Source organism: Medicago truncatula, chromosome 3, assembly GCF_003473485.1.
Source record: "Medicago truncatula cultivar Jemalong A17 chromosome 3, MtrunA17r5.0-ANR, whole genome shotgun sequence".
NCBI lineage: Eukaryota > Viridiplantae > Streptophyta > Magnoliopsida > Fabales > Fabaceae > Medicago > Medicago truncatula.
This window is the reverse complement of record NC_053044.1, coordinates 929,642-1,073,820: the sequence shown is the minus strand read 5'-3', so window position 1 is coordinate 1,073,820 and position 144,179 is coordinate 929,642. Positions and strand designations below refer to the sequence as shown.

The 144,179-nt window shown below is 32.4% G+C and overlaps 16 protein-coding genes and 1 long non-coding RNA gene across 18 annotated transcripts; 3 read left to right on the top strand and 14 right to left on the bottom strand.

The window, feature by feature from the left end:
* Positions 1–877: 877 nt before the first annotated feature.
* On the bottom strand, positions 878–2,047 carry LOC11408490 (F-box/kelch-repeat protein At3g23880). The gene has a single exon (XM_003598066.1). It carries the CDS (start codon positions 2,045–2,047, stop codon positions 878–880), a length of 1,170 nt encoding a protein of 389 aa, XP_003598114.1.
* Positions 2,048–9,380: 7,333 nt separating this feature from the next.
* On the bottom strand, positions 9,381–10,598 carry LOC11406951 (F-box/kelch-repeat protein At3g23880). Its single transcript, XM_003598065.1, has one exon. The coding sequence runs from the start codon at positions 10,596–10,598 to the stop codon at positions 9,381–9,383; it is 1,218 nt and encodes a 405-aa protein (XP_003598113.1).
* A 5,305-nt stretch (positions 10,599–15,903) lies between these two features.
* Positions 15,904–20,008, bottom strand: LOC11414155 (F-box/kelch-repeat protein At3g23880; the record flags this gene model as incomplete). The annotated part of the gene is made up of 2 exons (XM_003598064.3): positions 15,904–16,534; positions 19,479–20,008. Coding segments are annotated over 2 exons (1,161 nt in total), but the record flags the coding sequence as incomplete, so codon positions are not given.
* Positions 20,009–25,768: 5,760 nt separating this feature from the next.
* LOC11418374 (F-box/kelch-repeat protein At3g23880) lies at positions 25,769–26,986 on the bottom strand. Its single transcript, XM_003598061.1, has one exon. The coding sequence runs from the start codon at positions 26,984–26,986 to the stop codon at positions 25,769–25,771; it is 1,218 nt and encodes a 405-aa protein (XP_003598109.1).
* A 6,957-nt stretch (positions 26,987–33,943) lies between these two features.
* Positions 33,944–35,095, bottom strand: LOC11416279 (F-box/kelch-repeat protein At3g23880). Its single transcript, XM_024780208.1, has one exon. The coding sequence runs from the start codon at positions 35,093–35,095 to the stop codon at positions 33,944–33,946; it is 1,152 nt and encodes a 383-aa protein (XP_024635976.1).
* Positions 35,096–47,940: 12,845 nt separating this feature from the next.
* Positions 47,941–50,428, top strand: LOC11422367 (cytochrome P450 85A). Its single transcript, XM_024777756.2, has 8 exons — positions 47,941–48,249; positions 48,495–48,647; positions 48,977–49,222; positions 49,503–49,589; positions 49,671–49,749; positions 49,836–49,942; positions 50,046–50,170; positions 50,341–50,428. The coding sequence occupies exons 1-8, from the start codon at positions 47,980–47,982 to the stop codon at positions 50,426–50,428; spliced, it is 1,155 nt and encodes a 384-aa protein (XP_024633524.1). The 5' UTR covers positions 47,941–47,979.
* A 4,238-nt stretch (positions 50,429–54,666) lies between these two features.
* Positions 54,667–55,876, bottom strand: LOC11409099 (F-box/kelch-repeat protein At3g23880). The gene is made up of 2 exons (XM_024780206.1): positions 55,691–55,876; positions 54,667–55,350 (listed from the first exon to the last, which is right to left on the bottom strand). Exons 1-2 carry the CDS (start codon positions 55,874–55,876, stop codon positions 54,667–54,669), a joined length of 870 nt encoding a protein of 289 aa, XP_024635974.1.
* A 4,168-nt stretch (positions 55,877–60,044) lies between these two features.
* On the bottom strand, positions 60,045–62,281 carry LOC112420490 (uncharacterized). The gene is made up of 5 exons (XM_024780203.1): positions 62,095–62,281; positions 61,657–61,983; positions 61,321–61,554; positions 60,468–60,660; positions 60,045–60,114 (listed from the first exon to the last, which is right to left on the bottom strand). The coding sequence occupies exons 1-5, from the start codon at positions 62,279–62,281 to the stop codon at positions 60,045–60,047; spliced, it is 1,011 nt and encodes a 336-aa protein (XP_024635971.1).
* Positions 62,282–66,949: 4,668 nt separating this feature from the next.
* LOC11409098 (F-box/kelch-repeat protein At3g23880) lies at positions 66,950–68,188 on the bottom strand. Its single transcript, XM_039832480.1, has one exon. It carries the CDS (start codon positions 68,186–68,188, stop codon positions 66,950–66,952), a length of 1,239 nt encoding a protein of 412 aa, XP_039688414.1.
* A 2,544-nt stretch (positions 68,189–70,732) lies between these two features.
* LOC120579366 (uncharacterized) lies at positions 70,733–74,061 on the top strand. Its single transcript, XR_005645166.1, has 7 exons — positions 70,733–71,180; positions 72,367–72,633; positions 72,718–72,814; positions 72,892–73,032; positions 73,138–73,222; positions 73,317–73,447; positions 73,640–74,061. It is a non-coding gene; the product is annotated as an uncharacterized lncRNA (long non-coding RNA).
* Positions 74,062–75,098: 1,037 nt separating this feature from the next.
* Positions 75,099–80,034, bottom strand: LOC11405379 (probable prefoldin subunit 2). 2 transcript variants are annotated; one of them, XM_039832301.1, is made up of 3 exons: positions 79,789–80,034; positions 77,417–77,468; positions 75,099–75,888 (listed from the first exon to the last, which is right to left on the bottom strand). In XM_039832301.1, the coding sequence occupies exon 3, from the start codon at positions 75,882–75,884 to the stop codon at positions 75,441–75,443; it is 444 nt and encodes a 147-aa protein (XP_039688235.1). In that variant the 5' UTR covers positions 75,885–75,888; positions 77,417–77,468; positions 79,789–80,034; the 3' UTR covers positions 75,099–75,440. The 2 variants fall into 2 exon arrangements, with proteins under 2 accessions (XP_039688235.1, XP_003598099.1); XM_003598051.4 differs by lacking the exon at positions 77,417–77,468 and having other exon boundaries at positions 79,789–80,022.
* A 973-nt stretch (positions 80,035–81,007) lies between these two features.
* On the bottom strand, positions 81,008–87,552 carry LOC11408489 (phospholipid-transporting ATPase 1). The gene is made up of 7 exons (XM_003598049.4): positions 85,498–87,552; positions 84,754–85,060; positions 83,857–84,523; positions 83,639–83,762; positions 83,289–83,508; positions 82,365–82,823; positions 81,008–81,496 (listed from the first exon to the last, which is right to left on the bottom strand). The coding sequence occupies exons 1-7, from the start codon at positions 87,137–87,139 to the stop codon at positions 81,274–81,276; spliced, it is 3,642 nt and encodes a 1,213-aa protein (XP_003598097.1). The 5' UTR covers positions 87,140–87,552; the 3' UTR covers positions 81,008–81,273.
* A 10,201-nt stretch (positions 87,553–97,753) lies between these two features.
* Positions 97,754–104,136, bottom strand: LOC112420488 (uncharacterized). Its single transcript, XM_024780200.1, has 12 exons — positions 104,073–104,136; positions 103,778–103,981; positions 103,531–103,623; positions 103,325–103,411; positions 103,135–103,224; positions 102,875–103,012; positions 102,627–102,755; positions 102,486–102,533; positions 101,923–102,361; positions 100,855–101,780; positions 99,537–100,670; positions 97,754–99,405 (listed from the first exon to the last, which is right to left on the bottom strand). The coding sequence occupies exons 1-12, from the start codon at positions 104,134–104,136 to the stop codon at positions 97,754–97,756; spliced, it is 5,004 nt and encodes a 1,667-aa protein (XP_024635968.1).
* A 7,046-nt stretch (positions 104,137–111,182) lies between these two features.
* On the top strand, positions 111,183–114,443 carry LOC120579763 (putative disease resistance RPP13-like protein 1). Its single transcript, XM_039832478.1, has 4 exons — positions 111,183–111,489; positions 111,533–112,832; positions 113,024–113,559; positions 114,103–114,443. The coding sequence occupies exons 1-4, from the start codon at positions 111,183–111,185 to the stop codon at positions 114,441–114,443; spliced, it is 2,484 nt and encodes an 827-aa protein (XP_039688412.1).
* A 737-nt stretch (positions 114,444–115,180) lies between these two features.
* Positions 115,181–122,362, bottom strand: LOC25488489 (uncharacterized). Its single transcript, XM_013603347.3, has 4 exons — positions 122,211–122,362; positions 118,712–120,300; positions 118,217–118,365; positions 115,181–115,814 (listed from the first exon to the last, which is right to left on the bottom strand). The coding sequence occupies exons 2-4, from the start codon at positions 119,903–119,905 to the stop codon at positions 115,565–115,567; spliced, it is 1,593 nt and encodes a 530-aa protein (XP_013458801.1). The 5' UTR covers positions 119,906–120,300; positions 122,211–122,362; the 3' UTR covers positions 115,181–115,564.
* A 902-nt stretch (positions 122,363–123,264) lies between these two features.
* Positions 123,265–125,168, bottom strand: LOC25488488 (putative F-box protein PP2-B12). The gene is made up of 3 exons (XM_024777833.2): positions 124,852–125,168; positions 124,519–124,667; positions 123,265–124,164 (listed from the first exon to the last, which is right to left on the bottom strand). The coding sequence occupies exons 1-3, from the start codon at positions 125,158–125,160 to the stop codon at positions 123,666–123,668; spliced, it is 957 nt and encodes a 318-aa protein (XP_024633601.2). The 5' UTR covers positions 125,161–125,168; the 3' UTR covers positions 123,265–123,665.
* An 8,248-nt stretch (positions 125,169–133,416) lies between these two features.
* Positions 133,417–135,514, bottom strand: LOC25488487 (aspartic proteinase Asp1). Its single transcript, XM_013603345.3, has 8 exons — positions 135,293–135,514; positions 135,079–135,199; positions 134,774–134,991; positions 134,441–134,677; positions 134,197–134,350; positions 133,925–134,113; positions 133,758–133,830; positions 133,417–133,674 (listed from the first exon to the last, which is right to left on the bottom strand). The coding sequence occupies exons 1-8, from the start codon at positions 135,460–135,462 to the stop codon at positions 133,577–133,579; spliced, it is 1,260 nt and encodes a 419-aa protein (XP_013458799.1). The 5' UTR covers positions 135,463–135,514; the 3' UTR covers positions 133,417–133,576.
* Between the last annotated feature and the right edge of the window lie 8,665 nt (positions 135,515–144,179).

Here is a 144,179-nt window from a genome sequence, read left to right as displayed (position 1 = left end):
CTTGCCTATATGGATTTTAGCTTCAACTATAAAGCTGAATAGCACAACTATTTGTAATTTCTAACCTATTTGGAGTTTCTTTACGACTTCTCTTGATGATCTTGATAGGACCCAACTTTCTTGATACTGACCAGCATGTATTAAGGATAATCTTTAATAACAACAAAAATTCTATTTACTACGGGAAATATCTTAAATACATAGGTCAATCAATATTTAACAATGACATGAAAATCTTGCAACCAACATAAAACTAATTAAATAGATGAACTACTTGAAATTTCCTAACTATTTGGAGTTTCTATACTACAAAAGTTCTATTTACTATAGGAAATATCTTAAATACATAGGTCAATCAATATTTAACAAGGATAGAAGCCAATATAACACTCCAACATTTGAAATCTTTCCAACACACCATGTTAAGGTTCTCAGCAAGGATAGAAATATTTATCAAGAAAATGTTTCAAAACTTTACCATGAACAAAAAACTTACCTGGCTTACAAGAAGTTTGAGTGATTCTTGTAGCTCAAAGCAGACATTTCAACAAACATATTAACGACTTGACATAACATATATGTCCTATTGCCTTAGAAAATCTAACTTCGAACAATCTAAGGAAATGCATAATTCTGATTCTTAACTAAATACAATGAACTTCATGATGAGAGAACAAAAATATATTAACAAAGAAATAAATGAAACTTACTGCAATTTCTTACGCTGCAAATTCAAATGACCATTGGATATCAATGATTCATGAAGTAATCAATAATCAGAACAAGTTCAAAATAAATATCATAAACGTAAATTAACATATAGGTTCCAGTTAGATTTCATGCTCAAGGGACATAGCACCTCATCTACAAACTAGCATTAAGGACAAGGCGATATTAAACTCTCAACGCACACTTCTGGGGTGTTTTCAAAGTCAATACTCTTTGAAGTACCGTCCCTACAATTATTAAAAATATAGTCGCCTGCCCAATCTTCTGTAGGCTTGAGGAGCACTTGTTCATCCTTAAAAACATATATTGCCTTCATAAAGGCCGGCCTGTACAAAATAGTGAACAATTTAGTCCATGACTCGTTATTTCCATATTCCTTCATTACCCAAACATCATCACCACAAAACACGGTCAAGCAATCCCTAAAAACACTCAAGTGCAAAGAACATCCATCTACCTTACCATCATTGGGCAAAAAAACCTTTTGGTAAGAATCTTTCCTCATATCTAGAGAAAGAATAAAACATTGACTTTTCTCAGTATCTTTAGAAACCAGCCAATTAATCGTGCCGCTCACACATTGGCCAGATTTCTGAATAGGGACAACAGCAAAAGGGAACATTGGAATTCTTTTCCATGAATTGGCACCCAAAGTATGAACCTTCACTTCATCTTTCTTAACAAAATTACCACTGATACATTCACATGCACGTAAAACAGACACAACCTTGTAATTATCGTTAACAACATCATATCCGAAGCCATACATCATAATTCCCCTTAGAGGTAGTCGGTCTCTTGAATTTTTATCAGGGGGCAATTCCTTTAATTTTCTAATGGAAGGGTTCCACAGTCGAAACTGAATCAAAGCTGATCCTACATAATATACAGCAAGACATAGGATGCCATTGCATGAGCCAACTAAGGAAACATTGCAAAGAGAATGCTTGAGTTGTCCGATGTCGGTGGTGGTGACGTTGGTAAAGAGGGAATCCAGTGGGTAAGACTTGAGGACGTATTTGAAAGAGTAGCTTACACAGTGAAGGGTGTGTGTGGTTGAAAGACTAAGGTGCTTCTTATGAAATTTGGTATTGGAGATTAGAAAATTCCATGACTTGCAAGCGCATCGAAGTTGAAGGAGGAGCTTCACTGGTAACCTAGCTAGGATTTCTTCAATTAGTTCAAAAGGAAGAGTGGGCAGCGGCAGCGCCGGAAGTGACGGTGATGTTAGGGTTCCGGTTAATTGTCGCCTCTTCGCGAAGATTTGAGAATAAATAGTGTTGTTTTGCTTGTAGCCACCCTCGCTATCCAGAGCCATTGGACTTTTGTAACCAGCGCAGACAATGATTTATGAGAAAGTAGCAAAAGAGGGGAATTATATGTGTATATGTAATGTAACCTAAAGAGCGTGGTTGTTTCTTAATTTTTGTACACATCATCAAAAAAGTATATCTTTCGTGTCTTTTGCTCCAACTTTCCCCTAACTTCTCTCTCTTAAAAAAGGGAACTTCTACGATACACTCACAAAATGAGGTGTATCGGTACTCCTGCTTCCTAATTTTATAAATGAACGATCATTTTTTATGGTAAATAGATATTTGTCAATATTTATATTTTATAGAACAACATTTCATAAGAAAAAACATCATTTAATTGTTTATAGAATCATAGTAACTTTTTTTACATATTATCGTAAAAAATAATGAATGTTCTTAATTATGAGTGATAAAAATTTAAAAAAATAAAAAATTATTTCGTTGACACTTTTGATGAATAAGATTTAGTTATTATAATTATAAATGATAAAAAAATAATATTTTTCTTCAAAAAACAACTCATTTAACTATGAATTTAAAAAGTGAGTGTACCGGTACACTCAAATATAGTGGGTGTACCATAGAATTTGCCCTTAAAAAATAAATTAAAACAAACTCATCCGATAAAATGCACCAAGTAACTTAATCTTTTTTTAAAGAACAAATAAACTTAATCATAACACCAATCAAAATAAATTTTTCTATAATTCAATTCAACTTCTAAATATTCAAAGAGTTAAAAGCAATTTACAATCTATCATCTTTCTCTAATTATAAATTTTAATAAATATATTTTACTTATCAATAAAATAACAAAATACGGTTGAGATATCTATGATTGATACTAACAAAACACTGAAAAAATATTTTCACTAAGAAAATAAAAAAGAAAAACATTCAATTATATCTGATTGATAATCACATAATAACATAACTTCAAGAAAGTTACAAAATATTTATTACAAGGTATATAAATACTTTTTAAAAAATTACACACTTTCAAGATTGTTTTTTTCTAAAAATAATTTCCCTTTGTTTTTTCTTTATCTTTTTTTAGTCAAAAGAAAAAGTATATTAAATAAAAAATAGATAAAGAGACTGGTGGCATTAGACCTGACTCGGGTACAGCTCAAAACGGGGATACAACATAATAAATCAGACCAAGTAGATCGACCCTGTTCTATTCATTTTTTTTTACCAATCACAGACGCAACCTAGCAAACCTATATACGGGTGCGAAACCGAGTTAAAAAAAATGAAAAGCGAACATCTGCAAAGAACAGATAATGGGTTGACTGTTAATTATCAAAATCCATGTGTGAATAGCTCCCTAAACAAATCAACAAGCATAAAAGCTCTTTCGTGCTTGAAGAACTAGAGTGTAGGCAAAGAGGCCGCAAATCTCAACATATTTGAAAACAACATAGAATCAAAGAAGTCAAGCCACCATGCCATATTATAAAATAATATTTTTTATTGTTGTAGATTATTAAGTATTATATCTTTTAAAAATATGACTATAAAAAAACACCGAAAAAACGGTAAATGAGTCACTAAATAAAAAATAAAAAATAAGTTTCCTCTAAAAAAGAAAAAAAATATGTGACATCCCGCATGTGTAATTTCTGAATTAAAAAAAATAAAAAATGTTACATAGAATTTTGTTGAATTAAATTACGAGATACTTCTGTATAAACGACACAAATCAAAATTTGATTTATTCTCATTAAATATAATTAGTTAGGAGATAATACAAACATCATTAGTTATTAAAATAATTATTTGTTCTTATTAAACGCAAATCAGAAAAAATAAAGGGAGGAAGGGAACACAACTTTAATAACTAGTAGTATACAATTCTCTCAAAAAAAAAATTAAAAAAAATTAGTAGTATACAATTATACATAGATACATGTAGATGAAACATAACAGCTGAACAAAGTAAAGACAAATTAACATATTAACTCCTATTGGGAGCAAATGAAATGACGAAATTAAGAACTTTCATTTCAATATCATCATGTTCAACTTAGTAATCTCAAAAGAACTATTATCCAGATTTACGTTTTTTTTTGGTGTTATAAAGTAACAAAGCAAAAGGCAACATAAAAAACTAAACACTAAATAGCTAGTTCGTCTCTTAGAAGGACCATCTGAAGGACAATCCCGCGGTGAAATGAATAATCGGAATGGACATCCTTCTTAGCCATAAAGTCGACACATATATTTTGCTCCCATGGAATTTGAACTAAATTGATAGTCCCATAGTGCAAGGCATCTGAGGTTTATACTAATAGAAGTATACACATGCAAACTTACATTTATCATATTGAGAATAAGGTATACCGCTTCCAAGCAATCACACTCTCGCAGATGAAGTTTGTATAGCCGAGATCATAACAAGTTGCAATTCGAAATTGAATAGCATGAAGTTCCGTCGAGAGTGCTTCACCAACATAATTACAGGTTTAAAAGTAGATTCTACAGGTTCAAAATGGCACTTCCTTCGTCTCAATGTAAGTGTATCATTTGCAATATTTCTTTGTACAATACTAATGAAACATTGAATATTTTTTCCACTAATATACTTTTATTTATTGTATCTCAAGCAACCTAACTACTCCACTAACTGCAATTAATAATGATATATTAGTAAATAAAACTCTTTTTTCTTAAGTAGATAGACGATATGCCAACCACCATTGGAAACTAGTGCTATAGAGAGACACCAAGTAAATGAAACATAACAACTGAATTAACATTAGCTCCTATATCCGATGAAATAAAAAAAACTCGTCTGATCAGTATTATCCTTATTTTGGAGCATGGGTGCACTATCAGACTACATCATAATTACATGTGTATAATTATGAAGAATATTCTCCATACTTATGAACTTGCTTCGGGGCAGGCCATTAGTCTTCCAAAGTTCGAGGTTTTCTTCAGTAGTGTTGTTCCGTTGCCTTTGAAGGAAACTATTACCAATATATTAGGTGTCAGAGCGGTGATGGGCACATGCAAATATCTTGGCCTTCCGTCTATGGTGGGCAGAAGTAAAGAGGAGAATTTTGGTTTTATCAAGGACCGTATTTGGCACAAAATTAACAGTTGGAGTAGTATGTGGGAGTAGTATGTGCTTGTCCAAAGCTGGTCGAGAGGTAATGATCAAATCGGTACTACAATCAATCTCATCTTATATTATGAGCATTTTTTTACTTCCAAATAAGCTTGTTGATGCAATAGAAAAATTGGTTAATGCTTTCTGGTGGGGCCATGACGGTAATATGCGTCGTGGATTACATTGGATGTCCTGGGAAAGATTGTCTGTTCATAAATTTTTTGGAGGCATGGGCTTTAAGGATTTGACCTCTTTTAATGTGGCTATGTTAGGAAAACAGGGATAGAAGTTCCAAACTGATTATAGAAGCCTTGTTTGTCGATTATTTAAGGCTAGATACTTTCCTAATTCTGATTTTATTGGGTCCAAAATTGGGCATAACCCAAGCTATGTTTGGCGAAGCATTTATAAATGCAACATTGATGCATCCTTTTCTACTTCTCTTAACAAGGTTGGTTTGGGCATGCGTCTTAGGGATGATGATGGTGCTTTTGTACTTGCAAGAACAAAATAGTTTGCCCCTATTTGTGATATAGATGTGGGGGAAGCTGTGGGACTACACACGGCTTTGGATTGGCTCTCTAATCAACAATTTGATAATGTAGATTTTGTTCTTGATTGAAAAAAGGTTGTTAATTGTGTCAATTCTAGTCTAGCGGATAGTAGCGAGTTTGGATGTATTATTACTGCTTGTAAACATATGCTAGTTGATAGATTTCAGAACTCTCATGTTGAGTTCAACCGGAGGCAAGCAAATAGGGTAGCTCACGAGTTAGCTCAGACAGCCCTATCTAATCCTAGCCCCCATGTGATTGATGATGTACCTACATGTATTTGGCATATTTTATCTAATGAAATGCAATAATTTTCTTCCCTAAAAAAATGTGTATAATTAGATTCTTTAAGATGCAAGAAATAGTGGATAATTTAGTCTAACACTCTTCCCCAAATCAAGAGGAAGAATAAAACATTTCCTTTTATTAATATCTTTAGATGCTAACCCATTAATATATTGATTTGTTTCCCAAAATTTTCTGTTATGAACACATCTCTCTCAATTTAAGTCACGAGAAATCCATTCATTCATTCCCCATTAGATTACACAATTTGAGCCGTGATCGACTAGCTAGTTGCACTTTTAAAGTATGGAAATAGCACTAATTTATTTAAGTCAAATGCATCTAAAGGTCTTTTAAGTTTTTCATTTTTCCCAAAGTCGTCCTTTAAGTTTCAAAAGTCCCATACAAGTCATTTTAGTTTTTGAATCGTTTCAAACAAGTCCTATTGTAGATAGCATAGTTGGTAATTGCTTCCTTGAACTCATCTTTGGTACCAAATCTGTCTCATAACACCCACTTAAAATTAGTCATCTTTTTAGGCATGACAAATGGTGGATAATGCTCTTTGTTGCTATCATCTAAATCATCACCATCATCCTCTAAAAGGATTTGTTTGAAACGATTCAAAAACTAAAAGGACTTGTTTGGGACTTTTGAAACTTAAAGGACGACTTTGGGAAAAACGAAAAACTTAAAGGACCTTTAGATGCATTTGACCTTTATTTAATTATTTAACAGGTTTGAGAAAGATAGTTGTTAGCACTAATATTTATCCAACATCATTTAGAAAAGTAGGATTATAGCTTCAGTTTTCCCAAAACTAAACAGTCCTTATACTCAACAAAAACACATTATCATGCCATCACCTTTGTCGAGAGAGTTTCTAACAAAACATACAGATCACATCTCTAACTAAGACAAAACATTTGAGTTAAGCAGTGGACCACATATGGTTACACTTATCACAGATTGTAGTAAAAAAAAAAAAAAAAATGCATCGCTGCTAAACTTCACCACTAATTCGAATTTTGGTGCTTTCTTTCATTTTTAAAACAACTTGATACTTTACTTGATCTTACATCTAAGAATCCTTACCCTTAAAAAATACATTCGCCTCAAGGGAGGGTGAAAATGAACTTCCACCCTTTCATTACTCATATTTAGTCTCAAACTCATCAACTTCCGTAAGAAAATTGTCTATTGTTTATAGATCCAACAATTGCATTTTAAACATACACAAATTACCATCAAGGATGGACCCTTTGAAAGGAAAATGTATCATCAACCAATACAAAGAACAAATAAAGGAAGGAAGGGAGCACAACTTTAAAAGCTATAGTAGTATACAATTGTACATAGCCAGGTGAAATCAAGAACTTTCATCTCAATAGCATCATGAATCATGATCAACTTAGTAATACTACTTTCAAAAGAACTATTATCATTATTTTAGAGTATATATGGACAAGAACATCATAATTACAGGTATCAAAGCTGATTCTAAAAAATTTAAAATGGTATTTTCTCCGTCTCATTATAAATGTCTCATTTGTAATAGTTCTTTGTATCAATTTAATTGTCACTTTTAGAATACAAATAATACATTTTATCATTAAAATCAACACAACTTTGTTTAGAATCACGCACAACTCAAATGATATAACATGGACACGTGGAATTACTGAACAACAGAATTTAGATATAATGAAACCGTTGTGTACCAAAACATAGTTTCTGTTTATCTAATATTGCAGTATTTCCATCTGTATTAGTATAAAAATTCAAAAAAGCAAGTTTGCAATATCCAAAAACATGTTGACTGTTGAGTATAAGTGTATAAAGACAAGAAGGAAAGTTAGAAGAGTGATTTTCTTTTCCTAAATTGATAACATTTGTTTAAGATCACAAAAAAGCAAGTGTGCAATATAGCTTTTTTTAGTTTTTATTCTAAAACAAATTATATTTAGCTTATGACAAAATCACAAACAATCTGACCCATAAAGAGGTTACAGAAGGGAATAGTAGCTGGTAGCTACTAGCTGCTATGCTCGATATTGCAGCCGCTGCAGGAAATAATTTAGGAGCATTCAAGAGCTACTTTGCTATCTTGAATGTAAGCAGCTTTACCTTGAATTAGCAAGAGACTGCAACTGCAACTTTTCACAATGAATCTTTCAACAAAAAAATATATTGATTCTTCTAATAGTATTTCTTTTCTTCTTTCAAAATCCTATTAAGGGAAGTTCCAAAAAAAATTATTTAACTTGGATTTTTCACTCTTAATGGATGCTCTGGTAGTGGCAGATGAAATGATAGAACTTCAAATATATGCTAACAGAAACAAGCCAGTTCGGGTTTCTGGTGGTACTTTTGTCATCGCACAAATTTGAAATATCATCACAGCATAAGAAAGTAAAGTTATTGGACAAGGGAAACCTTATTTAAAGTGGTGACAGTTTAGGATTAACTTCATGGATAAGTTATGAAGAACCTGCAGCAGGAAACTTTTTTTTCGAAGAAGATCCCTTGGTATTAGAAAATTAGTGTATCAAGAAAATTTGTTGTAACCTGTGAAATGCCTTCAGCAATATCTTACATGTTCCTTTTCTGACTTCATCACTATATACTTATATACTTGGTTCATGACACTTAAAGTTTCTTACCTATTTGGTGAATTGCTAATTATAATTACAGTACATATATTAAGGATAATCTTCAATAATAAAAACCCTATTTACTGTGAGAAATATTTTAAATACATGGGTCAATCAATATTTAACAATGACAAGGAAATCTTGCAACCAACATTAACACGCCAACATTCAAAACCTTTCGTATCAGCTAGAATATTAAAATTTATGCAGGAAATGTCTCAAAACGAAAACATTCCCAAAGAATGTACCTGTCATCTTACATGAGTAAGTCTTTTGCTCTCCTAACCTTCACAATGAACCACAAGCATGATAACATTTGATTTGTCCACTCCATAATGTAGGGTTAAATATTTTGAAGCAGACATTATAAAATTCTTGCGGCTCGAATTAGACTTTTCAATAAACATATGAATAACTTGACATAATCTAGGTCCTATTTCTGATCTTAGAAAAACACACCTCAAACAATCTAAAGGAATGCATGATTGTGAACTATATAAACTTAAATTCATGTTGAGAGAACAAAAACATCTAACAAATATATAATTGAAAAAAAATGCAGATTTTCAAACTGTATAATCGCATGGCTATCGATTAACAAGGACTCAGGAAATAACCAATAATCCATACAAGTACAAAATAAATATCATATACATAAATTAACATATAGGCTCTAGTTAAATATCATACTCAAGTGACATAGCACCTCATCAACATACTAGCATTAAGAAAAAAGGGATATTAAACTCTCAACGCAGACTTCTGGGTTGGGTTCAAACTCAGCATACTTTGAAGTGTTGTTTCTACAATTGTAAAAAATATACTTCCCTCTACAGCCCCCTATATTCAGCAGCACCTGGTCATCCTCAAAAACATATATTGCCTTCATGCAGGAATAAGGTATTGTATGAGGATCTCGATTGTAAGATATGGTGAATAGTTTAGTCCAAGACTCTTTATTTCCATATTCCTTCATTACCCAAACAACATCACCAGAAAACATGATCAAGCAATCCCTGAGAACACTCAAGTGAAAATTACATGCATCTACCTTACCATAATTGGGCAACGAAACCTCTTGGTAAGACTCGTTCATCAAATCAAGAGAAAGAATAAAATATTTACTTTGCTTAGAATCTTTTGAAGCCAACCAATTAATCGTGCCACTCACACATTTCCCAGATAGCCGCTGAACGGGGAAAACAGAATAAGGGAACACTGAAATGCTTTTCCATGAATTGATACCCAAAGTATAAACCTTAACTTCATCATTTTTAACTAAAATATGACTACTGTAATCAAACACACGTAAAACAGTCACAACCTTGTAATTATCACTAACAGGGTCATATCCGAAGCCATACATCTTGATAATGTATGCAGAAGTTTGTTGGTCTCCAAGAGGAGGTAATTCCTTGAATTTTCTGATGAAAGGGTTCCACAGTCGAAAAGTAACCAAATTGGTATGATAACCTTCTGCTGCAAGACAAAGGATGCCATTGCATGAGCCAATAAAGTAATTAGAACAGCGGTGAAAAGAATACTCAAGTTGTGGGATGGCGGTAGTGGTGGCATTGGTGTAGATGGAGTCTAGTGGGTAAGACTTGAGGATGTCTCCACCGGAAGAGCTTATGCAGTGGAGGACGTGCCTGGTTGACATGCTAAGGTGCTTCTTAGCAAATTTGGGATTAGAGATTAGAGAACTCCAGGACTTGCAGGCGCATCGGAGCTGGAGGAGGAGCTTCACGGGTAGCCTACTTAGGATTTCCTCAATGAGTTCAAAAGGAAGAAATGGCAATGGCAGCGGCAGCGCGTGAAGTGACGGTGATGTTAGGGTTTTGGTTACTCGCTTCTTCTTAGTGGAGATAATTTCCTTTGTAAGTGATGGAAAAGAAGCAAAGTTGTTTCGCTCATTATCCCCGCCTTCGCTACTTAGCACCATTTGACCACTTAACCTAACTAGTACCGACGACGATTAAAAAATGAGAAAGAAGCAAAGTAGGTAACCGACGACGTATTTTAACCTAATTATTAAGAGCGGAGGATATATATATATATAAGTTTTTTTTTTCTTTTTTCAAACAAAAAAAGTTTTTTTTTTTTTTTCCTTTCTCTTTTTTTTCCGGAAGACGGGATTTTTTAGCTAAATCAATTCAAGTCTGACCATGCAAGGAGGATGAATCAACCAGTTAGTGTCTATGATAAGGAATGAGATAACTATTTTGCTTTGATGGTTCTTACTCATCAAGAAAATGGAGGACTGCAATCAGGAAGAACATGAGGCTGTAGCATTTAAGGAGAATCGAGAGCTGACAGGAGCAAAGTGGAATTCGACAGTGCGAGTTTTCTGACAAGAGTTGTGTACTAACAGACGCTTCAGAGCTCAAGTCAGTAGGTGAGAGGTGCAGAATGAATGCATACCTTGATTTTGGGGAAACGATTCTCTTATATAGGAGTTGAGTCGTCATTTAATTTTATCATCATTCACCTTATTAATAACAGATACTCCTTGTCCAAGAAATAGAGATGTAGTAATCAAATGAAATATGTTGAAATTTTGTGGGTTGTAAAACTTTACATACTCCTACAGTGAAGAAAAAATTGGAGCCAAAGAAATGACAAATAAACCAAGAATTTTCACCTGAATATCATCATGATGAGTTAGTAGTCACAAAAGAACAATCCTTCGGGTAATAAATAAAGGTCTGCTACGGCTATTTGAGTCATAAAATGATGGTTTTGTTGACGAAACCACAATGCAACTGCAATTGAGGCTACATCATAACCGACAATTATGCACAAACATAACTCCAAGCAACTGGAACTGAGACTAAATCGCAACCGATAACTACGCACAAACATAATGCATATCAAAATTGCATATCTTAATAATCATTAATAAACAGAGGTTTCATATTCCACATGTCATAACCTCAATGGAAAGAAGTTATAACATAGAAGAAAGAAAATAAAACTAAGCAATCAAAATAAACAGGACATGCATCTTATGTTTCAAGCACCATTCCAACCCATCTTTTCACGTAATATATATTTCAGATAACATGAAATAATTTTACCTCCAAACCAAAAGCCATTCTTCTCGAAAGAAATTTAAAAAACACAACACGTGAATCTTATAAACATCAAGCATTTCGTTTTCAAATTCTTTTACAAACAGACCCAATAATCTGTAGCAAATAGCCACCAAGTGAATCATCTATACCCCAAAACAGTATACATGAAGTTTTTTACCAAGCTCTTGACAGAAAATAGAAGATTGGACAGAAAATAGAAGGTTGGACAGTCTCCGTTATGGTTCTCTCGAGTGTTGTAAACGCTACGCTGCAATGTTATAACACCACTATTTCACAGGACTTTATACTAATTAGTGTATCATAGAGGAGAAACTGTTTGAGCTGGAGACTTCAGAGAAAGTCATACAAGAAGGCACTTGTTTAAGGTTTGTTAGATACACCACTATAATAGAAACATTGTTTCACCATTAGAATATCCCCAAACAACATTGTTTCCTTTCGTCCTCTCATCACTATATAGAAACACAAGGTTGGTTATGAACTACTGCTTAAACTTCACAAAGTTAACAACACTGACTTTTATACTTGACTATTAACACTTGCTTCCTAACTCTCATGTGCAGCAAAGTAACGAATTTTAAATCACGCTTCTCCAATAACTAATATTTTTTCACCTTTATTCAAGAAACTTGACAATCAAACCCAACACATTCCAACCATTTGTTGACAAGTAATTTGTGAGGTTTTCATTCTCATACATTTTATCAAACACAGAGTACAATTTAGATGCAAATTAAAATAATACTATAAAAAAAGAAGAATAAAAACATAATAGTAAAACCATAAAAACACCAACAAGGAAATTAAATCTTAAACCATAAACTGAACGAGTGACCAAAATACAAAGATGTCATGTTGACTTTAGAGTGTGTCGCTTGGAAGCCAATTTTGCAAGTGAGTTTGGAAACAGAGCGGCGAGATTTTGAGGCAGTGGATGATGTCGAGCAATCAAACAAAGGGAAGAGTTAGAGGTTGAGAGACGACCGCCACAATAATCCCAACCGCATTCCTTAAGCATGCCAAAAGTCCTTTGTGTATGTCTTCATTGACATCACTTTTAGCAGCATGATAAAACGATGAAGAGGCCATGAGAAACAACAGATCAAGGACTTGAAATCAACAGGTACCCGCGAAAAGAGCACAACTAAACAGAGAAAAAGAAACACTATACAACACTGACCTTGACAAAGCAAAACCCTCTTACGAGTCTATGTCACGCAAGTGAAAATGTGATGGCCGATGCAAGGATCCGAATAACATCCTAGAGTTTTTATGCGTAATTAGTAGTTTTTTCGTGTAATTGAGATATGAAGGAGTACATTCTAGTTAGCATATTAATAGCTGCATTATAATTAATAGTATACGATAAAAAAGAACAAATAATCTTTTGTACAAGCATCCTTGGATCATGAAGGATTGCTACTATTTTCAATCAACTATATATCATTATGATTTCAAATGAATCTTCCTAATAGGAAATTATGGAACCAGAAGTGATTTTATTATTTATTTTGAAGGATGGCACCAGAAGTGATGTTCAGCCTTGGATTGAAAAATGCTATTAGTTATTAATCAGCACAGCATATAGTTGATGTTTGCTTTAGATGTTGGTGGTAGCATAAATTTCTTCGAACACAAAATTTGTTAGAACTAAATTTGCCAAGACTCAAAATTGAAGTTAAAACTTAAATATGGTTCGTCAGGAACCAAATCAAACCAAAAAAAAAAGGGGATGGTTATAAGTTATAACATCTCTTTCATACACTTATATTAGAGTTGATATTAAAGCTGTTATAGATTATATGGGGGTTTTTGTTTTATCTTTACCACGTTCGCTATTTTGGTCAGTGTCTTAGCATAGCGCTTGTAACCAGCATGCGTAGCTACGTACATTTCACTCTCTTTTAAATCATTAAGTGTTGGTTATGGAAGAGCTATTTGAAAACCATACGAGAAGGAAGGATCAACCAGTTAGTGTCTGTTAAGGAATGAATTAACTATTTTTCCTTGGCGGTGCTTACTCATCCAGATTTTGAGGAAGGCAGTGGTGCGAGTTGTCTGACAAGGGCGGTGTACCTTGATTTTGGGGTTAGAGAATTCTCTTATATAGTTGAGTCGTCGAAGTGATATGGCTAGGCTGGGAAAGGGATGTAGTATACCTTTGTCAAGACATTAATGTTAAAAAATGATATAAAACATACAAAAGCCGAGTATCAGGTCATGGAAGTGTGAATCCATTCATTTAAGATATTAATGTTAATTTCCCTTTGTAAAAGAAATAGGGTTGTAGTAAAAAAATGAATCGTAGAGGAAATAGGGATGTAGTAAACAACTGAAATATTGCTGAAATTTTGTAGGTTGACATCAACAGCAGGACTCTTAAATGGAATATAAATTACACTTCTAAAACCAATTCTTTTTTCTTAGATTAATTTGGGGAATGGGAATGAAGCAATCATAAATCCAACGGTTCTTATATCATATATTTGTAGCAGCAATACTGAAACTTCCTAGAATAATATCTAATTATATATGAAGGGTACAATTACCCCGAAAATAACATATCTGTCAATGGTACAACAAAATAGTGTTGCATACATTTGCAAGTAAACCCCCCTATTAGCTAGCAAGCTCTTGGCAGAAAATAGAAGATTGGACAGTCACTTAACCAATCATCTTGTTTTATTAAATTTAATTTACTCTGGTATGGTTCACTCGAGCATTGTCAACGGTACACTGCAATTATATAACACCGCTATTTGACAGGACTTTATACTAAATAACGTATCAACAAGGAGAAACTATTTGAGCTGGAGGCGTCAGATAAAGTCATACAAGAAGGATGCGTTTAAGGTTTTTCAGATATGCATCCAATGGTTAAAGAAATAGACTAAAGTGCCACTAGCCCACCACGAAAATTTTCTACTTTGTTCTAAAATTGTAATTCCTTGGAAGTGCTTTTGATGGAAGTGGATGAAACTGTTGTAACATTTAAGTTTTTGATTCAGATATTATTTTTATTTTATTGAATTACAGATACCACAAACATTAACAACTTGTTAAGAGGACGGAGGGAACACTCTAACTTCACCAGCAGAAAATTCTTAACTTTGATTTTTCACTTCTAATGGAAGCTCTGGTACTTTGCAGAAAATAGAAATATCGTTTTCTTATTGTAAGTGACAAAAACTAGGACGAGGAAGAGTGAAGATTTTTTTGGCAGAGTTCCTCTAATCCAACAAATATATTTCTTCCAAGCATGAAAATGCATGAAAGTTTAGTATTAACTTCATGAAGAAGTTATGAAGAGAACTTAAAGCAGAGATTTGTAATTTCTAACCTATTTGGAGTTTCTTTACGACTTCTCTTGATGATCTTGATAGGACCCAACTTTCTTGATACTGACCAGCATGTATTAAGGATAATCTTTAATAACAACAAAAGTTCTATTTACTACGGGAAATATCTTAAATACATAGGTCAATCAATATTTAACAATGGCATGGAAATCTTGCAACCAACATAAAACTAATTAAATAGAACAACTACTTGAAATTAACTATTTGGAGTTTCTATACTACAAAAGTTCTATTTACTATAGGAAATATCTTAAATACATAGGTCAATCAATATTTAACAAGGATAGAAGCCAATATAACACTCCAACATTTGAAATCTTTCCAACACACCATGTTAAGGTTCTCAGCAAGGATAGAAATATTTATCAAGAAAATGTTTCAAAACTTTACCATGAACAAAAAACTTACCTGGCTTACAAGAAGTTTGAGTGATTCTTGTAGCTCAAACCAGACATTTCAACAAACATATTAACGACTTGACATAACATATATGTCCTATTTCTTATCTTAGAAAATCTAACTTCGAACAATCTAAGGAAATGCATAATTCTGATTCTTAACTAAATACAATGAACTTCATGATTAGAGAACAAAAATATATTAACAAAGAAATAAATGAAACTTACTGCAATTTCTTACGCTGCAAATTCAAATGACCATTGGATATCAATGATTCATGAAGTAATCAATAATCAGAACAAGTTCAAAATAAATATCATAAACGTAAATTAACATATAGGTTCCAGTTAGATTTCATGCTCAAAGGACATAGCACCTTATCTACAAACTAGCATTAAGAATAAGGCGATATTAAACTCTCAACGCACACTTCTGGGGTGTTTTCAAAGTCAATACTCTTTGAAGTACAGTCCCTACAATTATTAAAAATATAGTCACCTGCCCAATCCTCTGTAGGCTTGAGGAGCACTTGTTCATCCTTAAAAACATATATTGCCTTCATAAAGGCTGGCCTGTCCGAAATAGTGAACAATTTAGTCCAGGACTCGTTATTTCCATATTCCTTCATTACCCAAACATCATCACCACAAAACACGGTCAAGCAATCCCTAAAAACACTCAAGTGCAAAGAACATCCATCTACCTTACCATCATTGGGCAAAAAAACCTTTTGGTAAGAATCTTTCCTCATATCTAGAGAAAGAATAAAACATTGACTTTTCTCAGTATCTTTAGAAACCAGCCAATTAATCGTGCCGCTCACACATTGGCCAGATTTCTGAATAGGGACAACAGCAAAAGGGAACATTGGAATTCTTTTCCATGAATTGGCACCCAAAGTATGAACCTTCACTTCATCTTTCTTAACAAAATTACCACTGATACATTCACATGCACGTAAAACAGACACAACCTTGTAATTATCGTTAACAACATCATATCCGAAGCCATACATCATAATTCCCCTTTGTCATACCCCAAATTTGGACCATTTGAAATCTTTTTTGTCCACATTTTTTAATAGTTCAGATTCTCTTTTATTCGTTTTTTTACCTTTTAAAACTCGTGTTTTTCGTCATTAATCATTTAAAAACTTTCATCTTGCATTTAAGTCCTCGCTTGCATTTTTTTACAACATTTAAAATCACTCCATTTGCATTTTTATAAACGCATTTTATAATCCTTTTAGTCATAACAGACAAGTCATTTTAAAATGGCTAATCGCATTTTAAAAGGCGTTTTTTTTATTAATCTTTTCAATCGAAATTTCGGCAGGGAGGATACTTTGAAGTACCTCATGTCAGATTCCGAAGGGACTTTTTTATTTTCTTTTTAGGCTAGTTTGTTTATTATTATTTATTCTTTTTTATTTTTATTTTTTTTTAGAAAAAACAAAAAGAAGTCACTCACGTGACCTCTTTCTTTCTTTTCTTTTTTTTTTTTTTTTATTTTCTTATTTATTTTATTCATTTTGTTTTTTTATTTATCTATTTATCTTTTTGGTCAAATCTTTTTCTCCAAGTCTCAGGTGCAGGGGCATTTTGGTCTTTTGTTTGTACCAGAGCCAACCCTAATTCGTCACTATTTAAACACTGTCAATCATTGGGAAATGGGTCCGAAAATTACTGTTCACGCGTCAGAGAAAAAATCACTGTTCACAGAAAAATCAGCAACCACACATTTTTTCCAATCAAGTCACAAACACAATTTCCTTCTCTCTCTCCTCTTTACCAGATCAAACACAAAAATCATAAGAACAAAGATGAATATCACCAAGAACTTATGAACATTCATCCTCCAAAACACAACATAATCATCACATAAATCACCAGAAACAAACATAATCAACCCAACTCATCACAAAAGTAACAAATCCGAACCAAAACCGCAAGATCCGAACCAAAACAGCAAGCACGAACCGGAAAAACAAGAAATCCGAAACGGAGCAAAAGGGAGGTACCGGAACCAGACCGGAGCAACGAACCGGAACCGAACCAGCGCCGGAGCTAGATTGAAGGTTCTGAAGTTTTCCGTCGTAACAGTGGTAACACGTTTTTCCTCCTCTCTCCTTCCGATCTGCTTGGTTTGTGTTCGTTTGAAAACGTTTTTGAAAAGTTTTGGTTGATGAAGATTTTTCTAGATCTAGTGTTTATGTGATTTGTTTTCAAAATTTCGAGTCCGGATTTGAATAGAGGAAGAAAAAGGAATTCCAAATATGTAAAAAAAATTTTGAAAAGGGTGAGTTTTGAAACTCCGGCGCGGTGGTGCCACCACCGGCCACCGCGCCGGAAAATTGTTGTCCGCCGGAGAAGAGAGAGGAGGGAGGCGCTGGCTGTTTTTCTAGAGAGAAGGGAGAGTAAAATTTTTTTTTAGAGAGAGGGAGGAAGGAGAAGAATGAGTAAAAAAAACCGGTCCTATGCTTTTATAACATGTGCAGACCGGTCTGGTTCATCTGAACCGGACCGGTCCATTTGATTCCTTCCTCTTTCTTTCTAAACCTTTAGATCTTTTCTCTTTGTTTAATCTAACGGTCATGAATGTGCAATTTATGGTGTTCCTTAGTACACTTTCAGATCTAGACTATTTGATTTTTAATCTAACGGTCAGGGATGATTCTGTTAAATCACACGCATGTCCTTTGCTTGCAGTGTTCCATGTTCTGCTTTGTCCAATTGTTGGATCTTAGATCCTATGGCTATGATGAATCCAGGGGTTTGAACTTGGACCATTGATTTAATCCAATGGTCCAGAATTAATCCTGCTGAGCAATTTGTTTATTATTTTTATTTGTTATTGTTTTTACTTTTTAAATGCTGTTTTTTTATTCTTTTTGACATTTTTATGTTTAGAAAAAAATTCCAAAAAATGTTTTTCTCACTATTTTTAATTTTCTATTATTGTTAAAAATCCATCCTTTTTTTTTTCTTTTAATTTGTTTTTTTTTATTATTTCTTATATGATGATCTTAAATTTTTTTATTATCTTAATTCTTGCTTATTATTTCTTATGTCTCATTCATCATAATATTTCTTGTGATTACTAACTATTTAATTTTTGTTTTGAATTATAGCATGCACATTTAATTATATCATTATTTTATTTTGTCATTGATTTAGTATGTATAAATAGGGAATTGATGTAATTTTATTTCTTGCATTTTATTTTGGCATAAAGGCCTTAGGGTTGTATTTAGGAATTGATGTAATAATGTAGGTAACACAAGCACCAACACATGCACCGACACTACCACATTTTATTTACCGCTTTCCGTTAATTTTTTTTACGACGTTACGTTAGTTTTCACCGTTAGTTTAGAAAAAAATCATTTTTCATAAAAAAATCAAATATGTCAAATTCAAAAATCTCTTTTCTTAGCAACATTTTCTCTTTATTTTCTTAATCAAATTTTAATCAATTTTAATTCAACTTCAATCATTTTCAAAATTTAAAATCAATCAACCTCACTCATTTCTTTTATCTCATGCCTTGAGGCCTCTTCCTCTTCTTAAAACCATTTTCAAAAAGTCTAAAAATCAATCTAACCCACCAAAGAAATTTTTGAGGTGAACTACATTGGTTTTGATCCCTTTTCTTAAAGGGTATGTAGGCATAGGATTTTTATCCTTCCAAATCAAATAAAAATAACCAAAAGCATACTTCTTCTCCCTCCATTCTTTCACTTAGACATTAGGCAATAATTTTTCAAATAAACAAGTAGTTTAGCACAAGATAATCTAGGTAAGCGGTTCCTTCGGAGTACCGAAGTCGTTTAGGGTGTTTAACACCTTCCCTATTCGAAACCAACCCCCGAATCCAAAGTCTCGATAAGGGTTTTTACTCATTTTTTCCCTTCCCACGAATAAAAATTGAGAGTTCAAAGATTGACGATTCAAATCAATTAATGGTTTGATATCCGAAAATCGCGAGCACACCCTTAGAGGTAGTCGGTCTCTTGAATTTTTATCAGGGGGCAATTCCTTTAATTTTCTAATGGAAGGGTTCCACAGTCGAAACTGAATCAAAGCTGATCCTACATAATATACAGCAAGACATAGGATGCCATTGCATGAGCCAACTAAGGAAACATTGCAAAGAGAATGCTTGAGTTGTCCGATGTCGGTGGTGGTGACGTTGGTAAAGAGGGAATCCAGTGGGTAAGACTTGAGGACGTATTTGAAAGAGTAGCTTACACAGTGAAGGGTGTGTGTGGTTGAAAGACTAAGGTGCTTCTTATGAAATTTGGTATTGGAGATTAGAAAATTCCATGACTTGCAAGCGCATCGAAGTTGAAGGAGGAGCTTCACTGGTAACCTAGCTAGGATTTCTTCAATGAGTTCAAAAGGAAGAGTGGGCAGCGGCAGCGCCGGAAGTGACGGTGATGTTAGGGTTCCGGTTAATTGTCGCCTCTTCGCGAAGATTTGAGAATAAATAGTGTTGTTTTACTTGTAGCCACCCTCGCTATCCAGAGCCATTGGACTTTTGTAACCAGCGCAGACAATGATTTATGAGAAAGTAGCAAAAGAGGGGAATTATATGTGTATATGTAATGTAACCTAAAGAGCGTGGTTGTTTCTTAATTTTTGTACACATCATCAAAAAAGTATATCTTTCGTGTCTTTTGCTCCAACTTTCCCCTAACTTCTCTCTCTTAAAAAACAAATTAAAACAAACTCATCAGATAAAATGCACTAAGTAACTTAATCTTTTTTTAAAGAACAAACAAACTTAATCATAACACCAATCAAAATAAATTTTTCTATAATTCAATTCAACTTCTAACTATTCAAAGAGTTAAAAGCAATTTACAATCTATCATCTTTCTCTTATTATAAATTTTAATAAATATATTTTACTTATCAATCTTTATCTTTATACTAACAATTTAGAGTTCTTAGAAATAGCCTATTTCAAATTCCTTTTCTCTAAGAATGTCCACCTCATCAAAAGCCTACTTGGCATATGTTCCCAAAATTTCTCCTAATTTTTAATACAAGCTTAATAATTTTAATTATTATTAAAAACCATTTTTTATTTAACATTAAACTGTACATAAAGTAAATAGTTGGTTACAATCAGATAATGATTAATATAATTACTGTTTTGATTAAAATTTATGTTTTACAATAAAAATTTAAACGTTACAAATCAAATAATTATTAATCTAATTAGTATTCAATTAACATTTATATATAACATTCAAAATTTGGTTGGTTACAAAATTATAATAAATAAACTGAATAAATTATATTTTGAATTTTGGGACGTTACACCAAGGCATTAACCTACTAATTAAAAAATTAATTGTATTAATTAGTTTTTAAGGTTATATAATTAATTTTTATTTGTTACAAAACTATATTACATAATTATTTATAAGATATTATTAAATATTAAATTAAATTTCAAATGTTATGAAGTTAATTTTTTGTACGTTACATGAAATATAATTTAATCGTTTAATGCATGTTTTATAATATTAAAGACGTTGATGATATTAATTTTAAAACAGTCAAATTGATAATTAATTTATATTAACCGTTATGGTACTATTTTTCTATATAAATAGTAGAGATTTTGGGTATGAGTACACAACAATCACAAAATATAGTTATTCGTTTTCTGTTCTTTGGTGCTCTGATATCTATATTCTAAACTATTTCTGTAATTTTTCTATTGCAAAGGAAAATATCTACGAAACACGACTTCATCTCTAATGTTTCACCAAGAAAACAATCGTGAACATTGGTTGTGAGGGTTGTTCATGCTTGGTTTGGTCAAGACTACAAAAATAAAAAACTACCATTTTTCATGGAGTTGGTTCTAATGGATCGAAAGGTACCTTTTTCATATCGTTTTTCTTTTTTGTTTTTTTTAGTATTTTTTTGTTTAAAGTATAGTGTTCTCATCTTTTTTATCTAGGGTGATCGAATTGGTGCGTCTATACGAAGAACATTGATCTACAAGTTCAAGGAGCAACTCCAAGAGGAATGGTGTTCACGATTTCCTCATTTGATGTTGCTAGCAACAGTGGTTCGTATCGACCATCACGTAACGAATACAAACTGAATTTCACAATCAACACAAAAGTCAAACTATCTAAAACTGTTTTGGTCCCAACAAACGTGTATTCGTTTACACCTGCACCTGATGTTTTCAATGAATCTTACGACAACAACTACTTAGTTGGTAAGTGACTATAATTTTCTTCATGTAGATTTTTTTAAATATTATTTTTGCTTACAAAAATAACACAATAATTTATATATTGAATTAATAAAATGTTTTGTTTAATATGATTCAATTGTACGTTATATTCTTTTAATAATAAATAGTAATTTGATCGATATTTTAATATGTTTTATATATGCAGATGTAATTGGAGTCATGATTGGAGTTGGAGTTGGAGTTGAAAGAGAGTACGAAAGAGATGGTGTAAAAACTAAAATGAATGTCATTGAATTGGATTCAAATGGGTAGGTTTGATTTTATTTTTTTTTGTAATTGTAATTTTTCAAGACCTGTATTATAGTATTTTTATTAATATTTGTATAATCTTTGACAATAATAGGTATTATTTTAACTTTTAAATGTACTCTTTTTGGAGAGTATGTTGAAGAGCTGAACTCTTTCCTATCGTCCGGTTAATCTCAAAATGCTGTTGTAGCCATTATGTTGACAAAAGTTAAATTGTTTCAAGGTAATAATTTATGACTAGCAATTGTGATTGTTTGTTTATACGAATATATATACTTGATTCATATAATTTTGAATCTTAATGATAGGAAAACCAGCATTGCAAAATGCATTTTCTTCCACTAGAATCACATTCAATCCTGAAATTGGTGAAACAAAGGAACTAAGGAAAAGGTATATATATTTTTTTTAATATAACATTTTTTTTCTTAAGTTATAATATTATTGATTGATACTTTTTAGGGTTAAATATGTTTTTGTTCCCTATAAATATGTCAACTTTTCGTTTTAGTCCCTCTAAAATTTTCCTTCAACTTTTAGCCCCTATAAAATTTTCAATCTTCACTTTTGGTCCCTCTTTTAAAGTAAATTCATATGTAGAATTCATATTTTTTAATAAAATTTTCCAAAAAAATTCAAAATATTACAAGAATCACTCCAAAAAAAATTTATAATTTTTTAACAAAACATGGATTTAATATGAATATTTATATGTTTTACGGTTAAAAATTCATATTTAATTTTTGTTTTGTTAAAAAATTCTAATTTTTTGTAGGAATTTTTTTTAGAATATTATACATATTTTTGCGCAATTTCATTAAAAAATACAAAAATTAAATTAAAAATAGGGACTAAAAGTAGTGATTGAAAACTTTATAAGAACTAAAAGTTGAAGGAAAATTTTAAAGGGACTAAAACAAAAAGTTAACATATTTATAGGGACCAAAAACATATTTAACCCTACTTTTTATTATAGCTTTCTTAGTGCAAATACAAATTCTCCTGCATCGAGATTGATCCAGTTACCAAATTCATCTCGCATACCTGTAAATGAGGAGTTTCTCTTACTTACCACTAGGACCACTATTGAGGAGTTGAAGAATGTTAATAAGGTTTTTTTTTTTTTTTTATTACAGGTCTATTTTGGTAAAGTTTGTACACCTTTTGGTATAATGTTATTTTGTATGGTGATGCAGGGCACCTCTTTTATTGTCTTGGAAATTTCAATTTCAATTTTCAAATGAACAAATCGTTTTTGTTGCATGTATTGACACTTCAATAAAAAAAAACAGTTTCCATATTTTCAATTTACAATTTAGTCTTAAACTTTACACAAATTCTAAAATAAATACAAAAATTAAGTTTCCCCAAGTGTGAATAATTAGCGATAACCTATTATTTTAAAAATATTGTTTTTCTGTTTTAAACTTATTTTTTGTTCACAAATATAAAATCAAACATGATTTGTTAATGCTTTTTTTATATTCAAAATTTAACATAAAAATTCATTTTTTTTAATGAAATACAAAATATACATATATTTATGAGGTAAATTTTATTAAAAAATGTGCTTATTTTGATAAATTAAAAAAATAATGTCAATGAATATTATTTATGAAACCAATAAAAATAATAGATGTAACTAAAATTTTGAATTTAGGTTTTTTTTTATTTATAGTTGCGATCATAGAGATCATTGTGATTAAGTAAAATATTAATATTTTTATTAAGAGTGAAAAATTAAAACATAGGTAATCATATCCATTTGATATATTGAATGACTGACAAACCAAAGCTAATACAAACTCTTACTAATTAGTTAATTGTTTAGAAATATATTAATTATTTATAGTGTTTTTATCTTTTGGGTTTAATTGTACTTTTGTTGATTATTTTATCACTCTCACAAAAATAGTCATCTATAAAATTTAACTTTTTGATCTCAATAAATGATTATTTATTGTTCAATTTTAAATACGAAGATAAAATACCACATAACGTCAAAATTATGGATGAAAAGAAACAAAAACAATAATATTTAAAAAATCTGTTAAAATTTAAATCATATTAAAAAAAATTAAATAAAATGTATCCCGTGCCAACCCGTGCTTGGCACGGGGTGTTACACTAATAAAATAACAAAATACGGTTGAGATATCTATCATTGATACTAACAAAACACTGAAAAAATATTTTCACTAAGAAAATAAAAAAGAAAAACATTCAATTATATCTGATTGATAATCACATAATAACATAACTTCAAGAAAGTTACAAAATATTTATTACAAGGCATATAAATACTTTTTAAAAAATTACACATTTTCAAGATTGTTTTTTTCTAAAAATAATTTCCCTTTGTTTTTTCTTTATCTTTTTTTAGTCAAAAGAAAAAAGATATTAAATAAAAAATAGATAAAGAAACTGGTGGCATTAGACCTGACTCAGATACAACTCAAAATGGGGATACAACATAATAAATCAGACCAAGTAGATCGACCCTGTTCTATCCTTTTTTTTTTTTTTTACTAATCATAGGTGCAACCTAGCAAACCCGTATTCGGGTGCGAAACTGAGTTAAAAAAAATATGAAAAGCGAACATCTGCAAAGAACAGTTAATGGATTGACTTATCAAAATCCATAATCAACAAGCATAAAAGCTCTTTCGTGGTTGAAGAACTAGAGTGTAAGCAAAGAGGACACCTTAAAACCCGCAGATCTCAACATATTTGAAAACAACAGAGAATCAAAGAAGTCAAGCCACCATGTCATATTATAAAATAATATTTTTTATTTTTGTAGATTATTAAGTATTATATCTTTTAGAAATATGACTATAAAAAACACCGAAAAAATGGTAAAAGAGTCACTAAATAAAAAATAAGTTTCCTCTAAAAAAGAAAAAAATATGTGACATCCCGCATGTGTAATTTCTGAATTAAAAAAAATAAAAAATATCACATAGAAATTTGTTGAATTAAATTACGAGATACTTCTGTATAAACGACACAAATCAAAATTTGATTTATTCTCATTAAATATAATTAGTTAGGAAATAATACAAACATCATTAGTTATTAAAATAAGACCGGTGCTAGTCACACCCCAAAAAAAATAAGTTACATCCAAATTTATTTAAAATTTTACAATAATACTAAAATTGCCATCTTCATGTAAATTTCTAAAAACCCATGTTTTATGATCATTCTGAACCCTTACCCCCTTTCATTCACAAATCACCATAGATGTACAACCAAGATCTGAATCAACATCATATTGATTTGATTTGTCCAATGAACCACAAGCATGATAACATTTGATTTGTCCACTCCATAATGTAGGGTTAAAGATTTTGAAGCAGACATTATAAAATTCTTGCGGCTCGAATTAGACTTTTCAATAAAGATATGAATAACTTGACATAATCTAGGTCCTATTTCTGATCTTAGAAAAACACACCTCAAACAATCTAAAGGAATGCATGATTGTGAACTATATAAACTTAAATTCATGTTGAGAGAACAAAAACATCTAACAAATATATAATTGAAAAAAAATGCAGATTTTCAAACTGTATAATCGCATGGCTATCGATTAACAAGGACTCAGGAAATAACCAATAATCCATACAAGTACAAAATAAATATCATAAACATAAATTAACATATAGGCTCTAGTTAAATATCATACTCAAGTGACATAGCACCTCATCAACATACTAGCATTAAGAAAAAAGGGATATTAAACTCTCAACGCAGACTTCTGGGTTGGGTTCAAACTCAGCATACTTTGAAGTGTTGTTTCTACAATTGTAAAAAATATACTTCCCTCTACAGCCCCCTATATTCAGCAGCACCTGGCCATCCTCAAAAACATATATTGCCTTCATGCAGGAATAAGGTATTGTATGAGGATCTCGATTGTAAGATATGGTGAATAGTTTAGTCCAAGACTCTTTATTTCCATATTCCTTCATTACCCAAACAACATCACCAGAAAACATGATCAAGCAATCCCTGAGAACACTCAAGTGAAAATTACATGCATCTACCTTACCATAATTGGGCAACGAAACCTCTTGGTAAGACTCGTTCATCAAATCAAGAGAAAGAATAAAATATTTACTTTGCTTAGAATCTTTTGAAGCCAGCCAATTAATCGTGCCACTCACACATTTCCCAGATAGCTGCTGAACGGGGAAAACAGAATAAGGGAACACTGAAATGCTTTTCCATGAATTGATACCCAAAGTATAAACCTTAACTTCATCACTTTTAACTAAAATATGACTACTGTAATCAAACACACGTAAAACAGTCACAACCTTGTAATTATCACTAACAGGGTCATATCCGAAGCCATACATCTTGATAATGTATGCAGAAGTTTGTTGGTCTCCAAGAGGAGGTAATTCCTTGAATTTTCTGATGAAAGGGTTCCACAGTCGAAAAGTAACCAAATTGGTATGATAACCTTCTGCTGCAAGACAAAGGATGCCATTGCATGAGCCAATAAAGTAATTAGAACAGCGGTGAACAGAATACTCGAGTTGTGGGATGGCGGTAGTGGTGGCATTGGTGTAGATGGAGTCTAGTGGGTAAGACTTGAGGATGTCTCCACCGGAAGAGCTTATGCAGTGGAGGACGTGCCTGGTTGACATGCTAAGGTGCTTCTTAGCAAATTTGGGATTAGAGATTAGAGAACTCCAGGACTTGCAGGCGCATCGGAGCTGGAGGAGGAGCTTCACGGGTAGCCTACTTAGGATTTCCTCAATGAGTTCAAAAGGAAGAAATGGCAATGGCAGCGGCAGCGCGTGAAGTGACGGTGATGTTAGGGTTTTGGTTACTCGCTTCTTCTTAGTGTAGATAATTTCCTTTGTAAGTGATGGAAAAGAAGCAAAGTTGTTTCGCTCATTATCCCCGCCTTCGCTACTTAGCACCATTTGACCACTGTAACCTAACTAGTACCGACGAAGATTAAAAAATGAGAAAGAAGCAAAGTAGGTACCGACGACGTATTTTAACCTAATTATTAAGAGCGGAGGATATATATAAGTTTTTTTTTTCTTTTTTCAAACAAAAAAAGTTTTTTTTTTCCTTTCTCTTTTTTTTTTTCAGAAGACGGGATCTTTTTAGCTAAATCAATTCAAGTCTGACTAAGGGGGTGTATTGGATCATGATTCTAAGGGATTTTAAAAGACTTTTTTATCATGAAAAAGTCTTGTGGTATTCAATCAAGACTCTTTCCAATTAAAAAAAGTCTTGTGTTATTCAATCAAGATTCTTTATCATTTCAAAAAAGTCTTGTGGTATTCAATCAAGATTCTTAATCACTTAAAAAAAGTCTAGTGGTATTCAAAATCATTCAAATTTCGAAGGATTGTTTAATAAATCAGATTTTGATGGATTTTGTGGGATTTTCTAGTGAAATTTTAGCATGAAAAAGTCTTTCATGAAAACATGAGATTTCTTAGGATTGTTTTTTTCTTTTAAGATTTTACTATCTCTCTCTCCTCCCTTCTCTCTTACTCTCTCTTTTCCTCTCCTCTCTCTTTTCCTCTCCTCTCTCTCTCTCTCTCTCTCTCCTCTCTCTCTCTCTCTCTCTCTCTCTCTCTCTCTCTCTCTCTCTCTCTCGTAAAAAACCTCTCTCTAGCTCTCCAGTAAAAAACCTCTCTCTCTCTCTCTCTCTCTCTCTCTCTCTGATTCCTTCACTCTCTCTCTAGCTCTAGCTCTCCGTAAAAAATAAAATAAAATAAATAAGAGTCTTTATTGAGATTTTGTAGCTCTAGCTCTCCCGTAAAAAAATAAATAAATAAATAAAAGAGTCTTTATTGAGTTTTTATGAAAGAGAGTGTTATGATATTTTTTTCAATTATTTCTTTAAATTCATAAAATCTGTTGAAATATCTTGAAATCCATAAAATCATTTCAAATCCTTTAAAATCTTATGAATTAAATCCATTGAAATCCTTAATAGTCTTTTAAAATCATCAAAGTCATCAAAATCTTGCAAAGTCTTTTAAAATCCTCAAGATTTTTTTAAACAAAAATTGTCCTTTAAAATCCTAATCCAATACACCCCCCTAAATTACATTCTCCTCCTTTTAAAAATGTTTGAATTACACTTCTCTTCCATCTTATGTTAAAATATACATAAAAAAGAATAGTATTGAGTCTAATTTAATATAATAAAAAATTGAATATACATTTTCACAATTTCATTATGTAGTTTTAAACCCTATTATAAAATAAGAAACAACCCAAAATAAAATTAAAATATGTGGATGTAGAATGCTAACTTACACCTTAGTGTCCCACTAGTTTTTATGTGGGAATGTTTTAGCAAAGCTACACCTTATGGTGTATTTAACCACTTTTTAGTTATTCATTTGCTAAAATACTCCTTCTAAAAAAATAAGTGGTTGTATTCTAGCAAATGCCTATAGGATTTGCTAGAACATACCCACTTGTTTTTTTAGAAGGTGTGTTACAGCAACATACACCTTAAGGTGTATTTATTAACTTTTTAGTTATAACTTGTTAAAACACTCCCACATAAAAACTAGTGGCTGTGTTCATATATATATATATATATATATATGGTGTTTGCTATAACACACCCACTAATTTTTATGTGGGAATGTTTTAGCAAAGCTACACCCTTAGAGTGTATTTAACCACTTTTTAGTTATTCATTTGCTAAAATACTCCTTCTAAAAAATAAGTGGGTGTATTCTAGCAAATGCCTATAGGATTTGGTAGAACACACCCAATTGTTTTTTTAGAAGGTGTGTTATAGCAGCATACACCTTAAGGTGTATTTATTAACTTTTTAGTTATAACTTGTTAAAACACTCCCACATAAAAATTAGTGGGTGTGTTCTAGCAAATTCATATATATATATATATATATATATATATATATATATATATATATATATATATATATATATATTCTTAAATATTTGTGTTGCGTTTCAAAACTAGAAAAAAATTTAGGCAAAAGAAAAATGATATTAAATAAAAAGAAAATAGATACAAAAACTAGGAGACATTATACCTAACTCAGGTACTACCTAAACGGGAATACATTGTGAACACTGCGAAGAAAATTAGGGTTTGAAAATGCCGAATAGAACGACCTCCAACACGACATCAAAATCCAAGTGGCAACAACTCCCTAAACAAAACAGCAAGTATAGAAGTTCTTTCGAGCATGGAGTACTAGAGTGTAAGCGAGCATGACACCTTGAAACTTGCAGATCACAATTAATCTTAAACATCAAAGAGTCGGGGAAGTCAGACCACCTAACAGAATAAGTTTCAAACAAACAAGGACTCATATCGATGGATGAGTCCAATGCATTAAAAACCACACACTTTCGGGTTATCAAAACTATACTTTTTTGGGATTTTTTACTCACAAGGAGACCCTTTCGGGTTATTAAGAACGAACCACTACAATGAGGCCACAATCTGAAGCCACCCAATCTCTGATCGAACAAAGCGACATAAAATAGAAAAACAAACCGTGGGAGATCCACAAACATAAAAGCTCACCGACGAGCAACCAACAAAAAATAACAGCTTGCGAGCAACACATAAAGTCACTGTAACATCTCAATTTTTAGGATACTATTATTATTGATTATTGATTATTTATTTGTTTGTTTGATGTTGGGTTAGTTAGTTTTATTAGAGTTAGACTTAGATGAATTAAGGGTATTTTGGTAATTTGAGAGTGAATGATATTTTAGTAATTTTGAAGTAGAGGATAATTTAGTGAGAATTAGTAGTAACTTTGAGGCATTAATAGAATAAAAGTAAATAGTAATAAATGGGTTTAAGTGAAGGAAAATGAGCAGTGTTATTTCACTGAGTATGAATAATGACCAAGTCTAGTAGGAGTTATGTGAATCAAGCCCAATTGATGTGGATATATAAAAGTGATAGTCTTCACAATTTAGAGTTAAGAAATCATTTGGTAAGTTTCGCAGATAGAGGCAAGAGAGGGATAAAGCTAGAGAGAAGAGAAAAGAAGATATAAAGGGAGAAAGAGGAGAAAGCTTGTAGAGGCAAAGAGAAGAGGTAGATTAAAGCTTAGGAAGCTAGCTTATTGGATTAAGAGGTAAGAGGGAAAGTTATTTTCACCATCTAGAACTTATAAACAATTGAGTGGTTATGGAATATGTGTGTTCTTAAGTTATCATGAATTTGTTGTTGAATGAAGTTAATTTTGTGCTCCAAATATGATGGTTATTTTGAATACGGCAAAAGTGGAAAAGCATGTTGCTGCTGCATGAGAATATATGTTTGATTATGTTAAGTTGGATAGTTTTTAGCTTAATTGCATAGAATTCTTGGAGTTGTGGATGAATGATATTAAATCTATGTTCAATCTTCTTGCTATAATATTGGGTATGTGAAAGTGGTGGAAATTATGATGTTGACTATGTCTAAAGCTATGCTTGATTGTTTTAAGTTGTTGTTGTTGTTGAGATTTTGATGAATTAAGTGAAAAACTATGTTAATTGAAGTATAAGCTGTTTTATGTAGTTGTGAAAAGAGTTTAAATGATGTGTTTGAGCCTTGGAAAATGATTTTAAACACTTTGGGTGTATGGAGGATCTAAATAAGCACTTTTTGGTTGATTTTGAAGAGAATTCGAGGCCAAAACACACATTTTCGATTTCTTCGCTGTGCTGGCGCTGCAACAAGAGCACTAGGCGTCCGAGTACAGAGAGCCAACGTTTAGACTTGCACATCCTGGTGATGGGCGCCCAAGACAACATGGGGGTGGGTTTTGCATGTTCCTAGTTGTTCTTTTGATGATGAAATCTTGTTGTTTTGATTAATAAATGATAGGTAACCAAAGCTTGCTTAGGAATGAATTAGTTATGTTAATTTTGAGACGAAATGGAATGGAACTTAAAACATGATAATGGTTCAGAATGAATTAGAGTTTTCCCAAATGAAATTATGTTGTTATGCTTAAACTATGATGATAGACATGTCACAAAGGACAAGTGAGAAAAGTGATTTCTGATTCCTAAAGTGAGACCATTTGTTTAAGGTTACAAAAAGAAATTATGTAAAATATGTGTTAAATATAGCTTACGTGAAAATAACTAAAACAAACTCCTTTGATGTTTTGCCTTTTTCATACGCAAGCAATCAGACCCTTACTTTGTAACAAAGCATTGAGTAGAGGTGGGTGGTAAATAGGTTACAAAAGACAAAGTGACAACTTATATAATAGTAGCTTCTATCTGCTATGGACAATATTGCATCCTGACATAAATTCATTCAGAATGATTCAAGAGTTACTTTGTTAGGCAGCTAACAGTGTTGGTAACGAGTAAGAACAACCCTTAAAAATACAGCTAGCCATTTCTCTATGACACACTCTACAGCCAGACATTTGATAACCAAGTGAGTATCATATTCAATGATCCAAAATTGGAAAGCAACACTAAGGAAACCAAGTACCAAGTTTGTTGTAAAAAAAATATATAGAATCAAGTACCAAGAGAGAATCATATTCAACGATCCAAAATTGGAAGGCAACCCTTAAAAATACAGCTACACATTCTCATTCTGTTTGTCGGTGTCTTACCATAGCGCTTGTGACCATCGTGCGATTAGTCTCAATAGAACAATCATTAGGGTGTTAAATCAAGGTCTGCTACGGCGATTTAGTCATAACATGACGGTTTTTGTTGTCGAAACCACAATGCAACTGGAATTGAGACTACATGGCAACCGACAACTATGCACAAACAGAACTCGATTCATATATGACAATTAATTCTCTCCATCAATGCCATTAATGTGACTATCAATCCATAGCACCTCATCAGAATAAAATCATAGTATGGAATGATCAATACAAATCATGTTCCACAAAGTAATCAAAACTACATATCTTAATCATCATCAATTAACAGAGGTTTCATATTCTACATGTCGGAACCTCAATGGAAGAAAAAAAAAACTATAACATAGAAGGAAAATAAAACTACGCAATTAAAATAAACATGACATGTATATATCTTATATTTCAAGCATCATTCCAACGCTGCAAAATGCACCATTCCAAACCATACTTTAACTAATATATATTCAAACAACCTGAAATAATTTTACTTCCAAACCAAAAGCCGAAAAATACACATGAAATTTTATACAAGCTCTTGACAGAAATTAGAAGATTGGACGGTCACTTAACCAAGAATTTTGTGAAATTTTATATCACCGCTATTTGGCAGCACTTTATACTAAATAGCGTATCATATAGGAGAAACTGTTTAAGCTAAGGCTTCAGATAAAGTCATACAAGAAGGCATGTGTTAAAGGTTTATAGGACGGAAAGAATACTATCGATTCACCAGTAAAAAATTTATAACTTGGATTTTTCAGTCCTAATGGAATCCCTGGCAGTGACAGAAGATATGCTAACAAAGACAATCCACTTCCAGATTCTGGTGGGGCTTTGCAGAATATAGAAATCTCATGGTTTTGGGCAGCAGTAGAAAATTCTACTGAGATACAAATCTTGAAAGATCAACTTTGCAACATAGGACAATACAGCTATTGGAAAACGGAAACCTTATTGTAAGTGACAAAAACAAAGGACAAGGAAGGGTGAAGATTTTTTGGCGGAGTTTCTCCAATCCCATAAATATATTTCTTCCAAGCATGAGAATGGATGAAAGTTTAGTAGTAACTTAATGCAAGTTATAAAGAGAACCTGAAATAGGGAACTTTTCTTGTGAACAATATCAAAGACAGAATCCATAAATTATACAAAAAAGATCCATTAGGTAGTGGAAAAGTAGTGTGTCAGTAAAATTTGTCGGAACTGGTGAAAATACCCACAGCAGTATCTAACTAGCTGTCAAAATTCACCATGGGAGTATCCCCAAACAACACTGTCCCCTTTCTAGCAAAGTAATGAATTTTGAACCACGCTTCAACATTAAAACATGGCTTGGCTATTTCCAATTTCTTGCCTATATGGATTTTAGCTTCAACTATAAAACTGAATAGCACAAGTACTTGAAATTTCTGACCTATATGGAGTTTCTTTACTACTTCTCTTGATGATCTTGATAGGACTTGACTTTCTTGATACCAACCGACTTGCAAAGGATAATGACAGTACATATATTAAGGACAATCTTTAAAAACAACAAAAGATCTATTTACTTTAGGAAATATCTTAAATACATAGGTCAATCAATATTTAACAATAACATGCATGGAAATCTTGCAACCAATAGTAACACTCCAACATTTGAAACCTTTCCAACATACTGTGTTAAGGTTCAAAATATTTTCTTATCAGCAAGAATAGCAAAATTTATGCAGAAAAAGTTTCAAAACTAACACATCCGTAAAGAACGTACCTGTCTAGCTTACATGAACTTTGAGTTATTCTTTCTCTTTTAACCTTCACAATGAAGCAGAGGCATGATAAAATTTGATTGGTTCACTTCATAATATATTGTTAAAGATTTGAAGCAAACATTGTGAAATTCTTGTAGCTCAAAGCAGACATGACATTTCAACAAACATATTAATGACATGACATAACATAACATCCATGTCCAATTTCAAATATTATAAAATCTAGCATCAAACAATCTAAAGGAACTCGTGATTGTGATCTATATAAAATGAAATTCATGATGAGAGAACAAAAACATCAAACAAAGAAGTATTTAAATATAACTGCAAATTCTCCAGTTGCAGATTCAAACCGCCATTGATTAACAATGATTCATGAAGTAACCAATAATCAGGCAAATACAAAATGAATATCATAGACATAAATTAACATATGGGTTCTAGTTAAATCTCATGCTCAAGTCTCATTGCACCGCATCTACAAGTTAACATTAAAAACAAGGTGATATTAAACTCTCAATGCAGACTTCTGGGGTGTCTACAGACACAAAAAGCCGAGAAGTGTCATTTCTACGGTTGTAAAAAATAAATTTCTGTTGCCCAAAGCTTTGAGACACTTGTCGCACTAGGTAATCCTCAAAAATATATACTGCCTTGAAAACGTCATAAGATGGTCTATAAGGATCTTGCATGTAAGAAATAGTGAACAATTTAGTCCAAGACTCTTTATTTCCGTACTCTTTCATTACCCAAACATCATCACCAGAAAAAATGCACAAGCAATCTCTCAAAACAGTCAAAACCAAGGGATATGCATGTACCTCACCATCATCAGGAAGCAAAACCTCTTGATAAGACCCACTCCCTAAATCAAGAGCAGCAACAAAACATTGACTTCTCGATTGATCTTTAGAAGCCAACCAATTAATGGTGCCACTCACAAATTGTCCCAATTTTTTCAGAGGGAAAACCAAAGGGAAATTCGAAATGTTTTCCCAAGAACTAGTACCCAAAGTATGAACCTTCACTTTATATTTGTCAACAAAATTACTAATATTAGAATCAATTAAACGTAAAAAGACTACAACCTTGTAATTATCACCAACAGGATCATATCCGAAGCCATACATCCTCATAACGTGCTTTTGTTTTTTTGGCTCTTGAAGAAGGGGCAATTCCTTATCTTTTCTAATGGAAGGGTTCCACAATCGAACAATAATGGAGTTTGAATCATCAGCAGCAGCAAGACAGAGGATGCCATCACACGAGCCAAGGAAGTAAGCAGAATGGCTGAAAGGCAAATAGGATTGAGCGATGTTGGTAGCGGTGATGGTGTCTAGTGGGTAAGACTCGATGATGATGTATTTATTAGAGTAGGTGATGCAGTGAACGTTGTGTGTGGTTGACAGGCTAAGGTGCTTTTTTGCGAATTTGGGATCAGAGATTAAAGAATTCCATGACTTGCAAGAGCATCGGAGTTGAAGGAGGAGCTTCACAGGTAGTCTGCTTAAAATTTCCTCAATGAGTTCAAAAGGAAGAGTTGGCAGCGGCAGGGCATAAAGTGACGGTGATGATGTTAGGGTTCCGATAGGAGAATAAACAGCTTTAGTTCTCTCGTCGCCGCCCTTGCAACTGAGCGCCATATGACCGACCTCTGTAACCCTAACAACAAGCAAGCGATTGATGAGAAAGAAGCAAAAGAGGTACTTTGTATTTTAACCTAAAGAGCGTGTGGTTATGAGTCTATCCCCATTAAACCGGATTTAACCGGTAATAGTTAAATATAATTCTTTAAACTATATAATTATATAATATGGTAGATTAACTTGTCAAAAAATAATAATAAATAAATAAAAAAATAACATAATATTCATAATTTTTTAACTAAAAATAAATAAATTTCACTTAAACAATCATATAATCATATAACATCCTTCAAAAATATAATCACATAACAATATATTTAAAGTAGCTTTGTAGTTTAGAAAAACATTGATTAGTTTAAGATGATACTGTTTGACGTAGCCTAGTGCTCATGGCATAAATTTAATAACTTTTTCTAATAAAATAAATAAATAGTTTTTTTTTAATAAATAGATTTAATGAGTAAATTGACAATTATCCCCTGAAATTGTAAGTTTCGTCAATTGCCCCCCTGAAATTTATAAAACTCCAATTACCCCCCTGAAATTTCACAACGTTAATCAATTTATCTCATTCGTCAAATTTTTCTATTAGTGAACATGACGTTTTGCAAATAAGTTTTGCATTTATGTGCAAAATGCCCCCCAAACTTAAAAATTTATATTATTTTTTTCTTAAAGGCAAACAATTAACGATTAAATATTAAAGCTAACCATTAATTTTGAAGTTTGGGAAAACTTCATGCATATATACATCAAAATAAGCTTGTACCTGTTTGCTTTTCCCATAGTTTTTTTTTTAAAAAATAAATAAATGGGGAATGGAAAAATGTGTATTTTTTAAAGTGACACTAATGGTTATTTTTATAACGGTCCTGAGAGAATTCACACTCATCACTTTGAGTTTACTAGGCTTAGGCTTAGCATGAGTAGCGATAAGAAGAAACAAAGTCACAATTAAGGAGTGTGCACCACCTTCACAATACAAGAACAAGATTAGTACATAATTAGATGTGAACTAATTTTCCTGTATAAAATATGACACAAAGCCTTTTTTCATTTTGATACTAAAACAAGCCAATAACCTTGGAGCATAACTCATACTTCATAGTATAATATAAAGGTTTTCCATTTCCCAAATAGTTCACATAGTCTAAGATTTAAGGTCTATGCATTTTCCAGTTTGGGGGGCATTTTGCATATAAGTGCAAAACTTCAAGGGGGTATTTGCAAAACATCATGTTCACTAACAGAAAAATTTGACGGATGGAGTAAATTGATTAACATTATGCAATTTCATGGGGTAATTGAAGTTTTGCTAATTTCAGAGGGGTAATTGACGAAACTTACAATTTCATGGGGGTAATTGCCTATTTACTCTAGATTTAATACGAGTAACTTTTGAAACTGTCCATAGCCTATCGTATTTGTCCATTGGTTTTTTCTCTTTCTCTGGACTCATAACAGTCGTACTAATTAATTACCAAGTTGTCCTCGTGAACTTAACTCAGTTTATTCGGACAATGTATAAAATATGCAAGGTCCAGGGTTCAAACCCCGACCACTACCAAAACAAAAATTAATTACCAAGTCCAACACATACTTGTGTTTTCATTTTCAATCTAATCTTTCAGATTTCCAGATCTGCTTTCAAGAGTGTCTTCTTCTTCCTTCTATTTTGTATGCTTTTAATCTTCCTCTCTTCTGTTTCTTCTATCATAGAAAATACAGATATGAAAGACTCCAAATTTGTGTTGTTTTGGTACAATTCCTTTGAGAGAAACTAATGAAACGGTCCAACCGGCGGAATTCACTAAACCGCCGGTTTTTTCAAAATTTAACCGTTTTTCTTATTTAGTCATTGGTTTTTAGTTGAGTGGTTTTCATAGTCATCCGGACCGAATACTGGTCCGGTTCCCGGTCCAACCAATTGAACTGGCCGGTCTGGTCTAGTTTTTACAACCTTGGTTTCAACAAATTTAAGCAAACAATTGAGTTCAAATAATTTTTTTAAATAAATAATAATAATAATAATAATAATAATTTGTTAATGAACTCCACCAAATAACAAATTATTCAGAACAACCTGAATTTGATTCTATGTGAAATATTTTTCGTAAGACTTTAGTTACCTTTTGATCAAACTCTCAATTATCACGGCCCCTTTCTTTTGTGAACTAGAGGGTTGACACAAAAAATAATTATAGATTTAAATATCCAAACATATTTTATACAAATATATTTAAACAAAAAAATATGATCTATAATTAAATAGATTAAGGACTCAATAGATCAATAATAGTATTTGTTTTGGTTTGGGATTTTGGGATGTGCTTCTCTCAAAGTTTCAGGTATGATTCCTCTCGTACCAATTTCGGTTTGCTAAGTTCAAATGTACGGTGAGATTGGTCCCTTTGAATTAGTCACCATTGTATGACTTTTCTTGGTTATGATTTCATGCTTACCTTATAATAGAATGATAATTGTTTGTCCCCATGTGCTTAACTTATTTGGTAAGGCATAATGCACAATTTGTGCAGGGGCTGGGGTCTGAATCCCGGACACCCCACTTATTCATCTTAAAGGTGAATTTCTCTAGCCACTAGATTACTTGACAAAAAAAAAATAATGATAATTGTTTATTTTAATTCCATTTTAGCTTTTCCAAAAAAAAAAATATTACGCTCCATTTTAATATATAACATGATATTTTAGAAAATGAATTATATATAGTATTATATTTTAATTGCATAAAAAATGACATAAAACAATCTCTCACTAAAAAACTAGGACCGGCTAAGAAACTTAAAAAAAAAAAAAAAAAAAAAAAAAACATGGCGTCTATATATTAGTTTTGTTGAGTTCAAGGTACCGGTGGAACTGCTTCTCTTTGTGGATTTAAATCATAATGATTCTTGCACAGTGGAAAGAAGTGGAAGGGAATTGTGTTTTAATCTATGAAGCTCGGATACGAGATACGATACTGCACCGACACTACTAGAAACATTACCTTTTTTTGGGACAAAATCTTTGAGAAAAGAACAGAATCCCTAGCAAACGGGACGTTTGTGAGGGAATTTCCCAGGGGCGGAAGCACTCGCAAAAGCGTTCGTTGTTAACATTTTGCCAAGGGTTACACCTCTGAAGAAAAAAAAAACGAGGGGCTAAACCCTTGGTATATCGTCTGACATTTTCCTTGACATAATCCCTGGCATATTCCCTCAGTTTCTTCTGCAACTTTGCAAGGAAATCGTATATTATTTTTTTTTTTAAAAAAAGGTTTTATTTTATAAACCGATTTTTTAAAAATTAATAAAATGTTTTTAAAATAATTTTAATTAATAAAATTTATTTAAATTAATAAAAAAATCGTAATTTTTTCAAAATTGTTTTTTAGAATATAATTAATTCTTATAAAATCATTTTAATCAATAAAATTTATTTAAAATAATAATAAAAAATCGTTTTTTTAAATTGTTTTTAATATAATAATTCTTTTAAAATCATTTTAATTTACGCGCAAATATATAATTTTACACGAAAACAACAAATAAAAATTTTACATGCACACATATAATTTTACGCCCAAACAACAAATAACAATTTTACTCGCAAATAAAAATTTTACGCGAAAACAAAAAAGAACGATTTTACACGCATATAACAAGTTTATGCGCAAATATATAATTATTATTTTGAATAAAAGGCCTTATTAGTGTATTGTTTTTTTTTTATAAATTGTTTGAATTTAAAAACATTTTATAATTTATTAAAAAACAGCTTTATTTTTTTTTATAAAAATTAATTTTAACATAGTTTTAATTTAAAATAAAAAATTATTTTTAATACACTATTTTTAAAACTATTTTCCAAATATAAACCTTTTTAGTATATTATTTTTTTTATTAAGTATTTTTATTTAACAAACAGTTTTACTAGTAAAAAAATCAGACTTTTTACTACACAAATTAAAAATAAATCCCAAAATAAAAAAATAAAGTTTTATATAAACTGTTTTAGTAAATAAACAGTGTTCTATAATAATTAAAAAAATGCTATATATTTTTTTAGAATATATATCAATTCTAAATTTAAAAAATGGATTATACAGTTTTTGTCAAGATCTGCAATCTAATGAGGAGGCAGATAGATTAACTATATGTGCAAATACCATAGAAAAATCAAATAAGTTGATAGATAGTAGAAAATAGTAACATATAAATATAATTAGTGGAGAGTTTTTTTACCAAATTAATAAACTTTGATCGAGGTGGAGAATAATGGATTCTATGATAAAAATGAAGAAGATGAAGTGTTGTGTAAATGAAGAAGAGGAAGTGTTGTGCATTCTCCTGAAATCTATGATAAAAATGAAGAAGAGGAGCATTCTCCTGAAATATTACCAAGTGTCGGCAAGTGTTGGTTGTTTACGTGAGAACCAAATATATAAGGGAAATAATGCCAAGGAAAAAACCAGGGGTAGCCCCTTGCTGCCACATCTAATCCTGGGCTATAGATTAGCCTGCCAAACAGTCAAAAAATCAACAAAAAAATAGCCAGAAGTATAGAGATTCTCCAACTTTAGTCTTGTCATCTGAGCAATTGCAGAAGCCAGGGTCAATCCCTCGGTTTTCCCTGTCAAACTGCACCAAATCTCTGCCAAACCACGAGCAATTTGGCGCCTAAAATAAACCGACGGATTTTGTCAATATGCGAGGGGCAAACCCCACTGTTATATGTCAGGGGTTATCCTTGACATTTTCCCTAGCAAATTTTCCCAGTGTTATATGTCAAGATACGATACGGCTGAGTATGTTAATAAAAAAATTATATAATTAAATGTACAATATAATTATAACCATTTAATAAATATGCAAATACACTAACAAACAAAAGAAATTAGTCATAGTCTCGTAGTACATCAACGTAAATATAAATAATATTGACGAATAAGAGAGTGATGATTAATCAATTACATACACAATATATCATAAAAAGAGCACCATCAGTGCTATACTATGTCCAAAAGGAACTATATCCATTCAAAAAAGAAACACTATATCCAAAAAAGAACACATAAGTACTCAAGAGTTAAGTTGTTTTAGTTAACATTAATTGGGAACTATCGGGGCAGATAGCGGTGCAGGATAATTATTGGATACACGTATTGGGAAATATCGGATAATTATTTTTTTTTTTAAATAAAATTTAATCTTTGGATACTCTCCTGATACGTATCGGGAAGTATCAGACAGATATCAGTGCAAAATACACAGGGGATACGATACGTCATCCATTTTGAATTATCGAAACTTCATAGGTTTCAATCCACCTAGATTGATCTATTTATGTTGGCTTAAGACCTTAGAGTCGTATCAATTTCAGCGAACTAGTTTGGATTCTTAAAAAAAAAGGTCGTATCCATCAATACAACTGATACATTTTAAATTCAGTGGTATTATTTTCACATAAAAAATAACAACAGAACTTTGAAAGATAAATGTATTGATGAACAGAGGCAGGAAGGAAACATAAAGAACAAATAGAGGGACATATTTCAGACTATAGTAATCTCAAAAGAACTTTATACAATGGGGCATGGATGCAATATAAAATGGACTCATGGATAAAATGATAGGACATACACGAAATTAGTAAACGACGTAATTTAAATCATGAAACATGTATTTAAAAATGAAGCACCAATCATTTTAATTATATAAAATGCCGTTGTATGGGCGTTTGTTTCAAGGTATAAAAAAATCAAACCCAGGAATGATTTTCCCAGGAACAACATTCCAGGGAATAAATAAATTCTTCGAAAAAGTGTTTGGATAGTGCTTTAAATTCAAAGGAAACTTTTAATGTAAATTCTTAAAAATAAATATTATATTTTATTTACAATATATTCTCGTCAGCACAGATGTTCTAATTCTTAAAATGTTGTGATTAAATTTAATTCATCCGATTATTACAAGCATATATATATATATATATATATATATATAGATGGGATCCGTTGACACCAGGTGTCAACTGACACGGATTTGTTGACACCAAATCTTAGCCATTTAATACATTTAATCCAAGGGTCATAATTATTGTGAAATTAACTCACGTGAACTTTTCTCCATTTGATCCCTCCTAATCTGCACACTCCTCGTTCTCCTTTCCTCTAACCAACAAAGCTTGAATGAACAACAATGAAAGTGTCTATTTCAAAATTATAATTGATCAACAAACTGGATTATTTCATAAATTGATTGTTGTCGGTGATTACATTTTCAATTTTACCTCCCTGTTCAACGGCCGACGGAATGTTCATCGTCTCTTCTCTTCCTCATTTTCTTTATACCAATTTGCATTCTAAACATTAAGGTCAATGGGGAAATTAAAATCAATGGAATAGTGTATGTGGAACGTTTTTGATTAAAACAAATTAAAAGTTATACCCTTTAATTTCTTTGGTCAAATAAAAAACCAAACCTATCGAATCAATTTGGTAAGATCATGAGTGCTCTTTGTTCATGCACAAAACTCAAGCCTATGATATCAATTGTATTACCTATCGTATGCACAAAACTACCGCTCTCTTCTTGCATCCATTTTTACGACGACCAAACAATTTGGAATTTGGATAGATTTGCTTTGATTGTTGGTCATTAACTTCTCTGTGTTGAAGCTGACGGAGAAGAAGAATGGGCGTGGATCAGGCAAGTTAATGGAAAGTAATGATCATGTGAGATTTCAATTAAATAAATACGAGCCTTTTGATTAAATGAAATGTACGGTTGAGATTTGGTGTCAACGAATTCGTTGACACCTGGTGTCAACGGATATATATATATATATATATATAAGCAATGATATTTGAACAACCATTTAGTACAGCCTATTTGACAACCTTCATTTTCTCTCTTTTCATTGGTCAAAAATAATGGGGAGAGAAAAAGGAAGAGAGAGTAAAAATATGATATAAGTATGAGAAAGAAAGTTGTTTAAAAGTTGTAACAAAGTGGTTGTACAAAAATAAAAATACTATATAAAAATCTTGCTTTTTATTATTTTCTTTGTGAAGATATAGGTGGCCACAAAAAAAAGCACGATATCTAATAATTAAGAAAGAATGGAACGGTTAATATAGTAGTGGGATAGCACACAACCGTCGGGAATACAAGTTTCCAATGCTTATTAGAGGGGAATAGGATGTCAGGCTCCATGGGTAAAAAAACTTTCCTGGTAACAAGTTTTTCCTGGGAACAATTTAGTATTCCCTTGTAACAAACAAAGGAATTATTTATTCCAATTCCGGCCTTTGATTCCCAGGAATATGTTTAGTATCCATCAAACAAACGTGTGTACAAATTCAAAAAAGTTATATGTTGTCGATAGCGGAAGGTCAAAGATCCGCCATATTTACCCGTTATTGCGGCCTATGGCACCGCCACCATGGTGGGTATTCCTTCACAAATTTTCTATGGTGGTTGTTCAAAAATTCACCACACCATGACCACCATTTAACAATACGGAAAAAGTTGAAGAAATGAGAAGTGGATACAAGAATGGAGATGAGAGATGTTCATATGAAATAAGTTTTTAAATAGGCTAACAGATCGAATCGGGCTTTCAGAAGATCGGACTCAGGCCTAAAAAGTAAGCCTATGACGACCACATGTCAGGCTTAGACCTTAAAATTTTCGAGAGGTCAGACTTGAACCTTACAAAGCCTAATTCGATCTAGCCTATTCCCACCCTAAAGGCCACGTACACATTAAACACATCCAATATTGTAAACTGACTAGTGTAAGCATTTCTGAAATTCTAGCACACTAGTTTTAAGATATTCTATGTGATGTTCCAACACCAGAACCAAAGAAAACAAATGTTGTGTTTAATGTTCCAAAATTATACTATCAAACATAAAATATGCAAGAAAGTAAATGACAAAAAGAAGAAGAAAAAAAAGGAACAGAGAGTTTTGTTGACCTAGTTCAGAGACAAACACACCTATTTTGGGGGCTACCAAGCAAGGAAGGAAATCCACTAGTGTAGTCCTTATACTAAAGTTTTCAGTAAACCACGTTTACAACTTAAGACATAGAACCTACCTGTCTAGACTTCAACCTAGAACTCCTAGATCTAAGATCTCATCTCACGATCCTACAATCAATCACAACCCCTTTGATTATCAGATTCAAACACAAAATGGTGAAGTTGTCTTCAAACACAAATTACAACCTTGTTTCAAAGCTTTGGTGTAGGACACGAGTTACAACTCAATAAACAGTCCTTAACATGTATCAAGGTGATACAAGAAAGGCTCACAAATAACAAACAGTCCTAGACTTGCATCAAAAACGATAGAAGAGAAGAACACGACTTAAAACCCTAAAAAACTATTCTTTTAGAATGACGGCTTGGATACCAAATTAGGTCTTGAAGTCTTCCTTATATCCTGAAGCAATATGGGCTCATGAACCTTGTTGGGCTTCATAACAAAGTAGATCGTTCAACTGATGTACATAACAAGAATCAGTAACAAATAAGGAAAGTCCTAATATGTACGAAAATCTTTAGGAACTTCCAAACAAATCTAAATATTACCTAAAATATTGTTACTCCTTTGGGAATAAAACCACAACTGATTCTGAATAGATATGCGCGTTGCTTGGTCAGCAAGATTTGAGACGTGTTCCTTAATAAGATAAAGCGCGCATACAATCAGGCATAAAACAAGGCACACTGAACCGTGCCGAGATGTTGGAACATCATATCCAACATCTTACAGAAATACCTAAAATATGTTGGAACATAGTATCCAACATCACAATCATAGATATTTGTTTTAGCAATAATGTAGCCAATACAAATACCCAATAATTTCCAAAATCACATGGAGATGCCATTTAAGTATTTAATTCATATTTAGATGATTCAGAAGCATTTTAAGAAGGAACCACAAAAGCTTGATTAAGATCAATGTCCAAAGGCTCGGGCAATGGATCCTTAGGTGTTCCAGAAAGACACTTTATATTCTTACATTCAACCTCTTTTTGAGAAACTTCCATAAGGTCTTCCAAGACCTTCAAATTTTTATTACTCTGGAAGCATGTATCTTAGCACTCCTCTTTACACGCTTCCTATTTTCCTCAAGCTAGTTGATGACAAGAAATAATATAGATTTTTAGTCAACAAATATCATCACTTTAGTAGTAGTAGGAAGTTTTAGTTTAATTTTGGTCTAGATTTCATTCAAAAAGTCATGCATAATCATAAGATGGGAAGAAACCTAGCAGCCACGGAAATCCACTCGAACTAGACAACTTTAAAATCATATTATGTTTTTTTATGAGTTTATCATTGATTAAGCTTGATGCATAGTCATTACAAATGTCCTGGTGAGAAGAAACTGAGTAAGGAATTAATACACCTAAAAGTCAGCTACTTTCTATCTCGCATCGCAGACTATGAGCACCGTGTCGCGATAATGTGATGGAATTCGTTAAGGTCGCCATTATCTCACATCGCGGGGTCACGAGGTTCGCATAGAGAGATAGAGTGATCATGTCAAAATGATAAGCTTACTGCCTATATCGCATCACGAAAAAAAAATAGGTTCGCATTGCGAGCTACTTTTCCTAAATCTTATGAGAAGGACCGCCTATAAATACTAAACCCCTAGGTCAGTAGAAAAATACCTTTTAACAAGATGGAAAAGGCATAAACGCAATTTTCGAAGGATTACAGTGATCAGAGTCATTCAAGAGTCAATGAATCATCAACCGGTGATCATTTTCTCGTGTTTTTTTAGGTATACGTTATAATATGTATTTAGAAGGTATGAGGAGTTGATCCTCTCTAGGTTAGGTCATGAAATAGGTACTTCCCTGTAATTATTGTTCATGTAACTTTAAATAATTCTATGAATATCTAATAGAACTTTTGGCAAGTATGACGATTTTATATATGTGTGGGCATGTATTCCCATTAATATAGGATGGTTTTTTTTTTTTTTTGGATATTTTGGGTCTTGCATATCATACACTCATGCATAAAGTTTATTTTTATTTTAAATAAATGTATTTTTATAAAGTAAATACATACTTAAATAACATCTTCAAATAAAATTTGGAATGTTACACATGACAATTTCAAACTTAAACTTGAGCATAGTCAGTCCACTAGTTCAAACTCAACCGAAAAATACTAAAATTGTTAGGTCGCACGTCATGATTGTTGTTTAAACCACGACACCTCCACTTATGTGCATGTGTTTATAATAGCTTTGACGTTCTGTCCATCTAAAAAAACTTACACATAGTCAACAATAATTTGTATTTCACTAAGCAATTTTAATTTTACATAAATATTGCCTTACAAATTTACATACAATGGTTGATGCAATAAATAAAAAAAAAGGTTAATATTATATTATTTAATAATTTTCAACTTTTAGTCAAAATAATAATATTTCAATAATATTAGTAGAGTAATAGTAATATGTCTACGTAAGCTTAGCTCAGTTGGTATGGACAATGCATAATATATGCAAGGTCCGGAGTTCAAATCCTGACTAACACCAAAAAAGAGTAATAGTAATATAATGGCTGAAATATGCTTTTGGTCCCTGCAAATATGACGAGTTTGGGTTTTGGTCCTTGGTAAAAAAAAAAATTTGAAGTCCATCCCTGCAAAATTTTTTGTTTTTTAAAATAGTCATTGGCCCCACTTTATTGATGATTTGGCACATTTATGCCTACATGTCATTCGCTGACAATGTAAGTTTGTACATTTGGCAGCCACGTGGTAATTATTTAATAAACTCTTTATAAAAATAAAAATATAATTTTGAAATTAAAATAAAACATCTAAAAATAAAAATAAATTTAAAAAATACTGAAATTAATTTTTCCAAAATATTAAAAATAATTAAATTAAATTTTTCAAAAAAATTAAATTTTGAATTTATTTTTTGTAATTTTCAAAAATTAATTTCCCTTTTTTTAAGAAATATTTTTTATTTCGAAAAAAATGAAAAATTCTTTTTTGTCTTTCTAATTTTTGGAAAACATTTTTTTCGATTTTTTTAATTCTGAAAATAAATAAACTCTTTGAAGTTTTGAAAGCAAAATCTGAAGATAAATTTCCTAATTTTTTTAAAATTTTAGAAAAATGTTATCTAACTTTTTATTTTTTTTATTTTACAATAATTAATTTCTAGGAAAAAATAGAAAAACCTTTTTAAGTTTGAAAAAAAAAACTGAAAATCTTTTTTTTTTTTTTTGAATTTGTTTTTCTAATTTTCGAAAACTATTTTCTATTTTTTTTCGTTTTAATTTTGAAAATTTAGTTCCATATTTTCTTTTTCTTGTAAAAAAAAGTTCCATACTTTTTTTATTTAAAAAAATAAACTTTTTTTTCCAGTTTTTTTTATTAATTTTGTTTTTTTTCAATTTTTTATTTTTATTTCGAAAATAGGTTTTTTGTTTTTTAAACATTGATTTTAAATAATTAAAATGAAATCAGTTACACGTGGCTGCCGCATGTGCACAATTAAACAGTCAGCAAGTGACACCTATGCAAAAATAAGACACATAAGCAAGAAAGTGGACCTAAGGACCTTTTTAAAAAACAAAAAATTTTGCAAGGATTGATTTCAAAAAATATTTTTACCAGGGACTAAAACTTAAATTCGCTATATTTGCAGGGATCAAAAGCATATTTTAGCCTAATATAATTTATAACATTTTTCAAAATTTAGTCAAAATAATAAAGGTCAAAGTTAGAAGTATATATAGATATAGATAGATTGATGACATTTTTTTAGAGGATATAGATTGATGACATGTTTTACTAAATTATATTAATATTAATAGAGAAATAATAATAGAATTGATCATAATACTTTTCAAAATTGAGTCAAATATCTTCCCTTCTTTAACTTTCTTGACTCAATTTAATTTTTTATTCCTTCTTTTACTTTCTTGACTCAATTTAATTTTTTATTCTTTTTAACTTTTTTTTTATCAGCAAGGCTTTTAATAGGGTACATTTTTTTTTTGACTAATTTAATAGGGTACCTTGAATAGTGTGAATTTTCTTATTTTGTCTCTATGGTTATATTTCGTTCAAAATATATTTCAATTCAAGGGTCTATATATGTGTGCTTATATACACTCTTTAGGTAACTAAGCTTAAACAAGTGAACCATTTTTCTTTTTGAGTTGAGTTTGGAGTGAGAGCACCAATGGCTTTTTTCATGGCAATTGTTGGTGTATTCTTGATTCTCTGTTTTTGCTCTGCTCTCTTGAGATGGAATGAAGTAAGGTATAGGAAGAAAGGTTTGCCACCTGGAACAATGGGGTGGCCAGTTTTTGGAGAAACAACTGAGTTTCTTAAACAAGGTCCAAGTTTCATGAAAAACCAAAGATTAAGGTAAAAACTTCATCATATTGTTATAATTCTTACATCTTTTTAATATGAGTTTCTTTCATATCTAGTTTTTATATGTCTCATGAAATCATTGTTCACTTGCAAAGTTGAAAGAACAAAAAAAAGTGTTTTTGATAACATTTTGGTACCTTGTTTATAGATTATATCTAGTTTTTAGTGTATGTTTGAATTTACGATGAATTAGACAAAGTCATTGTGTCAGTATAATTTTATAATAGTTATATTTTAGAGTTTCAAGAAAATCATTGTGATAATGTGATTTGGTCAAATCCATCCTAATTATGAATAGCAGTTGGTTTAGTTTATTTCATTCCATTGGACTATTAGACCAAAAAAAAAAAAAAATGTTTCTTAAATTAGTCAAATTTGTAAATGGCAGGTTTGGAAGTTTTTTCAAATCACACATACTTGGCAGTCCTACAATTGTTTCAATGGATCCAGAGCTTAATAGATACATATTGTTGAATGAATCAAAAGGTCTTGTTCCTGGATACCCTCAATCTATGTTAGATATCTTAGGAAAATGTAATATTGCAGCTGTTCATGGCTCCACTCACAAGTACATGAGAGGAGCACTTCTTTCCATCATTAGCCCTACCATGATTAGAGATCAGATTTTGCCTAAACTTGATGAGTTTATGAGTGCTCAATTAAGCAATTGGGATGACAAAATCATCGACATTCAAGAAAAAACTAAAGAGGTTTGTAACATTATATTAATTCAAATTTAATGTTTGAAAACCAAATCAGACGTTGAACCATAAACTGACATTATCTATGATTTAACTGTGGTTTCTTCCTCTGGTTATCTGGTCGATTTTTTTCGTCTGGATATCTGGCTGGTTAGATGTCTGGTTCGGTTTTTAAAACATTATTCAAATTTCATTAACTATATGATAAAATTTATTAATAATTTGACTTCCTAACATGAATTTTCAAACAACAGATGGTCTTCCTCTTATCTTTGAAGCAAATTGCAAGTATAAAATCAAGCTCAACAATAGCTGATTCTTTCAAGACAGAGTATTTTAACCTTGTTTTAGGAACAATTTCTCTACCTATTAACCTTCCTGGCACAAATTACCACCGTGGATTTCAGGTTTGATCACTTTTTTTTTCCCACATTTTATTGCTTATTATTTTACAAGAAAATTTAGACAATGGTTTTAAATTAAGGTTAAAATTATGTTACAAACCTTTATATTGTGGAAAAATACGAGAAAATATGGTTGATGAAGTCGAAATTGTGGTTGTGAAGCACACCTCAAAATGTTTGACATTGCAAATGCTTGTAGTTGCAGACTGCAATTTAAAACCATGTTAATTGATTCGAAGACGTTTCAATTTTTTCTTTTAATTATTTTTCTATTCTTTGTCAACTACTATAAAGTAGATTTTAATATAGGACTATTTGACTATGTGTTGCAGGCAAGAAAGAATATAGTCAGCATTTTGAGTCAACTATTAAAGGAAAGAAGAGCATCCAATGAAACTCACAAAGACATGCTTGGTTATTTGATGGAAAGAGAAGAAAATAAGTACAAACTAAGTGATGAAGAAATCATTGATCAAGTGATTACACTTATGTATTCTGGTTATGAAACTGTTTCAACCACATCAATGATGGCTGTGAAGTACCTCCATGACCATCCCAAAGCTCTTGAAGAACTAAGAGTGAGTACAAAACTCCATTATTTCCTTAAGCATAATTTTTTTCTTAAGTATAATATAACCGTTTTAAATAAAGGTCTGCGGCTGCGATTTGATACGTGACATCATGATTTTTTATGTCTCTATTACTGCAATGCACGATTGAAGCTGTATCAATTGTGTTTGTCTGTGATTCTTAGCAATATTTGTAACGTCTAGAATCGCGACGTGACCAGTATTTAAAACTTAGGTTAGAATATTTTGTTATGTTTTCCATCCTAACTATGTGATTTATATGTTGCAGAAAGAGCATTTGGCCATAAGAGAGAGGAAAAAACCAAATGAACCAATTGATTCCAATGATCTCAAATCAATGAAGTTTACTCGTGCGGTAAGATTGATAACCTTTTCAATGAATTAATTAAGTTTCATTCATCTAATAGCTAATAAGTTTTTTATGTACATTTTTTAGGTTATTTTTGAGACAACTAGATTGGCCACAATAGTTAATGGAGTTCTAAGGAAAACCACTCAAGATATGGAACTAAATGGTATGTGTTATTAGACCACCCTGATTTATTTATATTTATTGGCTCAAGATAATTTTTTTTTTTTTTTTTTACTTTGTTATTTTCAGGCTATTTGATTCCTAAAGGGTGGAGAATATATGTGTATACAAGAGAGATAAATTATGACCCTTTTTTGTATCCTGATCCATTGACATTCAATCCATGGAGATGGATGGTTAGTACAACAAATCTATATTTCATTCTGTAATTTCTTAAAAAAAAAAAAAATTATATATCATTAAATCAGCATATTGATATCCTTCAAATTAAATTTTCAGGATAAGAGTTTGGAATCACAAAATTACATCTTGATATTTGGAAGTGGCACTAGACTTTGTCCAGGAAAAGAGTTGGGAATCACTGAAATTTCAACTTTCTTGCACCACCTTGTAACTAGATATAGGTGAGTTGTGAATAATTTACTATTCAAAATCTACATCTTAATGTGTTGAAAATTTTAAAAGAATAATGTTATTTACACTATTTTTAAAAAGAATTGTTTATTCTGAAAATTGTATTAAATTTATGGTGATTAATTTTGACATCTTATTATGTATTTAATGTGGATTGCAGGTGGGAAGAAGTAGGAGGAAATAAACTAATGAAATTTCCTAGGGTTCAGGCACCAAATGGATTGCACATGAGATTTTCATCTTTCTAACTAGGGAGTGACATTACAGTAATAAGATGTAGCAGGTTGTAGGGGAATTATGTTTGATATTGTTTTGACAAATATTAGAATAAAAATAGTTTTTCTCCTTGCTCCCAAAAGAAACATAAGTTGGGAAAGAAGTTTACCTTCTTGAAAAAACAAAAAAAACAAATAATGATAATGATATTAATAATTGAGATATTTTTTTACTCCATTAATAATTGAGAATGGGTCTAGGAAACCATACTAGATTTCAAAATACAATGAACTAAAATGAATATTACAAAGATCAATTTCACTATAATAAATTTTTATAAGACTAGAAAAAAATATCAAGGACGTCTAAAAGCGAAAGACAATACATTTGCAAGGACTTAAATAAAATAAAAACTAGAGGGACTAAAAGTAGAAAATGATATATTTCTAAGGATTAAAAACATATTTTTAATTGTATTTGCATTTGAGATTAATTAATATTATTTAATTTTAGATAATTCAAAAATGTATAAGAAAATACATCAAGAATTTCTTGTGCATTGAGTAAGATTAAAAAAAATAGTATTAAATTAAACTCCATGGAAAATACTTTATAGGTCATGTTAACTTGTGCTTTTAGGGCACATGTTAAGCATTAATTTCATTTCATTAATGGTAAGAATTTAATGAAAAAAATTAATATTAAACATTTTAAACAATAAATTAATACAGTTTCCAATACCTAATTTTTATTAGTGGAATTCTTAACATGTGCCCTAAGGACACAAGTTAACATTTCCCTACTTTTTTATTTATGGATGATGCTAACTAGGGGTGTACAAAGCCTGACCATGTCTTACAATCTGTCCCAACTCGAACGTAATGGGGGCTGGGACAAGGACATAAAATATGGAATAGGAGATGAACATAACTGAAACAGTGATCGGGTTCGGATTAACCCTCGGGTTACCCGTCCCGTCCCAATTTTATTTGTGGACAAAATGGTTTTTTAATATTATTTTACACATTCTCTCCGCCTCGGTTTCTCATACACATCTCTTTCACTTTCACAATACTAACTTTCTATGCACTAGCAGCCAGGCCAGGTCACTGATATGATATATAATCATCTGTTGCAATGATATATAAACTCTATGCTGAATGTTATAAAATATTTGACAGGACTTTATACTAATTAGCGTATCATTGAGGAGAAACTGTTTGAGCTGGAGGCTTCAGATAAAGTCATGCAAGATGGCATGACTTAAGTGCCACCAGCCCACATACAACTTAATCAGGAGAAGAATACTTCAACCTAATTCTCGCTTTTGCTCCGGTTGCTACGGTTCTCTAGAGCAAACTGTTTGAGCTGGAGGCTTCAGAGAAAGTCATACAAGAAGGATTTGGTTTAAGGTTTGTTAGATATGCATCCAATGGCAAAAGAAATATGGCTTAGTAGGGCTTTAAGTGCCACCATCCAACCACTAAAATGTCTTGTATGTTTCTAAAATTATATAATTCCTTGGAAGTGCTTTTGATGGAAATTGGATGATAATTGTCTTGTATGTTTCTGATTCAGATATTATTTGCATTGTATTTTAAGCAATGAATTAGAGATGCCACAACCATAAATAAATTGTTAAGAGGACGGGGAAAACTCTCATTTCACTGGGAGAAAATAAAGAACTTTTATTTTTCACTCGTGGTATTGACAGTAAGAGAAAATCCACTTCCTGATTCTGGTGGTACTTTGCAGAAAATAGAAATCTCATGGTTTTGGACAGCAGTAGAAAATCCTACTGGGATACAAATCTTGAAGATCAACTTCACAACATATTTTAAATGACAAAAACCAAGGACAAGAAAGAGTGAAGATTCTCTGGCAGAATTTCTCTAATCGCAAAAAACTAAGGACGAGAAAGAGTAAAGAATCAATATATTATATGAAAAAAGTTCCATTGAAAATGTGGTGTATCTGCAAAATTTGTCTGAAAATGCCCTCAGCAATATCTTACTAGCTGTCAAATTTCACCATGAGAATATTCTCAAACAATATTGTTCCCTCTTTTCCTCTCATCACTATATAGAAACACAAGGTTGGTTATGACTTACAGATTCAACTTCACAAAGTGAACACCACTGACTTTTATACTTGACTCTTAACACTTGCTTCCTAACTCTCATGTCTAGCAAACTAACGGATTTTGAATCACGATTCGACATTAATACTTGGCTTGGCCATTTCAAGTTTCTAGAAGTTGTCAGGAGCCGCTCATTGTCGTACCTTGTGCCCTGGCAACCACTCCCCGCCCTCGCCGGCCTTGGGTGTTACAAAAAGTAGGTAAGAAAATGCATCTAAATTTTAATTATTACCCTTTATTACAAAAATGACACATGGAATGATGGAAAGGACACACGGGCAGTACGCTGTGGAGAGGTTCACATAAAAAACAAAGAATAAAATTTAAATAGTTTGTGAGTGAGGTAAAACCTTATGTGTGGAATATTTGTGAGGTAAACCTTCTCCCTCTGAATTTGAATTCTGCAACTCACTTAATCACTGAATAAATTCTGCTACACTACAAACGACTATTTGACAACACTGAATAAAATTAACCTTATATTCAAATAACCAGAATTCCAGACTATTTTGTGGGATCTTTCAAATTTTATCTAAAAACAAAGAAAATGTTAAAAGAGAAGGCTTGCTAGCTTGCATTTCTCGTTAAATGATTTACTTTCCCTAAATGAACATACAAGCACAAATTCAATTATACAACAACTTTAACATAAAAAGATGACATGGAAAGGAACACAAACTATATCCTGCAAAATAATCAATCTATGCACTAGCAGTCATGATAATCAGCTGTCATTGCAAATAGTACAGGAATTCATTCAAGAGCATTAAAGGCATTATCCAACTGAGTATGACAATCAATATTATTTCAAAATGGGAAAGCAATGTAGTCCCTTCAAACTATATAAGGGTCTAGGGAAGAATTGGACCTGTTGTAGGTTCACTATAAGCAAGACTGAAGTAAAATAGTGAATGTTAACAAGACATTCTCGAGTAATCATTCTTATCAAATGAAATTGATTTTGTCAATCACAAATCAAGGAAATTAGTAGTTTGTTCAAATTATGGTATGCTTATTTATTCAAATTACGCTAGTCTACAACGCTATAGCGCGGCTATGGCCACTACTACAACACTTTGTACTAACTAAGGCATTGTGGAGCAATAATGATAGGTTGAAATTCCTCTACGCTATAGCAACTACTTGATAACACTGAATAAAATGATGACATGGGAAGGAACACAGATTGTGTCGAATAAAATAATCAAGATTTTGTGTTTGCATAACTTAATTCTCATCAATTAAGAGATGTTAATGAGATCCATATTGATTTACCAGTCACCATTCCAAAATCGCAAAAGGCACCAATCCACCCATGAATTCACGTGCTACCACACAACATATTCTAGAGTTATTTCTGAAAAGAAATTAACACCAAAAGCCACACTTTTGCAGGAAATTTAACAATAATAACATGCATCTTATAAGCATCAAGCATTTAGTTTTTCTGCTGTTGCTTCAGCCACAGAAATTTAACAAACACAACACATACATCTTTTAAAAAGGGGAGCTGTGGTGCTGAAGCAGCTGCTTGAGAATGCATCAAATGTTGATGTTGCAAACGACTCACTAATCTTTCACCTCTAATTAGTAATTTCAGCACATAAGCACTGCTTAAATCATTTCTTTTTTTAGTCCAACACCATTTGTGGCATAATACACAGACACATGTAGAAATTGTGTTGTTTTTAGAAAAGGGACAGCATTGCTCTAAAGTTGCACAAAATAGAACTACAAAGATACAACTGGAAGTTTAAATTATCCAACATGTTCAAATCCTAAATTTCTTTTGTCACTAAAACAATTTCAGTTGTAATAACCAACATAACCCTATTCATTCAAACTATTACCACCCTTTTTAATTGGTTTAATGTCTATATAATAGAAAATTCTGCTTTCAATATATATTCAATTGGTCTATAAAGAGGATAAAAATCACAAACACCCTTATATCAAGAAAATAAATGAAAATAACAATAATTTCTCAAACTGCAGATTCAAATGACCATTCATTAACAATTATCCAGGAAGTAACCAATAATCAGTACAAAACAATTATAGTAAGCATAAATTAATATATAAACTGCAATCAAATCTCTTGTTTAGGTGACATAGCACCACATATATATTCTAGAACCAATAAGGTGATATCAAACTTTCAACACAGACTTCTACTTCTAGGGCATTTTCTAACCGAGTACACGCAAAAGTACCATTTATTGAATTGTAAATAATCCATTTTCGGGTACCATATTTGCCTGTACACTTCAGCAACACTTGGTTTTCCTCAAAAATATTTACTATATCAATAATAATATAAGTTATAGGAAGATAAGAAATAGTGAATAATTTAGTCCATGACTCTTTATTTCCATGTTCCTTCATAACCCAAACATCATGACCGATAATCATGCACAAACAATCCCTCAACACACCCAATCCAAAAGGATATGCATAAACCTCTACATAAGCAAGAAGCGAAACTTCTTGATTAGACTTGTTCCCCAAATCAAAAGAAGCAATACAAAGGTGACTTCCCTTGTAAACCAGCCAATTAATCATGCCACTCACAAATGTTCCTCTTTGATGCGGACCACAATAAAAAGGGAACTTCTGAATGCTTTCCCAAGCATTGGTGCCCAAAGTATGAACCATCACTTTGTCTTTTTCAACAAAATTACCACTACTATCGCGTAGATGTGAAACAACCACAACCTTGTAATTCTTATTATCCACATCATAGCCGAAACCATACATTCCCAGAACATGACAAAGACTTTGTGGCCTCTCAAGGGGGGCAATTCTTTGAATTTTCTAATGGAAGGATTCCACAATTTAAAGAAAGGGCATCCTTGATAATATTGGGCAAGACATAGGATGCCATTGCATGAGCCAACAATGTAAACATAATGGTTAAAAGAAGGATTGGGAGGATACTCGATGTGCGCAATGACGTTAGTACCTAAGTCGCTGAAAACAGAGCCAAGTGGGTAGGAGTTGATAACTTGCCCGTGTAAGGGATAGCAGGAGGAGGTCAACGAGAGTGGACAAGGCGTGTGGTTGGGAAGCGAAGGTGAATGTTGGCAAATTTAGAATCAGTGATTAGAGAATTCCACGACTTGCACACACATCGGAATTGCATGAGGAGCTTTACCGATAGCCTACATAGAATTTCTGGAATGAGATCGAAAGGAAGAGTCGGAAGTGGCGGCATGTGAAGCGATGGTGACGATGTTAGGGTTTCAGTTGGCCTCCTCTCAATGGAGATTGCTGCTTCGGTCAGTAATGGAGAAGAAACGGCATCGTCGTATTTTGCTTGGCAGCCCTTGTCGCTACCCATGTTGGAGAAGAAACTGTGAACTGCACCGATTTGAGAGAGGCTGAGCGAAGGAAGTAGGTTAGAGAGATACCTATCTATATATATCTTTCTTGACAAATATTTTCTTTTTCGTTTCTCATAATTATATATATATATATATATATATATATATATATATATATATATATATATATATATATATATATAGAGGCTTAAATACTATTTTGGTTCCTTAACTATTTAATTAGTATCGCTTTGGTCCCTTAACTAAAAACAAGATTGTTTGAGGATTTTAAGTTTTTTTTTAATCTCGTTTTAGTCCTTTCTGTTAAGTTTCCGTTAGTTTTAATAAAAAATGTTAAGTGTGGACACGTGTCACCTTGTCATTGGCTCTGAGATTATTTTTTTTTACAAAAAAAAAATTAAAAATATATATATTTTTTATTTTTTTGTAAAAAATTCCCAGAACCAATGACAAGGGGACACGTGTTAACTTTGAGACACATGTCACTTTGTCATTGGCTTTGGGATTTTTTTTAAAAATATATAATTTTAAAAAAAAAATTGTAAACAAAAAAAAAATCAGAGCCAATGACAAGGTGACACGTGTCTAGGAGTTAACTTTTTTTAAAACCCTAACGGAAACCTAACAGAAGGGACCAAAACGAGATTAAAAAAAACCTTAAAATCCTCAAACAATTTTTTTTAGTTAAAGGACCAAAGCGATACCAATTAAATAGTTAAGGGACCAAAAGAGCATTTAAGCCTATATATATATATATATATATATATGGAGCAAATCAATGAGAAACGAGAATTATCTTATCAACCATCAGATTTAATTAACGCGTAAGATTTAGTTATCTTTATATATAAAAGTTAACTCGTAAGCCAATTTTTAACCTAATTTTAACCTAGATTTTATGATGACTTTTACGTTATTACCCCCGTGTTCATTAAATCTATTTAATTAAGAGATAAATTTTAAAAATCGTTCCTCCTATTCCTATAACAATTTCCTCCAATCCAATCCTATTTTCGCTCCTAACAAATTCCCTTTTTCAAAAAAAAAAAAATCTAACAAATTCACAAATTCCTGTAAGTTTGTTGCACCTTTTCCAATTCGTGTGCATTAATTAAGGGATGATTTAATCAGAATTTGTTAGGCTTTCCATTATATCATGCTTCCCATTTTTGCGATTGCAAAATTCAAATTCTCTTCTAATATTAACCACGACCCAAACTCCAACTCCCCACAAATTTAGCTGTTTCCAAAGCACTTTCACCTATCAAATCTTCCAAAGCACTTTCACGTATCAATTCTCCTTCTCACTATAAATGTGTACCATACAGAATTGAATAAACACATCCTTATTTATCCCTTTAATCATTCGTTCAGAGAATTTCTCCCTTCAATCATTCATTCAAAGAATATCAGGTGGTAATATTGAAAAATGTTGTTGTCGTATCACTACTTAACGGGTATATATGATGCTATGATCTGATTTTTGCGTATGTTTTCATGCTTAAAGATGTTATGTAACACTTTTTATTTTTACTGTATTGATGCAACAGGTCCTTTGGTTAATAATCCAGATTCATATAATGGAGTGTTTGCTGCTCCATCTTTTTGCTTTATTTTCAGTTGTTGAATCAAACATTTGATTCTTCAGATTTTGCTTTTCAATGTAATGAAGTATCAGTCTTGCTAAATTCTCTTCATAATTTTAATCTAAGCATCCAGATTTTATCCTCTTTCCAATTTGGACTTTCTTTTTTTACGGCATCTGTCTCTTATTTTCTTAATCTTGATTTTACAATTTTTCAGATTCTCCATTGTTGCAGTTTTACTACGATGTCGATATTATGATCTTTTTCCGTGTTCATTTTCTTTCAATTAAACGTAAATATGCATTCACTTTTCTTCATTCCTTCCTTCGATATAATGTTGTATTAGCTTTGTTTAGTCTTCCCCTAAATGAAACAAATAAACAATTTATTGAGGGATTTAAGTGTCTTCTTTTATTTTGTTTCTTTATTTATGTGTGCACAACTCAAATAGTACCTATCTTGAAGTAAAAATCATGTGCAGTTGCAGGTCCTCACAATGCAACAATTGCTAATGTTATTGGTGGGTGAGTAAGAGTTTAGTGTCTTCATTTGGTAAGGAGATTTTATAAATATAACTTTCATTTGTAATATTTAAGATTATAACTCAGAAAATATACATTGATTTGATTTTCACTTTGTGAAAACTTCTAGCAGGTGGTGAAAAGTGATCATGCTATATTTTATAGAAATTATATAGACTTAACTACAAGGGATTTGTTTCTGTCTTTTAGTTGGTTAACAATGTTTTTGTCCCGCATTTTGTTCTCTTAGATGTTAAACTTTTTAGTTGTTAACATTTAATGTCTTCTTTATCTTAATTTATACATGTAAGTTCTTATCAATTGATGGAAATGTGACAACATAATATATTTAACGTAGGACATGCTTCGACAGAGGGTATGAATATGAACCAGACATTTAGCTACATGTGTGAATGTTAACTATAACATAATCTTTCATTGTTTTATATTCAGATAATATTTTTGAGATTTATTTCTCTTCATAATCCTCTTTAGGTAAAAATTATTGTCTTCACTCTTTTCTAAACTGTTTTGCTGATTTGTTGTTTTGTAGTCATAATAATATTTTTTATTAGAGGCTTTATGAATGACAATACCAATTCTATAGATAACACTTATCCGTAGAGCTGGTCTTCATGGACACACATGAGTTCTCATCATAGCCATACAAATAAAATGATCCCTATGCAAAATTCTTGATATTGTGGAGGATATAATGCAAATTTAATTTTTTGTTGATTAGTTTAAAGAATTGTAAGCTAAATAAAACAATCCAAATATTGTTGTTAATTCTTCTTCTTTGCTCATTGTGTTTAGCATTTCATTGCAGGAAAACAATTTACATAGAATTCCTTAAGGTGCCTAAAGCAAATATAAAGGTCTTCTATTTTGTTTGTGGATTGAGATAATGCAAAAGTTTCAGTTGTTTCTAAGCGTTATTGAAAGTTAAGGATATTTGATTTATTTTTTCAACCTATAAAAAACTGGTGTTTTTGTCTTATGAGGAAAGTCATGTGCATGGGCCTACTATTCAACTTATGGTGCTTTTGACACAAAAACAATACAACAAGAGGAATTGTGATTTTGAAGGCTAAAAATCTTTCTTTTGGGTCCTTTGAGAATAGTTGATTTTTGTTTTGAAGGTTTATTATTGTTATTTAGGTATGAGTGGTTTTCATGTAACATAGGTTTTTGGAATCAAGTAGTGACCAATTTGTATAATGTCGATTCTATTTGCACTTGCAAATTTTTTAATTAAGTTTAGATGATTACAATGAAGAGAACCAATTGTAATTTTGATATGTGAAGGATTGGAAATAGAATTATAGATCCCTATCGTTGTCTAATTTTTATTTTTTAATATTCGTTTGTTTCAACTAAACGATTTCATGTCATCTCCTACTTTATTTTTTGAACTTGCGTAAGTAAAATGTATAATACTCTTCATCTTTTATTTATTTTAGAATTTTTTTTTACCATTACTTATTCTTATATATTTGTCGAAATGCGCACGGGTCTAAAGTCTAGTTTTATTAAAACTTCCCGAGTAATTGATATACGAAATCACTAATTAACAAATTGAGCTACAATTTGGCCACAGTTTACTGTACTCCTCTCTAAGTAACGCTTTATTATCTCTTCTCCAAATAATTATCATATTAGGTTTTACACTTTCTTTAGTTTCTTGTTTGTTGCCCCTATTTTCATTCTCCAATCTCCAACATGTAAATAGTGCTGCAACATTCTCCAATCTCTAGATTCTTGGGTCTTGAAAGTTTTTTTTTTTTAACAAACAAAAATGGAATATATTAACACCAAATTGTAATTGCTGCAGCACAAAATGTGCCATAACAATCACGGAGAGAAACACAAACTAGTCAATGATACAAGACAGTTAGTCGATACCCATACAAATGAGCGGGTTCGACCACCAATTATGAATACCAAAACTAAAAACTACATTACTAGCTTTCATCCACCACAAGGAACATGATTTTACTTTATCTAACAAATGCGGTAAAGAGCTATATTTATTTTGGAAAACTCTATCATTCCGCTCATTCCACAATATCCAAACACACAGAAGCCAAATTAGATGGAAAAAGGAACGCCGTGCTCTCATACCACCTACATAATTAATAAATTGCAAAAAATGGTCTGTTATGAACTGAGTTTCGACTCCAACAAGACCAAGCCAAGCTCGCACCATCGGCCACAACGCATCAAAGTACGGACAAGACAAAAATAGATGATTCAGGTCCTCGACATGCCCACACCCATTTATGCATGACCGCTCCTCCAAAGATAAGACCCCACAACTTGCCAAATTTTGTTTAGTAGGTAACCGGTCCCTCAGCAAACGCCAAGCAAAAATAGACACTTTCAAAGGCACCTGTTTGTGCCAAATCAACTCCATATTTTGATGTAACATGGGTTGTTCCTGCGAAGTCAGCATATCATACACACCACGAACCGTATACCCACCAGTCTGATCTGGTAACCAAAGCCACCTGTCAGAAGAGGAATCCTGCAAAGTAACTGTAAGTAATAATTCCCTACACTCCTCTACCAATTCTTCCTCCCAAACCCACAAGCGGCGACGCCACTGCCACGCCCCCCCACCAACCTCCAAACCCAACTGGAACATGTTCCTAATCGTGACAACTTTGTTGACTGTCAAATCAAAAAGCCGTCTAAATCGCACACAAAACGGAACATTTCCACACCAACAATCACGCCAACAGTCAGTCTCAGCACCGTCTCCCACCTGTCTCCTAACACCTGATGCAAACCAACCCTATCCTCCCTCTTCTATCCCATCCCTAATCCTCACTATCTCCCTCCACCAAGATGAACAACTCCGACCCCCATCCTCCAAACCACCATCCGCCCCACCATACCTAGCCACTAACACCCTACGCCACAACCCATCTCTCTCTACTAACAACCTCCAACACCATTTTCCTAACAAAGCAATATTAAACTCCCTCAAACTCCTAACACCCATCCCTCCGTACTCCTTCCTCAAACATAAAGAATTCCAACTAATCCACGTTATTTTTCTTTTATCCTCACTTCCCCCCCAAAAAAATTTATTTAACAAAGATTCAATGGAAGAGATTATACCTGACGGAGCTTTGAAAAAGGAAAGAGCATAGACAGGAAGTGCAGTCAGGACAGATTTGAGAAGGATCAACCGGCCACCAAAAGAAAGGAACCGACTATGCCAACCAGACAATCTAGCTTTAATTCGTTTAACAACTGGCTCCTAAAACAATAACCGGCGCGGATCGCCCCCAATCTGAAGACCCAAATAGAGGAACGGTACTTTACCCACTTTGCAACCTAACACAGAAGCCGCTTCAGCCAACCAAGAAGCATTGATATTGACACCAACCAGAGAGCTTTTATGGAAATTTACTTTCAAACCGGACATAGCCTCAAATAGAACCAAACCAGCCCTCATTGCACGAACATTGGCCCAACTTTTATTACCAATTAACAGTGTATCATCAGCGAATTGTAAGTGAGACACCACCACAGAGTTAGCGCCACCCACATTGTAACCTGTAAACGTACCTGTTTCAACCAAAGCTTTCATCAATACATTCAGGCCTTCTGTTGCTAGTAAAAACAAAAAAGGCGATAGAGGATCGCCCTAACGTAAACCCCGTTCAAGAGGGAACTCGTCTGTAGGGCTTCCATTCACTAACACTGAAGCAGTAGCGGTACAAACACACTCTTTAATCCATTTTCTCCATAAGGTCGGAAAAGACATACTACCCATAACCTCATCAAGATACGTCCAATCTACGGAGTCATACGCCTTTTCAAAATCTACTTTAAACATTAAAAGCTCTTTCTTCGATTTTCGGGCCTCATCAACCACCTCATTTGCTATCAAGATTCCATCAAGAATTTGTCTATTTTTAACGAAAGCTGATTGAACTTCAGACACAACACTGCCAATAATCTGTCTCAACCTGTTCGCCAGAACTTTTGCCAGAATTTTATAGAGGCATCCCACCAACAAAATGGGTCAAAAATCATTCAATGTCTGAGGACTGTCAACTTTAGGAATAAGAGCAATAAACGTAGAATTTATACCTTTTGACAATTTTCCATTCCTATGAAACTCTGAAGTGAACCGCAAAATGTCATCTTTCATCTCATGCCAAAAATTCTTGATAAACCCAAAGTTGATACCATCTGGACCCGGGCTCTTAAAACTATCACAATCCCACATTGCTGCCTTAACTTCATCCATGGAAAAAGGTTTTGTCAACGTCCCCATTTCCCTGACTGAAAGCTTTCGGAACTGCATATTACCCAATGAAGGCCGCGCCCCCCTATCTGACAAAAAATGATTTTTAAAATACGTAAAAACAACTTGACGAACATGATTAACACCCTCTACCTCCTCCCCGTTTACCATAATCGAAGATAAAGAATTAAAACGTCTTCTACAACAGAGTGGAAATATTTTGAATTAGCATCGCCATCACGTAGCCAAATCAATCTCGATTGTTGCCAACAAATACTAATATTGAGACGAGACAACGAATGAATGTCCGTCGAAATGTCATGCAATTCACCAAGCTCATCCTCCAACAACTCTTCTTCCTCCCCTTTACTATCTTGGGTCTTGAAAGTTAAAACATCCTCCTTCAAAAAAAATAATGTTCAATCATCTAAATTCGTAAATCTACAAAAAATAAAACTGACAATTTTTTTATGCTTTGAATGTACTTTTCTGAAAAGTGTTCTTATCGGATTTAATTTTAAATTGATTTTTTAATATTGAACCACACATCATTAGTTTACTTATCGGATTTTTTAACACTGCTTTATGCTTTGAATGTACTTTATATGTTTTGGGTCCGCAGATAAGTGGCAAACACCGTTTCAAACAATAATAATAAATTACGCTCATTAACTTAACTCATTGTTATTTTTTTAGGAGGAAATATAAATTATTATTGTGTCTCTAAAAGAGACAGGATCCGTTGACACCAGGTGTCAACGGTTATATTGACACCAAATCATATCCCTTGATTTCATTTGATCCAATGACTATTGTTAATTCACTTATCCTTGTACCTAACGCATGATGCACTAAACCTCACCTCCGCCGTCTTCATTCTCTCGTTATACGTACGCCATCTGCTGTCTCCAGTTTTCGTTCATCTCTTCTCCCCTTGCGCACCTTCACAAATGCTTCATCTATTTATGGGTTGTTCTCATCGAAATTAAAACCCATTATTCAATTAGTGGTGAATATCAATTGAAAAAAGATTAAATTTTAAAATGTTTAACCTGATGTCTTTAGCTATCAAAAAATATATATATCTTTCGCAGTCTATCTACCCCTAACAATTCGAATTTTTTGTTGTTGCTTTTCTCCCCCAATTATAGTTTGTTAAAAATATAAATTGTTTTCAATCCAACAACTAACAAAATAAACAAAGCTCTTCAGGTATAAAAATTGACAATCAAAATTTCAATAGTACAATTGTTTTCTCAAGATTCACAACAACCCAGGGACGAAAGAACTAGAACTACATAATCTTCATCAAAATTCATTTTGTTTTTTACAGGCTTCATCATCAATCATCAGCCGAAGAAAAATAACAAAAATAGCGGAGAAATCAAGGTATCTAGTGCGGACGAGATCTCATGTGGGTTAAGTGAATGAACAGGAGCCATTGGATCAAATGAAATCAAGGGATATGATTTGGTGTCAATATAACCGTTGACACCTGGTGTCAACGGATCCTGTCTCTTGTTAATAATATAGCTATAAACTAATAGATTTTAACAATAGTCATATACTTTTATAATTAAATGAGAGAGTCTTTTCATAGGCATCATTATCTATAAGCACTAAAAAATGTCACTCTATAATGGAGGTATCTATGTAGAAAGCATTAATTATAAATCTTATCGACAAAGTTTGAATGATAGAGCGTGTGGTCCCATTATAATTTTTTAAGGAATTAACATTGGTTTCTATACTAGTGTGTTAATCAAGCAATGGACTTTAGTTTTGTAAGCTTGATAACCTCACCTATAACTTATGAAGTCTCGATATCTGACACGATACCGATACAGCGATACAGGAAAATTTTCAAAATTTCCGATACGATACGGCCTCGATATGTTATTAAAAAATTAAATTTAAAATTAATAGTATAAGTGCACAATGTATAAACATAACTAAAAATGATGATAAACAAACATTCACATTAATGAAAATGATCAAAACAAGTGACAATTACATATTTTTTCCGCACAAATTAGATAGAATATAGCTAAACATCATTAGTACCATCCAAAGAGAACATCATAAGTACTATAAAAAAATAAAAAAAAATAAAAACATCTTTGTCTAATGTTGACTACTTAACGGTTATCACTAATTTATATCGAAAACAAACAGCAGAAGAAACATAACATTAGAGAGAAGAGAAACAGAGTAGAATTCAATCAGTGGTAATGGTTAGAAGAGAGAATAGCTATTTCTATGTGGTGACGAGAAACCCTATTTTTTTAGGTTAGAAGAGACAATATGATTTTGATAGCGCTGCCAGACTTGATAGGTGTCAGAGTATAAGTAAGCTGTGTCGGAGTACAAGTTAGTCGTATCCGACACGTATCAGTCATTTTTTTCCTTCAAAAAATAAATATTAAATGTTTGATACTTCTCCGATACGCGTATCGGGACGTATCCGACACGTATCGGTCATTGTTTTTCAAAAATATAAATATTAATTGCCCGATACTTTTCCGATACCCGTATCGGTATCGGGGCTTCGGTGCCTATAACAACTTTAAAAGATAAAAAGACCATACAAATGTTTTTTCCATACGCACCAGCCAAGAATCAAACCCTAGATTAAATAGTTAAAGGCTCAAGTATCTACCACTTGTACCACACTATGTATTTATTCCTCGCATCCTTTGATCTTGTGCTTCCATGCAATGAAAATCTTCATAACTTTAAATTTCATATATCAGATAACTCTATGAACATTAAGAAATAAGACCAAAGATGAATAAATTATTGTGTCTATTGACTACAGCAGTAAAATCTAAAAGCATGTTAAGCACAAATTGATAAAGACGAGTGAGAAAAGTGATTTCTGATTCGTAAATTGAGTACATTTGTTTAAGATTACAAAACGTGATTTTGCGAAATAGGTAACTTTTAAAGTTTTGTTTTGCTAAAACAAATTATATTTAGCTTATGAGAGAGAGTCACAAACATTTTGACCCAAATTTGTGGGTGTAAGTAAATGCATGAAAAAGTCCGAAATTTGCAGCAAAGAATTGGGTGAACGTTGTAGTAAAGAGGCTAAAGAGTAAGCACAAACAACCCTAACCTAAACCTCAAAAACCCAGCTATGAGCTATCTGCTATATGGCACTTAACATCAGATAAACAAGTGAGTATCACAGTCAATGTTAAATGGGCAAGCAACTTAGTCACATAGCAGAAACTTTAATATAAGCAGGCTTTGCATAAGGCTGATTCCACATTTCAAGACTATAACCTCTTGGTCACACAACAGAAACTTTTCACCTAGATTCTGTCAACAATGAGCAAGACAGCAACCAGATAGGGAAGCTTCTAAAAGTTTTGAAGTTGGATTTTTCATTCCTAATGGAAACTTTTGCAGTGGCAGAAGATATTTAATATATATATATATATATATATATATATATATATATATATATATATATATATATATGCTAACAGAGACAACGTAGTCCTGAGTTCTAGTGGTACTTTTGCCATTGTAGAAAATGCAAAGCTCATGGTTTTGGACAGTAGTATAAATTCATCCTATTGGGGTACAAATCTTGAAAAATCATCGTCACAGCATAGGACAGTGAAACTATAAGACAATAAAAACCCTATTGGACGAGCTTTACTAGTCCCACAGATACATTTCTTCATGTAGAAGTTATGAAGAACCTGCAATAGGGAACTTTTCTTCTGAACAAGATCAAGGAGAGAATAAATATTATATGGAAAAGCAGTGTATCATGAAAATTTGTTGGAACTGGTAAAATTCCCTCAGCAATAGATATCTTACTAGTTTTCAAATTTCACCATGAGAATATCTCAAAACAACAGTGTTCCCTTTCTGACTTCCTCACTATATAGCAGCACAAGTTTGGTGATGACTTACTGGGTTCAACCTCACAAAGTTAACATCAATGATTTCTATACTTGGTTCTTAAATTTTTCTTCCTGGCACTTATGTGCAGCAAGTAACAAATTTCGAATCACACTTTGACATTAAACATAACTTGACTATTTGACATTAATTTTCTTGATACCGACTTGCTAAGGATAATAACATTACATTTGTTAAGGTTGATCTGAAATAAAGAAAATTCAATTTACTATGGGAAACATCTTAAATACATGGGTCAATCACTATTTAACAATGATATGAAAATTTTGCAACCAACATTTGAAACCTTGCCAACAACCATTTTAAGGTTTAAAACATATCCATATCATCTAGGATAGCAAAAAGAGTGTACTTTGCATACATTAGCTCTGATTGATTCGGTTTCTCTCCTAAACATCACAAAGAACCAAGGGATTGATAACATTTGATTTGTTCACTTCGCAATTTATAGTTAAGATTTGAAGCAAACATTATAGAATTCTTGCACCGTAAGTCGACATTCCAACAAACATACGGGTGACATTACATAACTTCTAGGTCCTATTTCTGATCTTAGAAAATCTAATCTCAACCCATATAATGTAATGCATGATCCTCAACTATATAAAATGAAATTGATGATAAAAGAGCAAAAACCTCTAACAATCAAATAAATAAAATAAGTATAAAATAAATAGCATGAATAGAAATTAACATATACTCAGTTCGGTTCTAATTGAATCTCATGCTCAAGAGGCATATCACCACATTTACATAGCATTAAGAACAAGGTGATATCAAACTTTCAAAGCAGACTTCGGGGATCTTGTATAAACTATAAAAAGGAAACTCAAAAGTATCATTTCTCGAATTTTGAAAAAACATGGTTGTATTACCAAAGGTGCTAGACTTCAAAAGCAGCTGACCATCCTCAAATATATGCACTGCCTTGATATAGAGCCAAGGTGTACGAGGATCTTGCATGTGAGAAATAATGAACAATTTATGCCAAGACTCTTTTTTTCCATATTCCTTCATAATCCAAACATCGCAACCAAAAATCATGCACAAGCAATCCCTGAAAACACTCAAGTTCAAAGAACGTGCATCCACCTCGCCATAATCGGGCAACAAAACCTCTTGATAAGACTCGTTCCTCAAATCAAGAGAAACAACAAAATATTGATTTTTCCTAGCATAATCTTTAGAAACCAACCAATTCATTGTGCCACTCACAAATTTCCCGGTTTCTTGCACGACAACGCAATCAATAGGGAACTTTTGAATGTTTTTCCAGAAATTTGTACCTGAAGTATAAACCTTCACATCAGTTTCGGAAACCAAATTACATCTAATATCACGTGCACCACCAATCACAATCTTGTAATTATCACTAACAGTATCATGGCCAAAGCCATACATCGTCAGCTTATTTATATTAGAAGTTGACAGCTCTTCAAGAGGGGGCAAATCCTTGAATTTTCTAATAGAAGGGTTACACAATCGAACATTCCAATCGCCTCCATAGACAATGGCAAGAAGACAGAGGATGCCATTGCATGATCCAACAAAAAAAGCTCTATTGGCTCCAGGAAGATCGAGCTCCGTGGCTTTAATGTTTTTGTTCGTCAAAACGGACTCAAAGGTGTAAGACTTGAGAACGTACTTGAACTCGTATGAGTCATAGATAACTCTGTCACTGATAGTGACACGGTCGGTTAAGGTATGTACGAGGCGTGTTGGTGCAGATGTGCGATTGTGTTTCTTGGCGAAGTTGGAATCAGAGATAAGAGAATTCCAAGACTTACAAACGCATCGAAGTTGAAGGAGGAGCTTTACCTGTAGCCTACAGAGGATTTCTGAAACGAGATCAAAAGGAAGAATGGGAAGTGATGGTGATGATGTTAGGGTTTTGGTTAATTTTCTTCTCCTCCTCCTCTTAGTGGAGATTGTTTCTTTGGTCGGGAATGGAGAAGAAACGGCGTCGTCGTCTCCTTTGCATCGCTTGCGTCTGCCCATGTTAGGTTATAATCGATTGGCGAGAAAGAGAGGTCGAGAGGGATGTAAGAGGGTTAGACCAGACCTATATCTCTATATACTTTTTGTATTTTTTTTTTTTATATTTCTCGTAAACCCTGCGCGTTATTATTTTTTTGTTCAAGACCCTACACTTAGTTTTATTTGTCTATTAAATTAATTTTAATTAATACTTTCGTCTTTTATCTTCTTTTTTCCGGTGTAATCATATAAAAACTCAACATTGTTTTTTTAAAAAAAACATATTTCATTAAGACTTTATCTGTCCACTCCTGCAGCTTAAAAGGATTTTCACAATTTCTTCAATTTTTCTTATGTTTCGTTTGTTTGGTTACCAATTTGGTTATGGTTGTTGTTTTTTTTTGGCTGATTTTGTTGATGAGTAAGAAAAAGATGACTAAGGCGATTTTTGGGTCTTTGACTTTAGGGTCATGTTAACCAGTATCTTCGGGGCACTAGTTAAGAAAATCATAAAGAAAAAATTTTAATTTAAAAAAACATTTTATTGACTTTTAAAGGATTGAAAACATAATTTTCAATGCAATACATTACTATATTTGCTTCTTAACTAGTTTCCTAAGGGCGCTCGTTAACATTACCCTTGATTTTATGTGATGTTTTCAAAGAAATATAACGTTTTAGGTAGATTTGTAGGATGAAGAAGATTTGTGTATGTTTATGAGTTTGATTAGTTTTTTTTTTTTTTTTTGTGTTTATGATTTTTTTTTTAATAAAATAGAAAATAGTGTTGAAATTTTATATCCTCTAAAAAAGACGTTGACATTTTATAAATGATTAAATCAGAAGAAAAAAAATGATAAAGAACAAACAAAAAAAATTAAACTGGGCAAAATGGAATATATTAATCACACAAAGTGTTATACCCAACTTAAGAATTGCACGGATAGAACTCGAGAGTACAAAAAGTTACAAACAGTGCCACACCAAACAGCAAAAAACCTTCAAAGCACACATGCTAAGTGGCTAAACCCAAATACATTATAAGATTAACCCATCAATGATTAAGACAAAAGTTAAACTTTGATTTTTAGTTTTCAACCACCAAAAAGATAACATTTTTACTCAATCAAACATATGAAAAAAAATACTCCTCCTTGTGTCGAAAATAGCGGCAGTTCTCTTCCTTCCAACTAACTTATAGACAAAGAAGCCAAATAATATGAAGTGGAGAAGATATATTTTTTAAAAAAATCCTCCTAGCGCACTAAAATACAAAATATGGTTAGACAGATGTAGCGTTCACCAAATGAATACTCAACCATTGTCTAGCTAAGAAGTAAGAACCAAAATGCTCTCAAAAAAGTCGCATCCCATAAACAATTGATCAATGTTTTTCTCTAGACAGCAGCAGTAACACAAACATTCAAATACAATTGAATAATTCATTGTCTTACCATACTATCTTTTGTAGGTATCTGATTTTGTAACAAGCATCAAACAAAAATAGATACTTTCAACGGAACTACATTGTTTGGAAATAGGTTCTTTACATTCTAACATTGAATCAAAATATGTTTTATGATATAACACAATGAAATAATTTAATTATTCGAAAAGGAAAAAAACTAACCACTCAAATTTGGGTGAAATTTATTGAAGAACAAATGTGTACATATTATTATTATTTTTAGAGACTAATTAAAGTAGTCGGCTCTAGTTTTATAGTGAGAGAAACTCCACATTCTCTCTAAGTTTTCTTTCTCCTTCATTCATTGAGGAGAAGTGGTTTTAGGTCTTTTTTTTTTTTTTTTATCTAGAATCACTCCTCTGCATCTTTTTTTCCCTTTTCTTTCAATCTAAATAAGTGGTTCCACATTTAGAGTTTTTTCTTGTGTTTTTTTTGTGTGTGTGTGATTATTCGTCGTCTTGTGCGGCGTTTGATTTCGTGTCTTGTCTTCATGTCGTGTCTCGTTGTCTGATGTTGTTGTTTTATGCGATTAACTTAGGTTTTGTGAGTTTATTCGTAAATTCACTTTTTACGTTTTTAGCGATGTTACTCGATCAATCTGAATGAATGAATATCGTTTTGTTTTTGTAAAAAACTAATTAAAGTATTGTTCTTTGAAAATGACGAAATCAGGTCGCACCTAAAAAAAATGAATAAAATGTCACATACATAGTCCAATGTATTAATGAGTTACGAGTAGTTTCCAAAGTGGTCATCATTGATTTTATTTGTACCCTGGATCTTTCATATATTATGCATTCTCCCTACCAATTGCGCTAAGCTCACCAGGACGATTATCATTGATTTAACAAAATGAATAAATCCCTTACTCCTTAATCTTATTAGGTTGCAACAACTTAACCCTAGAAATTTAGCTCAAAAATTACAGCATTAAATGCTAAATGAGATAACCCTAAAATTTTTTGGCTATAAAGTGTTTGGGAATTTGAATTTCAAATTATTTTATTGAAAACCTACTAGCACTTACCAATATATGTTATTAATAACAATGATATTTTCCAAAGCAAAAATTTAACAGCAAAAAATTGACCAAGCCCCTAAATCATATCACCACTCTCTCTCTCTCTCTCACAAAAACCATTCTTCTTCTTCTTCTGCCTTCATTTCAATCCTCTAAAGTAAAAACATCGTCTTCATTTCTTCGTCCTCTACAAAACCCATTTGCTTTGCACCACTGTCGTTGACCACCGCGTCGGAAACATTTTCATCACCGCCGCCGCTGAATCCGTCAACTCCGATGGAGATAAATTAATGATGTCGGTGTTATTTTCTTCGCTAAAACCATCACCGCGGTTAGGGTTTCACTTCCCTCCTTACAAAAACGAAAACCCAGATAAAAAAAAAACGAAAAAGATTTCAAATTTACGAAATTCGTCGACGACAGCGGATAGCGGAGAAAATCGTTGATGATGGTTAGCGAACAACAGAAAAGAAGGATGATTGCAGCAGTGAAGATTCCGCCGACATGGTTCAATCTTTTCACAGGTAATATTTACATTCCTTCTTCTCATTTGGTTTACACTTTCTCCTAATTTATTATTGTACATGTTTCAATTTTGTTCTGCATCTGATTATTTTTTTGGGTTATTTTTTTTATTAAAGTGGTGATTATTATTTTGTCTTTCAAGGTTAAGATTCAAAAAATTGGAAAAATCAACGGAGGTTAGGATTTTTGAGTTTGATATGTAATTTTGTGTTTGATAATATATGGAGGAATTGATAGAGATATCTGATAAAGGAAATTACAAGGGCAATTAGAGACTCTTTTTCTATGTTGTGATTGTTGCTACTTCCTCTTCCGATGTTGGCACCACCGCCCTTGCTGCCATTATCAATCTCTCCAATTCATCCAGCCGTGACAGATATATCTAGCAGCGAAAATTATGATTCAACTTTGATTAATTTTGAACTTAAATCTAATAAAAAACATTATACTTTGTGGAAGGTGTTATTTCTCTTTCAATTTGTTTCTATAACTATGCTGAAAAACATTTTGAATATTACTTTTCAGCAATCATCATAACTACTAATTGTTATCTAAAATCTAAATGTATGCAATCATCATAACTACTAATTGTTATACAGTTTAAAAATTATTGTAATCACCATGGATCTCTTTTGACGTTTTAACCAATCAGATGATAGTGTGAATGAATCTTTCTTACGCACTTATGGAAAATACAAAACAAATTTTTCATTGGTCTTTGCCTAATCATATACAGATATTAATGTGAATACAGTTTGCTCGATTTAAAATTATGGTGCTTATTTTTAATGTCTTTGTAACAACTTAACTATAACCTTATGCATTATTAACATTCCTTTTTAGTGCATTAATATATTATTATGTTTCCTTGCTAATAACCTTAAAATAAGGCTTTCAGCCATTTCACTCCTTTAGGTTGTGCGTTTAAAAAAAATGCAGATTTCTATATTATAGTGTTTCCTTGCTATTAATCTTAAAATAAGGCTTTCAGCCATTTCACTCTTTTAGATTATGCGTTTAAAAAAATGCAGATTTCTATATTTTCGTATTTCCTTGCTAATAGCCTTAAAATAAGGCTTTCATCCAGCTTACAATTAGATTGTAGGTTTTAAAAAAATTACGTTTATATATGTTTCTGTGCGTTTTAAAATGACTAATATTATTCCCATTTGTTTTTTCATAAAGGCTGACAAGATTCATGCTACCGTAAGGAAGTCTCTGGTGAAAAGTTTTCAGGCCAAGATAAGTGAGAGATCACAGTACGAGCTAGAACAAATCATGATTGGTTTCAATGAAGGTCCTTTCAAGCTAACAAGGCATAAATATAAAATTACCATGATGCAGAACTCTAGTGGATAAAAATCCAGAATGAGCCTAATATACCACTGAACAGTTTTGATTTTGAATCTTTTGAATCAATCCTGGCTTCAACAGTTGAGGAAAAGATAGTTGGTAATGCACTTTACAGTAAATGTAATAATTTCCACTGTATTTTTGTTGTGTTTTCAATTTTATGACCTATTTGTTTTGGTGTAGATGTGATTGGTCACATAGTTGAAAAGGATGCGCTGAGGGAGACAGAAAAAAATGGCTGGAAGAGCAGGGTCATTGATCTTACTCTCGAGGATCTTGAGTGAGTTACCTTGCAACTGTTTCATTCCATATAGCATAATCATCTTCATTTACTGATATGTTGTTTACATTCCACAGAAATCGTCGAGTTCATTGCTCCTTGTGGGGTAATTACGCTGATAAGTTCTTGCAGTATATGGAGGGCCATGACATGTCAACGCCATCTATCTTAATGCAGTACTGCAAGCAACGGAAATACTTGAGTGTAGATTGATCTGAGTTAGTTTATATTGTTTATTATTTATAAAAAAAAAAAATAAAAAAAAAATAAAAAAAAAAAAAAAGGTTTTCATACCACTGATCATGTGTCATTTTGTTGGAAAGGTATGATGGAAGTTTCAAATTCCTTTTTTGGAACAAAATTGATCATTAACGGGGATTATCCTGAATTTGCTGATTACAAATCTAAGTAAAAACTTAAAACCGTGTCTTTAGTTTTTTATATTTTTATAACAAATGAATCACATGTATTTTCTGATGGATGTTTTTCTATATTCTATTAGGATGCGAAATGCAGAAATTCGTGTGACACATGGTGTTAGTAGTATATCTGGACATAATTTTGTTCCTTTGAGCAATGATCTTCTCAACACTAGGAGGGATGTAGATTGAGGACCTTATTGAAGCTAACGAGGTTTGTGTTGGAGGTTTTAGTCTTTTTAACAGTTTAGGTTTCGTCTGATTGCATATTGATAATAAAATTAAATTTGAAAGAATGACTAAGTCCAACTTTGTGTTGCTTTTACAAGCCATCTGATTTAACAATTAAGTTATGCTTCATGTTTGATTCAAAATTTCCAATTGGTTTTATTCCTTACCATAGTAGGTGTGAATCGGAGTAATGAAGCACAATATGAAGATGATAGTTTCCGCTAATGTAAAATGGCTTGGAGCAAGATAATAACGCAATGAACATGGTAGCTTAATGTTGGAGATGAAAAGAAGACTGAGTTTTGATGAAGTAAAAGCCTTACAAAAGAGCTTTAAGTTGAACAAGCTAGATCAAACGTGATATTAGAGATTTTGATGTTTTTAAGTTAGAGTATAGTAATATCAATCACTTTGATTGCACAAATAAATAACCCATTTAAAATCCTTTTTATTTTCTTCAAGGAAACCCACTTGAAATGCATTAGTTATGTGATAATCTGTAACTACATTTACTACATCAATATGGTATATACATGGCGGTATCATGATAAGTAAAATCATGGATTAAATGATCACATTGAAACTAGAATTCTGACATATAACTTTTTTTGCATTTCATTATAATTAGATAGCATTGTAAAAAAAAATATAGATAGCTATACAGTAAGTAAACACATTAGACCAATAGAACTAAATGCTAATATGATTTAGCTTATGTTTTGTCCATCTATCTCTAATTATAAACTTTGTTTATTATAAATTGCATACTTTAATATAAGTCCCTATTTTTTTAAACATAATATGTGTTTTGAGTTTTTTCTCTTCAAACATACCCCTTGATAGTAATACAAATTTATCTTTGATGAAGGGAACAATTGTTAATGGTATCCATGTAAATGCTAGAATAAGGGTAATTGAAGCACCTATTCATATATTAATGCACTTACAGCAAATATGATCGATCAAGTCTCACAAGATTTTTTTTTTATTTGATTATTTCACACATTAAAAAAGAATGGTAAATTTTGTCAAAAAATTGCAAAATTAAAGAAAGTGAATGGTAAATTTTGAAATGATTTTAGCTCATAAGACCCGTGCGACGCACGGGTCATCAATCTAGTATCCATTATAAGTACACCGTAGGTGAGCAAATACACTGAATTAATGAAATAATTGCTCAATAACATTGGTAAAACAAAGGAAAAATTGGTAAAATAATGTAAAATTTTATTGAGATCATAAAAATTGGTAAAATAATTGCTCAATAAAATTAAAACATTTTTTTTTTGCTAAAATGACATAAGTTTGAACGGAGGGAGTATTTAGGTTGATGAATATCAAAATCTCTTTTTTGACTTGTAACAAATTATTTTTGAGTAAATTTACAAAAAATATATTTTTAGAAATACAAAGGAAAGATCATTTATTTTAAATCTATAACAAATGGACCCATATCTTATCCTTGTCCTTGTAGAGACAATCCTGCAAATTCCTAGTATAATATCTATCAAGGGTGGAACAAAATAGGGTTGAAATGCATACATTTGCAAGTGAATCCCACAGTTTAAGCAATAAATATAAGCTTTGCAACTTAAGGATATACACCCTTGCACAACACACTAAATTTTTCCAACTATTTTTAACATGAAACTCTTAATATGTCATAATATTCTTCCAAGTTTAGCATTTTGTTTCAAAAAACTTCTATCACAAAATATGCTTCTACAGCACAATTTAATATCGATAATATCATTATATGATCTAGTGCATACAAAAATCTACACCAGCATATTTGCATCTTGAACCATTGAAGATAAGTTTACTTCAGCTGAAATCAATTAAAATGAAGATCATATCAAGTTTTAGACTAATACCTCTACAAAAACCATCCATCATACAGCCACAACCAATTACTGTGAAAGAGGGCAGAAAATTTCAAGTCATTCGTTTGAGGAAACATAATACGATTAGAAATGTCACTCGCTCCCACCCGCAGGGCCCACAAGTACTCCTTGTGCAGAACCTTCCTTCTTACCAGATTCATCGTTCACCTCAGCATCTGCCTTCCTCATCCGGATTTTATATTTAGTCTCAAACTCAGCAATTTCCCTTTTCTTCTTTTCCAATGTCTCGTTGAGCCTTGCAACAACCTCTTCAAGTCCTTCTTTATTTCGCTGCACAGCAGGCAAGACCTCTTTGATGGTTCTTTCCACAAGCACCCCTCCGATCATTCGATAGCATCGTCTAGATTGGTCCAGCGGCTGAATGGCATTAAGAACCAACGAGTGCTCGCTGACTTCCATTTCAAGTTCCGTTATTTTGGTGTATATTTGGTTGAGGTCTGACCTCATAGCTGCATACATATTTGCAACTGCTTGTTCATTTACTGGCTCCTTGCGATCTTCGGCCTTACTAGCCATGATTCTACACAAATGAAAATAAACTCTCCTCAAGGTAAAGAAAGAAAAGTGAGTAATAAAAAGAAGTAACAAAAGTATGCTAGGATAATACTTGAAAGATTTTCCGACTTTTCATTCATTTATATCACGATAAAATATTGCTACAGTATTATCCATTCTACAAAGAGATGTATAGAGAAAGATGCAATGACATATACATTCATAATCGAACAAATAACATTAAAGGAAGTCTAAAAAGATTGTAAAACTTCACACTTTATACATTCCATATAAAACTCTATACAAGAACCTCAGACCGAAAGAGTTCTTCAAAATATACTTTAGAATGAAAAATGTCTACTGTTTATAGATTCAGCAAATGCATTTCAATCATAATCAGATTACCATCAAGGACAAAAAATTGAAAGGTAAATGCATCATTCTCCAACGGACCAACACAAACAACAAATAAAGCCATGAAGCAAATACAATTTTAATACCTAGCATACAGAGACACAAGTAAATGACACATAAGAGCTAAACAGATTTTAGACTAAATTAACATTAGCTCCTATATTGATGAAACCAGGGAGCCAAAGAAATTATGAAATCAAGAACTTTCACGTTAATATCATTATATGATCATTTAGTAATCTCAAAATTACTTTCAAGTTAATATCATCATGATCATTTAGTGATCTCAAAAGAACTATCATCCTGATTTTGGACATGGACGATAACATCAAAATTACAGGTGTAATAGTAGATTTTACAAATTTAATATCGTACTCGTTACTTCAAAGATCAGAATAAGGCATTGTAAGTTTTCGATGACCCAATCAGAAACCAAACACCAAAGATTTATATAAAACATAATAGTTAATAGCGGAGTGCAGTGCCAGTGGCCAGACACCTTGAAAGCAGGTATACAACATATTACATGGGTGCAAAAGGATACGACACATTGATAAACTAAATTAAAAAAATATTTCGGACATGACACAGCTATAATATGGCATTTTAAAAGTTAGCAGCATCAGTTATTTTAGACATAATAAAATATAAAAATTCAAAAAAGTTGAATAAAAAAATCATAAATTACCACTAGATGTCAGTGAACTTTCAAACACAACAGGATTCAATAAGATGCGGCTACTGTTTCAAAGTTTAATAGAAGTTTGAGTGAAGAAGTTAGTAGTTACAATTCTAGTGGGAGTTTGTCACATAATTGATGCATAGGAATTCTATAATAAGGGAATCATGTACTCACTTCAGACTCAATTATCAGCAGAAGTAATTTCTTTCATGTAAATGATTTACTAACCTAACCCTAATTATAACTAGTCATATCTCTTTATAACATTAAGGAATTAATTAAGGGTATTTTTGAAACAATAGCATTAAATATGGATAGATCAATTGACATTTGCCTATATTGAGTCCAACAAATTCATGCATTTTGTTGCTAATATTTGAGTAGGAGTGTATAATTTCATATCTTTTAATCAATACAAAATACTACATCATGGCTATGATCTCTAATTGCCCTTACCCTATTACCTCTATCCCTCACATCATTTGATTACTAACATTTGTGCTTCCTTTCTGCTAAGCAAATGCAATGAAAATCTTCATAACCTTGTAAACTCATAGATTAGATAATTCTAGGAATATTAAAACAATCAGATCAATATGAAATATATTATGGTGACCACAAGTTGGAACAAGTCAGAAAAGTTATTTTTGATTCCTAAATAGAGTCCATTTGTTTAAGATAACAAAAAGAAATTTTGTCATATAGCTTACCATTTGAGCTTTTTTTTTTGTGAACCTGTTATATTTAGCTTATGAGAAAAGCATTAAAACAAACTCATTCGAAGTTTTGCCATTTTGTTAGTAGAAAACCTACATTTTATTATAATAATTTTTAACATTATTTTTTAAAAACACAAGCAATCGGGCCCTTATTTCGTGGCTGAATATTGGTAATAAAGAGGTTACAACAATGAAGATGACATCTTATACAATAGTAGTTGGTAGCTTCTATGGTTAATATTTCATCCCGCTAGACGAATTCATTAAGGAGCATTGTATAGCTGCTTTGCTATGCAGCTAAAGAAGTTGATAATTATAAGCACAACCCTAACCTTTAAAAATCCAGCTAGACATGGATATAAGACACACATGTAAACTTAAAGGCTAAAGCCCTCTGTTATGATATCAGTTAAAAAACCCAAGTGACCAAGTCGGCAAGTTGGGTACTGTTCTAGACACAGAAAAACATTTATTTTCATTTTACATATACAATAAAACTATTTAACAATACACACAACGAATGAGTTTGAGACTATATAGCCGAATGTGTTTGAGACTATATAGCCGAATGCGTGTACGGAAGAAGTGTGTGGAATATGTGTGAGGTAAACCTCCTCCCTCTGGATCTGAATTCTTCTTTCCCCTGCTTATTCTTCTACCTAGCATCTTGTTTCCCACTTCTTCAACAGTCCCTACGTTGTATTTGGTTTCTATTCTTCCTAATTAATACACTAGGAGTTGGTCATTCATCATTGTTGATGGTTCAATAAAACAGTAACAAATTCTGTTATCATTTTAGTGTCATTACACTTTCCCGCTACAGCAGGTGCCAGGGAACATATCCAAAACATAACAATTTTATCTTGAACCCACTTTTAACTAAAATCAATTATATCACGAAATCATTTCAATCAAAATCAATTCTTGCGACTGTATAACCAAACACAATCACATAACAGCAACCACAACTTTTCCCCAAGAAACTGCGATCAATTAGCACGATAACAACCAGATAGTTACTCTCCTAATAGTTTTTTTTCTTATTCTTTCAAAAACCTTTCTAAAGAAGCTCCTAAAGATAAACAGAGAATGTTAACAACACATTCTCGATTACTTGTTCTTACTGCTTATCAACTAAAATTCACCTTAGATCCAACGAATCATTGAGTCCCTCTCTATTTTTTGGGACCCTACGAATTTGATCTAGGGTCTGTCTAGATTGGCTTATTCGAGCTTATCTAGTGCATAAGTTGTATGACTGTTTGGGAAAACTTATGAAAATAGCTTATGACAATTTCCATAATCTTTTTTCAACTTACTTTCATATGTTCATAAGTTCTCCAATTTAGCTTATAAAAACAACATATAACATAAATCAAAATAATTTAATGTTATTTCATCTTTTACAAGAAAAATAGCTTGTAGCCGACCCCACTTAGTGGGATAAGGCTTGGTCTTGTTGTTGCTACAAAAATAGCTTATGCAAGCTTATACGTAAGCCGCTTATCATGATAAGCACTTAGTGTTATAAGCTGCAAATAAGTTGTTTATCCAAACAGACCCCTAGTAACAAACAAAAATAAGGGTTTTACTAGCTACCATATCAGAAACAAACAAGCACCAATTCAACTTCAAATATACAACACCTTCTATAGTATAGTTCAATCTTAAACTAATCTTCAAATTCAACTTCAAATATACAACATCTTCTATAGTATAGTTCAATCTTAAACTAGTCTTCAAAAATCACACAAATAAATAACCCCACAACAAAAAATTACATTTTTATGAAAAGAAATAAAAGAAAGAACTAAAACTAACATTTAGTTCAATCAGCTCAAAGTCAAAATCATATCCAACGCAATGAACTTAACTCTAAGATCATATTTTTCAAAAGCATAGTTCAATTTAAAGCTGAGATAAAAAATAAAAAAAAATAAAAAAAAATCACACAAATCAATAAATCCCAAAACCTAACATTTAGTTCAATAAACTCAAATTCAAAATCAAACACCACAATGAACTAAACCCTAAAATTATTTCAACAACAATAACAACAAAGAAGGTTAAAATTAAAGTGAAGCTAAAATCAGTGTTATAGAAAACTTACACGTTTGAAGAATGAAGAAGTTCCGAAAGGAAGAACAAAACGAAGAACGCTTCGTCGTTTTACTTCACTGTGTGTTCTCAAAGGAATAATTTGATGAGGTACACTGTTAGCTATTTTAACTTACATTTATGCGATAAACAAATTGGGCTTTTTCAAATGAATACAAGAAAGTTACTATATGCACTCCCACAATTTACTAGAGTGTACAGTTTTGAAAACCGAAACGAACTTGAATTAGCTAAGCTGATTGAGTTGATTTCGATTATATACACACACACTAAACTAATCTTTACTTTAAATTGGTTTACACCAATGAATATTGATTTTCGATTATATATATATACCTCGTAAAATGAAATATAGATTGACAAATGATTACTCGAGTTAAGGAGTTAAATATTTAAAGTTTAAATCTTGATAAGATAGAAAATATAAACATATCAATTAATATTAAATGTGTTAAAAAAAATCAATTAATATTAAAAAAAATATATTGGAACCATCCTTGTCACTATATGCAAGAATTTATTTGCAATGGGATATATGAAGTCTGTGTGTTTATGACATTGTCAATTATGATCTTGACATGCTGTTCTAGTCTTCTAGATGTTCAATGTGCATTTGGTCTTCATTGACCATTGAAAATTAGGTATTACAGATGATCTAATCTTTTAATCGATCTTCGTTGACATGCTGTTCTCTTCTATTTACATTCCACCACTATCTACTACTACTAATCTAGGAAAGTTAATCACCACCAAAATTATTTAATTACCCTCACTAAACTTGGTTAGATAACTTAAGTTTATTGGCTTAATAAAGGTCTTTTTTGAATTTAAATTATTAAATACTAATTTTATATTAGTAATTTATTGTTAGATTAATTTTTTGTCGTTCGTCTCGATTTGAACGCAGGATCTTTAACTCCTTATTCTTTAGCCGAAATATATTATAATCTAGCTTGATTAAAGTCATAAGAGTAAGTATACACATTTTGTCAACAAAAAAAAAAAACTTTATTTTTTTTATCACTTTGGATTACATATTTAAGGAAAAATATGTTCTTAATTTTGTAGCATTGCCTCTCACGCAAACATAACTTACAGTCTTATAGTTGGAAGAAACTTTATCCTTCCAACGTAACTTTGAATTTACATATCTAATATATATATTTTGTTACCAACGAAAGGGTACATCTATCAATTCTTATATTATGCAATGTAATCAAATATTTCCTTCCTTCTATAATCAATGGTAATTTACAACATAACAAACAATGGACACACGTCCCTAAAAAAAAAAAAAAAAAAACTATGGACATAGAAGAATGAAAACATAACAAAACTCTAAAGTGTAACAAAAAAAAACTCTATCCTTCGGATAGTTAACAATGAAATCCGCAACATAGAGAAATACTATGAAGTATCCTAAAGTATATGCAACTTTACAAAATTAACAAAATAAAAAAAAAATTGATTATTTCTCTTATCTTGGTTGATGATATGATATAGGAAGCATTTCTATTTGTCCATTTTCAGCAACTCTTTGATATTCTCTCATCTTTTCAGCTTCTCTAGAAATTTGAATATCACTAGGAAAATAATATTGATAAATATATTTTACAACCAAACGTGGAAGCAATGCTGCTATGACAATTCCTAGCAACAATGCCCAGAACAGTCCAGTGCTTGAAACATGAAAGAAGGCCCTGCAATGTCAAAGTTATGAAAATGCAAATATTAGTGTCTATATAAATTAAAGAAGCAATGTATGATTGCAAAGGTTTTAAATGCATATAAAGTATTCTAGCAAAGGAATTATCAAATTTAAGAAGCATAGAATGGTAACAATTTTTTTATATATAAGTTGACATGGTTTTTCTATGATTTGTATTAAAACAGTGACAATAACCACAAAATGTTATGTTATAGTTGAGGCTAGTTACATGGATTAAATTGTGTCATTGAAAATAAAAATGTAGAAAAATCGTTTAGAATAGGTTTTTTTAAAAAGGTTTCTTCTAAATATTTCTCAAGGACTTGTTTGATTCTGAAAAATATTTTCTATTTTTCATTTTCTAAAATGTTATTTTCTAATTGGTTTAATAGCAGTTTTGAACCCTAAATATCACGATCTTGCGATTTTGACAATCTAACAAAATAAATTACAACCCATCCATCTAAGTATTGACCCTTTTGCAGTTTTGGTCCTCAGGTCAATTTTGACTCAGTCAATGCACACGTGGCACCTCACTTAAGTGAGTTGGATGCCATTGCCACGTGTGTAATTTTCAATTTAAAAATAAATAAAAATGTCATGTGTGTATTTCTTTAATTAAAAAAAACGGGGGGCTGGACCGTAGTATTTAAATGCAACTTATTCTTTGAAATTCTAACTTTTGTATAGTAGAAAACATCAACGATCACTCCACTTCGAAGCTATACACACAATTGGTTGAACTATGTGATCAATTATTATATTCGGGTGATTTATTTATCTGTTTACTTTAAAGTTGAATTTTCTAGTCTAGCATATTATGAGAGAAATAGATTAGGGAAAGTATAGTGAATACATACCAGTAACCAGGAAGTTGAGGTATAGCATCAATGATCATGACAGAAATGAATGTAGCAAGAATAGATCCCCAAATGACAGCATGAGTCACCCAATACCATCTAACAACATCCATAGCCAAATGTAAATTGACCAAAATAACCACTGCAAGAGTCCAAAGGTCTCCTATGCTTGCTATATCAATAGTACTTTTCCAATATGCAAAGAGTGGAGGCCAAAATACAACCATGCTTTGCCACAAAGTATCAACCATTGTTAACATAAACAATTTCTTGTTGTAGGCTTCATCTCTTTGTCCAGCACTATAAAGTTGAGGATACTTTAGGAGAGTGCTTCTACTAAGATCTTTGTCAAGAATTCCAACAATAATAGTTGGAAGTGCACTGTAGATTATTGAGTACAATGTGGAGCTCCATTCATTTATTGCAGTTGTTGAAGTGAAAGCAGTGTAGAGAACATACCTAGAAAGCAAAAGCACATAACAAAGTATTATTACTATGTTAAAATCTTGAGGAGAAGATGAAAAAGAAAGATATATCAAAAGACAATTATTATTGTACTTGCAGTGAGTACAATATTTGAAACTAGGGTTTAGTCTCTTTTGGTCATGTCTTGAGAATGATCTCAAGGGGGTATTTATAGCCTTGCGTGGGCTTGTTTTTCCGTGACTTAGCCCCTAAGCAACTTGGGCCCTAAGTCATGTTTAGAGCATCTAGATGCTTCTAGAAGCCTTCTGAGGCGGCGCCCTTCGGAGGACGCGTCTAGGGCTGTTTGGGCCCTTCTAGAGGGCGGTGTGCCCTTAATTATATATTGACGGTCCAATTATCTATAAAACAGTAATGCTGAAAGAGACATCAAACACGATATTGACAAATAGACCCACAACATATATAATATGATAAACCAGTTTTTGGATTGTGACTTACCAAAATAGGACAAGAACAAGGACTGCATTTCTGTAGAAATTGTATAGTATCATGTAACCAAGCCTTTGGTAATTCCAGTGACCATGTATCAATAAGAGAGGAACTAAAAACCTAAACTGTCCCATTGCAAAATCTGATGCCATCACAGCTTGCCTACCCTCTTGTCCACTTATACCAACTCCAACATCAGCCATTTGAATCATTGATACATCATTAGCACCTGTAATGTAACACATGGATACACATCAGTTTTCTCTCTCTAATATACAGCACAAATAAAAAATCTTACTAGTAAAAAATGAATTGAAGGGAATTGACAAGTTGAAGCAAATCAAGTGAAGAATTGATACCATCACCAATGGCTAGTGTCATGTCAGATGTTCTTTTCTTCACAAGGGAAACAATACCAGCCTTTTGCAGTGGAGCCACTCGACAACAAAGAACGACAGAACACAAACTTGCAAGTTGAAACAGCTGAATCAAACACAAATAGCCAAAATCAGCAAATAAAACATAATCAAGAAATTAAACCTAAATCGTAATTCCACCAAGATATAATGAAACTAACCTCTTCCTCATGTTCACTGTCAAGAATGTGTACAAGGCTTCCACCATCAATAATCAAAGCTATCTGTGTTGCAACTGCGTCAAGTTTTCTAGACCTTTCAAGAGCATCTTTGAGACTTTTTCTACATGACACTTTACTATTACTATTAATAATAATTTGAGTCATGTTTCTTGTCAAAAGTTTTGATGAGAATCCAATAGATATAGCAGTTTCTTGTTTGTCACCAGTCAAAACCCAAACTTTAATCCCTGCTGCTCTTAGCGACTCAATTGCTTCCGGCACGCCTTGTTGAAGTTTATCTTCAATAGCAGATGCTCCTAATATGAAAACATTGTTTTCGACATGGTTTGAAATTTTTTTAAGCAGTGCAGCCCTTCCAAATACTGCAGTGCTTGCTGCTTCATAAGCTGTATGCCATTGCTCAAACTCTGAAGTGCTTAGCTCTTTCATTCCAATAACAAGTGTTCTTAAACCTAGGGAAGAGTAAGAATGAAGATGAGTTTCTGTCGCTTTTATTACATCCATGTTGTGTGATTTGTCCATTACACTAAACATGGCTGTGTCTGCTCCTTTGACAAAGAGTTTAACTGAACTGTCCGGGTAGCCTAATATAACCGACATTCTTTTTCTATCGCTGTCAAATTCATGTAAACCCAAGACATTGAACCTGCAATGTTCATGATAAGAAAGATTCATTAGAATGTGGATAATCATTGTTTTCACCACATTAAAGATGATTTCATTAATTATCATTATCAAGACTAGACAGACACTACCCTAGACACTCGCGTTACAAATTTTTGTGATTATTTCACTATAATTATCAAAGACTAGACCCTAAAAATGCATACGCTTCAATTGCGATTATGGATAGAAAGGTTTTCATAACAAACTTACTTGAGTCTTTGTCCATGAATATCAATGACTATGTGGCCGGAGGTTCGTTCGATAAGCATAAAACCATAGGCAGCAGCTGCATACGCCAATGCTTGTTCATCAGGTGATTCACCTTGGTAATCTAACAGCTTGACATCAGGATCGGGCGTGTCAACAACAATAGGCACAATAGTATTGCAGGTTGCAAGTGCTAGAAAGAAATCATAAATCCTTTTTCCTTCCACATTTTCAACTCCATTTCTTGCCAATTGCAAAAGCTCTGGATTAACTTTCACCTTCATCTTTGGTTTTAAGATCTTTCCATCAACTGAGAGTAGAAAATAACAGAAAAAGAAAATGTTATTTCAATTATAGAAAAATACAAGTTCTATTATTTGAACAACTGAAATTTGACACCTTTTGCGACAACAATCTAAGTGGTTAATGCAGCTTAAATAGGTAGGTATTTACGTTCAGTATATGGTTAATGAATATATAAGGTTGCAAAACTTATTAACTACTAATGCAACTTATTAACCACGAGGTATATCCCTTAATCGTCTGCTAAACTTAATTAAACGGCTATTTGAACTGTTTTAACCGTTTAAAAAGTTTTCACGAAAATTGTTTAAATTTGGTTGACGAATAATCCTTTATCTTATTTCAATTATAAACAATACCAGATGCATTAAAGGCAATGTTAAAAAAAATGTACTAGAACAAAATAACACATATCAGTAAAAAAATAGAAGAAATCAATCTCACCTTGCACTGAGTATTCACCTAGTTCATTCTCCGTGCTGGTGTTTGTGGAACTGTAATCGACTCCTCGTATGCTTGCACATTGAAACTCCATCTTATTTTCAGTAAGTGTACCAGTTTTATCTGAGAACACATACTTAATTTGCCCTAAATCTTCATTAATATTCAAAGCTCTGCACTGAAACTTTGAATTGGTAGCCTCATCATACAATCGATCGTCTTCGATCATGAAATAGGCCTGGCCAACACGAACAAGCTCCATAGAAATGTACAAAGCAATAGGAATCATGACCTGGTAAACTATAACTGACATAAGGAATGTGAAAAAGATTTCCAATCCCCATCCATAGTACTTATAGTCTTCAACTACCGGCTTTGAAAAATCAAGTTTCCTATAATAAGGCAACAGATTCAACTCATCCTTATGGCGCTTCAACCAAACCGCAGCACAAACAGACGTGATTGTACACAATGCAACAAGAAAGAACGACAACATAATGATTTCATAATTCATCCGCGTCTCTAGTCTACTTCTTTTCGATGGAGCTCCTGAATTGTTAAGCATAGCTTTAGTCTCGCGGCCACAATAGACTGCAACACCAAGTGCCCAACTAGTATTCTTAAGCTCACATCCTCTAAGCACAATGTTGGTTGATCCAAGTGATAACTTCTTACCATCGATTTCCATATTCGCCATAAATCCATATATATTCCTATTCGGTTTCTCACACTTGATCAAACCAGTATACCTCGGTTGAACCTTTGAACCTGTCTCCTGTTTCGCATACCTAGTCTTCAAATTACTCTCACCATCAAGATTAATAGTTTGCACATATGCAACACCAGTTGGATCACTAGTTGATAACAAAACAATATCACAAGGAATTGTTTCATTTGTTTTGATTTTTACAATCTCACCAACACGAATATCCTTCCATTTCTTCTCAATGAAACTACCGTCATTCATCAAAATTGTTGCTAACCTGTTATTCTCAACTTTATCTGAATTGTGTCTCCTCCAATCTTCAAAAGCATCTTTCACACCAGTAACAAACAGAACAAAAGCCAACGGTAGAATCGAAACATATCTTCCAAATACTGCAAGTTGAGGAAGCTGATTGAGAATAGCAATGATGAGAAAATATATATAAGCAACTCTATGAAACTGTTCAAACAAATTCCTTGGAATGAAAGTGAGAATTGAGTATTTAGCAGTTCGAATTGAATTTCCGAAAAACTCAAAATTCTCATTGGTTTTCTCAGGATCATTTATATATACCAATCTTGCATCTTCATCTCTAAGTTCTCTTTGTGACATGGTTAACCCTTCAGAATCACCACCACCTTTTGAACCATACCTCACAGTACTTTTTGATCCTGAATGGTTTAAACTACTCATTTCCCTCACAGAATTGTTCCTCTTGCTAGAACCCATAGAATGAATGGACATGGAACTTTTGCTTGATGATGATGAGTTTGAAGAGTTTTTATTCTCAACTTGACCGAATTCAACACCGGAAAATGTTACTGTGTTGCTTGAACTTGACTTCGACTTTGGTAGCTCAGGAAAAACCGGTATTGTAGGAATATATTGATCATTTGGTGTTCTTGGAGATTGTAACAAAAGTGGCCTCTTAGAATCCATATGAAGTTTTATCTGCTCCGACCTCAAATCTGCTACACTGCTTTCCGAGGTATTGTCTGCTTAGTTAAAACGCGTCTGAATTCAAAGATTCTTCAGACATGTTTAGAACATTTTAGACTTTTGCTACAAAAAACACTTGAAAAAACAAAAATAATTAAGCAAGACGTAGAAAGTGTTACTACAATGAATGAAATGAATGATATGTTAAACAAAGGAACTAGGTTTTGAGCAAAAAGAAAAAAGTTTTGTAGAAATTTTTGGAATGATTATATTAACAAGTTTAAGGTGTAAATAAGGGGTTGTTAATGACATTGAAGAAGGAGTTAAGAAGAAAGAACAAAAAACGTGTTGAAGAGAAAGAGAGTTTTTAAGGTCAAAGGTGGTAAGTCTATGGCGGGCTTTGCAAGAAAATGAAGAATAAGTCTTAATGGGTGGCGACAATATGTGTATGTCTCTAGAAAACAAAATATTAGTATATATATTTTTTGGACAAACAACCTTATTTATTTATTCTTTCAAAATAAAACCTTATTTATTTATTATGTAATTATTTCTGTTTTTGATTAATTAATTAATGTTTCAAATGCATCATCAATGTCACCAGCTTAAAGTTATTTTAATGCATAGAAATATTATAAGAGACAGATTATATTCAGCTAACATTTTTTTTTAAAGAAAATTCAGCTAACATTTTTTAATGTTATAAATCATGCATCTTTTATTTAGTAAAATATTATTAAATTTAGATAATAAAAATGTGTTAGAAAATTGAAATCAAGAAACTTTTATTTTTGGTCTAATTTTAAACACCTGTCTATTAATTTATTTATTGAATGGGACAAAAAGTCTTTCCCTCTAGAGGGGGATTCATTATTCAATCTGGACTAGAATAAATAAATCATGTTTGTCCCATTGTTTTGTTCTAGAAAGTCTGCTGGCAGCTTTTATTATTCAATTCTTAGATAGGTGTCTGAATTTGACTTGGGAGGTTTCACATATCGAATTATCTATTGACTTAACTAATTAATTTAATTTAATTGAACTGGACCTGCAGGGAATTACATTCATATAAGTAAAATAGTTAACCTTTAATGACTGGATGTATAACTAACTACTAACTTTTGTCAAAAAAAAAACTAACTACTAACTTCTTTTTTTAGTGGAGATGTAAAAATAACTAACTTATACTTGAACAAATTGCTCCCGTCCCATATTAAATGACACAGTTGACTCTGTCACACATACTGATGCATCTCTATTAGAAACAATTATGAAAATTTAATATTTAAAAAATATTCATCGAGACGAATACAATATTTTATATGATATTATTTATCTTTATTTATTAGTAGAAAAATATGGTCGAAACATGTTAGGTCAATAGTACACATTGTCAAATGGATCATCTACTGCGGGACGGAGGGAATCATTGTTAGTAATGTATTATAACATCAATTTTAAACTTATGGAGATGGGGCTTTTGTTAGAGAAAGTTGTTAGGATAACAAACTATATCCAGGTAAATTTTTAACTTTTTATATTTAAATTTTCTTAATTTTTTGTTAATTAGTTATATAATCTCATTTTGAATTGATGTTTGTCACTCTATGCTAGATACAGTGTTGAAAACGTAAAAAAAAAAAAAAAAAAAAAAAAAAAGAACTACAGTATTGAGGGAAAGAAAACAAAAGCAAACTTACAAACATCATTTGTATTAGTAGGTTGTAGTGGATTAGTTGTTCAAATTAAAGTTATTTAATGGAGTTCGTTTGAGTAATAGAGAAGGTAGAATGTCTAGTTATGATTTTATTTATTTATTTTTAATGGGACACTAATTTCTTTTTATTATATTATGGGATGAAGTTTTCACCGGTGTTTAATGGTGATTAATATTTTTACTCAAAAATATATTGATTAATATTTGTTGAGTAAATTTTTGGGACACAAAAGGTAAACATAGATTAGGGTTGCTCGTTTGTAAAATTATTAAGAAAGCGTGGAGATATACTAAAGTAGGTTAGTAACAAGACCCCGCAAGTAAGGATCACCGTGCGATCAGCATGTGCAGTTAGCCATCGGAGGGATATACCAAAGTAGATTAGTAACAACCCAAGGGCCTTATCACTTTTATAGTCTACCTTGTTGGAACAAAATGTGTTTCACAATGAACCTTAATGAGTTTTGATGATAACAAGGTATTAAAAATTGTCAATTGGTTATTACTAATAATTGTTCAAGTGTACAGGACCAAAGGCTAGTCAAGTAATTTCAATAGGTCTTGGAAGAACAATGGAAAGCAAAAGAATTCTAAGCATCTGAAGAAAACTGCGTCTGAAGCTTAAAGTGCTTCTGAAGCTGAAGTGCATCTGAAGTGATGACGTCATCAGAAGCAGAAGCTCATCAGAAGCAAGATTTTCATCAGAAGCGATATCACCACCAGAAGCTACATTTAATCCGTAAATTCAAACTGAAGATCCAAAGTAGCTGTTTCTCATTTCAATCTTATCTAAGAAGAATGAAGAATTGAAAGGGAGGTATCAACGGTCTTTTGAAGTGCTCTGAGTATTTGTCCTTCGTTAACAGAGTTGACAAAGTACAAGTGTACAACCACTACCTCCACTACTCTGTTTTGTCCACGCTACAAGACAAGACAACAGCTATGCCTGCAGAATTTGTGCCTTCAAGATGGGAATGAATTTGAAACTAATTCTTCAAAGGACTACATCCAAATCAGACAAAGGATTACTGGTGAATGATCAAAGGATTTCAAACGACTCTTTAGACATGCTAATCATCTCAACGTCTCTTTCACGCCTCTATATAAAGGAGTGAAGACTTGAAGATTGAAGATAGAGATATACAAGTTAAAAAGCGCCAAAACTCTGTCAATTTGATTCTACAAAGCACACTGAATTTCTGCACTGATTTGATACATCTTAGAAATTCACAAGTCTAGAGTCTTTAACGTAATGTATTGTGAACACCACTGATTGTATATCAAGTGTTCAAGTCAAACCTATTTCATTGTATTTTTGTTTGATCAGAAGCCTCTTGCCTGCGTGCTTGAGCATTAGAAGTCTCTTGCTTAGTGCTTGAGCATTGGAAGACTCTTGCGTGTGTGCTTGAGCATTTTTGAGAAGTCTCATACTTAGAGAGTATTGAGCATTTTGTAATCTTTGTGATTATAGTGAAATCTCCTTGGAAGTGCAAGGGGGACTGGACTACTTCCGTTTTGTGGAAGGAACCAGGATAACTGCTTGTGTCTTTGTCTTTCTTTTCTCTGCTTTGATCTTTTCCGCTGCATATCTGATTCTGGTCATTACATCAGAAGCATTCTCAAACTGCTTCTGAAGTACTATCAGAAGAAGAATTTTTAAGAGAGAAAAAGAAAACACAATTCAACCACCCCTTCTTGTGTTTTTCTCACCTTCATACCTAAGATAAATAAACACGACATACTATTACTTATTATCCAACAACATATATACAGAGGGAATTCGAAGAATACTAACCGCTGCTTACTTTTCTGCAACCAAAACAAGTAAACTTGCTCTGTTGCAAACAAATAAAAATTGTAAGTCTTTTAAACCTTTAACTTTTATAACGTCAAACTTATAAAAATAAGTAATGTGAATTTTTTGGACGAAAGGACAATCTCTGTGGATACGATACTCTATTTATCAATTTATTACTTAGTAAACGATTGATACACTTGCCATCAATCCGATCATCAAGTTATTTGCGCCATTGTCGGGGATTGTTGATATTTTCGACTGAACAATTTAAATTACTTATTTTTATTTATCTTTATTTTTCCGCATTTTATTTTTCTGTTTTCAATAATTCAAACATACCAAAAAAAAAAATTTAATTTAAATATACAAAAAAATATTTTATCCTAGTTGAGTCATTTTATTTTAGAGTCTAGTTTCATTTAATTTATTTTAGCTGTTACTAACATAGTTTGAACACCACTGATTGTATATCAAGTGTTCAACCAAACTTATTTCTAAGTAATTTCTTTGTTTAGAAGTCTCTTGCTTTTGTGCTTGAGCATAAGAAATCTCTTGCTTGTGTGATTGAGTATTTGAAGTCTCGTACTTGTGTGCTTGAGCATCTGTAATCAGATTGGATTATAGTGAAAATCTCTTTGGAAGTACGAGGGGGACTGGGTTACTTCTGTATTGTGGAAGGAACCATGATAATTGCTCTCTCTCTCTCTCTCTCTCTCTCTCTCTCTCTCTATATATATATATATATATATATATATATATATATTTACTTTATCCGCTGCATTAGACTCTGAATATTGCTTCTGACTCTAAACTCTATCAGACTCTGGACTTAGTTTAAAAAGAAGAAAAAGTTAACACAATTCAACCCTCTCCTTCTTGTGTTTTCTCACATTCAATATCTTCAATAAAATCTTCAGTGATCTCACGCATAAAACAAATCTACCAAGATTGTGAAACAAAGTACGCTACGATGTCGTATTCACATGTCAGGACATCTGGTCCAAATTCTTGCTAGAACATCTTGTTTTGAGAAAATGCGGCCAACACAATTTAAAAGCCAACAGTTGTTCTCACGGATGTTGCAGGTAGGGCTTGGTTATGGTGTTTCTTTTGCGAGTTTCACTTATATACGACAACTTTATTTTGTAGTCTTTAATTTACTAATCTTTATTTTGTGGTGTTGCCCAATTTAGATATAATTATCTCTAAATATCTATAACTTGGACATCAAATATATTAGACATCAAATATCTTTAACTTTGTCCTCAATTATCTCTAAATAGTATATAATATAATAATAATTTATGCAATGAATACTTTATATTCTAATAGGTTTATTTGATAAAAAAAAATTATATCTTCTATGTTTTGTAATTAATTAGCAATAACTTTGTAAATAAAAAAAAATAGAAATATCTTGTCTACATTAAACTTTTCATCCACGAGTCAGCGCACATCATTGTTTTGTTCGAAACAAGGCACAAGAGTGCTGCTAAAATATGAACAAATTATTCCGTCAATGATATAATCACACTTGTATTTTAATTGAAAGCAGCCTTCACGTGGTGCAGTATTTTAATGTTAGTACTGGTCGTATTATTTAATAACATGGAATGATTCTATTTCTATAGTATGTGGTTTGTTGCATGAGAAATGACAACAGAGGGGCTGCTAGCCTGGTCTTTCCTTTCCTTTTTTATGGAGTATATTATTTGTTGCCAATATGCTCTGGTTGCAGTCTCTTTCTAATTCCTTCATTTTTATATGATGATATATATATGTCACATTGTCACATGTCTTTTCTTATAATATAAGACAAAAATATTACAATGTCACCCTTAAAAAAAGGCAAAGGGACCTAGTCTAAAAAAATGTCACCCTTAAAAAAAATCACCAATAATAAAGGTAAAATTACAATGAATTTTTTTTTTAATATGTGTAGGGTTACAAAGGAAAGTCTACATTGAGTTCTCTCATTTATAAAGTATTCAACTTCCATTTTCTTAAAAATAATGTGAGATATCTAACTCACACTTATTATACAATAATCCCTCTTCAAGTGTGAGTCCATCAATTCATGCTCCCCTTAAGTGGAAGTTTTTCCTTCCACATACATTTGCTACACAACATAGGATCATCCACGTTGATTAAGAATAATTACACAAGAGAGTTGGACACAACACTTTAACTCAAAAGCTTAAAACATTAAGTGTATGAATCATCTCATGATAAAATGTTCAACCTCTACTATTTCAAACAAGAGTAATGCTAGCAACACTCTTTTGAACACTCTTTCTAATAGAAGTTGTAACTCACACTTGTTACACAAATGGGACAATTTCAATCAACATCATTCAAGGATGGTTCATAATATCTCTTGATCTCACAATGTTTGGTGAAAACATGATTCCTCAAACTCTAGCCTCTATATATACTCTCACTATTTTAGATTAGAATTCGGGTGAGGTTTAGCATGGGAAAGCTACTTTTTTCCCACCATGGGAAAGTTAGTTTTTGACCATTAGATCAAACCAAGAACACATCCTTATCATACTCCCTCATCACTAGATTTTATAATTTTATTATTTTAAAATTAAAAAATATATTTCGAAATTAAAATAAACATTTAAAAATAAAAGTCTGATTGATACAAAAAAAAATATTTTCAGAAATTTTTACATTTTTTTCGAAATAAAAAAATTCTAAAAAAATATGGAAATTAATTTTTGAAAATTACAAAAATTTAATCTTCGAAAATCATAATTAAATTTTTTGAAAACAAGTTTATTTCAAAAAGTTTATTTATATTTTTTAAAATTTTGGAAAATTAATTTCCATATTTTTAAATTTATTTTTTATTTTTAAATGTTTATTTTAATTTCGAAATATATTTATTGTTTTTAAAATAATAAAATTACAAAATCTAGTGATGGGGGAGTATGATAAGGATGTGTTATTGGTTTGATCTAATGGTCAAAAACTAACTTTCCCATGGTGGGAAAAAAGTAGATTTCCCATGCTAAACCTCACCTTCGTTGTTGAATGGGGAAAATGTTGGCTTGTTCCAAAAGGTGATTATTGGAGGTGAATTAATTTCCACAATTTCAATGCATTGAAACTACCGTGATGATTTGATTATGGTGCATCACATGAGGAGAATATTCCAACAAATCTCCCCCTTCCAACTAATGATCGAAAAATATGGCACGTTTGCACTTGTTCAATAAGTCAAGAATGTGGGGGTGTGAAGGATGTGGAGAAGAGGTAAAGAAAGATACTTTGGGAATATCTGAGTAATGTAGTGTATACCTATCATGGGCCTTGCAGGGATCAATTTGGTTTTTAGGCCCAATTTTAAGTAACGAGTTTTGAAAATTGCTCTTTAGGCTACTTAAATTGTTCTCTCTATAATGATCATTTTATCTTAGTGGCAGTTAACTGTCGTCTTCTCTTCTATTGCAGTTAAATGTCGTAGCTCCAACGATAGATATATGCCGCTCCCGTAATAAATATAGTTTGTAGCATTAAAATGCACAACAAAGACACAAAACGACTTGTCTAAACATATGTAACTCAGAAACACCGTTTCATAAGCAGTACACCAAATTCAGGAACAATTATCGCTCATAATCTACAACAAAACATCATCATTCATAATTCAATAACATTAAATCTATTTGACATTACATTAACATTACACAAACAATTGAAATTCAACAACAATCTAACATTACATAAATTGACTGCATACTACACAACATTACATCAAATAACTTAAAACTCCATAACTAGACATCAAAGATAAAGCTTATTATTTCAAACCATCTAAAAAAATATGGATGCTACCTCACCATTATCCTAAAATATCTAAGGATGATAAATAATTTTTCATTGATCTTCCAACTACCCCAGATCTATGCATGCTACCTATGTGAGAGATATTTCCAAAATATTAAATTTGAAAGGTGGTGATTTTGTATTGAGTAAATACTTATTGTGAAATAAACTCATAAGAGTTTTGTTGCTTGTTCTAGTGGTAGTACATGTTGGAAATATGTCCAAGGTTGCAGGTTCAATTCCTGCTCAAGACACATACATAAAATAACTTGGGGAGCATAATAGACACGAACTCTGAAACAATTTTAAGTCTTTTCTCTCCCATATACATCACTCTAAATCATCCTTTATTTCTCTAATGCATGTAGGAAACATATTTTTGTAATTTTTTTTTTGGCTTTCGCACCGATTTTCGACTCACCAAAGGTGGATGACTAATCCGGCTCGTGCGTAGCGGCATGCGCACTGGTCAAGTGTTGTTCCCCCTGAGAATCGAATCTGGTATTCCCTAGGTACGTCCTTGGAATGAGCTCCTTGCCAGTTGAGCCTAAACAACTTGGTTATATTTTTGTAAATTATTATCAAAAGATATGCTTGTTGTGTTTATGCAAACCACATCAAGGTATTCAAAGTATCTTGAAGAGAATTCACTGTACATCCCATTTGCATCCAATATCTACAAGTTGGTGAGAGCGAATTGACTTTAAAGGTTAGTGTGATCACAATTCACACGCTTTAAATTGTGTAGCAACATCTCCCCAACAAAATTTCTAATAACTTATACAAATACACGAGTCGTAATTTGATTTTCACAAATATAGACAAAGTATTTGTTAAATTGTATCTTCAACTCATCCAACTTGATATGATGGGAGTTAAGAAAATCTTAATTGTCCTCTTGAAAGCTTCATATTGGACATGGGCTTTAACTTTTCCATCCTTAGACATGATTTACTTGACAAAACAAGACACAAGAGAAATTATCAGAATAAATTAAAATGAAACAAAAGATAAAATAAAATGTAGATTGATTAGAGACATATATTTATATAAAATGTTGGGCAATTTTATCCACATAAATTGTCGTTGCTTTTTCCACCATATAAAACATAAAGAAACATATATTTATATAATGTTAGTGAACTATGTCCTTAAATGGGAAAGTTGAAGGTCATAATTAACACTGACATATTATCTTTTTAGTTATGAAGATCATGCAACATTTGTAGAATCCAAGTGAAGTTCTCATCTTTTTAAGACATCAGAAAAGCAATACAACTGAATATGTCTTCTTGTTGAGGTTACCCCAGCTATGTCGAACAATGACATTCTTTACAATTATTGGTTTTATAGGTGGAGTGCATGATCAAAATTGTTGAAAAAGTGTTAGGAAACTTAATACATTCAGGATAAACCGAAAATATGTCCTAAAAAATAGTAGACTCACATTGGTTCAATTGAAATGAACATATTTGTGCTCATCCAAACATGTTACCAGATGTTGCATCTCTTACTTGTCAACTTTGATGGACATTTTGTATCTTTGACATGCATTATACATTTGTTTTATATTCGTGAAACCGTCTTTTCTTTTGCTCTTCAAATTCATGAGGATATTCTTAGGTTGCTCCAATCTCTTTGTCGGGTCAGCAACAACCTTCTTATTTTTCTCTCTTAAGCTACCCGCAAGAAGGTGACCTTCTAACTTTGGATCCATCTTAATTATGGTTGTGAACTCCATTAAGAATAATCAACCACTATTCATTTAACCACTCAACCTAAACAAACACCCATATTCCTTGATCTCGTGCCTTCAATCTTTAATTTCTTTTTTGGTGTTTTCTACTCACCACTCATTTTACAAGCCAACAATAACATTGATTTCCTTAAAATTTGATTTATTTATAATCGTAGTAAAGCCCTCCTTTGTTGCTTGTCGACGAACCCAATTAGTCATATAATCTCGGACTTTCCATGTATAATCGATGAAAAAAATAAGGTGCGGTATCTACTTCATTATCACGAAGTTTGGAAACACCATAACCAACAAGAGAAGGTTTTAAATCAACAGAACCAACAAGAGAAGGTTTTACATCGACAAAAACTTCAACAATATTTGGTTTCACATCAAATGAAGCTTCAACCTTAAATAATTTCATTTCGATCGAAGACTCGACATTACATGGTTCTGACTCAATAAATTTCTCAACCACATTTTCTACTATTATTTTCAGTAAACAACAATAAATTGCAACAAAAAAAAAAGTCAATAATTAAGTTAATCATTCAAAGCAACAAAATGGAAAAAAAAAACGCAAAGATCAAGGCTTGTAATGTTGTATTTAGTTATGGTACTCATCATTGGTGGTCGAGCCCGCTTTCATGTCTGGGTATTGACTGATTTGGATGTAATTTTGTTTGGACCTTGACATTTTCGTGATTGTTCTGGCACACCTTGTGCGGTAACAATTACGGTGTCCGTGTTAATATATCTCATTTTTGCTTGTTAAAAAAAAACTATAGTTAACTACTGTATGCACATATGGTAGTTAACTGCTGTTACAAGTTCATGTCAGGAGTTGCAAAAATATGACAGAAAATTTGAACAATGTAAATGATGCATTGCCTGTTTCTTGATGACAAATGAGTTTAGAAACCTTTTAACAATCATTCTTCAATGATTTGAGACAAAGCTTTTGCAAAACAAAATTTATCTTATGGGTTTTTGGATGGAAAAGGAAAAAAATTGGTGAATAAATAGTGAGGTGGAAGAAAGTTGTCTGATATACGAATTTTTCAAGAAATGGGAGTTAACTGTCGTTGTTGTGTCGTTGAAGGTTATATTATACTAGACCTTTCACCCGTGCTGACGCCCGGGTCATATACATTATAGATGCAATATATTGATATTATAGATGCAAATAACATATGGAAAGTTATACTCCAAAGTGAGTGTGTAAAATTATAGTTCAATGAATTTATTTGACCTGTTGTAAGCTTAAATCAGCCAATGATTAACCATATGACATAACCTAACAAACTCCCTGTATTTTAGTTTAACCATCCATTATGACAGACCAACGCTAACATCAACCATTGAAACTGATATCAACAGAAAAGCAAGGAAAGGTGGAAAAAACAGTTGGTGTGCACATAACTAAACATAATTGAAAACACATGAGAAAGTATGATTACTTTAATGCTAAATTATGCAGTGAATCTGAAATGAAACAGAACAGATAAATAAACAAAGTGAAATCAACTAAACATTACGAAAAATCTCCTTGAAAACAACATTATTGGTACTATCAATGCAGCAACCGTTTTCATCTAACAGCAAAATTTTCAGCCCTTTCCTTGATGTAACCCTTGATATGGCTACGTAGAGTTGACCATGATAGAATACTGGTTGTGGAAGGTAAATGCCAACCTGTTTGAGTGATTGCCCCTGACTTTTGTTGATGGTCATTGCAAAACAAATAGATATAGGGAACTGACGACGTTGAAATTTAAAAGGAATTCTTGTATCAGACGGTTCCAACGAAAGTCTAGGAATAAAGACCTTTTCTCCAATATTGCTTCCAGTTATAACTTTTCCTTCAAGCACATATCTTCCCATCTTTGTAATAATCAATCTAGTTCCATTGCAAAGGCCTGCAGTTGGGTCCAAATTCCTCATTAGCATCACGGGTACTCCAACTTTTAATCGTATTTTGTGTCGTGGAAGTCCAGAAGCATTAATTGTGTTCAAGAACTCTGGTGTATGAATGTCGTCCAGCCTATTCATCATAGATGGCTTTGTGAGCGGAGAGTCACAACTTAAATAAATTTTCTCTTCGCCAGGTATGAGATCCAACATATAATCATTAATTTCATCCACGGAGACATTTTTAGGTGTAAGTATTGCTCTATCTTGGAAGAAATCCTTTTCATGCATGTTATCCAACAATGACGGATATATGCAGTCAACAATTGATGCAATATGATCTCTGGAACTATGAATAAGCAAGTCGTGTGGAATTTGCATGTTTATATATTCATCATTTTCTTCCCCAATGCTCCCATCACCAATCCCCAACACCCATTCACTGAATTCTTTTCTTTCACATATATCATGAGGTGAGCTTCCATGCAAAAGCCTCATATTAGTAGTAAGTGTCAAAACCTCACAGGAATGCCATAGTTGGGAAGAATTAATGGTTGCATTGCATACTTCTTGTCTGTTTGCTTTCGGTATAACAGGAAGAACTTGTCGAAAATCCCCGCCAAGAACAACAACCTTTCCACCAAAAGGAATATCCAACCTACCACCATTTTGGTGTCTAAGAATATCCCTCATAGAACGATCAAGAGCCTCGAAGCAATGTTTATGCATCATAGGTGCTTCGTCCCAAATAATAAGTTTTGTTTCAATGATAAGCTTTGCCAAATGACTTTTGGGATCTATGCGGCATGTAGAAAGTTCATCAATGGATAGAGGAAGACCAAACCTGGAGTGTGCTGTTCTTCCCCCCGGTATGAGCAATGCTGCAATACCGCTGGATGCAACGGTCAATACTATGTCCCCCTTTGAACGCAATGCAGATGCTAAAGCTCTCCATATGAAAGTCTTACCTGTTCCGCCGTAACCATAAACAAAGAAAAAACCAGGACGTTTGGCATTGACTCTGTTAATGATTGTGTCATATACTTTCTTTTGTTCCGCAGTCATCGTCGACATCAATCTACCATGCTCAATTTCAAGGTTCCCTCTGTTGTAACTCAGCTCATCGTATAAAAGCATATTTCGTGCATGATGGATCAATGAAACATCAGGTCTAGGCATCATGGGATAATCATCCTTCATTTTCTTACCATGCATTTGCACCAATCTTTCTATTTCTGCAAGGACATAACTTCTCAATTGATTGTCATCTAACACCAAATTTGCGCGTTAAAAACATGATATTATATTCTTAGTTGCTGAATTTTTTACATTAAAAACCTACATCTAATTGATCTTAACGTGAATGTGCTTTAAAGTGGATAAATGAAACCATCAGTACCTTGTACACGTAGTATACGTTTCTGACGCTGTAAAACATCATCGCTTAGCTGACGCCATGTCTTGTCCCAAACATGATCCGGCCGAGAGAATTGATTTGATACCAGTAAAGCGACAAACAACCTGCGTAGATAACCGGCGGTTCCCCATTGTCCGGCTTGGTTTATGCAGTCAATAAACTCTTTGTCATCACCCAACAACCCCAAAGCGAAGCAAGCATCTTTGAATGAGGCATACTTGTGATTGTTAACTGTTTTAATATCATCAAAGGACATAGGACCCTTAACATAGTTCAACAGAGTTCTGAGGTAAAACTTCTTCCCGGACCCAGGAGGAACAAAGTGAATCCGGCCAATTGAGAGACCTTGTTTTCGCGGCGTCCATTTATGTTCAGATGCTTTCCACACAAACTTTAATGGAAATTCGTTGTAAGTTAGCTCTCTTGCTTCTGGATATTTCCTGTTGGCATCCATCCATGCTATAAACTTTGTATCACGAATATGTGGTTTCCTGATAACCTCTTCAATATCTTCGTGATCTTCAAACACGATCGGTTCTTCTCCTTCCAGATGGAAATTCAGACGCTCAACAGAGGGTTCTCTATAATTTATATCAAATGAAAATATTCTCCATACAGCCTCACATGATGAGAGATACCGACAATCATAATACATTTTTATTTCGTCATAATTTTCATCAGCCACGTTGTAAAATGTAGCAGTGACGCAATCGTGACCTTTGTTGACATATTTGAATAGATATTTGATTGACCGTGACTGATTGCACCATTCTACATTAATATGTGCATTGAATTTCAGTAGAAGATGTCGATTGTATGGAACAACATATCTATTATCAACAAATGATTGACCCTTTTTTATGAAAACACTATTATCTCTTCTTCTATACATTGGATAGCCTTCAGAATCAATAACAGAGCTGTCAACAAATTTTTTTGGAAAGTATTTAGTGCACTTTCCATTTAGCATGCAAGGTGATGATGTGTTCTGATCTCCACATGGACCATGAATCATAAGAGAAGACACTATTTTGTATAGTTGAGGATCACGGTCTTTGTCTGGAATTTCGGCGCATATAATCTTGTCAATATTCTTAGGATGAGTACAACAAAATTCTGGTTGCAAAAACACCAATATATGAGCGTGCGGGAGACCTCACTTTTGGAATTCAATGGTATAAATAACTGCAATAAAAGTTGAAGTTTGTGCAATGTGTAAATTAAATGCCTAATTTAAATGTGTCTTGATAGACACCATATAAAAAAGAATTTGATATATAGATTACTAATTGAAGATTACCTGCTCTTACTTTCCCAAATTTTTTTCCTTTCTTAATCTCCTTTATAAGATGATTTAACTTTATCTTGAATAGACGACTCACCAAATCAGGTCTATCTTCAGGTTTTAGGTTGTACTTCTTCAGAAAGTCTACTAACTCAGCCCACTTGTGATTGCATGTAAAAGTGATAAACAAATCTGGATACCCCACCCATGCACATATTGCCATAGCATCCTGGTAATTCTGTATCATATATCGTGCTCCTCCGGCGAATTTTGATGGCAACACTATACGTTTCCCAGCAGTTGCTGGACTTGTCTCCCCTCTAAGAACAGCTTCATATAACCCCTTGTACATATCAGCTCTGACCTCTTTCTGGTGGTCTCTGTACCATTTCAAACGCCATGACTCAATCATGCTAAACGCATCGACCAAAAACTGTTGCAGCAACCGTCTGGAGAACAAAAGGTGTGAAACATTAATGCCTCTTTGTTGGATCATATATGCAAACCATTCTTTCATTGAAACATACTTCCTTTGAATTGGAGTCGTCTTATGTTTATCTGAAAATAATATATCTCTATGGAAACCATCTTCTCCTCTAGAAAATATTAAGGGATATTGCAATGGTAAGTAAGAAGGCTCAAAGACAGATATACGCTTTAAAAGTCCTGATTGCTCTTCCACAATTACATCCCGCTCAAAGTCAGCTGCATCGTAATCACCAACGACTAAAGCTGCAACTTCAGATGCAGATGGCAAGTTATACCTTCTACCATCATATCCTCTCTTGCCTAAAATTCGTAGCTGAATGGAAGGGGCCTGGTTTTTCAACAGAGTTTCTCTAACCAATCTATAGGATTTCACATATGAATTTGAACTATCGAGGACATCTCTTATTTCTTCAACGATTTTCTGCTTCATTGAGTTTTTGTCATCTTCCATCCTACAAAATAACACCAAACTGAACTCAATAATAGAATCAATATGCAAGGGATATGGTTCAATCAAAAGAAATGGCGATGGTTCATGTCTACGTTTGAGGCATAACTCAAAATCATGAAATTTGTGTCACAAATAAAATATACCTGACAACATCCATTCGATTTTTGAGCTCATTGTCGGTGTCGTAGATATATAGTTGTGCAAACTTCGGTTGGTGACCAGGCTTCGGAAGTAGACTTCCTATTTGATGGTAATTTTCTCCATTCAAAACAAAAACAGGTGGAGCCTTTCCATCATTCTTCGTCTTATCAATATTCCCTCCCATTGACGTAAATGCAAACATGCTGTTGAATGATCTTATATTTTCCATGAAGTACTTGCTTTTTCGATCATTCTTATGATATAAATCGTATAGTGGCTTTGGTAATTTTTTTAAAGGTGCTATCTCTATTCTTCCTTGCATACAGCACATAGTAAATTCAGGTTTCGTTGTGTTCCTTGATTTGCGCACCCTTTCATCATACCACATCAAGGCCTTGCAAAAGGGACACTTGAACAACAGCTGACCACATTCTAAATACTCTGCATTTATTGTGATGAAAAGAAATAATAGTAAGTACACTATAATTAACATAAAAAAATATCCACAGTTAAATATATGGAAAATTCTCTATTGACATATGACTGTAGTGTAACTTATAAGCACCTGGTAAGTCACCATCTTCACATGCATCTTCTTCTGGTTCGTAATCAGCTGTAAAATCAATTTTATACCAAGGTTAACACGCAATAATGGTGATGATGTGGATGATAAGTTTAATATTATGTACATATATTATTTACATACCTATATCGTTATCAGGAACATCAAAATCTTCACCATTCTCGTTGCACTCCATGTGTGTGTTACCACTTTGAGTGTGATCGTCATGCGCATGTGTGTTCTCATTCACATGTGTACTAATGTATCCTTCACCTGTAAACATATATTTTATGTGTACATTAATTCAAAAAAGTTTCATATTTACAGACATCAACTTATATGGACTTTAGAAGACGATATCATGATCCGCTTGCATCTAAACTATGAACTACCTGACTCCACATTCATATCATTAACATCCAAGCCATCCTTATTAAATGTAACAGAGGTGCAATTATCGTCCCCTAACGATTGTTCTAATGTAGTCTTGGATATGCCTCTTCCAATTACAACTGAGTAGGTGACGCATTCTGCTTATGGTAGTACACATTAAAATAGAACTGAGTTATATATTTACCGCAACACCTACAATGTCAATAAAACACAAAGACTATATCGTCTATGAAAAAATCAAATGCATCCTATCTAATACCTGCCGAATAATTAGTATTTACTTCCATTTGTGTTGATTCACCTGGATCAGAAGTTGCTTCCAAAATTGGATTGAATATGTGGTCAGCTGCTGTCAATATAAATATTCGGTTAACTGTTTAGAATAGAAATTCGCCTATAAAAATAACATGACAGACTTTTGAATGACCATTGTGTTGCGATATGTATACCTGATTTGTTTGAATCATTCTCATTGCACGGTGCCTCTAATGAAATTCCTACAGTATCGATATATTCATGTTGCATCTTATATGAACCTTGCAAATAAATACATTTTTATTAAATTGACTTCTAAACCTCTTATACTGGGGTAAACAAACATGATGCATACATGTATTACAATCAAAAGGCAGGAAAACAATGGAAGATGTAGTACCATGATTACTGCAAATGTTTGGTGTCGACATCCCATCGTTCAAATTATCAGATGTTACAACTGCCTTAATATTTTTGCCCTTAAAGCCGTTTTCTGCATATGGCGAAGAATGAAAAATATGTTAGACCGACAGGTTTCAGATTTCGTAAACATATTTGTAAGATGTAGTGCTTATAATATCATAGGAATAGAACAACATAATAATAGCATAATATAGTGCTTATAATGTCATAGGAATCCAACATACCAGCAAGTAGACTGGATCGAATGGAGGTATGAGGATGGATTGGATTCTGCAATGTCTGAATTTCATTAGCTGAAGTATTATTGAATTCTTGGTGTATGTGAGAGTTGCCGACCTGCTTGAATAAGTATCTTCCAGGTGCAACCGGTCCTAATTTGGCTGTTGTTGGATTGGAAGATCTCTGCTTTCGTCGTGATGATTCCTCAACTGCATATAAACGAAATAAGCATGAAGTATTTAACAAATAAAGTTGATTTTGTTTTTAGCCTAATTCATGAACATTGAGAGAGTTTTGTACCATTTGTGATGTCAGAAAGTGGACACCGCCCTTCATTAGTCTTACGTCGCTTTGTAGGGAGCATATTGTTTTGTTGCTTTGGTATAAACTTTGCATTCACAGTGTTTACCAATCTGTTATATAAGATGAGAAGATATATGTGAGTTGAGTTCAATGTAAGACATGTGATTTGTATATAAATAAATCCATAATCCATACTTGTTTGCTGCTATAGTGGTTGGAGCCACATTGAAAACGTCATATATGCATGGAGCACCGTGTCCATTAATGACCCTGGTCCTAAAGATTTTTTATCATCATGAAGTGTAGATATAATTTGTTAGTTGTAAAAGTAATAATTATCATCATATTTCCAAAGCAGTAATGTAATAATGACCCTTAAGTAAAAAATTATGTTGGATAACATCTAACTATATTGCTAGCACAGATTAACATATGTATATTTTGATAAGAAAATTATGCATGTATGTATATGTCATACTTTGGTTCCATTGTGAATGCATGTATCTACCAACATAGTTATGAAAATATAAGGAGTTTCATTTGGAAATAAGATTGTAAATTCAATGATACAGTTTTTCATTGACACTAGTTACAAACCCGTGCGTTGCACGGGTTTCATAATGTATTTTATAAAATAAAAAAATAAAAAAAAAAGAGCAAATTAATGAATATTGCACAAACATTATAAATCTTTATCAAAATATTTATGAAAGCTTTATCAAGTCTTTAATACACATTAATATTTGTGATGATTGATAAAAGAATTAAAAAGAGTAAAGGGTATAGAAATAAATTTATTAAAGAATTAACAATTTGTTTAAACTTATTTTTGTTACAATTTAGGCCAAAAAAAATATTGGACTTCATTGAGTTTCTCTATAATTTTTTTATCAGGCTTGAAGTTATGACTCTGAGTTTGAAAACCGCAAAATTCACAAAAATTATTGAAGAAACACTATAAACAAATAAACAGCATCGTCAAAAATGAAATCATATTTGGCTATAGTGATCAAGCAAACAAAAAAAAAGAAGCATATTAAATACCTATAATCAATGGATTCTAATTGCATAGAGGTGACACTTATACTTTTTCTATGTTTGTTCATCAATGAGAGTGATTATTTTGCGCTTTCCTTTCAGAATTGTTCTTGACACATAGTTTGGGAAATGCTAAACAGGGAAATAACTGTAATATTAATCTAATGCATATTAACATGGATAAGATGTATGCGAATATAGTTATATATAACTTATGAAATGAAGGTAACATAACTGATTTTAAGCTAAAGAAAATGTATCATGACTTCTAATTTATCTTCCTATAAAGTCTAGAGAAATGCATGCATGTGCATTATATGTACCCCATTGACCAATTAACATTTTTGAAACAAATGAAAATTAAGCATCACTCCCGCATGTGCATCTATAGCTAGCACCATTTGACATTGATGTCTTCGAACATTTGGTGCAACTCTCATAATACCATCCAAACTGGTTAGGATTGAATTTAGTTGTTTTTCCAAATAGTGATGGAGTATGTACCTAACACAAATTATGCACGTGAAATAAAGAATAGTGCAATATGCATTTTTAATTTGTGCGTAAAAAAACTCAAAGCATGTTTGTGTATAAAAAAAAAAAAACAGACCTTGACTAAGTTTATAGATTCATCAATTGGCCTAACTTGAGACAGATTGGAAAAATCGTTCTACGAAGTACTTTTTAAATTTTACTTTTTAATCTATCTGAGCTTGAGAAGTGTTAAGTTCACGACAACAATTCAAGAAACATGGTCAATAAACAATCAAATCAGATTGTGAAATAATAAGTTACTCTAACACTGTATTGTGAAATCATAATGCAAACTTACTAAGTCTTAAACTTTTCAACAACCGGATGATGTAGGTTGATGAGCAGCCTCGAACCTGACCAATTGTTACATCTATTTGCGTTGTCATTGACTACAAAATAGAAGCAAAGTATTCAAGGTAAATAAATGGTAAATGATAAAGCTACAAAGTATTTTACCCATAATGTTACATCAACTATATTCCGAATGCTCTAAATCTCTATATCGAGTTATTACATGAACTCGATCACCCTAAATTCGAGAAAGAAACCAAAAAATATAAATAAATCAAAATGTATACTAATAAGTAACATTGATAAATCATAAAAGAAATTACTACAAATCTTAACTAACTTATCTAACCTTTGCATCACAAATAATGAGCTTCATATGTTGATTCTCATTACTACCAGTCACAATTCAAGAATCCAGTACTCCAAATCCTATTTTCCAAACGTCTAAATCATTTTTGAGATACTTAATGTAGTCATAATCCCTTGACATTGAAATTCATATATAGAAATACAATAATACATCATTTAATTTTATTCCCTTTGTTCATTCTGATATCGAAAGAAGCTAACATATTTCTATGTGATCAATTTTTGTATCATCAAATTAACCTGATCTTAAATGTACAAATTTCTATCATCAACTTTCTGGACCCCAATGATATGATCAAAACAAATTTACACCAATCAACTTTTTGCACGGCTCAATGATATACGAAAGAATAAATAAAATATGAAAACTGTTACAGCTTTAGGATTACTCACAAAAACTAAAATAATTGAAATGCATCAATTATTTTCAACTCCTGTACCAGAAGCTAAAATAACAATTGTGTCAAAACCTTACCATCAGTTAAAATTGAGTCATCATGACCTCTACTATACTCCATATAACAAAAGACGATTTTTCTACAGCCATGCAACATAACAAATTTTGGTACATAATCCAATAACAATTGGAAAAAAGAAAAAAAAATCCTTAAAATGCATAATCATGAAAAAAGGAAGAAAACCATCTATGATGAAGCAAAAACTAAAACGGTGTCGAAAAATGAAGCCCTTAAGCCATAAAAATCAGTCAACTCAAGTCATGCATGGTCTCAGAACCATGAAAAAAGATAGAAAATGACCTTTTTTTTTTTTTTTTTTTGTGGTGGCCGGGGTTTGAACTCCGGACCTTGCATATTTTATGCATTGTCCTACCAACTAAGCTAAGCTCACGAGGACGAAGAAAATGACCTCTTATGAAGAAGAAAGTGAAACAGTGTTCCCGACTGAACTTAGATACCGTTTGGTCAAGGTTTTTTACAGTCTAAAAGTTACTTCAAAACAAAGTAAAAATAAAGGCAAAATATTGTACAAACTTTGAATTTATTATTTTTTATATGGTGTCTGGGGTTCGAACTCCGGACTTGGCATGTATTTATGCATTGTTCCTATCAACTGAGCTAAACTCATGAGGACAAAACTTTGAATTTATTATTAATTAACATAATAAATAAATAAAATGTTTAGAATAATTTATGAAGGCTAAAAATGTTAAAAAAATAAAAGATTTTTTTTTTACAAATACGATATTTACTCAATAACGTTTATTTTGTGTAACATGAATACAAATTAGTATCATCATATAAATAACTTGCTAAATATTTGAATAGGAGAAACAATTTAAGGAGTCTAGAATAATAATATAAATAATATCAAAATATTTGATTTTTTCTATTTCAATTATACTCTATAACAAATTTCGTTATAAGAATACCATATTTTTTGTGTCTTTCAAAAAGATAAGAATTTATATTATATGATATTATATTTGTTACATTGTTGGTGTCATGGAAACAGATATGTTTAATTTTTTTGAACATGAAAATGATATGCATAGTTTGTTACGATATAAAGGTGCAATATATATATACCTTTTTAGGCATCTATACCTTTTTTTGAAGAAAAGACATCTACAATTTTACTTTTAATTAAAATTTAAATTTTATAAAAATAATCATACGCATTATGCAACGCTAAAAAAAATTATACACATTAGCGTAACAAAAAAACAGACACACATAAAGAATTACTCTAAACGCTAATGTGTATGTGCGTAGATATTTGCGAGGTTGAAGAAAGAAAATACAAATATTTGATATCATTAAATGATAGCGTGAATAAAAATATTTGTGAAGTTGTGATGATTAAACGATATTGAAATTATAAGTGATAAAAAGATAATAAAATTCCTTTGAAAAAAAGGTAATAAAATTAAATGAAACCTCCTTAAAAAAAAATTAAATTGAACGCTTCAAATTAAATGGAAGAAAAAAATATATTGAAGTATAATATTAAAAAATAAAAGAAAAGGTTCCCAACGTGAATTGAAGAGAGATGCTTGTGAAATAAATTGTCGAGAAGTAGTTTTTTGAAGAAGCATTCAACAACTTTTGGTCAAAGTTCATTGCATTCAATTTTATGCATTAAAAAAGGTACATTTTTTAGTAAGTACTTAATTGATATTGTATTTGACCTAACTTCTCCTTAAAAATATAGGGAAGTTGAAAAAAAAAACGAGTCAAACGGTATCTTAATTTCCCACAACGGCAGTGTAGAAACAACTGAATTTGGGAGAAAAAAATTGGAAAATAGTTAAAAATAAAAAAAAATTGAAAAATAGTTAAAAAAAATCGGTGAGGTAGCACCTAACCAAACAACACTAAAAAAAATTATATGCATCAGCGTAACAAAAAAACAGACAGACGGACATAAAATATTACTCTAAACGTTAATGTATGTGTATATATTCGCGAGGTTGAAGAAAGGAAATAAAAATATTTGGTATCATTAAATGACAGCGTGAATAAAAATATTTGTGAGGTTGTGATGATTAAACAATATTGAAATTAAAATAATTAATATTGTGTTTGACCCAATTTCTCCTTAAAAATTTAGAGAAGTTGGAAAAAAGTCGGGTGAAGCGATACCTTAATCTCCCACAACGGTAATGTAGAAGCCACTGAATTTGGGAGAAAAAATTGGAAAATAGTTAAAACTAAAAAATAAAAAAAATCGGTGAGGTAGCACCCAACCAAACAACACAAAAAAAAAAATTATATGCATTATCGTAACAAAAAAATAGACAAACGGACATAAAATATTACTCTAAACATTAATGTGTGTGTATATTCGCGAGGTTGAAGAAAGGAAATAAAAATATTTGATATCATTAAATGACAACGTGAATAAAAATATCTGTGAGGTTGTGATGATTAAACAATATTGAAATTAAAATAATTGATATTGTGTTTGACCTAACTTATCCTTAAAAATTTAGAGAATTTAGAAAAAAGCCGGGTCAAACGATATCTTAATCTCCCACAACGGCAATGTAGAAGCAACTGAATTTGGAAGAAAAAATTGAAAAATAGTTAAAAACATAAAAATTGGAAAATAGTTAAAAGTTATTAAAAATTAGAAAATAATTTAAAAAATTGATGAAGGGCAAAATGGGAAATTTGGCATAAAAAAGGTGAGGTGGCACCAAACCAAACCCACCAATTAGAAAATTACTTAAATGCCCATTCCAGGGACAAAATGGGAATTTCATATGCATCAATTTTAATAGAGTATATAGATTACTCTTTTTATGCTGAGTAACTATTTTGGGGTGCCTTAGAGCAATTTTTGAAGCCTGAAGAGCAATTTTCATAAGGTATTGTAATTTATACCTGTATATAAATAAAATATATGATTTGAACTGATCTTTTATCTTATAATTATACACATTTCATATAAACCATCTGTAATTTTATATTTTATATAATATTATTAAAAAAATTAGTTTAATCTCATTATAATACGAATAATTTCACTACAATCGGGAACAATTTAAAATTTTATTTGATTGTGGTATATTTCCAAAAATTTATAATCAAATATAATAATATAAACATTCAATTAAGAACAACATAGAAAGTGTACCAAAAAAAACAACATATGAAGTCCTCGTGAACTTAGATCACTTGGCATGGGCAATGCATAATATATGCAAGGTCCGGGGTTCAAACCTCTGCCACCACCAAAAAAAGAACAATATAAAAAAGTAAAAAGACTTGACTCAAAATACAAACACGAAAAGCTGAACACGTTAAAAGCAAACACAAAACTTCCCTTCTCTCTTTGAGCCGTCACCAAAACCTTAGTTTCTTCATCTTCATCCACCAAAGAGGGGTAATTCATAGTCAATTTTTGACCCAAAATCACCCCTCTAACATGTTTTTTTCTATTTCCCTTTTTTTGAAATAAGTGATTTTCACATCTATTTCGTTTTTGCTTTCGTGATTTCGCTGTCTTAGTGCGGCATTGTTTTGTTCGTCGTCTTTGTGCGACGTTGTTTGTCTTTCTTGTTTTGTTTGGGTATTTGTTCGGTTCAGATTGTCAGATCAGCTTCGATCCAGTGCAGATCAAATCAATGACTTTGGAGTCATCAACGTTGCAGATCCGGAGACAAAGGTATTTCGGAGACTTAAATATAGTCATATGTGTAGGCTTTAGTACTTTGCCGTTTTATGCTATTAACATGGATGATGTGAGTTTGTTCACAGATTCATCCTTTTCGTTTTTAGCGAATTTTCATTGTATCGATGTACTATCAATTTGAATTTGAATGAATGAATAACATTTATTTTTTTCAAAAGAAAAAAGCAAACACAAAAATGTGGATGAAATTTTTTTGATGGACTAAAAGTAGATTTTTTTTTTAACGGGATTAAAATGTTAAGTTTGAATATTGAGAAATGCTAGGGACACACTCTTTGACACACTCCAATAATAATGAGACATGTCATCCATAATTTTTTATGCAACCGGTAATAGGTAAAAGAATAGAAAAACATGGATGACATGGCTTATTATTATTGGAGTGTGTCAAAAGAGTGTGTTAGGGAGTATGTCCCTAGCATTCCTCTTGAATATTTATATAGACAGAAAGAACATATTTAGTCCAATAAAAAGTTTCTTTTCTTTTTATAATTTCTAAAGGTATGAATGCATTGACTTTTGTAATTTGATAAGTTTCCAATGCTACCCTTTTATAACAAACATCTTACTGTAGATTGTGCAAAAGTGATGCTCATCTATTTCCTTTTGAAATGAAATGATAGCCATAGAAAGAAAAACTTAAAGAAGATAGAGTTTACTTCTTCTATACTGTTTTTCTTGTAAACCTGTTCTTACTCTTCTCAAGCAAAGAACTTCATGGCAACTATTGTTGCTGAAGCATTCCTATCAGCTTTTGTAGAGGTGTTGCTTGAAAAGATGATTTCTCATGAGTTCATGAACTTCTTTAGATGCAAAAAACTTGATGTTTCACTCTTGGAAAAGCTAAAAACAACACTGTTGAGTCTTCAATCAATACTAAATGATGCTGAGGAGAAACAGATCAGAAATCATGCTGTCAAACAATGGTTGGAAAACTTGAGAGATGTTATCTTTCAAGCTGATGATTTGTTTGATAAAATCAACACAGAAGCATTAAGATGCAAAGTGAAAGATGAATATCAAGGTAAAACAGCAAGTGCTAAGGTGAAAAACATGTTTTCTTGTAGGCATGGGAGGGATTGGTAAAACAACCCTTGCAAAATTACTTTACAATGATTCAGAAGTGAAAGAGAATTTTGATTTGAAAGGGTGGGCATATATCTCAAAAGATTTTGATATTGTCCAAGTCACGAAAACCCTTGTCGAATCATTTACTTCAGAAACAATTGATACAAACAACCATAATACACCCCATGCTGAATTTTCCCCCTCAAAAAGAACTGATACAAATGATTTGAATACTCTACAAGTGCGATTGCAGCGAATTATAAGGCATAAGAAATTTTTACTTGTATTGGATGACATATGGGATCGACACTATATTGATTGGAACAATCTAAAGGACATCTTTAATGCCGGGAAAATAGGAAGTAAACTCATCGTCACAACACGAGATGAGAGAGTTGCACTAGCCGTGCAAACCTTTCTTCCAATCCACTATTTGACACCTATAGGAAGTGACGAGTGTTGGTCTTTACTTGCCAAACATGCATTTGGAGCATGTAATTTCCGACAACGGTCCAACCTAGAATTGATTGGCAAAGAAATCTCTACGAAATGTGATGGATTACCATTAGCTGCAGTAGCACTTGGGGGTCTTCTTCGCACTAAATCATCAGAGGATGACTGGAATAATGTTTTGAAAAGTAATGTTTGGAATTTGGAAAATGTTGAGGTGCAACCAGCTCTGTTATTGAGCTATCATTATCTTCCAGCTCCCTTAAAACGATGTTTTGCTTATTGTTCAATATTTCCAAAGAACTCCAGGTTGAAAAAAAAGACAGTGGTCGAGTTGTGGATTGCAGAAGGCTTAGTACATCAGTCCAGAAGTCATAAAAGCTGGGAAAAAGTTGGAGAGGAATACTTTGATGAACTAGTGTCAAGGTCACTAATACATCGGCAACTTGTTGATGATGGGAAAGCAAGCTTTGAAATGCACGACCTCATTAATGATTTAGCTACAATGGTTTCATATCCATATTGTATGATGTTGGACGAAGGGGAGCTACATGAAAGAGTACGCCATTTGTCATTTAATAGAGGGAAATATGACTCATACAATAAATTTGATAAATTGTATGGACTAAAAGATTTACGTACCTTCCTGGCCTTACCGCTACAAGTATCACCGGGAACACAGTCTTATTGTTCCTTATCAGACAAGGTAGTGCACGACTTTTTGCCAAGAATGAAACAGTTACGTGTTTTATCTCTGCCAGGCTACTGGAACATCACTGAGTTGCCCGAATCTATTGGGAATTTGATATACCTGCGATACTTGAATCTCTCTTACACTGGGATTGAAAGGTTGCCTTCTGCAACATGCAAGCTTTAAAATCTGCAAACCTTGTTGTTGTTCCACTGTGGGAATCTCACTGAATTGCCTAAGGACATGAGAAAATTGGTGAATCTACGCCACCTTGACATCAGAGGCACGACACTAACGGAGATGCCTGCACAAATTGCAAAACTAACAAATCTTCAAACTTTGTTGTCAGCAAACAACAAGATGGATTGAAGATTGCAGAGCTGGGAAAATTTCCTGATCTACATGGAAATCTTTGCATCTCAAATCTTCAAAATGTTATTGAGCCCTCTAATGCTTTTCGAGCAAATTTGATGATGAAAAATCAAATTGATTGGTTGGCACTACAATGGAATCAACAAGTTACTACTATTCCAATGGAACCACAAATTCAAAGTTTTGTACTTGAACAGTTGCGACCCTCGACAAATTTGAAGAATCTCGGTATTCATGGCTATGGTGGAACCAACTTTCCAAAATGGTTGGGTGATTATTCCTTTGGAAACATGGTGTCTATGATCATAGGTGGTTGCAATCTTTGCTCATGTCTTCCTCCCCTTGGAAAATTACAATGCCTTAAAGAACTCTTCATTTATTCGATGGCATCTATAAGGATTGTTGGTGCTGAATTCATTGGAAGTGATTCTCCTTCATTTCAACCATTTCCTTCCTTAGAGAGGCTAGAATTTAAGGATATGCCAGAATGGGAGGAATGGAACTTGATTGGAGGTACAACTATACAGTTTCCTAGTCTAAAATGCCTATTACTGGAAAGATGTCCAAAACTCAAAGGAAACATACCAAGAATACTTCCATCCTTGACCGAACTTCATTTAAGAGAGTGTGATCTACTATTGCAGGCAAGCCATTCAAACGGTAATAGTAACATTATTTTGAGACCATCAAATGTATTCGGCCAATTGATGTTTTCTTTCAATTCTCTGCGAAAGTTAACATTAGACCGGATTCCCTCTCTGATGTCCTTCCCAAGAGACGGTCTACCAAAAACCTTACAATCTCTATCACTCCATTATTGTGAAAATCTGGAATTCCTCCCCCATAATTCCTGGCACAATTACACATCACTTGAGCAATTGTCAATTGAATTCAGCTGTAACTCAATGACATCCTTTACATTAGGCTCTTTTCCTGTGCTCCAAAGTCTATATATTAAGGGTTGTGAAAATCTCAAATCAATTTTCGTAGCAAAAGATGCATCACAGAGTCTATCATTTATTCAAAGTATCGAAATACGGTGTTGTGATGAACTAGATTCATTTTCCCCGGGTGGATTGTCCACTCCTAACCTCAGTTGTTTCCTCGTGTATGGGTGTGACAAGCTTCATTCATTACCAGAACCAATCAACACCCTTGCTGGCCTTCAAGAATTGAGAGTTCTTAACCTTCCAAATCTGCAACATTTTGCCTCAGAGGGATTACCTGTCAATTTAAGGAAACTTTCTGTTGCGGGAATTGTATGGAATACAAGGTGGAATTTGGAAAATATCAATAATCTTTATGTGTTGGAAATTGGAGGTTGTGACATTGTTGATGAGAATGGAAGGGTCATTGCTACCTTCTTCTCTCATGTCCTTACACATCTATCAACTTGATTATATAGAGTCCTTTGATGGGAAGTGGCTCGACCATCTCACCTCTCTCCAAAACCTTGAGATTTCAGATGCACCTAAGCTCAAGTCATTGCCAGAAGAAGAGTTGCCTTCCTCTCTTAACTTACTGAGTATATCTGACTGTCCATTGCTGGAAGCAACTTTGCGAACAAAGCACGGGAAAGAGTGGCATAAGATAGCTCACATTCCCTGTATACTTATCAACTACAAAATAATCACATAAGTATATAGGTAAGTCACAAAAATACTACTATCTTTTGTGTGTACTTTTTTTATTGCTGTAGTTATCAATTTCAACTACAAGCGATAATTATTCAGGAAGGAGCTATTAAAATTATTTTGTGAAGGATATAAGTCCCCAACCACTAAGGTATTTTGTTGGTTAATCTGTTATTGCTTAGTAATCTGTGTTCTATTTTATTTAATAAGATTTTGAGAGTTAAATCAAGAAAGTTAAGCTCAATAAGCTAGCTGACCAAACTCAGTAACCAACACGGCCGTGTTTGTTCATTCATGTCGTCTCTGGCTCATGTTACAATTGATCCTTCTTCACATCTAATCAAATTTGAAAAGAAAGTAGCATACACGGTATCGGAATTTTTATGTTTTGTATGCATGGTAGCAGCCTATTTTATGATTTTAATAATTGAATATTGATATTTTTAAAAAGTTTTATGTAGATGTTTAATTGCATTTAACTATAGTGTAAGGTTATAATATCACTCTTAAAAATTACTTGCATATAAATGATGAGATATAATAAATGTCATTGTAACTTATTTTTAGATTGCTAGTGACTCAGTGCATAGTAATTAAATTCAATCTGTACACACAAACCAAATTATCTGTCAGCTTCAGCTAATCCATGCAATGTATTCACTTGCAGAATTCCACCTGATCCATTGCTTCTTCTGCACTTGATGATTATGCTGAGAGTAACAGATTTCAAGAGTGGCTACCATACTCTGAATCTCAGGCAACAGATCCAGTTAATTTGGAAACATGCAGTATCCAACACAATGTAGGAGGAATGTGATTCTTTTTACATGCTCATTGTGACCTTAACTTTTTCAAAATACTCTCACAAAACAGTAATGGCAGTCCTAAAGAAATCCTTCAACACCATGTCCTTCTCTTACATTCTTATATATAGTAAGAGCTTCATCCATCACCTGAGCTTGAGCCAGTAATTCTGCTCGTTTTCTTCCAGATGGATGAGTGGCAAAATAATCTAAAAGCTTAGAATCACCGGATATTTTTCCCAACTTCTCGTAGACTTTAGGTGCCACACGTGGGTCATAACCGGCAGATGCCACTAATAGAAGACCAATGTAATCAGCTTCAATTTCCATCCTGAAAAATTGTGGAAAAAATTGGGTTAATTCACAAAAATTTGTAATAAAAAATAGAAACAAAATATACTACCATCATTCACCACATTTGTGTATAGTTAAAATTACATTAGTTTTGTTTATACTCGGGTGAATGATGATAAATAATTATGTATATTTAAAATCATCATGCTTAAAAGTAGTCATGTCAGGACATAGTTGTTAGATAGTCAAAATGGAATGTGAAAATTTGATGGTGATGCATCCACAAAGTTAAAAGGAAGCACAACAAGAAAATTGAAAAGAAGATTAAAATGAAATCTTAGGACTAATCCACAGTCCAACAAGAAACAAATGTAAATGAGAAACTTTATATAACGTGTATATTTCTCACAAGCTCCGAAATCAGACTCATTATAGTCATAAAATGTACAAATTTAAAATTGACTCGAATACAATTGAAACTAGTACACGGTAACATACAATATGTTTCTTATTCTATAATATCATAGCGAGTAGGCATAATAACTCCAAGAACATTTAAGCATTCCTATGCAAATAAATTACTTTGGTCTATCTCATACACGTATATTTTGTTTAGTTATTATTACTAACTGTGATTCACTTCATTGAATTACATGTTTTCTTTCTAACAAATAGTACCAGAACTTTGTTCTTTATCTACAATGTTTTATCATGATGCCTTCTACTAAGCATGGAATTAATGCAAATATGGATGTAATTTGTGAGTAAGCAATTATAGATAGTAGAAAGATTACTGCAGAATTTACACATCAGGTAAAGCAGTGTAACTCAAAGGGATCAATAACAATGATAAGTTTTTAAGGAGAGGGCATTACACGTGCTAGGTTATACCATTTGGGCTAATGAATGCTTCTACAACTTTCCAATATAAGATAAATCAAAATTCCAATTCATATTTAGAGGTGGTCATTGTATTTTTATTTTTTTTTATGGCATTCATGTATAAATGAAGGATTGGAAACAGGTAGTATAAATTTCTGTCAAGTACTAAGGAAGAAACGTTTCGTGACCAACAAAAAAAATGTACATATGGGCAGAAAGTACATTTTAGTTGTTGCTTGTAGAGTCAGTGTAATGGATTAAGGATGACAAACCATGGCAGAAAGAAAAAATATTGACATCGCCGATATTTGGCAACACTTCGTATAATTTACAAAAAAAACTCGCAGGTATGGAAATGTCAACTACAAATTAAAGTTACTTCCTATTTCGAAGGTTCATCTAGTATCCCACGTGGGCTAGCAGGGAGATCATAAAGGTCAGTGAGCTAGCAGGCAAAGAGCGACAATACTTATTTCAGTAATAAAAGCTTGGTTGTTGAAGTTGCTATTTGGATTTTACCAAAATCTGTGTTACGATCCCACAACAATTTACGATTTTGACTCTCCTTTTCGTTTCTAAACAAAATCTTGATTTAGACTAACATCATCACATTAGCTGTGTACAAAGTAGCAACTATCTGCTCTTATAATATCTATTTATCACTCTCATTTGCTAAAGCCGTCTAGTTTGGGTTTCTGTTTAGTATTTAGTATTGACATCTAGAGGGTGATTTGAGTGGCTCGAACAGATGTTGGAAAGGCTCTAATACCATCTTAAAAGTTAGTTGGAGCTAACTTAACCCTACAGAACCGGCTTGTTAGGTGAGGGATGCCTCCCACTTATAAACGTTTTATCATGTCATATCTTATCCACTGTGGGACTCTTATCAGAGTCCAGCCATAAATTTGTTTCTGTTTTTCTTATCTTCCTCTCTTGTAAAATAAGAGAAACTCAAACTATTCATATTATAGTAACGTGACATAATGCTCGAATTAAATTTCACACATAACATAAATATAAGCACACAAGATCAATGTTTTCAGACTCGAGAGTCTACACAGAATTGACTCGTAAACTTGTAAGAGTCTGGATACAAAAAAATGACTTTAAAAAAACTGCAAATGATACATACATAATAAAACACCAACTAACATAAAAATTCCAATTTCATATTGCATAATAAAGTTGAACAAAATGAACAGTAATTGATTACCAACACTGAACAGAATGAGAGAGCAAACAACACTAAACAAAAGAATTCATTGTGAAGGCCAAAAATAACATTGCTACATGACTAAACGTATACGGTAGCATTTTGCATACGAACAAAACAAAACAGAACAATCTATTCTACCTCTAGTTCCACTAATTCAAGTAAATTTTATAAATCATTTCCCAAATATCATGTTTTTCACTTGTCTAAATATTTGATGTGTACTCCTATTCTAACCTGTCTAACAAACATTACCTATGTATCGATGAAATGAGTCTACTATTATTAAAGAACAATACAAAAATTCAATTGGTTATAAAGAGAGACAACGGAGGAATGATTACCTTCTGGAGAAAGGAAGCCGTAAGAGAAGTGATGACATAGTGTTGACAATATCAGGTGTGACGAATTGATAAAGTATGAAGTTTAGAATTAAAACCCACATATTCTTTGTCATCCCCTCAGCACTGTGTCTGGCCACAGCATGTCCAACCTAATTACCAAGCAGCAAAGTGTTAGACTTTATGTCTCCTAAACATGTTAAATTGCAAAAACAATTGCCTTGTTTGCATAAATAGCTTAAGTAAGCGCTTTTAGCATAAGCCTATATCATATAAGCGCTTAAGTATAAGCTATTTCTATAACAAAAGATAAAATAAAGTCAATTTGTTTGCATATAAGCTTTAAACATTTATCATAAATAGAAAAAAACTTTCAGACATGTCATATATTGTGTTCCATAATATCTCTTTAACAGTCTCAGAAGTGCTTAGAAGGTATATAAGTTCAAATAAGTTAATCCAAACAAGCCTAATAAGTTAAACGAATCAAACAAATACCTCATGTCCAATAATAGTTGCTATCTCTGCATCACTTCTAAAATGTTCGAGCAAACCCGTAAACACAACTATCTTCCCACCAGGTAAGCAAAAGGCATTAACCATAGGATCATTCACCACCAAAATCTCCCAATTCAACCCATCCAAATGTGACGTATTAGGTTGCGACCCTCGCTCCTGACCCTTTTTTCTACTCTTCTGAACCCATTTATCATCAAGAATCTCATCTTCCCGATGCCAATTCCCTTCAACATTCCCTCCATTTTCAGTCAATGCACTAATTGTCTCCTTCCCCTTTTCTTCACCAAACACAGTATTTTCTGAAGCATAATCTATATCACTCCACACATTCTCCTTACTCAACCCTCTCTTCAAAGCTTCAACAATATCATTTGCAATCATCCTCACTCTTACACTTTCAGGGTGCATTGCAGGCAACAACTTCCCCTTAAAACCTGCCTTCATCTTCTCAAACTCTCTCTCCCCAATCTTCTTCTCCATCTCTTTCGGCATCAAAATCAAATGCGTTCGCTTTGTATAAGGAACAGTTTCCATATTCCCAAAATACACAGTTATAAAAACACCAGAACCAACCACTATACCAATCATAACATGCCTAGGATTCTGAAACCAATTCTTTGGCCCTCTTGGCTTAAAATGCCGCACATTTTGAGGATCCACATAGTATAATCTTCTAAAATTCGTATTAACTTCAAAACCCCTTTGGTCTAATCTCTTGAAATTCTTCGAAAACGACGAAAAGCCATTAAAGCCAACACCTTTACAACCCAACCCAATATTCTTATTAATCTCAAAACCCCTTTTATCTAATATCTTACAAATCGAAGTAAACGAAGAAAACCCATTAAAGTTACAACCTTGAGAACCAACCCTAATATTCTTATTATTTTCACAACCCATTTTTCCTAATCTCTTAGAAATTGAAGAAAATGAAGAAAACACATTAAAGCTAGCATCTTTGGAACCCAAATACAAACCAGATTGCAAAATTCTGTTACTGGGTTGAAAAATTGAAGAAAACCCATTAAAGCTAGCACTTTTGTTACCCAGATTAAAATACCCAGATTGCAAAATTCTGTTACTAGGTTGAAAATTTGGATTTTGAGATAAAACCCTAGAAGTCAAGGTATGAAAACCATCAACAACAACCTTTCCTCTTCTATACCAAGCCATGATTGAAAGAACCCAAAAACTAAATTGATGAAAAGATTGAAATTTTGTGGTTTTGATGAATGGAAATTTGTGGGTATGCTTTGGATTAAAGCATGAAAGGAAGATGAATAGTGTGATTCGTGAAGAAGGAAATTGAAAAAAATGCTTACTTGTGAAAGGGGAAAAGTGAAGAACAATCAAATGACATTTTCTGGTCTAAGTAAGTTGGAAATAAGTTGCGTGCAACTCAATTAGACTCGATAAAAATTGATTCATCTTGTTATTGGGTTATCTTACACTGAGATTTGTTTAAAGATGATGAGATTGAAGGGAATAGGGCTTAGCAGCATTAGACTGAACGCAAAAGAATTTGATCTTTCTATCCTTGTCGGCTCTGATTACCACCAATTTTACTCCTGCCAATACAGAATTATCAAAAATGTAATATAAAACATGAGGTCAATGACTAGTATTCTACATTGAATTGGAATATAAAAAATGACTACAAACATGCAACAAAGCATAAGTTAATAGAATTCCGAATATTTACAAGGTCAGCTGAATAAGTTATGACTTATGATAGCTCAGTCTCAAGGCTCAATTTATTTATTTTTTTCCCAATTTTTTTTTTTTTTAGATGCCGCCCGGTCAACAGAATAAATAAATAGACTTATATCAATCTATTTATGCATAATGGCAACTGCAGTTACACTATGATTCTTCAAAACACATTTTTTTTCTGGATAAATATAGCTGATGCATGACAAATATGGAAACAAAGTGATTATAAAGAAACCTCTAAAACTTCAGTTAAGAGAAAATAAATACAATATAAAGTGGACACAAAGGTATTGCTAAGAGAAAATACAATGTAAAGTCCTCTGTTATGATATCAGTTAAAAAACCCAAATCAACAAGTTGGTACTGTTCTAGACACAACATTTATTTTCATTTTACATATACAATAAAACTATTTTACAATACACACAATGGCAGTAAGGAGAGGTGCACGTCAACGAACGAGTTTGAGACTATATAGCCAAATGTGTGCACGGAAGAAGTGTGTGGAATATGTGTGAGGTAAACCTCCTCCTCTGAATCTGGAATCTTCTATCCCCTGCTCATTCTTATACCTAGAACCTTATCTCCTTCCCCTACACTCTCTACGTTGTAGTTGGTTTCTATTCCTCCTAATTAATACATTGGGAGTTGATCATTCATCATTGCTGATGGTTCAATAAAACAATATCGCAATTCTGCTGTCATTTTAGTGTCATTACACCTTCCCGCTATAGCAGGGGCTAGGGAACATGACCAAAACATAAAAAAGAAATTATCTTAAACTCACCTTTAACTAAAATCAATTATACGAAATCATTTCAATCAAAATCCATTTTTGCACCTACATAACCAAACACAATCACATAACAGCAACCACAACTTTTCACTGATAATAGTTTTTTTCTTATTCTTTCAAAAGCATATATAGAGAAGCTCCTAAGAATAAATAGAGAATTTTAACAATGCATTCTCGATTACTTGTACTTACTGCTTATCATCTAAAATTCACCTTAGATCCAACAAATCATCAAGTCCCACTCTACTTGGTGGGATCCTATGAATTTGATCTAGGGTCTGTTTGGATTGCTTTATTTGAGCTTATCTAGTGCAGAAGTTTTGCGTGGCTGTTTGGGAAAACTTATGAAAACAGCTAATAACATTTTCCATAAGCTTTTTTCAACTTATTTTCATAAGTTCTCCAATATAGCTTATAAAAACAAAGTATAACATATATAAAAATAATATAATGTTATTTTATCTTTTGCTCGAAAAATAGCTTGTCGGGTTTGGCTTGGTTGTTGTTGTTGCTAGAAAAATAACTTATGCAAGCTTATACATAAGCTCATGATAAGCGCTTGTGTTGTAAGCTGCAAATAAGCTAGAAACAAACAAAACTAAGGGTTTTACCAGCTAACATTTGTCATACAATGATGATTTTTCCTAAAATATCAGAAACGTACAAGCACCAATTCAACTTCCAATACACAACATCTTCTATGGCATAGTTCAATCTTAAAATAATCTTCATAAATCACACAAATAAATATACCCCACAACAAAAAATTACATTTTTATGAAAAGAAAAACTAACATTAAATTCAACGCAATGAACTTAACTCTAAGATCATTTTTCAATAATATAGTTCAACTTAAAGCGGACCTAAAAAATTCACACAAATCAATGAACCCTAACATTTAGTTCAATAAAATCAAATTCAAAATCAAACAGTACATTGAGCTAAAATGAGTGTTATAGAAAACTTACACGTTTGAAGAGTGAAGAAGTTCGGAAACGAAGAAGGGTTCGTAGTTTTACTTCACTGTGTTTGTTTAGTTCTGTAGTTTTACCTATTTTACCTTAGATTTATGGGATAAAATAATTGGGCTTTTTTTCAAATATATAGGCTATAAAACTTTGATTTAGTCAAAACGAACTAACAGTTAACTTACAAAGTGATCATTTTAGAGAACTACAAATGCTAGATGATCATAATTAAATTTTTACTCCCTCCGTCCCGCAATAAATGATCTGTTTGAAAATGTGCAATTTTGACCTAACTTACTTTGATCATATTTTTCTACTAATATACAAAGATAAATAATATCATATAAGATGTCGTTAGATTCGTCTCGATGAGTATTTTCAAAATATCAAATTTTCATAATTTTTTCCAATATATTATTCAAGATATTTAAACTCAAAATTACGCATTGGTATGCGTAATTTGGTCAACTGTGTCACTTATTAAGGGACGGAGGAAGTAGTTCCTATAAATATATTCAGTTTTGTTTCTAGTCCTTATAAAAACAAATCACATTTTTTAGTTCCTACATAATTAAACAAATTTTAATTTAACAATAACTAAAAACACTAACGGAAAATTTGGTAGGGACTAAAAAGTGTGATTTATTTTTATAGGGATTAAAAACAAAACTGCAGATATTTATAGGGACCAAAATCTTAATTAACCCTTTATTATATAACTATACAAATCAAATAATGACAACAATTACAAACTATGCTCTTGAGGCAATTTTTGTTTTTGAATGAACAAAGTTATCATTAAAAAGTGAATAGTGATAGATAATTAGCAAATGCAGTAATTTGAATCGAGTAATAAAATAATTCGTTTTCTCAGGGACTGTTTTAATCTCTACTTAACAAATACATTAACACATAATTTTTAATTAAATCCTAATTCTGAACATAGAAAATCAAATCACAAATAATCATCATACAAACAAACAAATAATTGAAAATAACTACAATTTCTCAAATTTCACGTTCAACTAACCATTAAGTAACAATCATCCATTAAGTAATCAATAAAAAACATAAAAAGTGATATGCTCAAGTAACATTACACCGCATCTAAATCCTAAATATAAGACTAAGGTGATATCAAACTCTGAGCACACATTTCTCCAGCATAAACACACATGTATTTAAGACTTATAAGTGTCATCCCTTAGATCATAAACAATCAATTTATTTTCCCAATCTCGATACTCAATATTCAAGCAACACTTGACCATCCTTAAACATATGTAATGCATTGGTCAAGGTGCAAGACTTTTAAGAAACGGTGAACAATTTAATCGAAGACTCTTTGTTTCAATATTCATTCATATAACCCAAACATCATGACAAGAAATCATGCACAAGCATTCCCTCAACACACCTAAGAGACAAGACCCTGCATAATTCAATGAATATTGCTTAATTTTCCTCCTTAGGCCTAACTTCTATTCCTTCAAGAAAGAAATTTCCCTTCTTATTGCCACTCTCCAATTTCTCGACAACACTCATTTGGACTTCTTCTCCTTCAAGTCTTGAATTGAATAACTCTCCCATCTCAATCTCCAACCACCCATCGCTTCTCATGGTAGGGCGCTGCAATCCTATTACATTCGGGAATGGCCTCCATCTAGGACCGGGACATTTGCAAACGGTACGACGTTTGTAGGAGTGATTCCTCGAGCACGTTCTTTCTTTGTTAAGTGACGCGTTTGGATCCAAACAGACGGATTTAGTGCTACTATGGCCACCTACTACATCAATTGATAGGTCCATAGGTTCATTCTCAAATCCATAATCATCAATCATCTTGAACACAAGATAAGCCGCATACCAAGTATTTTGGGACAAGGAAAAAGTGTTAATTATTCCACGAATTTCAAGCGAGAACACAAGACAAAGCTTAACGACTTCAGGAAACCTGTAAATAATTGCAAAGACAAGAATTATGAAAAAATCTGAAAGTGATTCATACCATCACATATGGAGTATTATACAAGTGTAGATACGATAACAATGTAGGCTCATCAACTAAAGTTTGGAAGTTGTTAACCAAGCATATTGAGAAACTTCTCAATTAATAAGTTATATTGTTTGTTATCTATTAAGAAATTATCAGAGAGGGAACCCCATCACTAATATTGAGCTTTAGATTCATGTGTAAGTTAACTTTGAGCTGTTGATTATGTTATTGAAGCCATATTGGGGTTTACGTAATAGGAAAAAATAGTATCATTAACACAAGGAAGAAAAAAGAAAGAAAAAAAAAGCTAACCTGGAATCATTCATATGAATCCACTCTTTATCAATGAGTAGTTCATCATCACTATCATCATCACTGTCACCATCACCGCAATGAATGGTGAGAGATCTGGCAGCAAGCATGTAACATATTTTTCCACTTTTCCTATCCAATTTAAAGCTCTGAATTTCATATATTCAAAGGCTTATTAGCATTACGAAAACATCTTAAATCAATAAGCCTTAATAAAAGAGAAACTAGGGATTACAAAAAACAATAGTTTTTTGCACAACAATTGATTAAAAATTAATATTTACTAAAATAAACCCTAATATTTGAGAAATTGACAGTTATGAAAAAGAATACCTTTCGACCATGATCGATGATGATTGGGCTATCGGAGAGAGCGAGATAGAGGGCCTTTTTGGTGGGAGCGTTGGCAAGGGAAGGAGAATGTGAGATGATAGAGTTAATGAGACGGGAATCCAAAGGGAGAAAGTGGTTCCAAACAGCGTCGGAATCAGCGGCATAAAGGAAAGTCTTGGAAACAAGGGAGAGTCTGCAAACATCAACAGGAGTCGTACGAGACAGAATGGCTGAGATGCATCCTTCCGGAAATTCATCAAAACCTGCCTCCATTCTTCTGCTTTTTTCCGTTATTATCCTTCTTGCCATTCTTTTGATTTTTTTTTTTTTTACCTACGACGTGAAAATAGTTATAGTTTTAGGGTTAAATAGTGTCTTTTTATTCAACCTACCTATATTGCATCAGATTGATGGCAGAATGTGGAAGTGTCTTTTTAACTCTCCATTTCTCAATATACTACGTTTATTATTCATTAATGTGTTCATACTATAGTAGACTACATTCATCAATGGAATATGTTTGAGAAACTATTGTAAGTGTAAATTTGTTTTCTTCAAGCTTTTGTCGGGATTGTGCTAATATGGACACGGTAGGTGGCCTTTGAAATTAGGGTTTAACTCATTCTTACAAAACTGACTTATATGGCGAGGAGTGTCTCCTCTTAATCTTATCAAGAGTCTCATCCCATTCCTTTTACTTTATTTCAGATAAGCAGGGTTCTCATGATGAGGATAAGAAGAAGGAAGTTGTACGATTTATGTTACACGGTCATGTACTAGTATGAGATTTGGAATCTGTTATGTATTATGTACTCACCGGTAGTGATTTTGTGTTTAGTATACTCATTTATGTACTCTCCAATGGTACTTTATCAAATGTACGAGACGTGTATCGACCGTAATTTGTTCAGATAAACTTTTATTCTGTAAATTTTAATGTATCTAGTACTAATTATAATCCTCGACTCAATATTCTATAAAAGTTTAGTATGGACGTTACATTCGATTATTGTCATTTTTTGTGAGGAAATACATTGTAGACATAAAAATTAAGCTCCTAAATAAATTATTCATTCTTGATGATATTCTTTACACCTAAAAGTAATCCAGGTTGTTAGACGAAAATGGTAGCTAATATTTCATTTGGTGGTTAGTCGACACTGAGATAGCCGAATGAATGATCATTTGAGCAAGGGAAATCCGACTACAAGTGAGTCAAAAGAGTCTCATGAAGGCCGTGGAAGTGTTAGAACCAGTCAAAACCACATGGATATTATCATTTAACCTCAAGTTCCTTTTTTATAGCTAGAAGTAACTGATAATGGCTATACTATAGGAAGCATTATTAGAGATAGGATGTTGCTTAGACCTACTACCAGAAAAGGTGCAAAAATGCTGAGAACATGACCAAACATTGGTGCACCACGTACGTCCAACAACGGCCAGAATACACGTAGTACTCGCGAGTTTAGAAGGCCACCTATGAATTGGATCACCTTGCATACATATCATTTATCAACTACAATAGGATCACATGAGAATCTTGGAGAGTCAGAAAAATACAACTATCTTTCATTTCTACTTTTTTTATCACTAAAATTATAGATGCTAGGAAAATAGTTACCTATTTCCCATGCATACTTAATGCAAGTATACACTATCGCAACAAGTAATAAAGAGTAAGTAAAGTATTGATCTCATGAGGATTTTCGTGGATAAGCTCTAAGAATTTTCAAATGCCAAGTTTAATTATTTAAGATAAATAATTACAACAAACAAAGGTGATTTTTAAGATACTAAAATAATAAATTGTATAAGTAAAATAAAGCAAGTAAAAGTAATAAGAGATTCAAGTGAAAAGCGTGGTTGAGAACCAGGGTCAGTTATGATAAAATATTACTGCGATTAACAGAGTTGTAGCTGGATATAGTCATATGTGTCACTCAGAGCTATAGCCGATTCAAACCATCTTTAGTCTCTGAGATTTGTTCAGCACTATATCCTGGCCATAGCTACTATGTCTCACCCATAGAGCTATATCTTTAACCTCCAGCCTCATGGCTTATTTAATTGAGGAGTCTTGCTCTTCTTAGTGGCTTAATTCAGATCCTCGATACCATACGTCAAGGATACATCAAGGAATGTAATACTAAGCTATAACTTGATATAGCTCTGCTGATTCAACGCTATGGCCGCTTATTAACCTCTTAAGCTAATTGAGGTTTACCGAGTTATAGCTTTCTATAACCACTAGAGGTTTAGCTCATGGTGAGTTGAACAACAAAAAATGGAAAGATAAAAGATGGAAACATAATTGCATAAATCATTAGATAAGAATAGAATTTACAAAAGAGAAATTTCAATCCTTTGAGGATAGATGTGAGTTCTTTGCAGATCAACCTTACCAATTTACCCTAATGACTCTACAAATCTAAGTGAAATCCTTTATAAGTGCAAGATGATTGGATTACTCATGTGTTCTTTGCAGATCTCCCTTACCAATTTACCCTAATGACTCTACGAATCTAAGTGAAATCCATTAGAAGTGCAAGATCACTGGACTACTCATGTGTTGTGGGAGGAACCTGTATAAATTGCTTGTATCCTCTCTCTCTCTCTCTCTCCCTCCCTCCCTCCCTCCCTCCCTCTCTCTCTCTCTCTCATCTATGTGTTATGTTTATCTGATGCACTCAGAGTTAGACTCTAAACCCATCTGATTCTGACCAGTGTTAACTCTTAGAAAAAGAAACCAGAAAAGCCAACAATATTCAACCTCTCTTCCCTCTTCTTGTTTCTCACCTTCAAATTTAAATAAGTTTTTATTGCATAAGCTCTTATGTATAAGTTATTTTTATAATAAAAGAGAATGCAGTTAAATTGTTTCCACATAAGTTGTATAACTTGTAACTTGTAAGCTATTTTCTCAACTATCCTAAGAAGCTTAATGAATATGTCATAAACTAAAATTGTCTCAATATTTTATGTCATAAGGTAAGTTCAAATAAGTTGTAAATTAAAACGGGGACTGAAATTTAGGTTTAAAAGTTGAATAGTCATGATTGACTTCATGTCCAACTCTGTTATCATGCAGGTGATTGGCCAAACATCAAACCCCTGGTTTGGATCCATCAAGTGAAGGCGACGAAACTCTTGGCACACTATATTGATGTTTATAATATCAATAACAATGTGTAACATTGTTCAAAAAAATAACAATGTGTAACATGACATTTGTTAATACAATTTGTGCTTTCAATTGGAGTTTGTTCATTGAGATTACTCTCGGTAAAATTCAACACATGAATAATGACTACATTTGTTAGGTAGAAAATATAAAAAATGAAAAGTTTCAGAAAACGATAAACACTAGATTCCTACTCAAAATCGAACACAAAGTCAAACTAATTACAAACCACCAACATGGCTACCATAACATGATTTTCAATTGGATGGTCATTTTGAATGTAAACTATCCACCCCTTTTAAATTTTAATGTTGTTCACTTTAATTTAAATTTATGGTGAATATGTGCTACCATATTGGATGTGACGATGTTGAGTATTTCACTTTGTAAGTTTAAAATTTGAGCATTTTAAATTTCATTCTTTAACAATAATATGAATTGTTTTAAACAAAGAATCAATAAACTATGGTCTTGAACTCTTGATCTTGCAATATTCAATACAAGTTCAAAATGAGTTTTATTTAAACAAATAATGGGATGACAATTGAGAATTTAATTTCAATATAAAAATATTTTAAACTTTATTGATTATATTATGAGATCTACCAAGCTTCAACAACCGGATAATTATAAACGATAAAAGTCAAGACCAAAAACAATTATAGTGATAATAAAAATGTTTTAAAAACAAGGCTAAAATAAAAAAATGGATATCTTAAGGAAAGGGTAAATATTGGTAGACATCTCTTTCTTGTACCACTCTTGTACCACACCATGTGGCAGGGACATTTTTGTAAATTTACCTATTTTTTATTTTGTTTTTCTAATTCATTCAGAGACCATCCTCTCTCTCTCTCTCTCTCTCTCTCTCTCTCAAACTTCCCCCTTTCATCTCAAATCATCCGTCGACCGCCGCACTTCCATCTCTGGCAATCCTATTCGTTTTCCGGCGGTATCTTTGTTTTCTCCTATCCATAATCAAGAAGGAAAAGATCATTGCTTAAACATCCATAGCAAAGTAATAAAGGGTCGTCTTCCTTGATTGCTTTCTCAGCCACAACCTATGGCAAAGGTTGAATTACTCAGCAAAGAAAAATCCAAAGTATAGTTGTTTCTAAAAAGAAAATTCCTCAGAATTTGACGCGTGGGTGTATGTGTCTGGGAGAGGAGTCATGAAGGAAAGAGTATGAAATAACATGCCTTCACCCACATCTTTGTGCTACCGGTTTCTTGTTCCTGAACAATTCTAGCATTTGGATTGAAACTATGATTACACAGGTCAATTAGAGGGAGCACCATGGGAATATCAAAGTTTATCCCATTTGATTGCTTGTTACCATGTAACTTGAATGCTCTAGATGAAACTGCTGACATAGCCCATCCAAGAGATTTTTTTATATCCTTTTTTTTTGTTGATGATAGTGTTTTTTTTTTTTGTGTGGTGAAGAGGTGCCACTGCCGGTGAAGGAAGGAGGAACCACGGTCGGCGGAGGTGACGGCATGATATGAATTTTATTAGTTCCGGCGCCGGCACCGGTTTTTGGTTCAGTTGCCGGCGCCGGTTTTTGGTCAGTTGTGGACTGTGGTGGTGGTAAAAAGAGAGGGAGAAGAAAGAGAAGAGGAAAGGCAGTCAAGACAGAGAATTCATCTTTTATTATTTTAAGTTAAATTGTGTCAGATAAGAGGTGTATAAGGGTGGGATTGCCACATAAAGTGGTCTACCTATCACCACCCTAAGGAAAGGAGGAGGGACGAAAATTTGATTTAGACAAAACGAAGTAAAGGTTTTTTTTTAAAAAAAAGCTAAAATGGAATTTATTAAAATCGCAATAAATCTTAACCAGCACAAGGAGTGCTAGGCTAGGAGTCTTAAAGTAGAAACATACAAATGATAGATCATAGATGGGAGCCCCCAATTAATGGAAACCCCCCATACACCCGTGAATCAAAGAAAAAATTCAAAAAAAATTATAGGAAACGCCTCCTAACAAAGGGCTATCTCTGAAATCAATAAATAGAAACACCAAAACAAAGCTAACACCACGATCAATGAAAAAACATAAATAAAAGTTGTACCAAAATCTTTAAACATCGTCACAACTGCCATCAAAACAACTTCCACCACCCACATTCCGCTGCTCGCACACAACAACCAACAATCTTTAAAAAACAATCGGGAATAAAATCACAAACACCATCATTAACTCTCCCAAGCACCTTCAGTAAAACACACCTCACAAAGAACCGCAAAAACCACCACTAGCCACCACAAACACCACCATAAAAACGAAGTAAAGGTTAACTTACAAAGATGATCTAATTAGAGAATCAAAAATGTTAGATGACCGTTAATGATATAACCATAGAAATCAAAATAATGACAATAATAACAAACTATGGTCTCCAGAAGAAAAAAAAAATTGAAAGAGAAAAGTTATCATTAATAGGTGAAGATCACTTGTGCAAGATTTCCAACTACAATATTCAGTACATATTATGTCGACGAATTAACCCGATACTGAATCAGCCCAAACCACCACCACCACCCCCAATCACTTGTGAAAGTTTAATCAAAACATAAAAAAAAAAAAATCAACAATATTTATCATTGCCACTGACAAACAATCTGCAAGCAATGCAAATTGTCAAATCACTTTGAATCGAAAATAATACAAGAAATATCCAATTAACGATATTTATTACAAAACCATAAAATATGAATGTTCATATAGTACATCTAATCACGAAACATTTCAAAATAAACTATTATGGCTCTGTTCGGTAAAAATAGCGGATAGCTGATAAGCTAACTGAAGTGTTTGGTAAAAATAGCGGTTCAATTAGCTGATAAATGTAAAATGACATAAAGGGTATTCTTAATTCATAATAAAAATTATATCATTAATTTAAGTATTTGTAATTTTGTAAACTAATTTTTCTTTAAAAAAATACTTTAAATTTATTAATTTAATATATCCTATGTATTATAAATTAAATTAAATTTTATCTTATATTTATTATCATTTAAGTGTTCCCACTTTATACAAAAAAGAACATTTACCTCAAAAAAAAAAAAAAAAAAGTAGCACGAATAGAGTAATAATAATAACAGAGAATAAAGAAAATAACACTTACCTCAAAAAAAAAAAAAAACTAACACTAATAGAATAATAGTATTTTGTTTTGTAAAAAAAAAAACGAAGGTATGTATTTTTTCAAAAAAAAAAAAAAAAAGGCCAGATGATATATATACAAAAATTTGAATAAAGGGATAGTAGTCTTTATTACGTAGCTTATTATAAAAATTATAATTGATGAAAATACAATTTAAATGAAATAATAAGGGTAAAATTGGAAGAAAAAGTGAGAAGCTATAAGCTATAAGCTCAAACGCTACTTGGAATAGCTTCTGAAAAATAGCTTATAAGCTCGTGAAATAAGCTATAAGCTCATGGTGAAAAAGTGTTATCAAACAGAGCTTTTTTTGTCAAACAAACTTATAAGCTATAAGCTAAAAGCTAAAAGCTCTTTTTAGGGTTAACCAAACAGACCCTATGAAGTTTCAATAACAAATATGCACTACAGTTCCATATTGAAATGGTAAATTAGGACAACAAAATAAAATTAAAGAAAAAATATATTTCTCCAAGGAGAAAAGAATATCACAAGTTCATGTCGTCAAAAGTTAACTCCAACTGAGAAATCTCCGCTTCCTCATTCAAAAGCTTCACTTCCTCTTGATGTTTTAGTTGTTTAATCGGCTAGGATGGTCCCTACAACCAGCCAAATAAACATTAGAAGGCATAATCAAATTGCAAGAGATAATTCTTATACACTACAAGAAACATTATCTTTTGCTAGGGGTAAAATCCCTAAGAAAAGGACATAATCCCTGGGAAAATAGACGTTTGAGGCACTAAAATCAAATATTCTACATATTATAAGGACCAAATCCAATATGAATCAATTTTACAAGGACTAAAACAAAATACCAAGGACCAAAACCAAATTTTTTATATTTACGGGAACTAAAACCAAAAATATATTTTTACAGGGATTAAAATCAAAAAGGGACTATTTTCACATTAAGCCCTATAATTTATGTCATGTGCAGTTCCATCAATTATGGAAGTGAACTACCATTAGCTAACTTGAAGATTCCCATATGCAACAACAAACTCACGATAACAGACAACAACCAATCTACGTTGGTAAGACAAATTCCTCTGTGTATCAATTTTGCTTCTTCTTACTTTTGCGTCTTCCACCTCTTTGATGTAATGCTTATGTAGACATCACCTATAATTGGTTTTTAATTAATCTTTCCATTCTATTTTGATTTTGTTTATTTCATTTATATTTTGTACTCAAGGCTATGTGTTTGAGGTATAATGTTTGCACATGACATAAGGTTATTTTGTATTTAATTCCAACTATGGAAAGTATAGTAGGATAATAACTTTGTAGGTACAATCACTGTGTTCTATATAAGCTATATTAATTTAACTTAATTATAGGTCACTTTTATGCTTATTTTCTTTTCCTATTTTTAATTCATCAATATTCTTTTCTTATTGCAGACGAAGAAGAAAGAAACATTGTTGCAACAAAACTTAAGGTGGAGCTAATCTCAAGTGCAGCTTAATGTGTGTTTTATCTATCGTGACATTGTACATACCAATGTAAATGACATTGGTGTAGTAATATTGTATTAAAATTGTAGAAAAATTTCACAATTACTAGCGAAAGTAAAATAGGTTGAAGGAAATGAGAAATAATATCCAAAGTTAGAAGTATACTAAGAAAAGAAATGCAAATATAATGAGAATAAAATGCACCTCAAAGTTCAAAGGTATATTAATGTGTTACATGTTTGGCGAGGATAAGTAACCGTTGATAAAAATAAAGTATATCATTTGTATCTTGAAAACAATATTACTATAAAAAAATTATGTAACAATAATTAGACAACATTTATTTTTCTACACTAATATAACCCTTCATTTTTTATCTATCTCTTTTCTCCTATCGCATCACATATCTATCATATCTCTCTTCTTTTCTTTTCTTTCTCTCTCAAGGTGTAGGTGGAATATAGGTGTCTATAGATAATTTATCAAAAAACGTCATAGTCTTCATTTCTATAAGATCCATACGATGCACGGGTCGGCGGTCAAGTTGACTTTTTAATTTAAGATTGTAGACTGGTGAAACTATTGTCCCATTCCATTATCACATGAGAAAGGAAGAGTTATTGTTTGCCTCAAAAAAAAAAAATGAGAAGAGTTGTTGGATGACTACAAATGCCAACAATATAAGTTTTATACACTCAACACAAGTGGCGAGTTGATTATTAGAATAGAGAAAAATGAAGAAATAACTCAACAATAAAATATTTATTGAAATTCTATTATCATATATTATAATGTTAATTCTTTTGAGGAGGAATGCAATTTATTTAAGGCTAGTAAAATACAAGAAGTGTATCTATTTTATTCAATCTTGCCATTATCCATATCCTCCCTCTTAAGCCTCAATCGATCAACGATGTGGGGGAAGTTTAGTACAATCGTCTGGAACCCATCCAATCTGCTTTTTCTCGTTGTCAAAAATCATTATCTTATCTCTCATAGAGAGAGCTGTTGACACCAAAACAAAATGTTATTACAAATCAAAGTAATAATAATCAGTACAAATAAAAAGAGAAAGATTTCTTTACTACCTCCTATCACATTATCATCATCAAAGTCATTTTCCTTGCTATCTTCGAATAGCAAGCATATATTTCCTTTTCTCTGAAAATTAAGGATATATAGCTAGCATGTTAGTATATAATTACTTAATTAGAGGATCATAAAATCAAAGGTAGCTTCACAAAAAGGTGCTCACCGAGAGGGTTATATAATGTTCAACTTGTAATTCAAACTTCACATTGTTGTTTGTGATGCTCAATATTATAGGCTTCAAATAATCTTTGCTCACTTGGTCTATAGACTGAAATATCTTACCCGTCCAACAAATTAGATCGTCTTCCTCAGCTTTTTTAAACGTTCCTTTATTATTCAATTCTGTGTTTATCTAAAATATCAATTAATATTTGATCAACAACCACTATGAACTGAAAACGTTATAGTTATTTAATTTCTATGATTTTTGCTCACAAGATCGAGAAGAACTTTATAGTCTTTAGAATTGAGGTATGAAAGGGTGGTTCCACTATCAAACAAAAGGCTAAGAACCCTAATAGGAGTATGAATTCCATTGTAAAGCAGATCCGCTTGTCCTGCATAATAGTGTCCTTCCTCAACCTTATGTCTACATAAACAAACAAATTAAATAATTAAGGTTATGCATAGTATATGTATGTATGAGTGGCAACATCTATATATTAAATCATTTACTAACTTTGAGGGAATTATGATAGGTGTCCAACTAATCTGCGTAAGAGGTTTGGGAATGAATTTATCTCCAAAGAATAAGTACCCTCCTCTCTTTTTTATGCAATGACCTACCACATTTTGAATCAAACCTTGAGATTTAAGCTGGGACAATATGCTGGCCTTACCATACCCAAGCCCAAGGATCCCTTCTGGGAATGGGATCTGTTGTTTTTCATCAGTATCCTTCAATTTATTTGTACACCTGTGATATTAATTTTAACACATAAACATAAAATATTATCAAATCAAAATAGTTAATTTAAAACTAGCTACATAATCTTTGGTGCGAGTAACTCACCCGAATGCCAGTGCAGTGGACCGTAAAGCGGCATCAGAGCTTTCAATGGGAATACTGTCTTCTATTAGGTATCCCTCAACGTGAAGATTGTCTACATATTCTTCTTGAAACTCACATAGCACTGACTCATTTTTATTTTTTTTCTGGACTGCATCACACAAGGGCGTCCCATATTTCACAAATTTGTTTTTGTCAGGTTTATAAAGTTTATCCTTAGGCTGCAAAATTAACAAACAAAGATAAGCATATAGTACTAATTAATTAATTATTAGAATGTAAATATGTCAAACATGATTAATTATTACCATAGTGCAACCTTGGCATTGATAATCACACTGAACCCAAGTGAGTTCACTACCCGTGTCAATATCAAGGTTAAAGGACTGTACGGGATTGTTGCCAAATTTGAAGGACACCGTGTAATCCCTGCAATGCATGCATCATAATAAGAATAAGTTGATATATATAAGTTTTGGAATAAAAGTTGAGGAAGAAATATAAGTGGCATTGATGGCATACCCAAGTGACCTTTCTTTAAGCGGAAGAACAGTAGAAGAAAGAAGGTTATAAAATGATGATAATTCTGTGGAATTGGCATCCAAGGATGATAAGGAATGTGATGGGGAAATTATAGAAATAAGTAGCAAAAGGAGGAGTGTAGCTAGTGGAATATTTCCCTTCATATCCATCTTCACAATGTTTTTAGAAATCAAATGAAATCGTGTAATGTGGAAAAACACATGAGGATGGCTTATGCTTATATAGGGAAATTTAACTTAAGAGTAATGTATATAATATTAACTATAATAAGATTAAATAAATAAAAAAATAGTATTTCTTAATTAAGAACAGAAAATGACAATCTATTTCATACAAAAATATAACTTTTTTTTTTACTGATAGAGTTAAATTTAACCGAATGAATCAATTATGTATGTTTTTGTTACAATTTGGATCGAAAAAATTTAAATACCTATGGTATGGTTTGAATGACTTTAAAAAAAATATCTGATTCAATTTTATGTAGTTGAAATTTTTTCATAAAGACACTAAAATCATATGTTTGTTCTAACAATTTTAGGAATGAAAATAGTCGATTATAATTGAAATGTATGAAATTGTAAAAATATACATTAAATTTATCTAGTAAATATTATTGAAAAATTAAAATCCACCTAATAGATTAATATAGTAAATTATACAAATAAAAAAGTATTAAAAAAAAATTATGCAATTTGGTTTGAATGCAAACACCCTATTTGCAACGCAGTGAAACAATGATTAAATTTCAGGTGAGAGTTACACTCACATTATTAATCAATTGACACGAAATGACAATCTATTTTGTAATATCTTGCATGTAAATCAATTATTCTATCCTAGGAATTTTTTTAGAGAAGGGCATAATGGTAATTGTGCATAACACTTTTCAGAATAGAACTATATTATTCCAACGGACCACAGGGAATGAAATATCCCGCTTAAAACATGGTCAGTGTCTTTAAGTACATATGAGCAACCTTCATGAGAATATGGTTATTTGGTAATTGAAGCTTATGACTTTAAAAAGGGCAAAAGGGTCCTTTCCACTTGTGGATACTTTTATATAAGACAAAAGTTTCTTGATTTTTCTTCACTATCCCTTTTTTTTACAGTAAGAATCAAAATTCATTTTCTTCTTCCTCTCCTTCACGTGTTCCTCATTTCTTTCTTCACTTAACCCATTTCTTTCACGTGTTCCTCCTTTCCTTCTTCACTTGACCCATTTAAATAAGAATAGTGATATTTTAACAACTATTTTGGTATAATTTTTGAGAGAATTTTGTTGTTTTCTCTTCTTATTGATCAAAAATAATAGAGAGAAAAAAGGAAGAGGGAGAATAAAACCATAATATGAATGAGTATATGGGAAAAAATTGTACCAAAATTATAACAAAATAGTTGTACAAATATCATTTCTCTTTGAATAATTAACATGCAACCACTTGGTAGCAAGTGAACCCAATCAACAACTTTTTTAATTATTCCTTTGCCTTGACCGTGACCACCATCACCTCCATCCAATCTTCACAATTTTCCTACTTTTCCAGCAAATAATAGATTAATATAGTAAATTATTCAAATAAAAATGTATTTTTTTTAATGCAGTTTGTTTTGAATGTAAACACCTTATTTGCAAAGAAGTGAAACAATGATTAAATTTCACATGAGCATTACGCTCACATCAATCAATTGGCACATTTCAAATATGATTATCTTTTTTTTTTTAAGTAAATAGTCAATTTCTCCCCCTGAAATTGTAAGTTTCATCAATTATCCCCCTGAAATTTCACAACGTTAGTCAATTTACCCCCTCCGTCAAATTTTTCTGTTAGTGAACATGACGTTTTGCAAATACCCCCTGAAGTTTTGCACTTATGTGCAAAATGCCCCCAAACTTAAAAATTTATATTATTTTTTTCTTAAAAACAAATAATTAATAGTTAAATATTAAAACTAACTATTAATTTTGGAATTTGGGAAAACTGCATGCATATATACATCAAAATAGGCTCCAAAATGGGAAAAAATATGTATTTTTTAAAGTGACAATAATGGGATGATTTGTGGATTAATATTGGGGGTTGTGTAGTTTAAATGGTTTGAGCAAATTGTTGGAGGAGTTAAAAGACTAAGATGATGAAAATATAAATTTAAATCTGATTATTAATTTGTTTATAAACCTCTAAAAATAATAATTTGTCTATTAGAAATAATCATTATTGTCACTTTAAAAATACACATTTTTCCTATTTTGATGTATATATGTATGTAGTTTTTCCAAACTCCAAAATTAATAGTTAGCTTTAATATTTAACTATTAATTGTTTGTTTTTAAGAAAAAAAATAATATAAATTTTTAAGTTTGGGGGGCATTTTACACATAAGTGCAAAACTTCAGGGGAGTATTTGCAAAACGTCATGTTCACTAACAGAAAAATTTGACGGAGGGGGTAAATTGACTAACGTTGTGAAATTTCAAGGGGGTGATTGAAATTTTGTTAATTTCAAGGGGGTAATTGATGAAACTTACAATTTCAGGGGAGAAATTGACTATTTTTTTTTTTTTTTTTTAAATGATTATTCTTGTTGAATGAATCTATAGTGATTTTTTTTAATCTATGCTTTTTTTTAGAGGTTCTTTGCATTAAGCATATATATTTTTGTATAATATAAATATACATTAAATTGAAATGTATGAAATAGTAAAAATATACATTAAATTTATCTAATAAATATTATTGAAAAATTAAAATCCAGCAAATAATAGATTAATCTAGTTCTTGTCAAAAAAAGATTAATATAGTAAATTATACAAATAAAAAAGTATTCATTTATTTTATATAGTTTGGTTTGAATGTAAACACCCTATTTACAACTGAGTGAAATGATGATTAAATTTCAGGTGAGAGTTACGCTCACATTAATCAATTGGCACACTTCAAATATGATTATCTTTTTTTTTTTTAAAAAAAATTATTATCGTTGTTGAAAGAATCTATAGGGAACTTTTTATAATATATGCATTAATTAACAGTGTGAATTTTTACTTATACATCTAATTGGATTATTTTTTCTTAACACTGTCATCAACAAACAATTTAATTGGATTATTTTTATAGTACAATGGAAAATTCAACATGTACCAAAAAGACTATAGTGTTGATATTCTTGAATAGATAGTGTTGAAGACGATGCATAAAACAAAGAATTTCATAATATTCTCATATGTGATGTGGCGAAGACGATGCATGATAGTTATGCCATGCTACATGTCCATCTCATTAATTAAATAGATATTAAATCCATATATAAATGTGAACCCCGTTACTAAAAATATATATGCTTAATGCCCCTTCTTTTCACAGTATCTACCTTCTGAAGATGCTTACTGGGTGAAGATCAAGAAAGTCTCTTTTTATTTTGTTAAGTAGCCTAGTGGTTAGAACTCACACAATTAAATTGTGGAAAAGTGGAGTGTTCAGGGTTCGAACCCCAGCTCCTGCATATAATATGCAATATCCCTACCAACTGAGCTAAGCTCACGGGGATAGAAAGTCCCATTTTTAGTAGTACATAAAACAAAGAATTTCATAACATTTTCATATGTGATGTGGCGAAGACGATGCATGATAGTTATGCCTACAAAACACAAAATACTATCTAATCTCAAATACAATTGAACGTAAACTTATGTGAAAAATCATCTAGCCTTCAGCATGGCAAGGTTTTGAAAAAGGAGAGAATTTATTTATTTTTTGTTACAAAAAGATATTTGTTTGGGTGGGGCTAAAAAGTTCCGAAAAGGGAACTTCTACGGTACACTCGGAAATTTTAGTGTACCGATACTTTTGTTTCACAAAATTTATAAATTAACGATCATTTTTATAAAATAAAAAGTTATTTGTCAATATTTATATTTTAGAAAACGTCATATCATAAGAAAAAACATCGTTTCATTGTTTATAAGGATCATATTAAAAAATTTACATTTAGTCATAAAAAATAATCAATATTCATTGTTATGAGTAGTAAAAATTTATAAAAATTAAATTTTATTTCTTCGAAGCTTTTGATAAATAAAATTTAATTATTATAGTTGTCAATGATAGAAAATAATTATTTTTCTTAAAAAAAAAACAACTAATTTATTATTAAATTAATCAAGATCGGACAGTTGAGAATTTGATTGACCGCATGATTGCACACAATCCAAATCGGTGGTGAAGACCCCTTAGAGTAGTGGGACAGGTGCATGGCAATAGGCCTGCTTTGATAAGATATATGCATGCCAAAATCGACGTATTTATGGTTTTTCAGTGAACTTCCATTTTGATGTATCTTAACTTAATATCTGCTTTGATTAGTTCATATAATAATACAAATAATTTTATGGTTTTCTTTAAGTACAAGGTTAGCATGGTTTGTACTTCTTCTTGGACTGTGACATATCTTTTCCAATATATCAATTTGTGTCATATGCGTTTCTTTTTTATTCCCTCTACATTCGTCTGGGCTCTGGTATCATTTTTAAAACACATGCAATTGGACCATTACTACGTGGCTGAAGGTGGGTGGTAAAGAGATAAAGACAGCGAATGTGACAGCTTATACAGTATTACTAGTTAGTAGCTACTATGGTCAATATTTCATTTGGCTACACAAATTAATTGGACCATTACTCCGTGGCTGAAGGTGGGTAGTAAGATATAAACACAGCGAATGTGACATCTTATACAGTATTAGTTAGTAGCTACTCTGGTCAATATTTCATTCGGCTCCACAAGCAATTATTATTTTTAAAACACAAGCAATTCATAGATGTGCATCTAAATTGAGCAATTTCTTCCCTTACAAAGTTCTAAAACAAAATTGGATTGTATTTGACCTCTTTTTATGCATCTACTAACAAAAATGATTAAAATGTTTGTCATGAAAGTGACTCAAAATGGAGAAGTTGAAGTTTGTTGAAGCTGTCAAAATCGGAGTCCGATTTAGAAAAATCAGAGCACAACTTTTGGAGTAGAATTGACACTTTCATTCGTAAAAAATCGGAGTACGATCTGGCAAAATCGGCGCACGATTTCGCGCAGAAGAATAAAAATAAAACGTATTTTTATGGGCCTGATTTGGTTCCAATTTATGAGGGATGCTTTTACTATAAATATAGACATTGTATCAGTGTAAACCTTGAGATAGAGGGGTCTGAAACAAGAGTTTAGAATGGCAACAACAAAACTAGGGTTTGTATAGAGTTCGTCTCTTTGGCAACAAACACTAGGGTTTGAGGGTTGATTCACCTTGGGAAACACTATTAGCATTGAGTCTCTTGGTTACGGAAAGAGATTGGGGCTTTGGGTAGAATTAGACGGGAGAGTTATTCTTGTAACCCATTGATATCTCTTTTGTAAAGTTACTCATCATATAGTAAAATGGAGGGCTGCTCTCTCCCCTAGACTAGGTCAATTTGGACCGAGCTGGGTCAACAAATTCTTTTGTGTTCTCTCTTCTTTTCTCTCGCTGTTTTCTACTTTTGGTTTGTGATTATAACTGTTCCATACACTTTGTTTTGGTTGCTTGATTAATCCTTGCTCCACACATCAAGTTTGTTATGGGTGTGATTTTTTCATCGAATTTTCATCGAATTTACCACAGCATCATCCTGTTCCAACACAGGCAACAGACTAATCCACCAATCATCGGCCTCTTCAGCTAGCATGTGCGTCCCAAACCGCACCTTTTGAACCTCAGAACACTGCATGACCCTGAATATCCTTTCAATCTCCTTCAGCCATTTCTGAGCACCATCAGGATCATACCTACCCTTGAATGTCGGTGGATGATTCCTCAAGAAAGTCTCTAGCATCCTGGTTCCATCGTTACCAGTCTCAACCTTAGGTTGCTGTTGAACAACTTGAGCTACAGCCTCAAGCGCAGCAACAAGGGCAGCATCACTACTTCCAGTCATCTCGAGATTCTACATGACAAACAACAACTCAGAACAACTACAAAAAGCAACATTAAAGTTGACACTCTAACCTAGGTGGCTCAACACGACTCTACTACTTGGCCGGACGGACCAACCTGCTCTGATACCAAATTGTAACACCCTGTTACCCAAAAGTAAATAAATAATAAATAATCATCAGAGTAATTCACCAGAACGGGTATGCTACATTGCAATATCAAAATTCTTAAATAGCATATGAAAATATTTAATTAAACCACTTGATAAAAATGAAAACATAGCAGCGGAATAGTTTTCAAAATCCAACAACAGCCTACGGCATTAAAGGCCTTAGCTTAATTCAACAACATTATTCAAAAGACAATACGGCTCCACATCAACAAGTTCCCAAATTCGATACATGGAAAAGAAACAACAACAATATAAATAACAGTTCCCATCCCACGTATCAGAGCCCTAGACACGACATTGAGCCACCACCAACTACTCAGGATCACCTGCAAGTTACCCATAGGAAGGGCAACATTTTCAAGCAGAAGGGGTGAGATTCACAACAATAAATATAGATATTAAAATCTTCAATTGAATCTAACACCCTAATCAACAACACATCATCTTGTAAACATATATGTGTATAAGTCACAAGCAACAACAACATCAACCACATACCATGATCACAATGAATATATATATAAATGCATATTCAACACCAACATCATCCATCAGATAATAACTGAAATCAACAGCTAAGACTCATGCAAATGACATGACCACTGCTAAGACACCCTCTTAGACTCCTTAATGAAATGCAATATGCATGTGGTACCAAACAGGATCGAAGCCCTCACCGCTTTTAAATGGTTAAAGCATTCATCAGGACCGAAGCCCTCACCGCTGTTGAGCTACTAGTACTCCAGGACCGAAGCCCTCACCGCTGTTTTATGCATATGCAATGGACCTACTTGTGTATATCTACATACAACTGACCATGCAATGCAACTCAATATGACTCCACTTTAATAATATGTATGATTCAACAATTGGCATACATTTCAACCATCATCAGTAATCATTAATCCAGTAGTTCAATCAACCAAAATAATGCATAATTATATATAACCATGCTCAAAAACAACAACATCAACCACTACTATTCGAGCTAGCAAAACAACATTCAGGAACTGTGCAGCTCGCCATGGCGAGTTCACAAAACACTAGCTCGCCATGGCGAGTTCAAGGCGAACTCGAGGCGAGTGGAAATCATGTGCTCTCGGGAAAAATGTCATTTTCTCACTCAAATCCCAATTCTAAGTTCCCTATTCATCTTTTTAACCTAAAACTTCCACCATTCATCTTTATTATCATCTAGGTACCTTAAACCATCCCCAAAACATCTTATAACAACTTTTCAAAAATCAAGTTTTAATCTGGGCTACTCGCCATGGCGAGTTGGACTGCTCGCGAGGCGAGCTATGAAGTTGCTCACTCGCCATGGCGAGCACAGCTACTCGCGAGGCGAGCGATGAACTTTTGTACGGGCAGAAAACTAGTTTTTCCCAAAAATCCCATTTTCCTTCCAATCACTCCCCAAATCAGTTTACAGATACATAATTAAGTGTTCTATGCAACCAGAAACCAATTCTAACATCAAAAACATGCTTACAACTTCAAAATCCTCATTCTATCATAAAACCCCAAATTCCCAATTCCTCACCAAAACTCTGTTAAACACAAAATCAGAATTCAATAACTACATTCTTGAAGTAAACCTCACCCTTACCTTAGAAATTGCAGAAAATTGCACAGCACAAAAGATTCCTTGAGTTCTACTTGCTCTTCTCTCCTTTCTCCCAAACTGTCAGTTCTTACGTACAACTGCTTCTAATCTTTCTTTTCCTAACTTCCCATTACTTAACTCCCTATATTTTCACTTAACTCCCCATTAATTTTAATAATTATTAAATAACTCCCCAAACTCCAAAATAACTAATATTTCATACTTATTCTAATTATTATTAAATAAACTATATAATAAAATAATACATCACATAAATCACCCAAAATCACATATATACATATAATATAAGCATATACTCCGCATAAATCACCAACATCATATATAAATATATATATACTCCACATAAATTAAAATAATTAATTATAACAACTAGGGCGTTACAACTCTCCCCAAATTACAGAATTTCGTCCTCGAAATCTTACCTCAAGCAAACAACTCCGGATACGACTCCCGCATCTTACTCTCCAGCTCCCAAGTCAAACTTTCACCAGTCGCTCCACCCCAAACGACTCTCACAAGAGGTATCTCTTTACCTCTCAAGGACTTCACCTTTCTGTCATCAATCCTCAACGGCATAGTCTCCACAGTCAGGTTGTCCCTAACCTGCACATCATCCCTTGGAATCACATGTGAAGGATCCGCAACATACTTCCGAAGCTGAGAAACATGAAACACATCGTGCAAGTTCGAAAGATGTGGTGGCAAACCAACTCTATATGCCACAGTACCAACTCTCTCTGAAATCTGATACGGACCAACGAACTTAGGAGTCAACTTTCTCGACTTCAAAGCACGACCGACACCCGTCAAAGGAGTGACTCTCAGAAAAACATGATCACCCTCCTGAAACTCAAGATCTTTTCTCCGCTTGTCATGGTAACTCTTCTGTCGACTCTGCGAAGCTTTCATCTTTTCTCTTATCAACCTGACTTTCTCAGTAGTCTCATGAACCAAGTCCGGTCCCAACATAACACTCTCACCCGACTCAAACCAGCATAAAGGAGTCCTACACCTCCGACCATACAAGGCTTCGAACGGTGCCATACCAATACTCGAGTGATAGCTGTTGTTATAAGTAAACTCAATCAAAGGCAAGTGAC

Coding starts and splice junctions, on each gene's coding strand:
- LOC25488487 (XM_013603345.3), bottom strand. CDS start 135,462: ATGGATATGAAGGGAAATATTCCACTAGCTACACTCCTCCTTTTGCTA. Junction 134,992..135,078: donor AATGCCAAGGTTGCACTATG/GTAATAATTAAT, acceptor TTAATTTTGCAG/CCTAAGGATAAACTTTATAA. Junction 133,831..133,924: donor AACATTATATAACCCTCTCG/GTGAGCACCTTT, acceptor CTTAATTTTCAG/AGAAAAGGAAATATATGCTT.
- LOC11408489 (XM_003598049.4), bottom strand. CDS start 87,139: ATGGATTCTAAGAGGCCACTTTTGTTACAATCTCCAAGAACACCAAAT. Junction 83,763..83,856: donor ACAGTGAACATGAGGAAGAG/GTTAGTTTCATT, acceptor TGTTTGATTCAG/CTGTTTCAACTTGCAAGTTT. Junction 81,497..82,364: donor CCTCAACTTCCTGGTTACTG/GTATGTATTCAC, acceptor TTGACATTGCAG/GGCCTTCTTTCATGTTTCAA.
- LOC25488489 (XM_013603347.3), bottom strand. CDS start 119,905: ATGGCTTGGTATAGAAGAGGAAAGGTTGTTGTTGATGGTTTTCATACC. Junction 118,366..118,711: donor CAACTATTATTGGACATGAG/GTATTTGTTTGA, acceptor CTTGGTAATTAG/GTTGGACATGCTGTGGCCAG. Junction 115,815..118,216: donor CGGCTTCCTTTCTCCAGAAG/GTAATCATTCCT, acceptor ACAATTTTTCAG/GATGGAAATTGAAGCTGATT.
- LOC112420490 (XM_024780203.1), bottom strand. CDS start 62,281: ATGGGGACGTTGACAAAACCTTTTTCCATGGATGAAGTTAAGGCAGCA. Junction 61,984..62,094: donor GAATGGAAAATTGTCAAAAG/GTATAAATTCTA, acceptor TTCTGGCAAAAG/TTCTGGCGAACAGGTTGAGA. Junction 60,115..60,467: donor TTACCAGATCAGACTGGTGG/GTATACGGTTCG, acceptor TTAATTATGTAG/GTGGTATGAGAGCACGGCGT.
- LOC11408490 (XM_003598066.1), bottom strand. CDS start 2,047: ATGGCTCTGGATAGCGAGGGTGGCTACAAGCAAAACAACACTATTTAT.
- LOC11405379 (XM_039832301.1), bottom strand. CDS start 75,884: ATGGCTAGTAAGGCCGAAGATCGCAAGGAGCCAGTAAATGAACAAGCA.
- LOC11422367 (XM_024777756.2), top strand. CDS start 47,980: ATGGATCCAGAGCTTAATAGATACATATTGTTGAATGAATCAAAAGGT. Junction 48,250..48,494: donor TTCAAGAAAAAACTAAAGAG/GTTTGTAACATT, acceptor TTCAAACAACAG/ATGGTCTTCCTCTTATCTTT. Junction 49,223..49,502: donor AAGCTCTTGAAGAACTAAGA/GTGAGTACAAAA, acceptor TATATGTTGCAG/AAAGAGCATTTGGCCATAAG.
- LOC11409099 (XM_024780206.1), bottom strand. CDS start 55,876: ATGGGTAGCGACAAGGGCTGCCAAGCAAAATACGACGATGCCGTTTCT. Junction 55,351..55,690: donor AAATTCTATGTAGGCTATCG/GTAAAGCTCCTC, acceptor TCCTTCCATTAG/AAAATTCAAAGAATTGCCCC.
- LOC11406951 (XM_003598065.1), bottom strand. CDS start 10,598: ATGGTGCTAAGTAGCGAAGGCGGGGATAATGAGCGAAACAACTTTGCT.
- LOC11409098 (XM_039832480.1), bottom strand. CDS start 68,188: ATGGGCAGACGCAAGCGATGCAAAGGAGACGACGACGCCGTTTCTTCT.
- LOC11418374 (XM_003598061.1), bottom strand. CDS start 26,986: ATGGTGCTAAGTAGCGAAGGCGGGGATAATGAGCGAAACAACTTTGCT.
- LOC11416279 (XM_024780208.1), bottom strand. CDS start 35,095: ATGGCGCTCAGTTGCAAGGGCGGCGACGAGAGAACTAAAGCTGTTTAT.
- LOC120579763 (XM_039832478.1), top strand. CDS start 111,183: ATGGCAACTATTGTTGCTGAAGCATTCCTATCAGCTTTTGTAGAGGTG. Junction 111,490..111,532: donor AGTGAAAGATGAATATCAAG/GTAAAACAGCAA, acceptor GTTTTCTTGTAG/GCATGGGAGGGATTGGTAAA. Junction 113,560..114,102: donor GGAATGGAACTTGATTGGAG/GTACAACTATAC, acceptor GTGATGAACTAG/ATTCATTTTCCCCGGGTGGA.
- LOC25488488 (XM_024777833.2), bottom strand. CDS start 125,160: ATGGCAAGAAGGATAATAACGGAAAAAAGCAGAAGAATGGAGGCAGGT. Junction 124,668..124,851: donor TCATCGATCATGGTCGAAAG/GTATTCTTTTTC, acceptor TATGAAATTCAG/AGCTTTAAATTGGATAGGAA. Junction 124,165..124,518: donor ATTCATATGAATGATTCCAG/GTTAGCTTTTTT, acceptor AATTATTTACAG/GTTTCCTGAAGTCGTTAAGC.
- LOC112420488 (XM_024780200.1), bottom strand. CDS start 104,136: ATGCTCCCTACAAAGCGACGTAAGACTAATGAAGGGCGGTGTCCACTT. Junction 103,412..103,530: donor AAACATTTGCAGTAATCATG/GTACTACATCTT, acceptor TTTATTTGCAAG/GTTCATATAAGATGCAACAT. Junction 103,225..103,324: donor GAATGATTCAAACAAATCAG/GTATACATATCG, acceptor TTATATTGACAG/CAGCTGACCACATATTCAAT.